The sequence below is a fragment of the Callospermophilus lateralis genome, chromosome 10, assembly GCF_048772815.1.
Source record: "Callospermophilus lateralis isolate mCalLat2 chromosome 10, mCalLat2.hap1, whole genome shotgun sequence".
Lineage (NCBI taxonomy): Eukaryota > Metazoa > Chordata > Mammalia > Rodentia > Sciuridae > Callospermophilus > Callospermophilus lateralis.
This window is the reverse complement of record NC_135314.1, coordinates 41,806,041-41,937,202: the sequence shown is the minus strand read 5'-3', so window position 1 is coordinate 41,937,202 and position 131,162 is coordinate 41,806,041. Positions and strand designations below refer to the sequence as shown.

General features: G+C 40.6%; 2 protein-coding genes and 2 pseudogenes across 6 annotated transcripts; 2 read left to right on the top strand and 2 right to left on the bottom strand.

The window, feature by feature from the left end:
• Positions 1–17,055: 17,055 nt before the first annotated feature.
• On the bottom strand, positions 17,056–17,484 carry LOC143409012 (M-phase phosphoprotein 6 pseudogene; annotated as a pseudogene).
• Positions 17,485–33,947: 16,463 nt separating this feature from the next.
• Positions 33,948–63,717, top strand: LOC143642202 (uncharacterized). Of its 5 annotated transcripts, none has more exons than XM_077110421.1 (16): positions 33,948–34,073; positions 34,835–35,004; positions 35,441–35,546; positions 40,810–40,880; positions 41,226–41,364; positions 45,588–45,735; positions 47,497–47,528; positions 48,021–48,125; positions 50,296–50,461; positions 52,192–52,223; positions 52,712–52,816; positions 54,977–55,142; positions 56,841–56,872; positions 57,506–57,610; positions 59,723–59,827; positions 63,604–63,717. In XM_077110421.1, exons 1-15 carry the CDS (start codon positions 33,966–33,968, stop codon positions 59,795–59,797), a joined length of 1,560 nt encoding a protein of 519 aa, XP_076966536.1. In that variant the 5' UTR covers positions 33,948–33,965; the 3' UTR covers positions 59,798–59,827; positions 63,604–63,717. The 5 variants fall into 5 exon arrangements, with proteins under 5 accessions (XP_076966536.1, XP_076966537.1, XP_076966535.1 ...); XM_077110422.1 differs by having other exon boundaries at positions 45,588–45,753; positions 50,296–50,443; XM_077110420.1 differs by having other exon boundaries at positions 45,588–45,753; positions 54,977–55,124.
• Positions 59,811–127,409, top strand: LOC143408295 (uncharacterized). Its single transcript, XM_077110332.1, has 19 exons — positions 59,811–59,827; positions 65,061–65,669; positions 97,076–97,197; positions 97,692–97,831; positions 98,582–98,751; positions 99,186–99,291; positions 104,569–104,639; positions 104,985–105,123; positions 109,382–109,529; positions 111,278–111,309; positions 111,798–111,902; positions 113,948–114,113; positions 115,845–115,876; positions 116,364–116,468; positions 118,630–118,777; positions 120,494–120,525; positions 121,162–121,266; positions 123,380–123,484; positions 127,270–127,409. Exons 1-18 carry the CDS (start codon positions 59,811–59,813, stop codon positions 123,452–123,454), a joined length of 2,322 nt encoding a protein of 773 aa, XP_076966447.1. The 3' UTR covers positions 123,455–123,484; positions 127,270–127,409.
• Positions 80,806–81,237, bottom strand: LOC143409016 (M-phase phosphoprotein 6 pseudogene; annotated as a pseudogene).
• Positions 127,410–131,162: the final 3,753 nt, after the last annotated feature.

Sequence of the window (131,162 nt, the reverse complement as noted above, 5' to 3'; positions counted from 1 at the left end):
ACTGTGGGAGGAACACAGGAGTGTGCGGGATGTATTTGCCCTTGGTAGGAGGCATCGCCAAAGCCTACCAGGGCCTGGCATGGACTCTTAGGTTGGTACCATTGCAATTGGATATTACCCGTCACTGACTACTGGTCCAGTATACAGCCACACCTGTGAAGAGGTCTTTGTGGGGGGGGGGTTTGCCTCACCTCTGTTGGCCCCCAAATTTTAGCTGAAGATCATGACAAGCAGAAGGGAGGAAGATACACCAAGCCAATGACGGCTCCTTTTGGAAAAATTGTACCACCAATGACATCATCAAAAAAATTATGTAACATTCCAGAAGGCACTAAAAGAAAACAATTTTCTTAACAATTTACATTATCTTGAGGAGAATTATTAAATATAATGAAAAGGAAAGGTGAAAGTAAACAAATAGATCTGTTAACCTCCTTTTTTGTTCACATATTAAAACAATCCTCAACAGCTGTTTACCCAATTTAAATTAAACCATTTATTGGATCCATTTTTTCATGAGCGCTCATCATATATGATATATGGACATACATACATTCAAACATATAACACAAAACACAAGTGTGCACACATAATATAATACATACAACACATAACATAATAGTAAAGGCCTTATAACTTTTTACAGGTGAAATCTCCATTGCAATGTTTAAAAACTCTATAGTCAAAAAATAGAACTGATCAGCAAAACATTAATCTAGGTCTGTATGAGCTCAAAAAACAAAATAGAACTTCATGATGTGGGAAAGGGCAATAATAAAATAGATATTGAAAAAAGCATCCTGGTTCTGTCGCAGATGTAAGGGTAGCCAAACTGGAGTTCTGGATATCAGCTGTTATGGATTTGAGCCAAATCATCTTCTTTTTGGTCTGTAGAAATCGCTTTAGTTAATCTTTCTGGAATCCAAATCGGCTGCTGTTCTCCCTGTGGAAACACACAAACAGACCCCCGACTCCAGACAGTTACTGGGTCAGGACCTTTCCATTGTCCTGTTAGAATATCTTTCCAAAGTACCTTGGGCTTATGTACATTTTTCCTCAAGAATAATTGGAATTGAAAAAAAAAAAAACAATCTTTAATATCTATAACTAAAACATACCAGGTTTTTGGCAAAGCAGACAATTGAGGAATCCCCAATTGAGCAGGTCCCATAATAACCATTTCATTATTAATGGCTCTTAAATCTTGCAATAATCTCCATTTACCAGATTTCTTTTTGATGACAAAAATGGGAGTATTATGGGGAGATACAGAAGGTTGTATATGTCCTTCCGCTAATTGTTGTTTGACCAGATCATGGGCTGCTTATATCTTTTCTTTAGTCAGGGGCCACTGAGGAACCCATACTGGTCTTTATGATTTCCAAGTAATTTTTATTGTCTCAGTGGCCCTTTCTGAAAATCCAACCCATGTCTGTCTGTTCCTTGATCTATTTGTATTGGTGCTGCTATACCTTGTTCTTGTTTTTCTAATCTTTTTCCTTTCCTAAAACCTTGTCTAGCCATAATAGTGGGTGCATTTTGATTGAGGTTATTTGTTAATGTCAAACCTAGTTGATCTAGGACATCTCGTCCCCATAAATTTACGGGAAGATGATCCAATACATATGGCTGCATAGTTCCCTCACATCCTTCAGGATCCTTCCAATCTAATACCATTGCACTTCTATCGGGATTAGTCGCCACTCCTAGGCCTCGAAGCATTTGAGTGGCTTGTTGTAATGGCCAATGTTTTGGCCATTCTTTTTTTTTTTATTGGTTGTTCAAAATATTACAAAGCTCTTGACATCTCATATTACATATATTAGATTCAAGTGGATTATGAACTCCCATTTTTACCCCAAATACAGATTGCAGAATCACATTGGTTACACATCCACATTTTTACATAATGCCCTATCAGTAACTGTTGTATTCTGCTATCTTTCCTATCCTCCACTATCCTCCCTCCCCTCCCATCTTCTCTCTCTACCCCATCTACTGTAATTCATTTCCCTCCTTGTTTATTTTCCCCTTCCCCTCACAACCTCCTATATGTAACTTTGTATAACATTGAGGGTCTCCCTCCATTTCCATGCAATTCCTTTTCTCTCCCTTTCCCTCCCACCTCATGTCTCTGATTAATGTTAATCTTTTCTTCCTGCTCTTCCTCCCTGCTCTGTTCTTAGTTGCTCTCATTATATCAAAGAAAACATTTGGTATTTGTTTTTTAGGGATTGGCTACCTTCACTAAGCATAATCTGCTCTAATGCCATCCATTTCCCTGCAAATTCCATGATTTTGTCATTTTTTAGTGCTGCGTAATACTCCATGGTGTATAAATGCCACATTTTTTTTATCCATTCATCTATTGAAGGGCATCTGGGTTGGTTCCACAGTCTAGCAATTGTAAATTGTGCTGCTATGAACATCGATGGGGCAGTATCTCTGTAGTATGCTCTTTTAAGGTCTTCAGGGAATAGACCGAGAAGGGCAATGGCTGGGTCAAATGGTGGTTCCATTCCCAGATTTCCCAGGAATCTCCATACTGCTTTCCAAATTGGCAGCACCAGTTTGCAGTCCCACCAGCAATGTACCAGAGTACCCTTTTCCCCACATCCTCGCCAGCACTTGTTGTTGTTTGACTTCATAATGGCTGCCAATCTTACTGGAGTGAGATGGTATCTTAGGGTGGTTTTGATTTGCATTTCTCTGACTGCTACAGAAGGTGAGCATTTTTTCATGTACTTGTTGATTGATTGTATGTCCTCCTCTGAGAAGTGTCTGTTCAGGTCCTTGGCCCATTTATTGATTGGGTTATTTGTTATATTATTGTCTAATTTTTTGAGTTCTTTGTATACTCTGGATATTAGGGCTCTATCTGAAGTGTGAGGAGTAAAAATTTGTTCCCATGATGTAGGCTCCCTATTTACCTCTCTTATTGTTTCTCTTGCTGAGAAAAAACTTTTCAGTTTAAGTAAGTCCCATTTGTTGATTCTTGTTATTAACTCTTGTGCTATGGGTGTCCTATTAAGGAATTTGGAGCCCTACCCCACAATATGTAGATTGGAGCCAACTTTTTCTTCTATCAGACGCAGAGTCTCTGATTTGATATCTAATTCCTTGATCCACTTTGAGTTAACTTTTGTGCATGGCGAGAGGAGGGGATTCAGTTTCATTTTGTTGCATATGGATTTCTAGTTTTCCCAACACCATTTGTTGAAGATGCTATCCTTCCTCCATTGCTGGCTTTTAGCTCCTTTATCAAATATAAGATAGTTGTAGCTTTGTGGATTAGTCTCTGTGTCCTCTATTCTGTACCATTGGTCCACCTGCCTGTTTTGGTACCAGTACCATGTTGTTTTTGTTACAATTGCTCTGTAATATAGTTTGAAATCTGGTATCGCTATACCACCTGATTCACACTTCCTGCTTAGAATTGCTTTTGCTATTCTGGGTCTTTTATTTTTCCATATGAATTTCCTGACTGCTTTCTCTATTTCTACAAGAAATGCCATTGGGATTTTGATTGGCATTGCATTAAATCTATAGAGAACTTTTGGTAATATCGCCATTTTGATGATGTTAGTTCTGCCTATCCATGAACAGGGTATATTTTTCCATCTTCTAAGATCTTCTTCTATTTCTCTCTTTAGGGTTCTGTAGTTTTCATTGTATAAGTCTTTCACCTCTTTTGTTAGGTTGATTCCCAAGTATTTTATTTTTTTTGAGGATATTGTGAATGGAGTGTTTTTCCTCATTTCCGATTCAGAAGTTTTGTCGCTGATATACAGAAATGCCTTTGATTTATGCATGTTGATTTTATATCCTTCCACTTTGCTGAATTCATTTATTAGTTCTAGTAGTTTTTTTGTAGACCCTTTTGGGTCTTCTAGGTATAGAATCATGTCATCTGCAAACAGTGATAATTTAAGTTCTTCTTTTCCTATTTTTTATGCCTTTAATTTCTTTCGTCTGTCTAATTGGTCTGGCCAGTGTTTCAAGAACTATATTGAATAGAAGTGGTGATAGAGGGCATCCCTGTCTTGTTCCTGATTTTAGAGGGAATGCCTTCAATTTTTCTCCATTCAGAATGATGCTAGCCTGAGGCTTAGCATAGATAGCTTTTACAATGTCAAGGAAAGTTCCTGTTATCCCTAGTTTTTCTAATGTTTTGAACATAAAGGGATGCTGTACTTTGTCGAATGCTTTTTCTGCGTCTATCGAGATGATCATATGGTTCTTATCTTTAAGTCTATTTATGTGGTGAATAACATTTATTGATTTCCGTATATTGAACCATCCTTGCATCCCAGGGATGAATTCTACTTGGTCATGGTGCACAATATTTTTGATGTGCCTTTGTATCCGATTTGCCAGAATTTTATTGAGGATTTTTGCATCTAGGTTCATCAGAGATATTGGTCTGTAGTTTTCTTTCTTTGAGGTGTCTTTGTCTGGTTTCGGAATCAGGGTGATGTTGGCCTCATAGAATGAATTTGGCAAAGCTCCCTCTTTTTCTATTTCCTGAAATAACTTGAAAAGTATTGGTATTAATTCTTCTTTAAAGGTTTTGTAAAACTCCGCTGTATACCCATCCGGTCCTGGGCTTTTCTTGGTTGGTAATCTTTTGATTGCTTCTTCAATCTCATCCATTGATATTGGTCTGTTCAAATTGTGTGTATCCTCCTGACTCAGTCTGGGCAAATCATAGGATTTAAGAAATTTATCGATGTCTTCACTCTCTTCTATTTTATTGGAATATAGGTTTTCAAAATAATTTCTAATTGTCTTCTGTATTTCTGTAGCATCTGTTGTGATCTTGCCTTTTTCATCCCGTATGTTAGTAATTTGAGTTCTCTCTCTTCTTCTCTTCGTTAGCATGGCTAAGGGTCTGTCGATCTTATTTATTTTTTCGAAGAACCAACTTTTAGTTTTGTCAATTTTTTCAATAGTTTCTTTTGTTTCAATTTCGTTGATTTCCGCTCTGATTTTAATTATTTCTTGCCTTCTGCTACATTTGCTGTTGTTTTGCTCTTCCTTTTCTAGGGCTTTGAGATGAAGTGTGAGCTCATTTATTTGTTGGTTTTTCCTTTTTTTGAGGAATGACCTCCAGGCGATGAATTTCCCTCTTAAAACTGCTTTCATTGTGTCCCATAGATTCCTGTATGTTGTATCTGTATTTTCATTTATCTCTAAGAATTTTTTGATTTCCTCCTTTATGTCTTCTGTAACCCATTGATCATTCAGTAACATATTGTTCATTTTCCATGTGATGTAGGATTTTTCCTTCCTTCTTTTATCATTGATTTCCAGTTTCATCCCATTATAATCAGATAAAATACATGGTATTATCTCCACCCCTTTATATTTACTGAGTGTTGCCCTATGGCATAATATATGGTCTATTTTTGAGAAGGATCCATGTGCTGCTGAGAAAAAAGTATATTCACTTGATGATGGTTGATATATTCTATATATGTCAGTTAAGTCTAGGTCATTGATTGTGATATTGAGCTCTATAGTCTCTTTATTCAACTTTTGTTTGGAGGATTTGTCCAATGGTGAGAGAGGTGTGTTGAAGTCACCCATAATTATTGTGTTGTGGTCTATTTGATTCTTGAACTTGAGGAGAATTTGTTTTATGAACGTTGCAGCACCATTATTTGGTGCATAAATATTGATAATTGTTATGTCTTGTTGGTGAATGGTTCCTTTTAACAGTATATAATGTCCTTCCTTATCCCTTTTGATTAACTTGGTCTTGAAGTTGATTTTATTCGATATGAGGATGGCCACCCCTGCTTGCTTCCGAGGACCATGTGCGTGGTATATTTTTTCCCACCCGTTCACCTTCAGCCTGTGTATGTCTTTTCCAATCAGATGTGTCTCCTGGAGGCAACATATTGTTGGATTTGTTTTTTTAATCCATGTTACCAGCCTATGTCGCTTTATTGGTGAGTTTAAGCCATTAACGTTTAGAGTTACTATTGATATATGGTTTCTACTGCCAGCCATGTTTAATTATTTATCTTTTTTTTTTTAAATTTAGTTTGTTTCTCCATGATTAGCTTTCCCCGCTGTCCTCTGTCATTACCGAGGCTCTTCCCACTGATGGTTTTGGTTGTTGTTTTTCATTTCTTCCTCGTGTAGTGTTTTGCTCAAGATGCTTTGCAATGCTGGTTTTCTGGCTGCAAATTCTTTCAGCTTTTGTTTATCATGAAAGATTTTTATTTTGTTATTGTACCTGAAGCTTAATTTTGCTGGATACAGAATTCTTGGTTGGCATCCATTGTCTTTCAGTGTTTGAAATATGTTATTCCAGGATCTTCTCGCTTTCAGCGTCTGTGATGAAAAATCCGTTGTTAACCTTATTGGTTTACCCCTGAATGTAATCTGCCTTCTTTCTCTTGTAGCTTTTAATATTTTCTCTTTGTTCTGTATATTGGCTATCTTCATAACAATGTGTCTTGGCGTTGGTCTACTGTGATTTTGTGTGCTCAGTGTTCTGTATGCATCTACAATTTGTATATCCGTTTCCTTTTTTATTTCTGGAAAGTTTTCTGTTATTATTTCATTCAGAAGGTTATTCATTCCCTTGGTTCGATTCTCTGTAACTTCCTCTATCCCGATGACTCGTATGTTTGGTTTTTTAATGTTATCCCATATCTCTTGGATGTTTTTCTCGTGATTTTTTACCAGCCTTTCTGAGTTGGCTAGACTCTTTTCAAGATGATATATTTTGTCTTCATTATCTGACGTTCTGGCTTCTACTTGCTCCACTCTGTTAGTAATACTCTCAATTGAGTTTCTAATTTGGTTTATCGTTTCCTTCATTTCTAGAATTATTGTTTGATTTTTTTTAATAATCTCTATCTCCTGATAGAGATGCTTTACTTCTTCTTTTATCTGTTTATGTAATTCAAGTTCAATGTGTTCTTTCACTGTTTGAATTTGCTGTCTCGTATCCTCTTTAAGGTTCCATTCCATCTGTCTAAGGTGTTCCTTGAGTTCTTTATATGACCATTTTTCTGGTGACTTAGGTCCTCCTGAATATTTAGGCTGTCCTTCATTGTTTGTACTCCCTTTCTTCCTTGCTTTTTTATGCTGATCATATTACTTCTTGTTCTGTTTGATTGCTGAGTTACTGTTGACTCTTATAAATTTATTTGATGCTTGGGAGGAAAGATATTAGAAGGGAAGGGAAGAGGTCACTAAAGAGAATGAGGGTAGGCAAGTAGAACTCAAGAAAGGGGGAATAAGAAAATTGTAAAGAGATGAAAAGACAAAAAAAATAGAAAATAGGGGAAGAAAGAAATTTTTTTTAAAAGATAATAATGATAATAAAAAAATGAAAGTTAAAATTTAAAAAAGAAATAATAACAATAAAAATTTAAAAAGGTTAAAAAAATTAAAAACATAAAAAAATTAAAGAACAGCAACCACAAAAAAGAAAATGAAAATGAGAGAAAAGAGAAAAAAAACCCCAAATTTAAAAAAAAAACAATAATAATAATAATAATAGTAATAATAAATGCAGTCATAGAGTTCGATTTACTTCTCTTCCAGTAGGTGGAGCTGTGCCCACTGGGTCAAGCTTCTCCTCTTAATAGGTGGGAACCAGTCACTGTGCAGCAGCTCTTCCTCCCAGACTGGGCGGGTCTCCAATCCTGAGTGTCTAGGGCCTTCTCTTGTGTTTCTTTGAGCCAGACCCCAGTCACCTGTGATGCTCACCACAATACTGGCTATACGCCAGGTCTGCTGCTCCTGGGAGCCCTGCTTTCATTAGCGCCTGGGCACACTCTCCGTGTTTGCCTCCCTCAGACCCTAAGTTTGTAGAGCTTGGGGCTGAGAACCCCAGCGAATTTGTTTACCTTCTGGTAGCCACGCCCCCGGTATCTGGTGCAAGAGACCTCAGTTGTCAGCACTGGTGAGAGTGGTAGCCTGGAGTCCCGCGCCTTGGCGAGTCGGTGCAAGAGAATTTAAAAAATAATAATAATAATTAAATAAAAAAATTAAAAAGAAATTAAAAACATTGAAAAAAAGTTAAAGAACAACAACATATAAAAATTGAAAATGAAAGAAAAAGAAAAAAAAAGAAAGAAAAAAATATGATTAATAATAATTATAAATGCAGTCTTAGAGTTCGATTGACTTCTCTTCCAGTAGGTGGAGCTGTGCCCACTGGGCCAAGCTTCTCCTCTCAATAGGTGGGAATCATTCACAGTGCAGCAGCTCTTTCTCCCAGACCGGGCGGGTCTCCAATCCTGAGTGTCTAGGGCCTTCTCTTGTGTTTCCTCAAGCCAGGCAGCGCTCACCTGTGATGCTCACCACAATACTGGCTACCCGCCAGGCCTGCTGCTCCTAGGAGCCCTGTCGCGCTGGTTTCAATGCAGTTATCTCCTCTGTCCGTGACCTCAGTTCTCTGCCAAGGTGGTATCACATGCAAATGGTGACCATTCGTTCCCTATGTCAGGTGACCAATGCAACAGGTGGGTCCTGACTGTCTCTCCCAATCCCCGTTTCAAACCTGTGGCCACTGCCTATGAAGGCTCGGATGGCTTTTACCTCTGTAAGTTCACAAGGGCCGATCAGTTATTTCAGTGGAATAGTTAGTGCTGAGTCACCAGAAGCGGGCGAACCGGAGCTTGAATGCAGCCGATCCAGGCTCAGTGTGTGTTTTCTGAACACTTTTGAGTTCAATTCCTAGTACTACAGAAATAAAAATGAAAAAATGATTGGAACTCTCATATATTGCTGGTGGGAATGGAAAAGGTTGCACTGCTTTAGAAACAACTTCACAGTTCCTCAGAAAGTTAATATTGGCTTACCATATGACCTAGCAATTCCACTACTAGATATATATCCAACAGAATTAAAAGCATATGTCCAAGGCTGGGATTGTGGATCTTGGTAGCGTGCTTGTCTTGCATGCGTGGGGCACTGTGTTCGATCCTCAGCACCACATAAAAAAAGAAGATTAAATATAAAAAATTTTAAAAAAGCATCTGTCCATGGAGTGGGAGATGTAGCTCAATGGTACAGTGCCCAGCAGGCCCTGGGTCAGTCCACAGCATTGCCAAAAGAAAAAAAGGCAATAAAAGCACATGTCCACACAAAACATGCACAAAGTGTTTCATAGCAGTGTTATTTAGAATAGGAAAAAGTGGAAACAACCCAATTATGTGTCACGTGATGAGCAGTAGAGTATTATTTGGCCATAAAAGGGAAGGAAGTTCTGATGCATGTACACATTGGCACTTGAAAGTATTATACTTAGGAAAACAGGCCAGACAACAGAGGGAAGTGGATTTGCATATTCTTTCCTGAATGCCTTTTGCCCCATTGCCAAAGATTCCAGTTGAAGTAAGCAGTTAAAATAGTTTTAATAGGAGATTTATTTAGAACACTTTTCAGAGCAATTTTCAAAACCCTTTCATTTCATATATTTATTTAGCCAATATTGAATTAAGTCCCTGCCTTGTGCTAGGCATTGGTTTAAGTTGCTGCCTAGAGAACCCACAAAATTTCCTGCCGTGTAGAACCTACATTCTAGTGGAAGGAGAGAAACCAGAAGGGAAATCAGAATACTACACTAAGCAATAGATTCTTTAAGTGCTGGACTAGCAGGAGAGAGAGGGTCAGGGATTTGTTTTTAAAAGGGTCCTTATGGAGGGCTTCACTGAGGTGATATTTGGACACAGGATGTGAGAGTGGTGCTTATTTACCTAGGGAAGAGCACGGCAAGCCGAAGAAACAACAAATCCAAAAGCCCTGAGGCGGGAATGTTCCTGGAGCAGTGAAAGATCCTGAAGGGCTTTAGCAGAGTCACAGTGCACTGAGCAAGCAGTAGGCGGTGAGGGTCAGTGAGGGGAGGCCCTGGGTATTGCTTTATGGGGATTCTGGCTTCCACAGAATGGGAAAACCAGTGGAAAGTTCTGAGCAGAGGCGTCAAATGGTGTTACTTAAATTTTAAGAGACTCACTCTAGTCAATTTGTTCAGAAGAAATTCTCAAGGAAGGCCAAGGCAGAAGCAGGAAGACCAATTAGGAAGGTATTGCAATAATTCAGATGAGAAATGACAGTAATGTAGACAAGAATGGCATCAGTGGAGGTGATGAAAAAAATAGTTAGATTCTGGGTGTATTTTGAAAGGAGCATCTATGTAAAAAAGGAGTGAGGAGAGTTCCAAGAGCTATGGCCTAAGAATGGGAATGATGAACTTGAAGCTTCCCTTAGTTGAGATGGGAAGGACTACAAGAAGGGTAGAGGGGTTGGGGTGAAATTGGGAGTTTAGTTGACAACATTTTAACTTGTTTTAGACATGTAAAAATGAAGACACCTAGAAAGATGTTCAAGTGGATATGTTGATGAGGCTGTTGGGTATGCAAGTCTTGGATCCAGGTTAGAGAGAGAAAATTGAGGCTCCTTAGTTACAGATGTTTCCTACAGCTGCCAGGCAAGATGAGGTCACAGGGTCAAGTGGGTATAGATGGACAAATATATACCTGGCATCCTGACACAGTCTATAACTAGGAGTTGATGAGGCAGAGCAGCAAGGAGACCAAGAAGGAATGGCAGGAAAGACAGGGAAATCTAGATAAAGATACACCCTGAAATCTATAGGCAAGAAGTGAGGGAGAGATCAGCTTGGCAGAAACCACGCTTACACTGAGACTTGATCAGTTGAGATATAATGTTGGTGAAAACTTGATGAATGGGCACATCTGCTTTCTAACAAAATAAAGTAACAGGGACCAGCTTAACCCTTCTTGCTGGAAACGACACCAAGGAACTAGATTATATGAAACAGTGATTTTCAAGACACTATCAGATTTTGAATGAAGGACAGTGATGTCAGAAAGTGAGTACTAACTGAAGTGAACCCTACCACTGCCCCAGTTTCCAGGCCATGTACAGAGAGGGACAACCCAGATGGGACATTGCTGGAAAAGCTGTGAAAGAGGAAAGATGGAGACTCTCGAGATCTTTGGAGGGCCCCCTTAAGCATTCAACAGAGATTGGTGTGAAGAGCCACTATAAAGACTGAGGCTTTACAAATCTGATAAGATTGGCAAGAACTGGGCTGAAGTGTAGTTCAGTGGCAGAGTGCTTGTCTGGCCTGCACAAGGTCCTCGGTTCAATCTCCATCAGTAGGAGCAAACCCTGGGGCTGAGCACAATGGTGCACAACCACAGTCCCAGCTAAGTTGGAAGGTTGAGGACCAGTTGAGCTCAAGTCTGGGCAACATGGTGAGACCCCCAGATCAGAAGAACAAGATTGGAAGGAGCAGCACCTGCCACTTGTGTAGGCTTGGGAGTAGTGCCTGTTTCTATCAGCCATCGTGGAAAACCTTATCACTCACAAGAGATTGTGTAGAAGACTGAAAAGAGTCTTGTCTCAATGATGGGAAATAATTACCCTTAAACACTGTTTCAGTTCCACCTAACAAATCTTACAAATAAGACCCAAATAGCTTAAAACTGTATCCCAGAACAAAGCTCAAGAATATTTTTAGGGCCACAACCACAACCAAAGTTCTACTCATGCCTCAGAAGGGGCTTGTCTTCAGCGTCCTCTGCTGTGGATCTGAGGAGACTCCAGTGAAACCAGCTATATCCCAAATGGCGCCAACTATCAGTAGATCCAGAAGGTGATCAAAGATGGGCTGGTCATCGATGAGCTTGCTACTGTCTATTCCCTGGGCTCAATCTGGAAAAACGCCTTGGCCTGCAGGTAGAGCAGTCACATGAGCATAGGCTAGAATAGGTAACCTGGAGGAGAGGGTGAGAGTTGTGCACCAGGTTCTCATAAGATACCGTGAATCTAGATATTTCCACTTGTACCAGAGCCTGTACCTGGAGATGAAGGAACATGGCCCCAAACACAGCAGATTCTCATGGAGCATGTCTACAAGCTGAAGGCAAATAAGGCCTGTGAGAATCCTGACTGGCCCAGCTGAGGCCATGGGTCTGACATCAGGGAAGACAACCACCTTTGTGAAGAGCATCTCCAGGCCAAGAAAGGAGGAGGAGATCATCAAGACTGTCCAAAGATGAAGAGGCCCAGAAATGAAGCTCTACCTCCTGTGTGGCCTTCTTACTTACATAGACCAGTCATTCAAATAAAAGAAGCCTTGATCTGTGTGGAAAAAAAGTCAGAGAATATTTATAGGAATCCAGAAGTGGCCAGGAGCCAACAGGCACCCAGACCTCCAGTCAAAGCTTTAACAGAAAGACAAAGGGGTAGAATAATTAATGTCGTCCATAATGAGGAGAAAATATTCAGGTGAAATCAACCCATACCTGACACAGATAAAAGAATTAGCACACAAGGTCATGAAAATAATTTTTATAATTATGTTTCAGGCTTTAAAAAGTTAGGCATATGGAAGGCATATTTTTAAAAGACCCAAATTAAGCTTAGTTATGTGTTGTGGTTTGGGTGTGAAGTGTCCGTGAAAAGCTCCTGTGTTAATGCACGGATATTTGTAAGTGAAATGATAGGATTGTGACAGCCATAACCTAATCACTCTCTCCTAGTTTGAATGGGCGAGGTGGTCACTGTAGGAGTGTGGCTGGAGCAGATGGGACACTGGAGGCTGCCCTCAAAGGGTTTTTTGCCCTGTACCCCTTTTCCCCTTCTCTACTTGGATACTTCCTGGTCACCTTGAGCACAGCACTCCTCCACCATGCCCTTCCGCCATGATGGTCTGCTTCACTTTGAGCCCAGAGCAGTGGAGTCAGCACACCATGGCCTAAACCTCTGAAACTGTGAGCCAAGATACTTGTTCCTCTAAGGTTTTCCTGTCAGGTATTTTGGTCACAGTGACACAAAGCTGACTAACACTCTATGGAAACTATAATATTTGAGACTGAATTAATGATAAATTACTGTAGTGGAAACTACCACAGTGAAACATAAAGATAGAAGTGAAAGCAACTTTTAAATGCAGTAGCATCAGTGATCTGTGAGACAGTTTCAAGGGTTTTCATGATGTGTAATGAAGTTCTGAAAGAAAAAAACCAACCCAGAAATCTATCTCCCAAAAGCTAAATAACAGCTTCCTCAAATACAGTAATGTCAAAAGTAGTTCTAACTATCTGAATAAATAAATGTCGGTCTGTTATAAAAATATCTTTAAAAGATAAAACCATTTAAATAAAAATAACAGCGGAGGCAGGAGATATGCATACATAAAATGACAATAAGAGCATCCCGGTCAAGAACAACAACCCTAAGGTTCTTGTCCTGTGTGACATGGTGTGTCATGTGATGGTCGAGTGTGATCATTTAAAGATGCAAACATTCAATAATAAGAAGGAGTCTTACCTAATCACTAAGGAAAGGGAATAATGAAAAAGTGAAAAATGAGAGATGGAGCAACAGGAAAGCTCCTGCTTTGCTAGTGGGAGGCTCCATTCCAGAAGAGGGTTTTTTCAGTTTCCCACAAAATGAAACATGACCTTACCACATAACCCAGCAATGTGTTTCCAGGTATTTACCCCATGCATTGAGACGTGTCCTCACAAAAACCTGTGCAAAATTTTTATAGCATCTTTATTCATATTTGCCAAATCTGGAACCAAGATGTGTTTCAAAAAGTGAATGTGAGGACTGTGTGTAACTCAGTGGTAGAGCACATGCCTAGCCTACTGAGATCCTGGGTTCCATCCCCAGCACAACAAAATAAACAAAAGAAATCCAGTGTATGTGCTACATCCATACAATAGAATAGTATTCATGGATAAAAACTGAGATTTCATAACACCAAAAGGCATGAAAGAATTTTATCTTATCTATTTATTTATGACAGGGAAATAACATGGATAACTGATTCATGCCTATGGTGTGGGCATATTATTCTCTGAAAGATCTTTAAGAGCATAGTGCTTAGTGTTGCCCTTCCATCTAAAGGGGCTAGATGCTCTCCAATTGCAAGTGTAGTGTGTGGGCTAGAAGTGTTCATCCATGCTAGGGTACTTGCCTAGCATGTAAGTTTAGGACATCTCAAGTATGAGGAGTTTTAAAAAATCATTGATTGCAGGGATTCAGGGGTGTGAAGAGGATGAGTAGTAGGTTTTTAGAGCAGTGAGTTTATTCAGTATGATGTTATAATGGTAGATACACAGGACAATATTCATTTTTCAAATCCCATAGAATTATATAATCCAATACAAAGAGTGAACTCTAATGTCAAGTGTCAGCTTTGGATTAATAGAAGTACATCCGTATTTGTTCATTTGAGGTAGAGTGCTTGCGTGGCATGCACGGGTCCCCATGGTTCAAGCCCCAGCACTGCTAAAAAACAACAAAAGTGTATTAGTATATAGATATGTATCCACAATAGGTATCACTGTAGTAAGTATACTGCACTGTAATGCAAGATATCAATAAGAAAAAGAGGGGCCAACATGGGAACATTTCAGGATTTACATTTTAAGACCCAGGATGCATTTGGAAAAAGCATTTGCAATTCTATCTAGTTGTCTTTTCAGTTTTGAAGAAGGTCAGCGAGATCCCTTAAAGTGTTCTTCCTGTGTCACACGCAACTCAGCGAGGGTCCCTATTGTCTGCTCACTTTTAAAACCCAAAATTTATACTAAAAAATCCATTAATTAGAAATAATTTCACTTCTAGAAACTTAAAGGTAATAATCAAAAGTTAAAGAATACAAAGATTTTCTAAAGGGAATTGGTTAAATTATGAAAACACCCATATTAAGGCACGATTGAAGTTAGCCATTAGAATCATTTTATGGTCAGTTCTTAGGAATGATGTAACTGGTACATAGCTTTTGAAGGAAAAGAGTTTCAGTAGATCCAAATTGTTTTGAAATGTGACTTTTAAAAAGCTTGCGAAGGTTTAGTAGGTAGAAGGATTGTCATCATTTTTCTTTATACTTTTATGCACCCCAGGTTGATTTTGTTTTCTTTAAGCAAATGTATTGCATTTATACTTCAACCCAGAAAAGATGAAGCTGCCAGGCCTGGGGGCACACACCTGCAATCTCATCTTCTGGAGAGGCTCAGGCAGGAGGATCTCAAATTGGAGCCTGCCTGGGCAACTTAGAGATACCCTGTCTCCAAATAAATGACAAGAGGGCTGGTGTATAGCTCAGTGTAGAGCACTTATTTGCCTAGCATATTCCTGGATTCAATTCCTGCACCACCCCCTACAAAGAAAGGGCAGGGTGGGGGTTGGTGAAGAAAGGAGTGAGGGAGGAAAGGAGGGAAGTCAAAGAAGGAGGAGGAGGAGGAGGAGAAGGAGGAGGAGGAGGAGGAGGAGGAGGAGGAGGAGGAGGAGGAGGAGAAACAATAAAGGAAGGGGAAGGAGAGAGGATACAAAATTCAAGCAGGAAGAGATACTGATAACCTCATTTTACTCACTGTAGTATTTATAGTGATTGTCTTTGTAGAATTCAGAGGGGCTGGAGATGTTGTTCAGTGGTAGAGTGCTTTCCCAGCATGCACAAGGCCCTGGGTTTGGCTCGAACACCACACACACACACACACACACACACACACACACACACACACAAAATAGTTCCATAAACTTGATAAATTACATTATCACTTGTTGAGCTACCTTAAAAATGTCATAAATGCTATACCCAATGGTTGCACACCTGTGATCCCAGTGACTGGGGAGGCTAAAGAGGGAGGATCACAAGTTTAAGGCCAGCTCAAGAATTTGGTGAGACCCTATCTTAAAAATTAAAAAGAAGGGTTAGGGATGTAGCTCAGTGGTAAAGCCACCCTGGGTTCAACCCTTAGTATTCCAACCCCCCCATAAAAAGAATGTCACAGATGTCTTTCTATTTTTAGGCCTTACACCTCATTGCCACCAGTGGAGCGCCAGGACTAGCGAACCCAGAAAAAATTTCCCCGCTATTCCTGGACTTCTTGAATAAATGTCTTGAAATGGATGTGGATAAGAGAGGCTCAGCAGGGGAATTACTAGAGGTAAATTTGGAAATGATGTGATTTGGGGGAATATTGACTCTTTTTGAATAACCAACAGAAAGTTTTCATTTCACTGTTCATTGACCACTAGCAATAAGGCAGCTGCTACATTTTAGGGTTTCATCTGCCAGGCGTAAAAGTTTAATTTCATGATAGTTTGTTGTGGTATATTATCAAATATCAGGTCCATTTGATGCTGGTGTGAGTGTATTAATGGGCTGTTTAACTGTCGATCTTTAGAATTTAGAGCAATTAAAAACAACTGTTTTCAAAACAGCTTATGAAAGTTATGGTTGTGACTTTGAGAGTTTGGGCAGGTATTAAAATTTGGGTTGTTTAAGTCAATTGTATTCATAAGTAGTCTTCAGGCCTTAGTTGAAAGAACATGTTTTGCTTCTAAATTATGCACTTTTTGTTTCCTTTCTTTGGAAGCACCCATTCTTGACTATGGCAAAACCACTCACAAGTTTAACGCCACACATCTTGGTGGCCAAGGAGGTTCTCCAGAAAAACTACTGAAATGCCATCCTATTCTTTTTTGTGTGTTTGGAAACAGATGTTTATTAACATACCATTTTTAAAAAATTAAATGCCTTAAACAAAAAAACAATACCATAAAGTGAAAGACCTGGTAGCATGCAAATACTTCAGGTTGGAGAGGCATGTTTGCTCTTCATGAATGTACATATAATAAATTCCTATGACATTTGACTCCAAAATTAATGTATGAATCAGTTGGACATGATTATATGACTAATATTTTAAAGTAAAGCATAATCTTAAAGGCAATTTAAACACTGGCATTAATCTACAGGAGTCCATTCAAGGTCAGTGACTGGAGAGCTATATAAAAAGAACGCTGTGCCTATGTACATCTGTGAGATTCAGGCTCAACTTCTGCTTTTGCCGAACCTGACTTGGAAAAGGATGTATAACATCCATTACACACCTGTTTCAAACACAGTCTGTTTCTAAAATTACACATCTCTTTGCAAATAAAATCAACTATTAATAGCTAAAAGAAGCCACTGGGATGGGCCCTGAAGTCTGCTGTTCTCACTGCCACCCCGAGACATATTTTAAGGCACCATTTTTAATCTTGGGGGTTTAAGAACATCATCTTTGCTTTAACTGGTTCTAGGTCTCCAATTTCATCTTCTTCATAATTGGCATGGTCTCCTTTCTTGGCAAACTTTTTTCCAGTTGTCCCCCCAAGGTCTCATATCTTCTAGCCATTTCCTCACCTGACACATCAAGCTCTACTATTTCATCTTCATCTTTATCTTCGGCTTTCTTCTTAGCATTCCTCTGAAGCATCAATTTCTCAACTTCAGGATTAAATCCTCTGAATGACATTCCTCCACACAGATCTTCACACTGCTCCTCGGTTATGACACTCTTTCTCTTTAAGCTCTGGCAAATCCAAGTTCCAGTGCTCTTCACTGATGATCTTCTTTTCTTCTTCCTCTAGTTGTTTCTTGGTTTCCGAGTCCAGTCCCCTTTGCATGAACTTCATGCGCAGCAGGTTCTTTCATGAAGTTGGTCTTGCGCTCAGCCGCCGTGCTGGCTGCATTGCCGGCATCCTATTCTTTAATTTTCTGAAAAGAAAAATTTTTAAAACTTTATTATAATAAAGTGTTCATTATAATAAAGTGTTCATTGTTGTAAATTTGCCATTTTAGCCCTGTTAAGTGGACAACTCAGAGGCATTAATTACACTCACAATATTGTACAACCTTCTGTTTCCTGAACAGTTTTGTCCCTCCAAACAGAAGCTCTGCCACCATGTAAGTAAGAACTCCCATTCCTCCTCCTCCACCCCCTGGCTGCCACCATTCTTTATTTTTCTTTTATTTGTTCTAATTAGTTATACATGGCAGTAGAAGGCACTTTGACACATCATACACAAATGCAGTATAGCTTCTCATGTTTCTGGTTGTACGTGATGTAGAGTCACATCAGTCATGTGGTCACACATGCACCTAGGGTAATAATGTCCACTCTTCTTCGTACCCCATACCTGGCTCCCCTCCTTTCCCTCCCCTCTGTCTAATCCAAAGTAACTTTATTCTTCCATAGCCACGCTCCTTATGATGAATTAGTGTCAAAATATCAGAGAAAACATTTAAACTGTGGCTTTTGGAATTGGCCTATTTTGCTTAGTATGATATTCTCCACTTCCACTCATTTACTGGCAGATGCCATGACTTTGTTCTTCTTTAAAACTGAGTAATATTCCATTGTGCATATTGACCACATTTTCTGTATCCGTTCCTCTGTTGGAGGACACCTAGGTTCGTTCCATAGTAAAGCTATTGTGAGTTGAGCTACTTTATAGCATTGATGTGGCTGCATCTCTGTAGTATGCTGATTTTAAGTCCATTGGAAATAGACTGAGAGGTGGAATAACTGGGTCAAATGGTGGTTTCATCCCAGGTTTTCTTAGGAATCTCCATACTGCTTTCCATGATGGTTACATCAATTTGCAGTCCCACCAGCAATCTGTGAGTGTGTCTTTTCCCCCATATCCTCACCAACATTTATTTTTGCTTGTCTTCTTAATAATTGCCATTCTGACTGAAGTGAGATAAAATCTGAGAGTAGTTTTGTATTTCTCTAATTGCTAGAGATGTTGAGCATTTTTTCACATATTTGTTGATACATTTCTCTTCTGAGAATTGTCTGCTCAGTTCCTTAGTCCATTTATTGATTGGGTTATTTGGTTTTGGGGTGTTAAGATTTTTGAGATCTTTATATATCCTGGAAGTTAGTGCTCTATCTGATGTGCGTGTAGTAAAAGATGTTCTGCCACTCTGTGGGCTCTCTCTTCACATTATTGATCATTCCCTTTGTTGAGAAGAAGCTTCTGAGTTTGAGTCCATCTCATTTATTGGTAAGGAATATTGTTTTATGGCCCAGAATATGATCTGTTTCAATGAAAGTATGAAGTGCCCTTAAAGGGAAAGGAGTTCTGTAGTTGTTGGGTGTTGTATTCTATAACGTCAGTTAGGCTGCGGTAGTTGATACTGTTCCTCCAACCTTCTATTTGCCCATTTAATGTATTTACTGAGAGACAGGTATCAAAATCTCCCACGATGGTTGGTAACTGTTTCTCCCTTTCATTCTGTTGATTTTTGCTTTATATATTTTGAAGCTCTGTTATTAAGTGCAAGAGCATTAATTATTGTCGTATCTTTCTTCAGGATTTCTATTTATGGTAACACTTTTGCAGTTTATTTTATCTGATATTAATACAGCAGTTCCAACTTTTCGTTATTCATTTTTACATTATTATTTTTCTGACTTTTTAACTTTCAATCTATCATATATCTTTAGATTTTAAGCACATCTCTTGTAGACATGATTAAGTCTTGATTTTTTTGACCCATTCTGATAATCTCTGCCTTTTAACTGGGTGTTTAATTCTGTCCAATGTATTACTGATATATTTGGACTTAGACCTCATATTTTGCTTTGTTTCCTGTTTGTACCATCTGACCTTTGCTCTTCTGTTTTTCCTTTTCTGTAATCTTAAATTTTAACCATCAACTCAGAGTTAATGTTTTTATTTAAAATGTAAAAAACTTCTAAGACCATCAATATTACTTTATTTTTTTTAAATTTTTTTTTGGTACCAAGGGGGTACCCAGGGGCACTTAATCACTGAGCTACATCCCCAGCACCCCCCCCCCCCGCCTTTTTTTAATTTTTAGAGACAGGGTCTCAGTACATTTTTTAGGGTCTTGCTAAGTTGCCGAAGCTGGCTTTGATACTCCTGCCTCAGCCTGAGTCTCTGGGATTGCAGACACATGCCACCACACTTGCCTAGTCCATACTAATTTTAACCTCCTATTATATGCTGCAGTTCTGACAAGAATTCCATTTCCATACCTGATAAATCCCACCATACGATGCTGTCATTTTTCTTTAAACTGTAGGATATTTTTAAATGAATTAAGAGAAAAAGTGATAGTTTGAAACTATGCTCCTGCATAATTTACATAGTTACCATTTCTGACACTCCAATCTTTCTGAGGATCTGATCATCTACTGGTACCACTTTCCTTTAGTCCAGAGACCTTCATTTAGTGTTTCTTGGAGTACAGGTCTGATGGTGATGGGTTCTCCCAGCTTTCCTTTATCAGAAATTGTCTCCATTTTCTCTTAATACTTTATATATGTATTTCAATATATAAAGTGTATACACATATAAAGTATATACATATATACACACATTGTATGTATTCATGTTAATGTAGTCATTTGGGTTTTTTTGGCTTGATATAGAATTCTGGTTTGACAATTTTTCCTTTCAGCTCTTGTTTAAAAAAATAAACTTTTTTATAGAACAGTTTTTTATTTAAAGAAAAATTGCATAGATATAATGACATAGTTCTCCTATGCTCTACACCCAGATGGCCTTATTATTACACCTTTTGTTAGTATGGCACACTTATTCAAATTGATGAACCAGTATATTCTGGAAGAGAAGATGGAGAAATAATACACCATTGAGGTCACTTCTTTTTTCAAATTTTTCATAGAATTCACCAGCAAAGCCAACGAAACCCGATGTTTTCTCTTTTAGAAGGTTATTAGCTTTTAATTTATTTTCCTTAATAGAAACTAGCCTATGCACATTGTCTATTTCTCCCTGTGTGAGTTTGAGTAGTTTAGTTTTTCAAGGAACCCATCATTTTAGCTGAATTATCAAATTTGTGGGCTTAGAGTGGTTTGTAGAAACTTTTCTATTGTTTTAATTTTATTGACTTTTCTATTTTTTTTTTTTCCTTTTTGCTTGCTTTAGGCTTAAATTGCTCTTTTGCTTTGGCTTCTAAAACCTAGATTACTGTTTAGCTCCCTCTTCTCTCGTCTGTGTCTTCAGTGCTATAAATTCCCCTAAGTGCACTAAATGCTTACACAGTTCATTGGATAAATTGTGTAATTTTGATAAATTGTAATTTCTTTTGTTCAATTCAAAACATTCAAAAATTACCTTTTTCTACTCATATGTTATTTACAAATGTATTATTGAATTCCCAAATATTTCGGGATTTTTCAGTTCTCTTTCTATTGGAGATTTTCAGCTTAATTTCATTGTGATATAACAATATATTTTATTTGATTTCTAATCCCTTAAATTTATTGATGACTATTTTATGACGCACAGGACATGGTGTGCCTTTCTGAATTTTATGGAAACTTGAATAGAATGTGTACTCTATTTTGGGGGGGTAGAGTATTTTAGAATTCCAATAAGATCAGGTTGATTGACAGCGCCATTCTGGTCAACTATATCCTTATTGATTTTCTGCCTGCTTCATCTATCAAGCCCTGACAGAAGTGTTTGGAAGTTTCCAATTATATAGTAGTGAATTTTGTCAATTTCTCCTTGAGTTATATCAGTTTTGGTGTCATATATTTAGATTTCTGTTGCTAAATGCTTACATATAGAATTCTATGTCTTCTTGGAGTTTGTCCCTCTATATTGCTGATAATTTTCCATCTTCTGAAATGTACTTCATGTAAAATTAATATAGCTATTGCAGATTCCCATTGATTAGTTGGTATAGTGCATCTCTAATTGTATCTGGGTGTTCATAATCAAAAGTGGCTTTTTTACAGACAATATATGGTGGAGTCTTATTTCTTTATTCATTTTGACACTTTTTCTTTTAATTGGCATATTTAGACTAGTCATATTTAAAGTGATTATTGGTAGAGTTGGAGTAGTATTTGTTGTATTTATAACTGCTTTCTCTATTTTGCCTTTGTTCTTTAAACATTTTCTCATTTCTCTGGTTATATGAGCATTTTATGATTTCATTTTATTGCCTCTCTTAGAATATCAAGTATCCTCCTTTATCAGATGTTTAGTGATTGCCCTAGAGTTTGCAATGTACCTCATAAGAATATAAGAACATCCTCAAATAATACTCCACCCTTTCACATGTAGGGCAGGTACCCTATGATAGTCTCATTAATTTCACTTTTTTCTTTCCTATAGTCACCCAATATATGTTACTGTTACCACTCTAAACACATGGTTATCTTTTATATCAGGAATAAGACAAAGAAAAGATGGCATTTCACTTTCATTTCTTCTCCAGTGCTCTCCTTTTCTTTATATATATCCAGGTTTCTGATCTACATCATTTTCTTCTCCTTGAAGAACTTGTTTGAACGTTTGCTCAGAGCAGGTTGCTGGTGACAAATTCCCTTTGTTTTTGTTTATATGAGAAACTCTATTTCTGCTTCACTTTTGAAGAATAATTTCACTGTTTTAGTTAGCTTTTGCATCACTTGTGACCAAAATACCCAACAAGAAACAATTTAGAGGAGGAAAAATTTATTTTCGCTTGCATTTTCAGAGGTTCAGTCCATGGTCAGCTGACTCCATAGTGCTGGGCTCAAGCTGAGTCAGAACATGAGGGCAGAAGGTGGCAGAGGAGAGCAGCTCAGAACATGACGTCCAGGAAAAAGAGAGAGGGCGAGAGAGAGAGAGAGAGAGAGAGAGAGAGAGAGAGAGAGAGAGAGATCTTCAGTTCACCAGGAACAAAATACAAGTCCCAAAGGCATGCCCCTACTTGACCCATCTGTATACACATATCACTGGGTTAATCCATATCAGTGGATTCATCTACTGATTAGGTTACAACTCTCACAATCCAACTGTTCCACCTTTGACATTCCTGCATTGTCTCCCACATGAGCTTTTGGAGGACACACCATATCAAACCAAGATACACTGGATAGAGGATTATAGGCTGGTAGGTTTTTCTTTCCAAATTTCAAAATTTCACTCAACTCTCTTTCTAGCACATTTTAGGAGAAGTCCATTAAGATTCTTATCTTTGCTCCTCTAGGAGTAAGATTATTTATTTCTTTGAACACCATCTCTTTGGCTTTGACATTCAGCAATTTGAAAGATTCTAGGTGTAGATTTTGGGTATTTGCCTTGTTTGATGTTCTCCAAACTCCCTGGATCTATTACTTTAGAAGTTTTCCATCATTAACACTCGAAGTCTTTTCCTCAACTCTGTTCTATTTTGCTTTTCCTCCTCCTATTCCAATTAATATGTTTATGTTTTGTAATTGCCCTGTAGTTCTTAAATTTTCTGATCTAGTTTTTCTTTCCTCTTTGCGATTTTGCCCGAGAAGTTTCTTCTGACCTATCTGCACTAATATTCTCCTCAGTCATGTGCAGGGTACTGGTGAGCCCATCAAAGGTGTTAAGCATTTATCTTAGTGGTTTTGATTTCCAGTCTTCCTTTTTTTCTTGTTTACCATTTCCATCATCAGCTTACCTTATCTATCTTTTCTTTAATATTCTTGTTCAGCTATAACCTCTATAACCCTTAGCATCTCAATCACAGTTGTTTCAAATTCCCTATCTGATAATTCCCACAGCCTCATCATCTGAGGGTCTCATTCTAATGCTTGTTTATGTCCTTAGACTTTGTTTCTTCTTCCCTTTTAGTATGTATTTCTTATAATTATTTTTGATTGAAAGCTAGACATAGTGTACTGAATAATAGGAACTGAGGTAAATAGGCCATTTATTTGTTGAGGTTTTGTGCTAATCTGACTAGAAGTTCGGTCAGATTAGCACAAAATCTTTAGTGTCTTCTGTTGCCAAAGAGGCCAGAAATTTCAGATTCCTATAAGGTGTTTACGTTCATTTCTTGCCCAGAAGGAATTAGTGTCTTCAACTCTTTCAGCTGTAATTCTCTAGAGTTGTGCGGAGGCTTTTTGGTATAGTGGCACAGTACAGAGGAAGGAAGGATTCTGTGGTCTGTGATTAGATCATGGTGTTGAGTGAGCTGCATTGCTGGGGTGTGACTTTCACTGGTGTTTCCTACTTTTCCACCACCACTAGCACCTTGCATGAGACAAGAGCCTGGAGTAGGAGAAACGCCTTCCCCCTTGAGGGACAAGGCTCTGGTGAAGTCCTTGTCCTTGGAGAGTAGGTTTCTGTTCTGGAGAATGGCTGCTCTTTTCACAATGGTTACCTTTCTCCAACCCCTGCCTGAGCCATGAGGGTATCTTCATTGGCTCTTCAGCAAGAGAAGCAGTAAGGTTCCTGGAGGATGCCTGAGGGGCGGGGGCTCTCTAGGGCTGTGTCCCAGGGGTTTCTCACTCTCACACTAATTTACCAGCAATTTATCAGAATTACCATTAGGAGTTCCTACCAGTTGATGGCTCCCATGGCTTCTGCTTCAGGGGAACAGAGCTGTCCCATGACCCTGGATTCACCTCTTTCTCCAGGTTTCATGATGGCAGTCTGTCCTGCTACCTCAGTTCCCTGGTGGGGATGTAAAAGTTGCTGGTTTTCCATTTGTTCCTCTTATAAGGCTGGAAGTCACAACTTCCAAGCTCTTCACATGTTGGAGCTGAAACCAGAAGTCTTTTTCAGCACTTTCAAGATCCCTCTCACTATCTTCTGACCTCTATGACTTCTGGCAGGAATCCAACCATTGTTATTTACATGTGATGTATCATTTTTCTCTGGCTGCTTTCAAAAAATTTTGGTATTCAGTTTTTAGCTATCAGATTTGTATCCACTCAGGTCTGTTTTGTTTGTATAAATTGTTGGTAAATTAGTGTGAGAGTGAGTAATTTCTGGAGGATACAGCCTCCAGGACTCTTTAATAATGTCAGTGCTCTATAAAAACTAAAAGAAGAGAACCATTATAGAATCTAAAGAAACATGACAAGAACATGTAGTATGTGATCCTTGATCATATGCTGTATATTTTTAAAATCCTGCTAAAATGGATTTAGGAAATTTAGAATATCAGTATTATATACCTGATTATAGTTTCATATCAATAACAAATTTCCTCAAAGGGATATTACTATGATGGTACTAGAGAATTTCATTTTTGTAGCAAAATATTAAAATTGATGAATTTAGCTTAATAATATATGGGTGTCATACTAATCTTCATATTTGCTTGACATATCATACTCATAGAGAAAATTATACAAATTATGGTGCACATCATTTTACTATTCTTGAAATTTTCCTATAGAAGTGAATATTTTATAATAATATTTAGTGGAAAAAGAAAAGCAGTGTTGAGAGGCAAAGTTCTACATAGTCTGAGTTAGTTGCACATACCTAAGCACACAGACTCTAAAACTAACGTTGCTTCTACCAGATGGCTCTTCTACTTGGGGCAGTGCTCTGAGGACAAGGTAAATTGCTTTGCCTCTTACTAGCCCTTGCCTCAAGCCTCAGAAATCTGTGGGAAGTAAAACAGTGAAACATCACAGGTCCACTATGTCTTGTGAAAGCTTTCTACCATAGACAGTATTCTCCATAGCCAAGGAGAAGTGTTACATCTACGATTGTTTGGGAGATTTTCTTAGCCAGGTGTGTGTCCCTCCTGCACCCCACTGCCCTACCTGAGGGACAGGGCTGGGAAATTTGCAGAGGTCAGGGAGCTCAAAAGCAATCCTGATTTCTTCCTTTTGGAAATTCACATGTTGGAAGTTCTCTGGTGGGCTGAGATGACCAAGTGTGGGGTCAGCTGGCAGGAAAGCACTCCAAGTAGCTCCTTCCACCTCCCTGCAAGCTCCCACAGAGAGGCCAGGAGAAGCAGCATATGAGTCAGAAAACAAAGGACCCCAGTCTTCCCCAAGTGTGGGCTCCCTGCACTGGTTGGTGTGTAAGACTGAGGGGAAGCAGGGGTCTCCTCAGGCAGGACCTGTGGGTTTCTTCCTTCTACTCTTTTGCCAGTACCAAGCTCCTAAAGGCAGAGAGAGTTGGAGAAAATTTTTGGGAAAACCCAGTGGGAAGTCCTGAAGGAAACAACATTGCTTCTCAACTTGCCTGGGGGGTGGCATAGTGATTACTTAGAACTTTAGAAACAGACGCTGGCATGTTTGTCTTCCGAGCTGGTAAAGCAAGTTTTAGTGTAGCAGGTGTCAAAGTCATTTTCAAAGTCAAATGTTATCAGTCTATTCCCCATCTGCCAATCATGCACCCATGCACTCAAATCAAGGACATATGTTCAAATGCTCAGTTGCCTCCCTCCCCCCTCTCCCATCTCTCCATGCTTTGCCTTCCTCCCAGGTGGACAGGCAGCGGAAGTACTGACTGTGCCCAGTGAGAGACAGGAAGTCGAGTCTCAAAGAACCTGTAGCTTGCTCTAATAACTTGGCTTCTCCTTCAAAAAGTCTTCTAAACTCCCTCCACTCCCCTCCTCCCACTCAATGAAGAACAGTAGAGTTCATATTTTGCATAAAATTCTGTTATATTAAAAAAAAATCTGTTCACTCTTATTTGTAAAGCAATCCAAGAGAAGGATTATGCATTTGATTGAATTGGTTGGTTTTGAATCAGGTCTCTGAGACAGGACAAACATTTTAAGTGAAATCACACATTCAAATTTTGTTTGTATAGGCCAGTTTCACCTGGAAAAGTCAGTATGCTACTAAGAATATTTTCTCCCAACTTCAAAGTGGTGAAGTATTTAGAGGCCAGTACCCAGGATTGTGAATTCTGCCCTCAATTTCATTATTACATTGTTTCCTTTGAGCTTCTTTATTGCAATATAAATATACATATTTCAACATAGAGGATAATTCATCCAAGAGTCCATCCCAGACAACAGCAAACTTGTATAATTTTACTCTTGACAACATCTCTATGGCACCGATTAGAAAGGGTTTATGTTTACCCTGGGAAGAATATCAATTAAAAGTCAAATGTTCTCAAAACTTTTTACACTTACGTTGGAGCTAAATAGCACAAGAGCTACCAGAGTTCTTCCTGCTACTAATATCATGGTTTCATTGTAAGACCAGGCACAGTATGTAGAAATAATTTCAGTAGCAAAGGTAGGTCCCTCTCTAACAATATATATATATATATATATTTCAACATAGAAGATAATTCTAGAAGAAGATAGTGCCTGCATTCCAGCTATGGGGCTGCCCTGAGCAGCAGAGTGATAGAAGGGGATCTTGTCACTGCCCAAAACTTTTCCCATACCAGGCTCTTTCAAGCAGGACCCTGAGGCAGCATACGTGGCCTGGATGTATCAAAGGACCTTTCAAATGCCCTGGTGCCTACATTGCTCCTCCCACAGCCCACCCAAGACCTTCCACTGTCCCTGTTGTAACATCTTTGTGGACATGAGTGCTCCACCTCCCTGTCCACTCACCAACCCATCCCTGGACACCTGGTCAGGACCAGGAAACTCACAGCATAAGTGGGCCATAGGTAGGTGTGAGACCATTTCCCAGTCTGCTAAAAGTGGCTCCCAGCCACTCTTGGTCACTTCCATCTGTTATTGCTTCCAGTTCTGCACCTGTCCTGGGAGGCTGGCCTTGCTTGCACAGGTGCTGACATGCAAAGGGCATCCCCTCTGTGCTGAGCCTGGTGGAGTCAGGGGGAGGAAAGGCAGTGACTGTCCCCTCCCCTGGCTTGCTGATACTAGATCCCCAGCTCTTTAGGCTGACTGCTGCCCTGTCCTGGGGATCATTGCATGTCTTGGACTGGGTGTCCCAGTTGTAGGGTTTCCTGGTTCTGAGTGCGTTTGCTGATGTGCCCACCCTGTTGGGGTTCACAAGTGCAGACGGCTGGTTGGGAAAGGGTGTTTTTTTCATCCTCATCCAGTATCTGAGAAAACAGAGGCCCAGAGTTTTTATGTCCTGCTCCAAGTGACACCAGGCAGGTCTTGTCTCTAAAAGCCTCCCTCAGAATAGATGACTTGATGAGCCATGGGGTCCTAACTGTGGCCCAACCATGGAAATGCCAGGTTGTCCCTGAGATGAGAACCTGTGTGTAGGGCCTAGAGCAGGCAGCCTAGAGGGCTGAGTTGGGGAAGACCTGAGCATTTGGGGGTGATGGAAGTCAGGTCAGATAGACCCTCGAGGTCTGCCTCCTCTCCCCTAGGAGTTGGAACACCACTGTGGGCAGGTGAACAACAGCTTGGGGTACCTGCACATCTGGCTGTTCCTGCTGCTGCTTGTGTCCCTTTGCCTGTACCTGGGTGCCCTACTGGTGATGTGCATCGTCTCCCTTGTACCCACCACAGTGATGTCATTATCCTTGGACAAAGCCATGGCTATCCACACAGTCCCAAGGGCCCACTCTGGGAAGAGCAGTCCTACAGAGTATTTATACATTCACCAATTGAAGGATTGTATCTAGTTTTTCCACAGTGTTTTAGTTTTGTTTTGTTTGTACCAGGGATTGAACCCAGCGGTGCTTAACCACTGAGCTACATCGCTGATCCATCTGCCCCCTTTATTTTTCTTAAATGGTTGTTTCTTTTGAGTCAGGGTCTCATTGAATTGCTTAGAACCTTGCTAATTTGCTGAGGCTGGCTTTGAACTTGAAATCCTCCAGTCTTAGCCTCCCAAGTGGTAGAACTTAGGCACGGGCCACTGCGCCTACCTAGTTTTTCACAGCTATAAAGAAAGCTGCTACAAACATTGGTGTACAGGCATGTGAACCTACGTTTTCATTTCTGTTGGGTAAATTCTTAGGGGTGGCATTGCTGATTCATAAGGTAACTGTAGGTGGAACTCTGTAGAAAATTGCCAAATTTGTCTTTCAAAATCACTGTACCATTCCTAATTTCTAACAGCAAAGTATGAGAATTCCAATTGCTCCACATCCTCACCAACATTTCACACTGTCATTTGTTCTTGTTTTGTTTTCTCTTTTTATTGAAGCGTTTCTAATAAATGAGTAGTGGCATCTCATTTAAGGCTCCAGGTTGTGTTTTCCTAATGAACAATGATATTGAGCTTATTTTTATGTCTTCTTGCCCATTGGTAGGTCTTTGGCAAAGTGTTTGCTCCAATCTTCTTCTCTTTTAAAAACTGTTGTTTTCTTTCCTTACTAAGTTATAAGAGTTGTGTACACTGGGTTCAGATCTATGTTTTGCAAATCTTTTCTTGCAATCTGTGGCTTTTCATTGAATTTATTTCATAGCATCTTCCGAAGAACAGAAGTTCTTAGTGGTGATGTTTTTCCAGTTCTGGGGATTGGATCGAGGTGCTCTAACACCGAGTTTTGTTATTTATTCTACTTGGAAAATCATGTCCTCTGTGAGGAACAGTTTTATTTCCTTCTTCCCAACATGTGTGTTTTTATTTCCTTTTCTTATAGTGTTGACTAGGAATGATAGGAGTGGCGTCTCTGCCGTGAGATTCCTTTAGTATGGCAATCACTTGACTAAAGGCTCTTTCAGGAAGACTGGTGGGCAGCATCAGTGGGGGAGGGGAAGCTGCAGACCCTGAGACAGCTGAACAGACAGAGGAGCCTGTCTGCTCATCACCTCCCATCCTTTTAGTCAGCACCCCACCACTGCCATATTTGGTTCCCTCCCCCCTTGACTCCTGTGCTTGGCCCTTATTCCTCAGCCCTGTGGTCTGCCTGTCTTCTCCTCTCTCCAGCTTCTGGTATCATCATTGAGTTTGCCTGGCAGCCTGTTCCCTCCCTCCATCCTGTGGTTCTTCCAGCCCCAGGTCAGGCTGTAGGCCATCACCCTTCCTCCTCTGCTCAGAGTGAGGCCCTCCGTGTCCAGGATCACTATTCTCAAGGGAACTAAGTGTGGTCTGCCCTCTGGGATTCCCCAATCAGGGCTTTTTTCCATTATTGGCAGCACCCATCTCAGGCACTGATCCCATGCTCCAACTTCACTCCCTTTCTACTCTGCCCCCTGACTGCAACTCCTCCTGGAGTCCCTTGCTTGGTGGTTGGTGGCAAGGACTCTGGAGCCAAACCTCATAAGTCCAAATCACAGCTCTAGAACTAACCATCAGGGAGTCCTTGGGTAGCTACTTAGCCCCGGATCACTCAATTTCCCTATCTGTAAAACGGGAATTGTGGGTTAATTCATGTAAACCACATAGAACAGAGGCTATACCAGAAAGTGCTCTGTGTGCTGAATACAGACCACAATAAATGTTGATGAGGATGTATGGGAAAAGGTACAATCATATACTGCTGGTGGGACTGCAAATTGGTGCATTCAATCTGTAAAGCAGTATGTCGATTCCTTAGAAAACTTGGAATAGAACCACCATTTGACCCAGCTATCCCTCTCCTAGGTCTATACCCAAATGACTTAAAATCAGCATATTACAGAGACACAGCCACATCCATGTTTATAGCAGCTCAATTCACAATAGTTAAACTGTGGAAACAGCCTGGATGCCCTTCAATAGACGAATGGATAGAGAAACTGTGGTATATATACCTAATGGAATATTACTCAGCATTAAAAGAGAATAAAATTATGTGCAGGTAAATGAATGGATTAGAGAATATCATGCTAAGTGAAGTAAGCCAATCCCCCAAAATCAAAGGCTGAATGTTCTCTCTGATAAGGAAAAATGGAGGAACTTTGATGAGGCAAAGATGAGGCAGAGGTGAGGAGGGGGCATGGGGGTAGGAAAGATAGTGGAATGAGATGGACATCATTACCCTAGGTACATGTATGAATGCACATATGGTGTGATGCTACATCGAAATGCTACATAGAAATGTAAAGTTGTGCTACTACAGGTGTGTACAATGAATTAAAATGCATTGTGCTGTCATATATACCTAATTAAAAAAACAAAACAAAAAAAGAAAACCTAAGGCTAGCATGGTCTGCTCCAAAGCTCAATAGACCCGGTAGTTATGATTCTAGTACCACTCCTGACCTTTTTCCATGACCCAATGCATGACATGCATTCTTCTTGTGCTACAACAGAAATTGACATAAAATTTGAAGGTAGACTGTGACTCAAACATTATTGCTTTCTCAGTAGGAACACAATTGATCAAGAGAAATCTGAAAAAAAAAATGTTCAACATTATAATCCTTAGAGAAATGCAAATTAAAACCATAATGAGATACCCTCTCACACCTATTAGAATGGCTATTATCAAAGAGACAAAGGAACCAGTGGCACAAGCCTTAATCTCAGTAACTCAAGAGGCTGAGGTGGGAGGATTATAAATTCAAGGTAAACCTCAGCAACTTAGTGAGACCTGATCTCATAATAAAACTTAAAAAGGTCTGCAGTTGTGTATCGGGGTAACATACCCCTGGGTTCAAGCCGAGTATAAATAAAAGAAAAAGAAAGACAAAAGATATTAAGTACTGGTCTGGATGTGCATAAACTAGAATTCTTGTACAATGTTTGGAGGAATGTAAATTAGTATAGTCATTATGGAAATCAGTATGGGAAGTTTCTTTAAAAATTAAAAATAGAGTTCATATGGTAGAGTGCTTGCCTTGCATGGACAAGGCCCTGGGTTCAATCCCCAGAAACAAACAAACAAAAAAATTACTCTATTGTCCAGCCATCCTACTACTTGGTATATATCCAAAGGAAATGGCATCAGTGTGTTAATAGACATCTGCACCCCATGTTCATTGCAGCAATATTCTCAGAACCAAGAAATGGGAAAAGCTGTGTCTATCAGTGGGTGAGTTGATACAGAAAATGTGGTTAGAAATATAAGGGGACACTATTTAGTCTTTAAACAAAAATTAGGATGTCCTGTCCTTTGTGACATTGAATGAGGCCAAAGGACATTTTACTGGGGGAAATAAGCCAGGCACAGGGCAACTATCACATGATCTCACCTACATGTGGAATCTGTAGAAGTTGTACTCATAGAAACAGAGAGCAGAATGTTGACTGCCAGGGGCCCAGGAGTTGCTGGGCGGTGGATGGGGGAGATGCTGGTCCCAGGAGGCCAAATTACACTTAGATGAGAGGGATGAGCTTAAGGGATCAATTGTACAATAAGATGACTACAGTTAATAATAACATACAACAGAATGAGCACAGTTGATAATGCTCTATACACTTCAAAATGACTCAGAGAGTAGATTTTAAGGGTTCTCAACACAAAAAAAGAATATGAAATGATGTATACGTATACATGTTTCAAAATATGTTTTATGCCATAAATATCCACAAATTATTATCATTATGTCATCATCATCATCATCATCATCAGGGATTGTACCGAGGGTTGCTTAACCAAAGAGTTCACATCCTCAGCCCATTTTATGTTTTATGTTGAGACAGAATTATGTCATAAATCCCACCCTGGAAGTGAGGGAAACTAGGAAGATATTTAGTTGGTAGCTTGCTACCTCCTCCCCAAACTGGAGCTCTGTTACAACCAAAAGGAAGAAGTGGAGCTAGGATAAGCGAGGAGCACTGCCTACTTCCATTAGCACTGGGCCTGAAAGGGGGATAACTAACCATCACCAACATCTCCCCTAAACCATATGACATGGTCTCTGTATTAGCTGCTTTCTGTTGCTCTATCCAAATACCCAAGAATGGGTCCTTTATAAAGAGATGAGGTTTATTTAGTACAGAGTCCAACATTTGGCAGCCCCTGAGACTGATCTTTGGTGAGAGTGATCACAACATGGTGAATGGCATCATGGTGGGAAGACATGCAAGGGGTGGAGACTGAATGGCCAGAAACTGGGGAGGGTGAGTCTTGTTCTCTTTATAACACCCCCGTCTCACAGGAACTAACAGGGACCTATGAGAAGGTCATTACTCCCTTCCAAGGGCCTCATCCCCAGTGGCCAAATTACCTCCCACTAGGCCCCACCTCTTGCAGGTTCTACCCCCTCAACACGGCCGCACCGAGGACCTAGCCTCCAGCCTATGAACCTTTGGGGGATAAAGTACATCCCATCCTCACAAGCTCCAACAAAGCCACATTGTAAGAGCAGGATTTCCCATCTATAAGTGTGTATGTGAGGGCAGGGGAAGGTTGACATCAGTGGGCACAGGAAGCAGCCAGAGCCCCCATTCCGGAACCTCTCTGATGTCACACTTGTAGTCATGGTACTCTGGGGGCCAACCCAGGAGAAGGAGCGGTTGGCTCTCATTTGTTTGAGAGCAGGCATCGCAGTATGACTGTGTCAAACGATTTACTGTCCCCACCCCCAATCCCAGCCAGATCCTGGCTATTTTCAAGCCTCTGGGCTTGTCTCACAGTGGCAGGCCTGGTGTGTCTAAGTGCTGTGTTCTTTACATTTCCGTGAGTCTCTGGGCCAGCTGTGGGTTTCTCAAAAAGAAACAGAAGGGAAATAGAGTGCAGAGGCAGGGAGGTGGAGGGAGGCCAGGGGGGGAAGGAGGATATTTCGTGGGAAGCACAGAGATGTGGGGAGCCTGAGGATTTGGGGGGACTGTGGGAGGCTGGTAATGCTGGTGACATTTGGTGGAGGGAATGGGGTCTGTCTCTAGCCTGGATATTCAGATCCGTCCTTAAGGTGTGTGGGTCTGAGCTCAGGTGAGCCAGGCCTCCTAGGCTCTCCGGGTTGCCCCCGACTAGAACTGAGTCTGGCTCTGATTTCAGAGGCCGAGCACTGGCGCAAGATGGAGACTGGGCCTACCCAGTGGTCTCTGGACTTCTCTGCTTCCTGAGTTTCTGTAGCCTCATTGGCATGAATTTTTCGGACCCAGGAATTTTACATAGAGGTAAGGCCTAAGACTCCTGGAGAGGGAGGTGGCACCCCAAGGCTGGTGCCTAGAGGGGTCATTTGTAAAGGGCTGACCCCACCTGTGCCTCAGGATCCCTTCTTACCCTGTCCTTATTACTTGGGCCCTGGCACTTCATTTCCCAAAGCACTGAAGTGTGAAAAACAGAATCCTGGAGGTTTTCCAGTTGCTTTAGAAGGGAGGACCCGGCAAGAGAGGCAGCAGGCTCTTCCAACCACGCAGTTCACCTTCCTCCTTCCCATTTCACACCCGACTCCAAGCACAAGGAGGAGCTCCATGTAGAGCTCCTGTGGCTGGACAGCCCTTCTCTCTGACTGCCGCCCATCTGAGTGGTCAGCTTGCTCAACAGGGACTGGGGTTCCCCTGCCCTCCTCCTCCCCACCTTCTGATGCCCAGTGATGCTATGGGGCTGCCCCGAGCATCAGAGTGATACAAGGGCCTCCTCCACTGCCCACACCTCTCCCCCTGCCAGGCGCCGTCGAGCAGTACCCTGACACCATATACATGGCACGAGTGAATGGAAGGTTGTATCACATGCCGTGGTGTCCCACGTGTTGTTTTCACCGCCTGCCCCGAACCTTCCACTGCGAAAGGTGTGACATCTGTGTGGAGGTGAGTGCTCCTCCTCCCCGTCCACTCACCAACCTATCTCCGGGCACCTGGCCAGGACCAGGAACCTCACATCATGAGTGGGCCAGGTGGGGGTATCAGACCATGTTCCCAGAATGCTTCAAGTGGCTCTCAGCCACTGTTGGTCACTTACATATGTCATCACCTCTGTGTCTGCACCTGTCCTGGGAGGCTGGCCTTGCTTGCCAAGGTGCTGACATACAAAGGGCATCCCATCTGTGCTGAGCCTGGTGGAGTCAGGTGGAGGAAAAGCAGTGACTGTCCCCTCCCTGGCTTGCTGATACTAGATCCCCAGCCCTTTAGGCTGACTGCTGCCCTGTCCTGGGGATCTTTGCCTGTCTTGGTCTGGGTGTCCCAGTTGGAGGGTTCCCTGGTTCTGAGTGTGTTTCTCTGATGTGCCCACCCTGCTCGGGTTCACAAGTGCAGACGGCTGGTAGGGGAAGGGCATTTTTTTCATCCTTTTCCAGTACTTGAGGAAATGGAGGCCCAGAGTTTTCATGTCCTGGTCCAAGTGACACCAGGCAGGTCTTGTCTCTAAAGACCTCACTCAGGACAGGTGACCTGATGAGCCATGGGTCCTAACTGTGCTCTCACCATGGAAATGCCAGCTTCTCGCTGAGATGGGAACCCTTATGTAAGGTCAAGAGCAGGCGGCCTAGAGGGCTGCATAGGGGAGGCCTCAGGGTTAGGGGGTGATGGAGGCCATTCCAGAAGGACCCTCTGACCTGCCTGCTCTCCCCTAGGAGTTGGACCACCATTGCAGGTGGGTGAATAACTGCGTGGGGCACCGAAACATCCGGCTCTACCTGCTACTCCTCGTGTCTCTGTGCCTGTATCTGGGTACCGTGCTGGCCACCTGCGTGGTTTTCATCATACGCAGGAGGCACATGGCGTTTTTGGACAAAACCATGACGTATCCACACAGTCCCCAGGGCCCACACTGGGAAGAGCTGGGGTGGTGGGGAGGGAGGGGCAAACAGCCCAGTAGGGTCAGGGTGACAGGGGAGGGGCTGACGTGGGCGGGGCTAGAGGGAGAAGTCACTTGGCAGGACCTGTGAAGGACATTTGGAAGGCCAGTGGAGTCAGGGACACGGGCGGGGTAGGATGCCTGTGGAGTTAAGAATCTAGGAGCCCACAGAGTAGGGTAATGAAAGTTGAAAAGGGACAGCTGGGAGGACAGTGTGGTGGAGGGAGGTTTCCCTTGGTTGTACTGGACTAAGTGTCCAGTCCAGGGAGAAAGAGCGGTAGGTGGTGCTACCTGGGGCAGGAGGGAAGGGAGGGAGCAGTGGGGTCGAAAGCGGGGCCAGGGAGGAGCTCTTCTATGGCTTCCCTTCTTAACCTGTGCACAGCATCCTAGTGGCTGTACCTGCTGGGGCCCTCCTGGTCCCACTCATCCTGCAATTTTTCATCAAGGCAGTGGCGGTGGGCACCGCCAGGCGACCCTATGAGGAGAAGGTAAGCGGTGAGTGCGTGTGCCCTTGGCTGTGTGGAGGCATCTTGCACCTCTTCAATTAGACACTTTGTGCACTTTCTCCACTGCCTTTGGCCCTCATGATGCCTCATGAGTCCTTCCAGACCCACCTCTGAAGATGCAGCTCAGATATTTCTATACCCTGGAGCTTGGGGTCATTCTGCCTCCTGGGTGCATTGCATTGCAAGCCTACTGTGTGCTGGGTGTGCTAGGTGGTGGTTATTTGAGGGATGGGTGTAGGGGTGAGTAAGCACATCATGCACTTGTGTTGATAAGCAACCTGCCATCAGAATAACACCGGGAGACACCAGGAACACTCTGAGAGAGGGGTCAGTCCTGAGTGGTGTAGCGGACTGGAAGAGACTGGGAGTTTGGCGAAACCCACGCTGTAGAGGAGAACATGCCACCCTCTGTGTCCTAGGTGTGCTTTTGGAGAGGCAGACAGGAGGGCATTGACTGTGAGAGGTACAATTTTGTAGAAAGGCACAGAAATCTGAAAGTAGGGTGTTAACAGAATGATGAAGAAATGGATCCTATTTCAAGCACAAGGTGACATGGGCAATGAGGTTGACCCCATGGGGGTCAAGATGAGAAAGGCCCAGAAAGCCAAGCATGGAATTTTGTTTGGAAGAACTGGAAACCTGGGAGCCATGAAAAATTTTGTGAAAATGTCATTCATTGAGGGGTAATTACAAACAGTAAATTCACCCTTTCTCATCTATAGTTAGGGGTTTTGACAAATGACATTGTGTACTCTCCACCAAGATCAAGGTTAACCAGTTTCACTACCCCAGAAAATCCTTTCATCTCTTGTTGTCATTTTCTCTCCCTGAGTCCTTGTGGTTTTTCTCTTTCCGGAATAATGCATAAATGGTGTTGTGGGCTTTCTAGTCTGGCTTCATTCCCTGAGCACGATGCATTTGAGATTCATCTATGTAGTTGCTCACAGCAGTAGTTTATTCTTTTGTTTCTGTGTAGTATTGTATTTCCCTACAGACCATTTGTACATTCACCAATTGAAGGATTTTTAGTTTGCATCTAGATTTTGGCAGATTTTTTGTTTTGTTTTTGTACCAGGGATTGAACCCAGAGGTGCTTAACCACTGAGCAACCATCCCAGCCTCACCCCACCCCACCTCCAGCACCCTTATGTTTTCTTTTTTGAAAAATTTTTAAAATTTTGAGAAAGGGTCTTACTAAGTTGCTTAAGGCCTTGCTAAGTTACTACATTACTGAGGCTTTGAACTTGCCACCCTCTTGCCTTAGCCTCCCAAGCCATTAAAGTCATGGGGAACTGTGCCCAGCCAGTTTCAGGCAGTTATAAATAAAGCTGCTACAACAACCATTGATGCATAGACATGTGGACATAAGTTTTCATTTCTTTTGGGTAAATTGTTAAGGGCAGCATTGCTGAGTCATAAGGTAAACATGTGGGACGTTTTAGAAAACAACTGTACTGTTTCTACTTTGTACCAGCAATGAAGGAGAATTCCAGTTGTTCCACATCCTCCCTAGCATTTGACACTGTCATTGGTTACTGGTTTTTTTTTGTTTTTTTTTTCAAATTGTAACCTGTCTAATAAATGCGTAGTAGTATCTCATTAGGGCTCCATGTTGAGAATATTTCATGTCTTATCAGCCATGGGTATATTGTTGGTGAAGTGTTTGCTCCAAACTTTTGCCCATTTAAAAAAAACTGAGTTGTTTTCTTATTGAGTTTCAGGAGTTCTCTGTACTAGATTTAGATTTATGTGTTTCAAATCTTATCTTGCAATTCATGGCTTGTCATTTCATTTTCTTGTCATAGCATCTTCCAAAGAGCAGGAGTCCTTGGTGTTTCTGTTTCTCCAGCACTGGGGATTGAATCAGGGGTGCTCGGCCACTGAGCTTCTTCCCCAGCATGCGTTGTTGTTCACTCTGAATGCAACCTCATGTCCTGTGTAAGGAACAGTTTCATTGCTTTCTTCCCCATCTGTATCTTTATTGCTTTTTCTTTGAGCATCCACTAGGAATGATAGAAGTGGGCATCTTTGCCCTGGGATTCCTTTAGTATGGCAATCACTTGACTAAAGGCTCTTTCAGGAAGACTGGTGGGCAGCATCAGTGGGGGAGGGGAAGCTGCAGAACCTGAGACAGCTGAACAGAGAGAGGAGCTTGTCTGCTCATCACCTCCCATCCTTTTAGTCAGCACCCCACCACTGCCATATGTGGTTCCCTCCCACCTGTGACTCCTGTGCTTGGCCCTTATTCCTCAGCCTTGTGGTCTGCCTGTCTTCCCCTATCTCCAGCTTCTAGTATCATCATTGAGTTTGCCTGGCAGCCTTTTCCCTTCCTCCATCCTGTGGTTCTTCAGGCCCCAGGTCAGGCCATAGGCCATCGCCCTTCCTCCTCTGCTCAGAGGGAGGCCCTCCAAGTCCAGGATCCCCAAGTCTCAAGGGACCTAAATGTGGTCTGCCCTCTAAGATTCACCAGACAGGGCTCATTTCTATTCTTGGCAGCACTAATTTCAGGCACTGATCCCATGCTCCAACTTTCACTCCCACCTTACTCCATCCCCTGACTTCAACTCCTTCTAGAATCACTTGCTTGGTGGTTGGTGGCAAAGACTCTGGTGTAAACCACATAAGTCCAAATCACAGCTCTAGAACTGACCAGCAGGGAGACCTGGGGTATGCTACTCAGCCCCTGGTCACTCAATTTCCCTATCTGTAAAACAGGGAATTGTGGGTTAATTCATGTACACCTCATAGAACAGTGGCTGGTCCCAGAGAGTGCCCTGTGTGCTGCTGTTACGTCACTACCATTCCTTCCCATGGTCATCTACACATGTTTGTGCTCAGATTAAAAGTCATTCAAGTCCCAGTCTTAACATCCCAGGCCCCCACTCCACCTGTTGTACCTTCTGGGCCTTATTTCCTGAAAGAGTTGACCTTGTTCACTAGCTCCCCCTTCACTTCCTGGCCCAACTCAGCCCAGCCCTTGCTGTCAGGATGATGCTCTCATTAATGGCCAAATTCAGCAGACATCTTCAGACTACTCTTTCTGGTCTAGACACAGCCTCTGAAACCAGAAGTCGCTGTCTCAGCACTTAACTCTCTGGGCTTCTCCTGTGCATGCACCTGGGTGCTGTGAGTTGGGTTGCCTACATGGTTCCCATGATACTCTCTCTCTGCCCTACCCTTTCCACTCCCCTTGGTGCACAGGGCTTTGGGTTGCAGCTGCCCTCACCACTGAAAGTAGGCTGGCCATGCTGTTTGCGGGTGCTTTCCATCCCCAGTGCAGTGACGGGGGTTTGTTTTTTTGCTAATTGGTATTGAACCCAGGGGCACTTTACCACTGAGCTACATCCCCAGTCCCTGCTACTTTTTATTATGAATCAGGGTCTCACTAAGTTGCTAAGGCTGGTCTCAAACCTTCCTTAGTTTCCCAAGTCACTGGGATTACAGGTGTGTGCCACCGTGCCTGGTTGGACACAGAAACATTTTTGATGCCCTGAAATATTTCTGATGGGGGTGCATCTCAGTGGTAGAGTGTGTTTAGCCTGTGCAAGGCCCTGAATTCTTCAATCGTCAGCACACAGAGAAAAGACATCTGAATCAATGAGTGAACCAACAAACAGAAGGATCAACATTTGGGGATAGAAGGAAAGAGGAAAGGAGCAGAGAGAAGAATGGTGTCCTGACCCCCCAGGATAAGGGGAAGAAGGAGAGGCGGCAGGAAGTTGGGCAGAAGATGGGGCAAGAAGAAGATGCCGCTGGATTTTGGTCCTGTGGAGTGTGAGGGTGTTTGAGACAGAGAATTGCAGCAGGAGCCCCAGGAGTGGAGCCTGTGAGAGAGGCTGGTCTGGGTGCCTCAGAGCTGTTGGATTCTAGTGGTGTGTGATAGGGTTCCGTGTGGGGGGAGGACGGTATTCACATTACTGCTCAGTTCTTAGAAATTTACTATCATTCCTTAAACATTTTCTATACTTTATGTACGATCAATATTTTCTACACATTATATATATCTAATCAAATATTCTTTCTCTAAGTTTAAAGATTCTGTAATTTTTTAATGCTCCACAATTAATTAATTTCTTCTAGTTACTAGGGACTGAACACACAGGTGCTTTATCACCAAAGGTGCATCCCTAATCCTTGCTCTATTTTGTTTTGAGATAAGGTGTCACTAAATTGTTGAGGGCCTTTCTAAGTTGTTGAGGCTGGTCTTGAACTTGCAGTCCTCCAGCCTCAAAATCCCAATTCCCTGGGGTTACAGGTGTGCGCCACTGTACCTAGTAATATACTCATTTCTTATGTACTGTGAATACCTTAAAGGAGGCAGAACCTCATAGAAGACATTGATTCGAGTTGCTTTTTGGACATATTCCAGAGCTGTTCTGAGGTGGAATCGTCTTTCCTTCAGGGGAGGAGAGTGTTGAAAATGAGTATTCATGTGTAGGCCATCGGAGACTTGGGGTGGCTAGAGGTGCTGCTGGGTCACTTTCCATTATCACAGAGAATTTGCTACCTAAAGCTCATGAAGTTGGGGTGAAACTCAACCTGGTCTGGAAGGAGGAGGGGTCCAGGCTGAGGGATGAACTCAGTAGAAAGAGAAAGTAGAATAAGGGAGAGAGGAGAAGCCAGTCAGTGTCCTGGGAAGGACATGACCTTTGAGCTTGACCTTTCCTGCTTTGTGTACTGAAGGTCTTCAGCTCAGATTTTCCTGGAAAATCTGATTTTTGACTAGGGAAATATGTCTGGGCATCCCCTGCTGCCACTGGTCTCCCAGATAGTGAAACTCAATGAAGGTAGATTTTTAGAAAAATCGAGAGGTAAGAGAGTCAAGTGGGAGTGGGGTGGTGACACCATCTTTGGATCAGTTGAGCAGAACAGCATGAGACAGATCTTAAAAGGTACCTGGAAGGATGGGGTGAGAGGACGGGTTTGGCCAATGGAGACAGAGCAAGGATCCGGCAAAGGGAAGCAGTAGGGGTTGAGGAGCCCTGAGAAGGCAGGAGAGGTGGGTGCTGGGTCAGCACTGTCTGGGGACAGCTGCTCACAAGTGGGTCGAGGGAGGTCACTCTTCCTGGAAGCCTGGGAAGGCAGGAGGCCCTGGGTCACTCTTGGGCACCCCTGTACCTAGAGCCTGGCCACAGGCCCAGGTTGAGCCCTGGCTTAACTGACCAACTTAGCGAGGTCCCTGGGAGATGGCCTTGCCCAGTCCTGCTGATACTGAACTTCTCTTCCCTTCCTCATCTCCCTCCAGTATGACAGGGGATTCAATGAGGGCTGCCCAAAAAACTGTTACATCGCATTGTGTGCACCCTTGGGACCCAAGTAAGTTGGTAAACCAAGGGCGCAAGTGGTGGACCCTGGGGCTGGTGGGGGGGTGAAGCTGGGTCTATTTCCCTGGTCCCTGTCCCCATCTCCCAGCCTTAACACTCCCTGTTCCTTTCCTTTGGGGTTTTCTCCAGGGCACTCTGGGAGTTTCTGGGAATTGCACTCTTCCTTGGTGTTGTAGTTCTTGCCCCCAAGAAATGTGCTCCAGGGGAATGGCAGCCTGGATAAGGCTCCTGGGTGAGAGCCCTGGGCTCTGTGCTTTCCCAGCTGAGGGTGAGAGTGGTCAGGGAGACCAGGCCAAGGTGGGTAGTGACTCCTTGCCTTTGGCCTGTTGCTTCCCAGGTACATGTCCGAGGCGGTCTGCATTCAGGTGGACCAAGGGACCAACTGGGGGCCGAAAGAACACCTTAAAGATCTCCTTTGGCCCAGGTGCGTGACTCAGGCCCCCCCAAGGAGTGGCAAGTCCGCACCTGTACAGAAGGTAAGGAGTATGGGGTGTGCTTTGAACCAGGAGGGTCTGTGGTTGCACATGTGTTGGGGGAAGCCCCCGATGTAGGGTGGCCCTGAAGCTGAAGCACTTGGAGCATAAGGAGTGGGATTATGGACCTGGAGGGTGCAGGGTCCAGGTCACAGGGCTTCAGAGCACACCCAGGTGTCCCTGGATAGAGAAAGAGAAAAGACTGAAACACACTTTCTGGTTGGATTTGTGCCAGTCCTTACTTTTTTGGTCCCCAGTTTCCTCAGCTATTAATGAGGACTGAGACTTGTCCAGTAGTTTATGTTTTAAAGAAAATTCTGTTTCTTTTATATGTGTGTGTGTATGTGTGTTGTTTGTGTGTGTGTGTGTGTGTGTGCATATATAAATATCAGTTGTACATGGACACATATATTTATTTTATTTGTTCATCATTATGTGGTGCCATGGATTGAACCTAGTACCTCATGCATGCTAGGCAAGCACTCTACCCCTGAGCCACAACCCCAGCACTCCAGATTCTTTATTTATGGAAATTTTTGACATACAATGTGAAACATTTGTGTGGAGCATTAGGTGTACAGTGGGGTGGGTAACCCACAGTGCCCCCCATGGTTCCTTGCCGTGATGTGGTGCCAGCCCTCTCCCTTGTCCTGCCTCTAGGCATCCAGGGACTTGACTGTGAGCTGTGGGGTGGAGGTTAGGGAGAACCCCATGTACTGACTCTGTGTTTAGCTTCTCATCAGCCCAGTGGTGCATTGGGAGGCTTCCAAAGGAGTCTTGGCCTCCTATTCTCCCTTCACACACAGCAATGCCAGGACATGCACCAGAAGTTCATCTCCTGACCCCCATGTGGGGGTCTCTTGTTCCTGAGCCCTCACTCCCCTGTTGAGAGTGCCAAGACCCCCACGTCTGTTATATACACATATTTGGTGCTGCTTCCTATGGCAGCTGTGCCTATGTGTCCTAGGTTCAGGGAAGTGTGGGTGGAGGCTCAGGGGCTGGGACAGAGCCCTCCTGGAAGGGAAGATCCTTGCTCTCTGGAGACTGAAGCTCGTGAACCAACACTGCCTGACTCTTTGCCCTTGGGCAAGACATTCAGCATGTCTCTCATCCTTCAAATGTGGCAACAGTAATAACCACAGTGACTGACCTGGCTGGCTTCCTGGCAAGGGCTGCAGATGGACAATACCCACCAGCCTGGATAATACCAAGTGCGCCGGAAAGGATTCCATATAATAGGAAGGGAACTTGTTCATTATGAGTCCTAATAGGCTAGTAGATTACTCAGAAATTACAAAGTTTCAGTTAAACATGAGTAAGTTTTGGAGATACAATGGTCAATAAGGTTGTTACAGTTAATTTACTGCACACTTGAAAACTGATAATAGAGTTGGGTACAGGGGTGCCCATCTATAAGCCCAGCTACTCAAGATGCTGAGTCAGGAGGATCAGAACTGAAGGATCAAGCAACTTAAAGAGAATTGTTTTCTGTATCAAAAAAAAAAAATGTTTGGGGATGTAGGTCAATGGAAACACCCCCCTGGATTCAATCCTCAGATGTGGAAAAGGAAAGAAAAATTGACCATCACTTTTGTGGGTTTTCTGTTTGTTTGAGGTGGAGTTCCCCGTATGTTGGCCAGGCCAGTCTTGAACTTCTGAGGTCAAGCAAACCTCCTATGTCAATGTGCTGAGTGCTGGACGGCAGGTGTGCACCACTGGACTGGCTAGAAAAGGGATTGTAAACTGGGTTTGGTGGCACATGACTAATTCCAGCAACTCAGGAACTGAGGCAGCTTTAGGCCAGCCTCTGCAATTAGCAAGAAGGTATCTCAAAATAAGAAGAGCTAGGGAGAAAGCCAAGTGGTAGGATGTCCTTGGGCTCAACCCCCCAGTGCTGGGGGAAAATGTGTGTATACACACACACACACACACACACACACTCTCACACACACACACACATAGATATAAAGATACACACACACACGTATATATATATATTTCATTATATAGAAGGATTTGGAGATTTTAGATTTCTGCTTTGGGGCTAGTCTGAATAAGCATGAAAACTCGTGTGCTTGAGCATGCTAGGCAAGAGCTCTACCATTGAGCCACACCAGAGACCTTACATTTAAATTTGGGTTATTTTCTCACTGTTGGTTATTAGAGTACCCCACTTTTATCTCTTTTATTTTCCATTTTTTTGGGCATGAAGTGGGCTTCCTCTGATTCCCACACTGGTCTCAAATTTGTGGGCTCCAGTGACTCTCCTGCTCCTGCTTTCTGAGCAGGGGAGTTTACAGGTACATGCCACCACACTTGGCTGTACAATCTCATATTGATAAGACATTTTACATGTGATAGGAATCCCAGAATAAAAAACAGCAATTTAAGATGACTGGGCATAGTGACGTCTGCCTATCATCCTAGTAGCTCAGGAGGCTGAGGTAGAAGGATCATAAGTTTGAGACCAGCCTGGGCAGTTTTACCAAGACCCTATCTCAAAGTAAAAAGGGCTGGGAATGTAGCTCAGTGGTATAATGCTCCTGGCTTCAATACCTAGTACTTCCAAAAACAAATTAAAGAATAAAAACATTAGGCTGGGGGATGTAGCTCACTGTTACAGTGCTTGCCCAGCACGAATGAAGCCCTGGGCTAGAGCCTTAGCACTACATAAAAATAAATAAAGGTATTGTGTCCGTCTACAACTAATATTTTTTTTTAAATAAACATGAAAGCTGGGCTTTGTGGCACATGCCTGTATTTCCAGCTACTCTGCAGACTGATACATAAAGATCACTTGAGTCCATGAGTTTGAGATAAGCCTGGGGAAAATGGTGAGACAGTATGTCTCAAAAAATCCCAAATAATAATAGTCATAATGATCATCATCATCATAATAATAATAATAATAATAACTTGTGTAGTCAAGCACGTTTGTTCACCCCTGTAATCCCAGAGGCTCCAGATTGTGGTAGGATGATCACAGGTTTGATGCAGGTGTTGGGGTCTTAACAAGACTCTTGTCCCAAATTTGCAAAAGGGTAGAGGGACTGGGGATGAAGCTCAGTGTTAAAGCACCCCTGGATTCAGTCCCCAGTCCAGCAGATGGGGGAGGAAAAAAGCCAATTTGACTCCATAACATTTAGACCTTGAGACTAAACTTGTGGTAATGTTTAGCAGGTACTTAGCAGCTTGATGCCCTGGGTTTAATGCCAAATACCAAACAGCAAAAAAAATTAAAAAATTAAAAACCCTTTGTGTGTATATCCCAAATCACAAATGAATATGTTACTTTTTCACATACATACATTTTGACACAGAAATGTAATATTTAGCAGGTGTATCCTTAGGGAACCAGAGAATAGCACATATTATGGGTTTTGTCCCATTATTTAGCTAGCAAAATGTATTAAAAAATCAACTCAAATATCATTAGTAGTAAATTGGTTAAAAATATGGCATGGCCATGTAATGTACTACTAGATTATTTTGAATGAATTTAGGGGAAAAAAACAGTAATGTTTTCCTGGGTTCAGTGGAGCATGATTGTAATCCCAGCAGCTTGTGAGACTGATTTAGGAGGTTTGCAAGTTCAAAGGCAGACTCAGCAACTAAGCGAGGAACTAAGCAATTTAGTGAGACCCAAAAAATAGAAAGGCTAAGGGTATGGCTGTTGTTTGAGTGCCCCCTGAGATCAATCCCTGGTACTCCTCCTGCTCCCCGCCTAAAAAGATCTGAAACAGTAAACACTGTATAAAGTGGGTTCTTGGTTTCAAATCCCTACATTTGTATTCCCTGAAGTGCTGAATTTCGAATGGGCCTGCCACCCTGTGTTCTCTGTCTAAAGCCTAGAGCAGAACCAGACATAAGCAAGCATCCTTCTTCCTGTTTGCTGTCCCCTGACTGATGCTCTTGGCTTAAGCCTTTTCAATTAGGAGCTACTCTGGTAGGTGATGAACAAGAGGAAATACAGGTTTGTCACTTCTGTCCCTCTCCCCAAACAAACCCTGCACTCCATTCCCATTCCTCTGTTTGGATCTTTCCTGTTGATTTGCAAAATAAATATGGAAAAGTAGAGTTTTAGAAAATGAGACCATTTAGAATTTAGTCAAATCTAAAATTATGTGTATGGGTTTGTTTTATGTATGTTGGTATTTGTGTCTGAAAATTGATAGTATTATAGAGCAATTCAAACCACAACTCATGTCTGAATTTCTCTATGTTAGGGCATGCCAGAGCAGCAGGCTCAGTTGCCACAAACCTTCAGGGTCCTCAAAGGAAAGCCAACGGAGTTTCCTCTAGCTGTGCGGGGTGTCAACAAGTATTATAACGCCAGCACCTTGAAACAGAAGAAGCTCAGATTGACGACTCCTGGTGAGACCTCAGACAGTGGTAAAAGACTGAATCCCATGGAAACTTGTGAAGCACTGATAGATAAAAAGATCATTTCTGGAAAAATAAAAGGCTAAACTATATTGTTCCTACTTTCTCCTACATAGATACTCTTTTTGTCAACTGTCGGGATAGCTCTTGAACATCATCTGGAGATTGAAGATTTCATTGATCTCATAATTTTGTTAGAAATGGAATTGGATCTGTTACATTTTTTCCCATATTTTTTATACATTATAATTCAACATGGTAGTGAGATTCATACTTGTTCTATGTTGTTACATTTACTTGTTTTTTTTTTCCTCCTCACGGGTTTAAATAATTTTTAGTTGAGAAGGAAAAATTGTGGATTTCTAGACATGTTTATGCTAGAGATATGTTTATTGTCAGTGACCTAGAAGGAATTTAGGCTTTATAAATGCATAGACCTTGAAATAAAAAGTATTTTCTCTTCAAAAATTACATGCAAATACATAAAAAAAAATATCTTACCTCAAAGGATTTAGTCCTCAGAAATAGAATCTAAGTGGGTAAGAGTTGAAGTATACTGGATTTTTAAAAACAGTTTGTGTGAGGCAGCATCAGAATGAAATCCACGTGGTGCAATTGGTTGTGCGATGCCTGGAATGTCTTTGGAGATTTAGTTAGACTCTCCTTCTATCGCTGGTTCTCCTGCTTTCTCTTCTTTGCACTGTACATTAAAAGATGCAAAATTATTTCTCCCATTTCTCTCTGGGTAGTTTTTGCCCATTACAGCCCCAAGATATATAATTTTTATTTAATATATTTTCAATCTCTAATTTCATATATATAGTTTTTAAAAATAATCTAAGTAGGCAAAAATCATATGTGGTTGGATTAATTGTATTTAATATGTTTACATCATCACAGAGATAAAGGCTATGTTCAAAAAAGAAGTAGACTTTTTTGCAAGTAATACTGATCTTGACTTTTTCTATAAATAACTTACCTGGTATCCTTAGGAAAAGCTCGTCCTTTTACCTAGAACTTCTGTGTCAACTAGTAAGTTGCATTTTACAAAGAAACAAACCATGTCAAAAATAATTCTTTTCCCAGTTGCCATGTTTGGTGGCTTTATATCCCCTTGCTCCTTGGTACTCAAGAATATTTATCATATCACCTTTACTGCTTAAGAAAGTATCTTAAACAAGGAATGCTTTATTTTAATACAGCTTGGTGGGTATGGTTTTCATTACACTTTGGTGGGGGCAGGGTACCGGGGATTGAACCCAGGGGCACTCAACCCCTGAACAACATCCCCAGCTCTATTTTGTATCTTATGTAGAGGCAGGGTCGCATTGAGTTTCTAAACACCTAACTAAATTGCTGAGGCTGACTTTGAACACAAGATCCTCCTGTCTCTGCCTCTTGAGCCCCTTGGATTATAGACATGGAATTACCAGGCCGGGCTTCCATTACATTTTAATAACTTGATTGAAGTATAATTTACATACCATGAAATCCAGTCATTTGAGTGATCAATTCAGGTGTTTCAAAATGTATTTTTAAGGTTTCATTAAGATGAAAGAGTTAGTAGCTGAGTCTTATTAAATTATTATTTTTATGTTACTATTACTGTCATATTTCTAGAGAAGAAATTTTACTTAAAATGAAATCAATTATAAGACATTTCACTTGCTCCTCTTTTATATTATTTTTCTTTTTGTCATAGAAAAGGTTTCTCTGGTGAATTGTTAACATTCCCTTCCTTTTTGTTTTCAGAGAAGGATTGCTTCCCTTCTGGAACACCAGCAGTAAGTTGATGATGTATTTCTTATAGTTCTTGCTCTAATTAAGGTTACCAAAAGAGTTCTGTTTTTTTTCTTTTTTTTTTTTAATTTCTAAAATAAGAGGTAGGGCTGGGGTTGTGGCTCAGTGGTGGTGTGCTTGCCTGGCATGCATGAGGCCCTGGGTTCGATTCTCAGCATCACATACAAATAAATAAAATAAAGGTTCATCAACAACTTAAAAAATTGTTTAAAAAAATAAAATAAGAGGTAAAAAAATATTTAATGTTTCTAAATATAGTACCCAAGAATATTTATCATATATGTTTATTTACTTTTCCATATTTCAGAAAATCATCTTTATTTTTTAATTGAATATATTGTAACCAGTGAGGTTTAATCATTTAAAAATTAGCTATGGAAAAAATAACTTCTTAAAGTTTGTTTAATAAAAGGAGACCTGGTCACATTTTAATCTTTGACTTTGCCTGGCTTGTCTTCCTTTGCTCCTGAACACAGCTGAACACCAAGGGCCCGGAAACATCAGCAATAGTAATGGAGGAAGATGATGGTAATGGAGAGGTGCGGCCTTTCACTGCCCCAGGACATGGCCATACAAGACCAGTGAGTGACTAATGACCTGGTGTGCACATCTGTGCCTGTGTGTTTGAAAAACAGCTGTTTGCATTTGACTTTCAGAGATAGTTTCAAAAAGCCTTCAAGTTTAAAATATTTTACCACGAGAAGATTAATTTAAGATTAAATAAAGTTTTTACCTAAAGAGTACTCATCAAAAACCACTTTTTTGAAAAATAAAAATCGATGGCTTCTTTAAAAGTTAGAATACTTAACTCACTGGGTTTTTTCTTTCCATGTTTTGCCCCCTTTTCCAGAGAGATCATCTATAGCTCAGTTTCTTCTCTGTTTCATAATGTGGGTAACTCTTCTACTATATCTTTCGTCTTCCCCAGATTATGTACTTTATTTCTCCTTTTGACATTTCTCTCAAAGTCTTGATGGCATTCTAAAGACAGATGAGAGTGAAATTCCTCCCCAGCTGAGGAGAATTTCAACAGTAATGACCTCAGATTCAGCCAGGGTGAGAAGTACTAAGGGGGCTGGACTGTGATGTGGTGGCTCCAAGGACTGCCATTGGATTCCCATCTCATGGCAGATGGCTATGTTTTCTTTATTCCTTACAACTGGTTCTTTGAAGTGAAAGGGAGGGTAGGCATTATATTTGTGTAAAATATTTTGAGACTGGATTAATGATAGATTATTGTAGTGGAAACTACCACAGTGAAACATAAAGATAGAAATGAAAACAACTTTTAAATGCAATAGCATCAGTGAGCTGTGAGACAGTTTCAAGGGTTTTCATGATGTGTAATGAAGTTCTGATAGAAAAAACCAACCCAAAAATCTATCTCCCAAAAGCTATTAACAGCTTCCTCAAATACAGTAAAGTCAAAAGTACCTCTACCTACCTGAATAAATAAATGTCTTGTCTCTTATGAAAGTATCTTTAAAAGATAAAACCATTTAACTAAAAATAATAACAGTGAAGGCAGGAGATATGCATATAAAATGACAATAAGAGCTTCCAGGCCAAGAACAACAACCCTAAGATTTTTGTCCTGTGTGACATGGGGTGTCACGTGATGGTGGAGTGTGATCATGGAAAGATGCAAACATTCAATAATAAGAGGGAGTCTTAACCTAATCACTAAGCATCTTAAGGCCCTGGGTTTAACCCAAACACCAAACACCAAAAAAAAAAAGAAAAGAAAAGAAAAAAAATTTTTTTTTAAATCCACTGATGTATCTATCCCAAATCACAAATGAATATGTTACTTTCACCCACATACCTTTTGACCCAGAAATGTAATTTTTAGCATGTGTGTCCTAGGGAAACCATAGAACAGCATAGATTATGGATTGTGTCCCATTATTTTGATAGCAAAATGTAGCAAAAAGTCAACTCATTATCATTAGTAGTAAATTAATTAAAAATATGGCATTACCATTTAATGTACTAGTAGATTATTTCAAATGAATTTAAGGGAAAAAAAAAAACTTTAATGTACTGCTGGGTTCAGTGGAGCATGACTGTAATCGCAGAAGCTAGTGAGGCTGTCTTAGGAGGTTTGCAAGTTCAAAGCCAGACTCAGTAACTAAGCGAGGAACTAAGCAATTTAGTGAGACCCAAAAAATAGAAAGGCTAAGGGTATGGCTGAGTGGTTGAGTGCCCCCTGAGATCAATCCCTGGTACTGCTCCTGTTCCCCGCCTAAAAAGATCTGAAACAGTAAACACTGTATAAAGTGGGTTCTTGGTTTCAAACCCCTACCTTTGTATTCCCTGAAGTGCTGAAGTTGGAATGGGCCGGCCGCTCTGTGTTCTCCATCTGTGTAAAGTGTATAGCAGAACCAGACATAAGCAAGCATCCTTCTTCCTGTTTGCTGTCCCCTGACTGATGCTCTTGGCTTAAGCTTTTTTAATTAGGAGCTACTCTGGTGGGAGATGAACAAGAGGAAATACAGGTTTGACACTTCTGTCCCTCTCCCCAAACAAACCCAGCACTCCATTTTCATTCCTCTGTTTGGATCTTTCCTGTTGATTTGCAAAATAAATATGGAAAAGTAGAGTTTTAGAAAATGAGACCATTTAGAATTTAGTCAAATCTAAAATTATGTGTATGGGTTTGTTTTATGTATGTTGATATTTGTGTCTGAAAATTGATAGTATTATAGAGCAATTCAAACCACAACTCATGTCTGAATTTCTCTATGTTAGGGCATGCCAGAGCAGCAGGCTCAGTTGCCACAAACCTTCAGGGTCCTCAAAGGAAAGCCAACGGAGTTTCCTCTAGCTGTGCGGGGTGTCAACAAGTATTATAATGCCAGCACCTTGAAACAGAAGAAGCTCAGATTGACGACTCCTGGTGAGACCTCAGACAGTGGTAAAAGACTGAATCCCATGGAAACTTGTGAAGCACAGATAGATAAAAAGATCATTTCTGGAAAAATAAAAGGCTAAACTGTATTGTTCCTACTTTCTCCTACATAGATACTGCTTTTTGTCAACTGTCGGGATAGCTCTTGAACATCATCTGGAGATTGAGGATTTCATTGATCTCATAATTTTGTTAGAAATGGAATTGGATCTGTTACATTTTTTCCCATATTTCTTATACATTATAATTCAACATGGTAGTGAGATTCATACTTGTTCTATGTTGTTACATTTACTTCTTTTTTTTCCTCCTCACGGGTTTAAATAATTTTTAGTTGAGAAGGAAAAATTGTGGATTTCTAGACATGTTTATGCTAGAGATATGTTTATTGTCAGTGACCTAGAAGGAATTTTTGCTTTATAAATGCATAAACCTTGAAATAAAAAGTATTTTGTATTCAAAAATTATAAAAATAAACATTTTTCCTCAAAGGATTTATTCTTCAGAATTAGAATCTAAGTGGGTAAGAATTAAAATTTACTGGATTTTTAAAAACAGTTTGTGTAAGGCAGCATCAGAATGAAGTCCACGTGGTGCAGTTGGTTGAGCGATCCCTGGAATGTCTTTGGAGATTTAGTTAGACTCTCCTTCCCCATGCTGGTTCTCCTGCTTTCTCTTCTTTGCAATGAACTTTAAAAGATGCAACATCATTTCTCTCATTTCTCTCTGTGCAGATTTTGCCCATTACAACCCCAAGATATATAATTTTTATTTAATTTGTTTTCCATCTCTAAAGTCATTATATACTTTTAAAAAATAATCTAAGTAGGCAAAAATCATATGTGGTTGGATTAATTGTATTTAATATGTTTACATCATCACAGAGATAAAGGCTATGTTCAAAAAAGAAGTAGACTTTTTTGCAAGTAATACTGATCTTGACTTTTTCTATAAATAGCATACCTGGTATCCTTAGAAAAAGGTCCTACTGTCACCTAGAACTTCTGTGTCAACTAGTAAGTTGCATTTTACAAAGAAACAAACCATGTCAAAAATAATTCTTTTCCCAGTTGCCATGTTTGGTGGCTTTATATCCCCTTACTCCTTGATACTCAAAAATATTTATCATATCACCTTTACTGTTTAAGAAAGTATCTTACACAAGGAATGCTTTATTTTAATACAGCTTGGTGGGTATGGTTTTCATTACACTTTGGTGGGGGCAGGGTACCTGGGATTAAACCCAGGGGCACTCAACCCCTGAACCACATCCCCAGCTCTATTTTGTATCTTATGTAGAGGCAGGGTCGCATTGAGTTTCTAAACACCTAACTAAATTGCTGAGGCTGACTTTGAACACAAGATCCTCCTGTCTCTGCCTCTTGAGCCCCTTGGATTACAGACATGGAATTACCAGGCCGGGCTTCCGTTACATTTTAATAACTTGATTGAAGTATAATTTACATACCATGAAATGCAGTCATTTGAATGATCAATTCAGGTTTTTCAAAATGTATTTTTAAGGTTTCCTTAAGATTAAAGAGTTAGTAGCTGTGTCTTATATAAATTTTATTTTTAAGTGACTATTAATATCATATTTCTAGAGAAGTAATTCTACTTAAAATGAAATCGGTTTTCACACATTTCACTTGCTCCTCTTTTATATTATTTTTCTTTTTGTCATAGAAAAGGTTTCTCTGATGAATTTTTAACAGTTCCTTCCTTTTCATTTTCAGAGAAGGATTGCTTCCCTTCTGGAACACCAGCAGTAAGTTGATGATTTATTTCTTATAGTTCTTGCTCTAATTAAGGTTAACAAAAGAGATCTGCTTTTTTTTAAAAAAAAATTTTCTAAAATAAGAGGTAGGGCTGGGGTTGTGGCTCAGTGGTAGTGTGCTTGCCTGGCATGCAGGAGGAACTGGGTTTGATTCTCAGCACCACATACAAATAAATAAAATAAAGGTTCATCAACAACTTAAAAAATTGTTTAAAAAAATAAAATAAGAGGTAAAGAAATATTTAATGTTTCTAAATATAGTACTCAAGAATATTTATCATATATGTTTATTTACTTTTCCATATTTCAGAAAAACATCTTTATTTTTTAATTGAATATATTGTAACCAGTGAGGTTTAATCATTTAAAAATTAGCTATGGAAAAAATAACTTCTTAAAGTTTGTTTAATAAAAGGAGACCTGGTCACATTTTAATCTTTGACTTTGCCTGGCTTGTCTTCCTTTGCTCCTGAACACAGCTGAACACCAAGGGCCCGGAAACATCAGCAATAGTAATGGAGGAAGATGATGGTAATGGAGAGGTGCATCCTTTCACTGCCCCAGGACATGGCCATACAAGACCAGTGAGTGACTAATGACCTGGTGTGCACATCTGTGCATGTGTGTTTGAAAAACAGCTGTTTGCATTTGACTTTCAGAGATAGTTTCAAAAAGCCTTCAAGTTTAAAATATTTTACCACGAGAAGATTAATTTAAGATTAAATAAAGTTTTTACCTAAAGAGTACTCATCAAAAACCACTTTTTTGAAAAATAAAAATCGATGGCTTCTTTAAAAGTTAGAATACTTAACTCACTGGGTTTTTTCTTTCCATGTTTTGCCCCCTTTTCCAGAGAGATCATCTATAGCTCAGTTTCTTCTCTGTTTCATAATATGGATAACTCTTCTACTATATCTTTCGTCTTCCCCAGATTATGTACTTTATTTCTCCTTTTGACATTTCTCTCAAAGTCTTGATGGCATTCTAAAGACAGATGAGAGTGAAATTCCTCCCCAGCTGAGGAGAATTTCAACAGTAATGAGCTCAGATTCAGCCAGGGTGAGAAGTACTAAGGGGGCTGGACTGTGATGTGGTGGCTCCAAGGACTGCCATTGGATTCCCATCTCATGACAGATGGCTATGTTTTCTTTATTCCTTACAAGTGGCTCTTTGAAGTGAAAGGAAGGGTAGGCATTATATTTGTGTAAAATGTTTTGAGACTGGATTAATGATAGATTATTGTAGTGGAAGCTACCACAGTGAAACATAAAGATAAAAATGAAAACAACTTTTAAATGCAATAGCATCAGTGAGCTGTGAGACAGTTTCAAGGGTTTTCATGATGTGTAATGAAGTTCTTATAGAAAAAACAACCCAGAAATCTATCTCCCAAAAGCTAATAACAGCTTCCTCAAATAAAGTAAAGTGGTCAAAAGTACCTGTGCCTACCAGAATAAATAAATGTCCTTATAAAAGTATCTTTAAAAAATAAAACCATTTAACTAAAAATAATAGCAGTGGGGGCAGGAGATATGCATATAAAATGACAATAAGAGCTTCCAGGCCAAGAACAACAACCCTAAGATTTTTGTCCTGTGACATGGTGTGTCACGTGATGGTCTAGTGTGGTCATTGAGAGATGCAAACATTCAATAATAAGAGGGAATCTTACCTAATCACTAAGTAGCTTAAGGCCCTGGTTTTAATCCCAAACACCAAACACCAAAAAAAAAAAAAAAAAAAAGAAAAGAAAAGAAAAAAAAAACAACATTTTTAAAATCCCTTTATGTATATATCCCAAATCACAAATGAATATGTTAATTTCACCTATATACCTTTTGAACCAGAAATGTAATTTTTAGCAAGTGTGTCCAAGGGAACTATAGAACAGAATAGATTATGGGTTGTGTCCCATTATTTAGATACCAAAAAATCAAGTCAACTATCATTAGTAGTAAATTAATTAAAAATATGGCATGACCATTCAATGTACTAGATTATTTTAAATAAAGTTAGGGGGAAAAAAAAACTGTAATGTATTGCTGGGTTCAGTGAACCATGACTGTAATCCCAGAAGTTAGTAAGGCTGATTTAGGAGGTTTGCAAGTTCAAAGCCAGACTCAGCAACTAAGCGAGGATCTAAGCAATTTAGTGAGACCCAAAAAATAGAAAGGCTGAGGGTATGGCTGAGTGGTTGAGTGCCCCCTGAGATCAATCCCTGGTACTCCTCCTCCTTCCTGTCAAAAAAGATCTGAAACAGTAAAAACTGTATAAAGTGGGTTCTTGGTTTCAAACCCCTACATTTGTATTCCCTGAAGTGCTGAAGTTGGAATGGGCCTGCCACCCTGTGTTCTCTGTCTAAAACCTAGAGCAGAATCAGACATAAAGCAAGCATCCTTCTTCCTGTTTCCTGTCCCCTGACTTATGCTCTTGGCTTAAGCCTTTTCAATTAGGAGCTACTCTGGTGGGTGATGAACAGGAGGATATACAGGTTTGACACTTCTGTCACTCTCCCCAAACAAACCCAGCACTCCATTCCCATTCCTCTGTTTGGATCTTTCCTGTTGATTTGCAAAATAAATATGGAAAAGTAGAGTTTTAGAAAATGAGACCATTTAGAATTTAGTCAAGTCTAAAATTATGTGTATGGGTTTGTTTTATGTATGTTGATATTTGTGTCTGAAAATTGATAGTATTATAGAGCAATTCAAACCACAACTCATGTCTGAATTTCTCTTTGTTAGGGCATGCCAGAGCAGCAGGCTCAGTTGCCACAAACCTTCAGGGTCCTCAAAGGAAAGCCAACGGAGCATCCTCTAGCTGTGCGGGGTGTCAACAAGTACTATAATGCCAACACCTTGAAACAGAAAAATCTTAGATTGACGACTCCTGGTGAGACCTCAGACAGTGGTAAAAGACTGAATCCCATGGAAACTTGTGAAGCACTGGTAGATAAAAAGGTCATTTCTGGAAAAATAAAAGGCTAAACTGTATTGTTCCTACTTTCTCCTACATAGATACTCTTTATGTCAACTGTCTGGATGGCTCTTGAACATCATCTGGAGACTGAGGATTTCATTGATCTCATAATTTTGTTAGAAATGGAATTGGATCTGTCACATTTTTTTCCATATTTCTTAAACATTATAATTCAACATGATAGTGGGATTCACACTTATTCCATGGTGTTACATTTACTTGGGTTTTTTCCTCCTCATGGCTTTAAATGATTTTCAGTTGAGAAGGAAAAAGTGTGGATTTCTAGACATGTTTATGCTAGAGATATGTTTATTGTTAGTGGCCTAGAAGGAATTTTTGCTTTATAAATGCATAGACCTTGAAATAAAAAGTATTTTCTCTTCAAAAATTACATGCAGATACATAAAAATAAACATCTTACCTGAAAGGATTTATTCCTCAGAATTAGAATCTAAGTGGGTAAGAGTTGAAGTATACTGGATTTTTAAAAACCATTTGTGTGAGGCAGCATCAGAATGAAGTCCACGTGGTGCAGTTGGTTGAGCGATGCCTGGAATGTCTTTGGAGATTTAATTAGACTCTCCTTCTATCGCTGGTTCTCCTGCTTTCTCTTCTTTGCACTGTACATTAAAAGATGTAAAATCATTTCTTCCATTTCTCTCTGTGTAGATTTTGCCCATTACAACCACAAGATCTATAATTTTTATTTAGTATGTTTTCCGTCTCTAAAGTCATATGTATAGTTTTTAAAAATAATCTAAGTATGCAAAAATCACATGTGGTTGGATTATTGTATTTAATATTTTACATCATCACAGAGATAAAGGATATGTTCAAAAAAGAAGTAGACTTTTTTGCAAGTAATACTGATCTTGACTTTTTCTATAAAAAACTTACCTTGTATCCTTAGAAAAAGGTCATACTTTTACCTAGAACTTCTGTGTCAACTAGTAAGTTGCATTTGAAACAGAAACAAACCATGTCAAAAGTAATTCTTTTCCCAGTTGCCATGTTTGGTGGCCTTATATCCTCTTGCTCCTTGGTACTCAAGAATATTTATCATATCACCTTTACTGTTTAAGAAAGTATCTTAAACAAGGAATGTTTTATTTTAATTAAGCTTGGTGGTTATGGTTTTCATTACACTTTGGTGGTGGGGGCAGGGTATCCGGGATTGAACCTAGGTGCCAGCTCTATTTTATATCTTATTTAGAGGCAAGGTTGCATTGAGATTCTAAGCACCTAACTAAATTGCTGAATCTGGCTTTGAACACAAGATCCTCCTGTCTCTGCCTCTTTTGGATTGTAGGCATGGAATTACCAAGCCAGGACTCCATTACATTTCAATAACTTGATTGAAGAATGATTTAAATACCATGAAATCCAACATTTTAATGATCAATACAGGTTTTACAAAATGTATTTTTAAGGTTTCCTTAAGATTATAGAGTTAGTAGCTGAGTCTTATTAAATTATTATTTTTATTACTATTACTGTCATATTTCTAGAGAAGTAATTCTACTTAAAATGAAATCATTTTTAAGACATTTCTTTTATATTATTTTTCTTTTTGTCATAGAATAGTTTTCTGTTGTAAATTGTTAACATACATTTCTCTTTCATTTTCAGAGAAGGATTGCTTCCCTTCTGGAACACCTGCAGTAAGTTGATGATGTATTTCTTATAGGTCTTGTTCTAATTAAGGTTACGAAAACAAATGTGTTTTTTTTTAATTTCTAAAATAAGAGATAGGGCTGGGGTTGTGGCTCAGTGGTAGTGGGCTTGCCTGGCATGTGTGAGGCACTGGGTTCGATTCTCAGTACCACATACAAATAAATAAAATAAAGGTTCATCAACAACATTAAAAAAATGTTTAAAAAAATAAAATAAGAGGTAAAGAAATCTTTAATGTTTCCAAATAGCACTCAAGAATATTTATCAGGGCTGGGGATGTGGCTCAAGCGGTAGTGCGCTGGCCTGGCAGGTGTGCGGCCTGGGTTCGATCCTCAGCACCACATACAAACAAAGATGTTGTGTCCACCGAAAACTAAAATAAATAAATAAATAAATATTAAAATAAAAAAAGAATATTTATCATATGTTTATTTACTTTTCCATATTTCAGAAAATCATCTTTATTTTTTAATTGAATATATTGTAACCAGTGAGGTTTAATCATTTAAAAATTAGCTATGGAAAAAATAACTTCTTAAAGTTTGTTTTATAAAAGGAGACCTGGTCACATTTTAATGTTTGACTTTGCCTGGCTTGTCTTCCTTTGCTCCTGAACACAGCTAAACACCAAGGGGCCAGAAACATCAGCAATAGTAATGGAGGAAGATGATGGTGATGGTGAGGTGCGGCCTTTCACTGCCCCACGACATGGCCATACAAGACCAGTGAGTGACTAATGACCTGGTGTGCACATCTGTGCTTGTGTGTTTGAAAAACAGCTGTTTGCATTTGACTTTCAGAGATAATTTCAAAAAGCCTTCAAGTTTAAAATATTTTACTATGAGAAAATTAATTGAAGATTAAATTAAAGTTTTTACCTAAAGAGTACTCATCAAAAACCACTTTTTTGAAAAATAAAAATCGATGGCTTCTTTAAAAGTTAGAATACTTAACTCACTGGGTTTTTTCTTTCCATGTTTTGCCCCCTTTTCCAGAGAGATCATCTATTGCTCTGTTTTTTCTCTGTTTCATAATGTGGGTAACTCTTCTACCTAAAACTTAGATCTTTCCTCTTCCCCAGATTATGTACTTTATTTCTCCTTTTGACATTTCTCTCAAAGCCTTGATGGCATTCTCAAGACAGTTGAGAGTGAAATTCCTCCCCAGCTGAGGAGAATTTCAACAGTAATGAGCTCAGATGGAGCCAGGGAGAGAACTACTAAGGGGACTTGCCCTGGACTGTGATGTGGTGGCTACAAAGAGTGCCATTGGATTCCCATCTCATGACAGATGGCTGTGTTTTCTTTATTCCTTACACCTGGCTCTTTGAATTGAAAGGGAGGGGGTAGCTATTATATTTGTGTAAAATATTTCGAGACTGGATTGATGATAGATTATTTTAGTGGAAACTACCCCAGTGAAACATAAAGATAGAAATGAAAACAACTTTTAAATGCAATTGCATCAGTGAGCTGTCAGACAGTTTCAAGGGTTTTCATGATGTGTAATGAAGTTCTGAAAGAAAATGTCAACCCAGAATTCTATCTCCCCAAAGCTAATAAAGGCTTCCTCAAATACAGTAAAGTCAAAAGCACCTCTGCCTTCCTGAATAAATAAATGTCTGTCTGTCATAAAAGTATCTTTAAAAGGTAAAACCATTTATATAAAAATAATAACAGTGGAGACAGGAGATACGCATATAAGATGACAATAAGAGCATCGGGGCCAGGAACAACAACCCTAAGATTCTTGTCCTGTGTGACATGGGGTGTCACATAATGGTCTAGCGTGATCATTGAAAGATGCGAACATTCAATAATAAGAGGGAGTCTTACCTAATCACTAAGCAGCTTAAGGCCCTGGGTTTAATCCCAAACACCAAACACCAAAATATAAATAAATAAATAAATAATAAATAAAAAAATTTTAGAAACCCTTTATGTATATATCCCAAATCACAAATGAATCTGTTACTTACACTTATATACCTTTTGACCCAGAAATGTAAGTTTTAGTATGTGTGTCCTAGGGGAACGCTAGAACAGCATAGATTATTGGTTGTGTCCCATTATTTAGACAACAAAATGTAGAAAAAAATTAACTCAAATATCGTTAGTAGTAAATTGGTTAAAAATAGGGCATGACCATTTAATGTACTACTAGATTATTTTAAATAGATTTAGGGAAAAAGACTGTAATATTTTGCTGGGATCAGTGTGGCTTGACTGTATCCCAGAAGCTTGTGAGGCTGATTTAGGAGGTTTGCAAGTCCAAAGCCAGACTCGGCAACTAAGCGAGGAACTCAGCAATTTAGTGAGACCCTGTCTCAAAAAATAAAAAGGCTGAGGTTATGGCTGAGTGGTTGAGTGCCCCTGAATTCAATCCCTGGTACTCCTCCTCCTCCCCACGAAAAAAGATCTGAAACAGTAAACACTGTATGAAGTGGTTTCTTGGTTTCAAAACCCTACATTTGTATTCCCTGAAGTGCTGAAGTTGGAATGGGCCTGCCGCTCTGTGTTCTCTGACTAAAGCCTAGAGCAGAACCAGACATAAGCAAGCATCCTTCTTCCTGTTTGCTGTCCCCTGACTTTTGCTCTTGGCTTAAGCCTTTTCAATTAGGAGCTACTCTGGTGGGAGATGAACAAGAGGAAATACAGGTTTGACACTTCTGTCCCTCTCCCCAAACAAACCCAGCACTCCATTTTCATTCCTCTGTTTGGATCTTTCCTGTTGATTTGCAAAATAAATATGGAAAAGTAGAGTTTTAGAAAATGAGACCATTTAGAATTTAGTCAAATCTAAAATTATGGCTTGTCTTCCTTTGCTCCTGAACACAGCTGAAAACCAAGGGGCCGGAAACATTAGCAATAATAATGGAGGAAGATGATGATGATGGAGAGGTGCAGCCTTAAACTGCCCCACGACATGGCCATACAAGACCAGTGAGTGACTAATGACCTGGTGTGAACATCTGTGCATGTGTGTTCGAAAAACACCTGTTTGTGTTTGACTTTCAGAGATAATTTCAAAAAGCCTCCAAGTTTAAAATATTTTACAATGAGAAAATTAAGATTACATTAAAACTTTTACCTAAAGAGTACTCATCAAAAACCACTTTTTTGAAAAATAAAAATATATGGCTTCTTTAAAAGTTAGAATACTTAACTCACTGGGTTTTTTCTTTCCATGTTTTGCCCTCTTTTCCAGAGAGCTCATCTATTGCTCTGTTTTTTCTCTGTTTCATAATGTGGGTAACTCTTCTACCTAAAACTTAGATCTTTCCTCTTCCCCAGATTATGTATAATTTCTCATTTTGACATTTCTCTCAAAGCCTTGATGGCATTCTCAAGACAGTTGAGAGTGAAATTCCTCCCCAGCTGAGGAGAATTTCAACAGTAATGAGCTCAGATGGAGCCAGGGAGAGAAGTACTAAGGGGGCTGGACTGTGATGTGGTGGCTCCGAGGACTGCCATTGGATTCCCATCTCATGACAGATGGCTGTGTTTTCTATATTCCTTATAACGGTCTCTTTGAAGTGAAAGGGAGGGTAGGTATCGTATTTGTATTTGTGTAAAATGTTTTGAGACTGAATTAATGATAGATTACTGTATTGGAAACTACCCCAGTGAAACATAAAGATAGAAATGAAAACAACTTTTAAATGCAATAGCATCAGTGAGCTGTGAGACAGTTTCAAGGGTTTTCATGATGTGTAATGAAGTTCTTATAGAAAAAACAACCCAGAAATGTATCTCCCCAAAGCTAAAAAACTGCTTCCTTAAATACAGTAAAGTCAAAAGTACCTCTACGTACTGAATAAATAAATGTCTGTCTGTCATAAAAGTATCTTTAAAAGATAAAACCATTTAAATAAAAATCATCACAGTGGAGGCAGGAGATATGCATACATAAAATGACAATAAGGAGCATTGGGGTCAAGAACAACAACCCTAAGGTTCTTGTCCTGTGTCACATGGTGTGTCTCATGATGGTTGAGCATGATCACTTAAAGATACAAACATTCAATAAGAAGAGGGAGTCTTACCTAGTGACTAAGGAAAGAAAGAATAAAAAAGTGAAAAATGAGAAATGGAACAACAGGAACAGTCCTGCTTTGCTAGTGGGATGCTCCACTCCAGAAGGGTTTTTTTTTCAGTTTTCCACAAAATGAAACATGACCTTACCGCATAACCCAGCAATGTGTTTCTAGGTATTTACCCCCATGCATTGAAAGCTGTCCTCACAAAAACCTGTGCAAAATTTTTATAGCATCTTTATTCATATTTGCTAAATCTGGAACAAGATGTGTTTAAAAAGTGAATGTGAGGACTGTGTGTAGCTCAGTGGTAGAACACATGCCTAGCTTGCTGAGGCCCTGGGTTCCATCCCCAGCACCACAAAATAAACAAAGGAAATCCAATGTATGTGCTACATCCATACAATAGAATAGTATTCATGGATAAAAACTGAGAAACCATAACACCAAAAGGCATGTAAGAATTTTATCTTATCTATTTATTTATGATAGGGAAATAACATGGATAATTGACTATATGCCTATGGCGTGGGCATATTATTCTCTGAAAGATCTTTAAGAGCATAGTGCTTAGTGGTGCCCTTCCATCTAAAGGGGCTAGATGCTCTCCAATTGCAAGTGTAGCGTGTGGGCTAGAAGTGTTCATCCATGCTAGGGCACTTGCCTAGCATGTAAGTTTAGGACATCTTAAGTATGAGGAGTTTTAAAAAATCATTTAATTGCAGGAATTCAGGTAGTAGTAAGTTTTTAGAGCAGTGAATTTATTCACTATGATGTTATAATGGTAGATACACAGGACAATATTCATTTTTCAAATCCCATAGAATTATATAGTCCAATACTTTGTATTGAGTGAACTTTGAGTGAACTCTACTGTCAACTGTCAGCTTTGGATTAATAGAAGTACTTCCATATTTGTTCATTTGTGGTAGCATGCTTGCCTGGCATGCATGAGTCCCCAATGTTCAAGCCCCAGCACTGCTAAAAAACAACAAAAGTGTATTAATATATAGATATGTTTCCACATAGGTATCACTGTAGTAAGTATACTGCACTGTAATGCAAGATATCAATAAGAAAAAGAGGGGCCCACATGGGAACATTTCAGGACCCACATTTTAAGACCCAGGATGCATTTGGAAAAAGCATTTGCAAGGCTAACTAGTTGTCTTTTCAGTTTTGAAGAAGGTCAGCGAGATCCCTTAAAGTGTTCTTCCTGTGTCAAGGCAACTCAGCGAGGGTCTCTATTGTCTGCTCCCTTTTAAACCTAAAATTTATACTAAAAAATCCATTAATTAGAAATAATTTCACTTCTAGAAATTTAAAGGTAATAATCAAAAGTTAAAGAATACAAAGATTTTCTAAAGGGGATTGGTTAAACTATGAAAACACCCATATTAATTCACTATTCAATTTAGCCATTAGAATCATTTTATGGTCAGTTCGTAGGAATGATGTAGATGGCATATAACTTTTGAAGAATGAGAGTTTCAGTAGATCCAAATCATTTTGAAATGTGACTTTTAAAAAGCTTTTGAAGTTTTAACAGGATTGTCCACATTGATAGAAGGATTGTCATCATTTTTCTTTATACTTTTATGCACCCCAGGTTGATTTTGTTTTCTTTAAGCAAATATATTGCATTTATACTTAACCCAGAAAAGATGAAGCTGCCAGGCCTGGGGGCACACACCTGCAATCTCATCTTCTGGAGAGGCTCAGGCAGGAGAACCTCAAATTGGCGCCTGCCTGGGCAACTTAGAGATACCCTGTCTCCAAATAAAATAAAAAGAGGGCTGGTGTATAGCTCAGTGGTAGAGCACTTATTTGCCTAGCATATTCCTGGGTTCAATTCCTGCACCACCCACTACAAAGAAAGGGCAGGGTGGGGGTGGAAGAAAGGAGTGAGGGAGCAAAGGTGGGAAGTTGAAGAAGGAGGAGGAGGAGGAGGAGAAAGAAGAGGCAGAGGATGAAGAGAAGAAACAATAAAGGAAGGGAAGGAGGGGAGGATACAAAATTCAAGCAGGAAGGGATAATGATAACCTCATTTTACTCACTGTAGTATTTATAGTGATTGTCTTTGCAGAATTCAGAGGGACTGCAGATGTGGTTCAGTGGTAGAGTGCTTTCCCAGCATGCACAAGGCCCTTGGTTTGGTTCCAACACTACACAAACACACACACACACACTCAAAATACTTTCATAAACTTGATAAATTACATTATCACTTGTTGAGTTACCTTAAAAATGTCATAAATGCTGTACTCAATGGTTGCACACCTGTGATCCCAGTGACTTGGGAGGCTAAAGATGGAGGATCACGAGTTTAAGGCCAGCTCAAGAATTTGGTGAGACCCTATCTCAAAAATTGAAAAGAAGGGTTAGGGATGTAGCTCACAGGTAAAGCCACCCTGGGTTCAATCAAATAACTTGTCCATTTGATGCTGGTGTGAGTGTATTAATGGGAAGTTTAACTGTTGATTTTTAGAATTTAGAACAATTAAAAACAACTGTTTTCCAAACAGCTTATAAAAGTTACGGTTGGGACTAAGAGAGGTTTGGGCAGGTATTAAAATATGGGTTGTTTAAGTCAACTGTATTCATAAGTAGTCTTCAGGCCTTAGTTGAAAGAACATGTTTTGCTTCTAAATTTATGCACTTTTTCTTTCCTCTCTTTGGCAGCGCCCACTCCCGAACATGGCGAAACAGCTCACAAGTTAACTCGGCACATCTTGGCAGCCAAGAATGGCATCCTACTCTTTTAATTTTCTGGAAAGGAAAATGTTAAAAATTTTAATAAAGTGTTCATTGTTTTAAAGGACTGGTACCATTAAATTTGCCATTTTAGCCCTGTTAAGTGGACAACTCAGAGGCATTAATTACACTCACAATATTGTACAACCTTCTGTTTAAAGAACAGTTTTGTCCCTCCAAACAGAAGCTCTGCCACCATGTAAGTAAGAACTCCCATTCCTCCACCTCCACACCCTGGCTGCCACCATTCTTTTTTTTTCTTTTATTTGTTCTAATGAGTTATACATGGCAGTAGAAGGCACTTTGACACATCATACACAAATGGAGTATAGCTTCTCATTTTTCTGGTTGTACGTGATGTAGAGTCACATGAGTCATGTGGTCACACATGCACCTAGGGTAATAATGTCTACTCTTCTTCCCACCCCATACCTGGCTCCCCTCCTTTCCCTCCTCTCTGCCTAATCCTAAGTAACTTTATTCTTCCATAGTCATGCTCCTTATGGTGAATTAGTATCAAAATATCAGAGAAAACATTTAAACTGTGGTTTTTGGAATTGGCCTATTTTGCTTACTATGATATTCTCCACTTCCACTCATTTACTGGCAGATGCCATGACTTTGTTCTTCTTTAAAACTGAGTCATATTCCATTGTGCATATTGACCACATTTTCTTTATCTGTTCATCTGTTGAAGACACCTAGGATGGTTCCATAGTATAACTCTTGTGAGTTGAGCTACTTTATAGCATTGATGTGGCTGCATCTCTGTAGTATGCTGATTTTAAGTCCATTGGAAATAGACTGAGAAGTGGGATAACTGGGTCAAATGGTGGTTTCATCCCAAGTTTTCTTAGGAATCTCCATACTGCTTTCCATGCTGGTTACATCAATTTGCAGTCCCACCCAGCAGTCTATGAGTGTGTCTTTTCCCCCATATCCTCACCAACATTTATTTTTGCTTGTCTTCTTAATAATTGCCATTCTGACTGAAGTGAGATTAAATCTGAGAGTAGTTTTGATTTGTATTTCTTGAATTGCTAGAGATGTTGAACATTTTTTCACATATTTTTTGATGAACGTACATCTTCTGAGAATTGTCTGCTCAGTTCATTAGTCCATTTATTGATTGGGTTAGTGTGTGTGTGTGTGTGTTTGTGTGTGTGTGTGTGTGTCTCTAAGAGAGAGCACGGGAGAGAGGGAGGGGGGAGAACACCTCGCTCAGAGATGAGTCCAGAGCCTCCTATCAAGAGGGTCGGGCGGGCGTGTAAGCTGTGTGCACAGTCCTCGGTGGAGCGTGTGCACGTGTCTGCCATTCTCCAGGCGACTCTGCTCGGAGGAAGTGTGTGAGGGAAGCGTGCTTGTGAGCTGGTTTGCGTGGCCAGACAAGGCGACCAAGGCGCGTTTGTCCTAACGGTCCTCCGTTGGAGTCTGTTGGAGGAACAAGGGAGTGAGCTGCAGGAACTCGCCTTGGAGGGAGGCGACGCCACCGCCAGCGCTCCGGGTCCAGGCGTGCGTGAGGAGGCCGGGCTCTCCCAGGGCGCGTGGCGGAAGCTGTGGCGGCGAGAGCGCGCGTGTGCTTGTGCGCGTGCGCTTGGGGGCGCGGCGCGGAGAGAGGCGGCAGGCCCAGCCCGGTCGCAGCAGCAGCTCGGGGCGGCTCCTCCTCGAGCCTGGGACCGCCGCGCACCAGCCTCCGTGGTCGCCGCGCCCTCCCGCGTCTGCAGCCGGCTCAGCGTTCTGTCCGCCCAGACGCCACTTTCCGGGCTCCCGGCCTCGGCTCCGTGCAGAGGAAGAGGAAATGAGTGCGGCCGACGCGCCAGCGCCCGAACGGGGTTGGAAGAGCGAGAAAGTGGACGAGGCGCAGGGCCAGGCGCGGAGCTGCGCCGCCCGCAGACCCGACTTCCAGCCGTGCGACGGGCTCTGGATCTGTGCAACTCACAGCCATGGCAAGTGCTTCAAGCTGCACTGGTGCTGTCACCTAGGATGGTGTCACTGTAAGTAGAGCCGCGTGTCCGCTACCATCGCGGTCCTGGGGGCACCCGCGGGGCAGTGCGGGTCGCGGCTGGCGCGGTGCAGCCGGGGGCTACGCGCTCTCCCGGGGCTGCCGCGCCGCAGGCTGGGGCCGCGCTGAGCTGGGGTCATAGAACTGCCCTGAAGCGCAACGCCTGGGCTTGCGCTGCCTTGGCAACGAGAGGAATTCCCGGGGGGAGGTTAGCTCTGGTCACTGGCACGAAAAGGGGATGCCCTCGTCCCGGCAAGCTTTTTCTTTGGTACCAGAAATGTCCAGGCCGTGTACTGAGAAGTGGTAGAGCGTCAGCGGAGTTGATGGCCAGCGGAGGGGAAGCCTCCGTTGCGGGGTCGGTGGTGCAAGAAGCGCCTCACTTTCTTTCTCACTTGGCTTCCCGACTGCTGTTTAAAAAAGTCTTGGAAATTGAACTTGTCCCATTGATCTTATTCCAACGGAGAAAGCGCTGAAATGTGAGGAATTGCTTCCAGGAAGTTTAAAGGAACCGTTTTGGAGGGCACACTCTTTAGATACCCAGTTGCAGCATTTAGATCCAAGTTATGAGTGTGTTTAAGAATTAGAAAATAAAATGACTTGTAGATACGCTTGAAGGATCTTAATTTAATGTATGAAAGCTAAAACTACATGGTCCGGGACCTTTCTCTGTCTTTATGCTGCCTTTGATTTTTTAAGTAGATTAAACTTAAGTAGCCATTTAATCAGAATTCCACAATTTGATTAGTTCATAGTATTTGGCCTTCTCTATATGATGAATCGTTTCTTTTTAGAAATACATTCTAAAGTTAGTTTCCACATAATATTAGAAGGTTTTCGTGTGCTTATTTAGGACACAATTTTTCAAGTGAACTTAATATTATTTTTTTCCTTGTTGGTTACAAGAAAGTGACTCACCAAAGATGCCGTATATAACAAATCCCTTTTTACCTTAACTGAACATGATTGGATATTTTTAGTCGAATTTGTGAATAAAGGGACAGAAAAATCCTTGCATTTTCTTTACAAATTCAAAGCACATGAAGCAGTACTGTTTTTGTCTTCCATCTGCTGATGGATCAGTTTCTTCTTATGTCACATTATTCTTATTGTGCTTAGAGAAAGCAATGGGGACAGGTTACATAGTTGGAAGTAGCAATCACGGGAAACCTGGATGCTAAAGTACACAAGTAGGAGTCTGGTGAGGCAGTTTTCCTGCGGAGGCATAGTGTGGACTATGAGGAAGGTTTAAATTGGTCCAAGTCAGTGCCTGTTTCCAGCATCCCTTCTAAGTGCACCATTACTGTTGGAAACCTTACAGTCTAATCAGCTAGCTTCTTCCTTCATTAGCCTTGACTCTTAAAATATTCTTCCTTATAAGGAGCTGAAATCTTTACTTTCTAACTTCTTTCCATGGGTTCTATTTGTGCCTCATAAGATCATATAGAACAAATTCTTTTTCAGAAGAATTGGCTGTTTGAGCTGTTTACATATATGTATCTGAATGTGCATGGGAATTTTTTTTTTAGACAGTGACTCTTTTTATCCCTGGCCATTCTCATAATGAAATAGATTTTCCTGGTGTTTTCTGTAATAGGTTTGAACTTCATGTTCATTGAGTGACTGAATGAAGATAGCCACCATTTTCCTTTGAAGCCATTGTTTTGTCCTGTTTATAAATTTACACTGCCTTTTGCCCTTTTATGGAAGAGTATCCAGGCTCCTAAGCATCCTGGTTCTGTTCTGAACCTGTGCCAATGAACATGATCCTGTAAAGGTTGTAACCCCAGAAAGGCAGGTAGTATCCCAGTTGTGGTCTGATCAACCAGAGTGGAGCAAGACTGCTACATTCCCATCTTTGAGATACTTCTGTTGCTGCAGCTATAGAGTCACATTAGCTCTTCTGATATCCACATTTTGTCATACTGAGCTTGCTGCTGTCACAGAGAACTAAGCTTGCTATCAACTAGAGCCATTGAATGGCCCTTCAAAAAAAAATATTATGGGGACAATTAAGCCAGTTGTGGCAGTTTCCATTTCAAAATTATAGGTATATTTTTAGACACAAGTACATAGATAACCTTAGATCTTTTTCCTTATTTTAGGAGGATTAGCCTATTTTTCTTACTATGTTTTTTCATTCCAGCTTTTTAATAATACATATTAGTTATTCCTCCTAGGTTCATGTCATCCCCATCTTAGATGCCAACAGCGTATATTAACTTTATGTACCTTCATTCTAACTATTAATAAAATAGGAAAAATTTATAGAGTCCTGAAACTCAATAGCAATTCATTAATGACTACTTAAAGTTGTTCACACAATTACCTAGTCACCTAAGCATACTTTTATCCATCTTTTATTTCTCACATCCACGTGGCTGTAACAAGAGTTGGTCAGATGACCTTGTTGCAATCCTGCCAACACAGGATTTTTACTTCTTCTTTCTGATCTATGATCTATCTTACGAACTATCTCTCTTAAAAACACACACACACACACACACACACACACACACACACACTAAAAGGTATAACTCAGATTGGTTCCACAAATGCTCACCACTTTCTTTTCTAAATAGTTAGTAGCTGATTTTGAATAAATGATCTGAATTTTGAAAAGGATTGATGTCAGGTATACTGCACTGTTGTGACAATTCTCTCTGATTTGAAATTTAGACCTACATTCATTTGTTCTTTTATAGTCTTCGGCCAGGCTCTGATTCTCATGCTTCCTGCCTGGGCAGCACTTCAGTGATCCATTCACAAGGAGCTGTGTCATTAAAAGCAGCCAGGTGCTGTGTTATGGTCTCCTCACCTGATTGGGCATCAACTCTTTCTACCCCTTTTAGCCCAAATAGCATTTTTATCTTAGGAGAAATAAGTCAACATACTTAAGAAGTTTGTTCATATTTTCTCTCTCTCTCTCTCTCTCTCTCTCACTCTCTCACTCTCTGACTCTCTCTCTCATATCTCTTTCTCTTTCTCTCCCTCATTCATGAAACACTTCAGTTCTAAGCATGCATATGTCATGAGCACCTTCTCTTTATGAGACATTATTATGAAAATAATACAAATGTGAATACATCTGGATTCTGCCCTTTAAGCAGGGTCTAGGGAAAGTTGCATGCTATATTTTCCTTGAAAATGGTGGATTCAGAATAAATAAAGGAAGTTTAGCAATATATAACTGATGTTAAAATTGTAAAACTTATAACCTTATTGAATAGAAAAGGCTGAAAAAATGAACATGTTTATAAAAGATGTGGAAAGCTTATATATATATTCATATTCATAGATGCAGTGCTTGGTGCATTATTACATAAATAGTGTATTTGGGTGATGACTGACTTTTGATGTCTAGGAGCAAAACTGTAGCATCTCCTATTGGTGTTAAAGATAGATTATGGTGTTGAATAAACCGTGACTCTGAATCTGTTACTTAAACTTTCTTAGTAAGAAATGATATTAGACTGAATTAATAAGTGAAGGTTTTTGTTGTTGGTTTTGTTTTTGGTACTGCGGAATTGAACTCAGGGGCACTCAACCACTGAGTCACATCCCCAGCCCTTTTTGTATTTCATTTATAGGCAGGGTCTCACTGAGTTGCTTAGGACCTCATTAAGCTGCTGAGGCTGGCTTTGAACCTTCAATCCTCCTATCTCAGCCTCCTGAGCCACTGGGATTACAGGCATGTGCCATCATTCCTGGCCATAAGTGAAAGTTTCTAAGAAGAGTCATGAGAAAGGAAAAGGTATGACTTGGTTAGAGTGGAGAGATGGGGGGAAGCCATATGCAAGTATTATGAGGTAGATTTTTGTGGGGACAGATTATTTAGAAGGAAAAAGAAATAGATTGGTGGAGATAGTGATAAGTGGGTGGATTTGAGAGAAATCTGAGGTGAAATCTGTAGCTCAAAAGATTTGAAGAATAAGAGGCAACTTATTAAAAATAACTTCTGGACTTTTGGAATTCTGCCTTTTGCAGCTTAAATCAATGGAGAAGCAGGATTGGGAAGAAGATCATGAATCTGTGTTTGGATTTATTGTGTTTAAGCTGCTTTTGTCATCTCATGGTGATGTCAGTAAGCCATGAGATAAAGAATCTGAAACTCAGCAGGTGGAGGTCTGGGCTAGAGATACCATGGAGGTCATTTACTTATTATAGTTTGCAGTTATGGCCATGAAGTGTGAGATTGCCAAGGGGGGAGAAGGTAGCACCAGAAGTGAAGAAAACCCTTAGGCTTTCCTTTAGAACACCAGTGTTTAAAGTCTGGACCCAGGAGGATAATTTCCAGAGGAGACTTGGAAGAGATGGCTATAGAAGAAATATATGAATAGTATTTCAGAAGCCAAGGGAAACGAGTATTTGAAGAAAGAATACTAAGATAAACCCCATTTTCAGCAAGTTCTTAGACACTCTTGAAATGTAATAGTAGTAATTTTCTTTACTGAAGAGGAGGATGAAAGGTTGAGCCTTGACTTTAGGAATATACGTAATTGAAGTTTGAATCCAAGGTATTTGTGGCAGTAATACTTCAAGGTAAAAAGGAGGTAGAGTGCCAGGAGTATCCTTGATTAGGACACATAGATGATTTTTAATATTTATTCAATGATTACTTTGTGCTGGAGTAAACTTAATATACTGAGTACTTTCTAGTCGGTTATGTCATTATATCCATTTTAGAGCTGAGAAAAAAGCCTAGAGAGAGAGGTTAAGGAACTTTCCCTTGGGCATAGAGCTAGTAAGGACTGTAGCCTAGATTTGAATCCGTGTTATGACTGATTCTAGGACCTGGACTTGGAACCACCATTGGTGCTACAGAGCAATGTAAAATTAATGAGCAGAGCAGAATCCAGAGAGCTCAACTTCATTAAAGCCAGTGATGGCGAAAGATTAAGAAATGGGCAGGTGGTATGCATTGCAGCAGTGAAATCCAGAAGATGAGAACTTTAAAAAGGTCACTGGATATTGAACAGTACAGCCCAAGTGAAGGGTTAAGAAAGAGAAAGTGATTAGAAAGTGACAGGTGGGGTTGAGTGGGTGTACAAGGTATGACGTAGGTGCCACCAGCAGAACTCAGAGTTGGCTTAGTAAAATCACATAAAAGATGAGCTCAACTTTCTGCAGAAGACATCTTAAAAGATGTCGGTTTCTTTCAGGTTGAAAGCAGGAAGAGTGGGACTTGATGTTGTCTAATAGATGGTATTAGCATATCTAAAGAAAGACTGTCACAGCAGAAGGTGGATGGGCAGCCTAGAAATGTGGAAGGAATGGGGACAGGAAAAGCAGGTGCTTTTCGGGGACTGTTGAGAGAAGGTGGTATGCTGCCTATCCTGGGTGGGCTTGGGGCTGAGCTGTCCCTGCAGACCCTGGTGCCTATAATTCCTGTTTATTAGCTCTCCTACACGGAGACAGGAGCTGTTAGAGAATTCAAATGTATGGACTTTAGGGAAATATGCTTCTTTCTGTTAGTAAATTAGCATGATATTTCTCATGTTATTCTGTTTTCCCTGCTTTTATACAACTCTATGGAAACTCAACAGGGTCAAGCTCTGACTTCCCTAGGGGAAAGGTAGTTGGTTTTTCTAAAGAACTTCTTAATCATTTCTATGACACGAGCTAGAGAGAAAGTATTCAAGAAGGCTGACAGTGAAACCCAGACCCCCACCAAAAAAAAAGAGTGGGAAGCTGATTAGCTAGAAAACTCTAGTTATGCTTTTTTTCTGAGCATGAAGATTCTAACCGTGTCTAGTGATTCAAGGATGAGAAGACATTCTTTAAGAGAAGAATAGGGTTCTGGATGAGTTTCTTCGAGGCTCTTCCAAGTAGGGAAAGCTGATAGGTAGGGCGTCTTTCCATCTGAGTGGTGCTTCAGTCACGGCTGCACTGACCTCAGCAATAACAAGTACGGAAGGGCACAGTAGGGATTGTTTTGTATGTGTTAGTTTATTCAAACCTTGCAACAAACTTGTGGGGCAAACACTCTTACTGTCCTCTTTTTGATCAGGAAACTCACATAAGGTCACATATAGTACCTTTGGTGGCCTGTAGTAGCTGCGCATCAGAATATGACAGAGCAACTGGCACCAGGGCTGCTTTTTTCTTGATTCTGCTGAAGGTACTTTGAGGAGGAATTCAGCTGTTTTAAATGATCTTTGGAACAAGCAGAAATTAAGTAATTAAGTAAGAATGGCTTTTGATTTTAAGAGAAGGGCAATTATCTGCAACATGGATATTTGTGAACTCCATAAAACTGTGCTATAAAAAAACACTTGAGGCCAGGCATAGTGGCACTCACCTGTAATTCCAGCAATTTGGGAGGCTGAAGTAGGAGGATAGCAAGTTCCAGGCCAGACTCAGCAACTTTGCAAGACCCTGTTTCAAAATAAAAAATAAAAGCTGGGTGTGGTGGCGCATGCCTGTAATCTTAGCAGCTTAGGAGGCAGAGGCAGGAGGATCCTGGATTCAAAGGCAGCTTCAGCAATGGGGAGGCACTAAGCAACTCAGTGAAACCCTGTCTCTAAATAAAAGACAAAAAAAAATAGGACTGGGGATGTGGCTCAGGGGTCAAGTGCCCCTGAGTTCAATCCCCAGTTATTTATTTATAAATAAATAAATAACTGGGGTTTGGTATAGCTCAGTGGTAAAGTGTCTCTGGGTTCAATCTGCACACCCACAAGTTTGATAATGTACAATGATACTTTTTAAAAAATAGGCAAAAATATATTGTATAGCATGAAGCTTCCATCATGTCATATCCTCAAATAATTCCTAACTTTTAGGTGCAAATCTTTTTTGGGATTAGACTTGCATACAGACATTTGAATTGTCACTTGCAGGCCTGTTGAACTGAGATTTGAACCAGATGGCTTTTGAGGGCCTTTCTGTGGTAATTTATTACATTACAAAACCTTCGTTTCATTTAAGTTTGTTCTTTCGTGTTATGGCATCTCATTGATTATAGGAAAGAGTATTTCTAGAGAAATTAAGTAATATTGATTTCAGATAAACCTAGGAATGCCTTTGACATATGTCTCATAAGTGAGATTTTTTTAAAACGAACATATGGTTTATACATACACCGGGGAAGGCTGAGTTTTCCTAGAAAGAACAAGAGCTTTGATGTCAGACACACCTGTCTTAATCATGGTCCTTCTACCTCTCAGCGTTGTGACCCTGGACAGGCTGCTTAACCTCTCTCAGCTTCAGTGTCCATTTCTATAAAACAGGAGTAAAAACCCTACTTTCCAGGGTTAAGAACATATAAGCAAAGTAGTGGACAATGTAGCATCCTTGTGGCAAGCTCTTGAGTTGGACTTTGTGTTTCCATCATAGCTCTTCCCATTTTCTGGTTATGTAATTTGGGAAATTACTTAAATCTGTCTTTGAATTTCCTCTCTCTCCCTTTTTTTTTCCATAAGTGGGAATTGAAACACAGGGGTACTTTATCACTGAGCTACATCAGTAAGCAGTTAAAATAGTTTTAATAGGAGATTTATTTAGAACACTTTTCAGAGCAATTTTCAAAACCCTTTCATTTCATATATTTATTTAGCCAATATTGAATTAAGTCCCTGCCTTGTGCTAGGCACTGGTTTAAGTTGCTGCCTAGAGAACCCACAAAAATTCCTGCCCTGTAGAACCTACATTCTAGTGGAAGGAGAGAAACCAGAAGGGAAATCAGAATACTACACTAAGCAATGGATTCTTTAAGTGCTGGACTAGCAGGAGAGAGAGCGTCAGGGATTTGTTTTTAAAAGGGTCCTTATGGAGGGCTTCACTGAGGTGACATTTGGACACAGGATGTGAGAGTGGTGCTTATTTACCTAGGGAAGAGCACGGCAAGCCAAAGAAACAACAAATCCAAAAACCCTGAGGCAGGAATGTTCCTGGAGCAGTGGAAGATCCTGAAGGGCTTTAGCAGAGTCACAGTGCACTGAGCAAGCAGTAGGCGGTGAGGGTCAGTGAGGGGAGGCCCTGGGTATTGCTTTTGGGGCTTCTGGCTTCCACAGAATGGGAAAACCAGTGGAAAGTTCTGAGCAGAGGCGTCAAATGGTGTTACTTAAATTTTAAGAGACTCACTCTAGTCAATTTGTTCAGAAGAAATTCTCAAGGAAGGCCAAGGAGAAGCAGGAAGACCAATTAGGAAGCTGTTGCAATAATTCAGATGAGAAATGACAGTAATGTAGACAAGAATGGCATCAGTGGAGGTGATGAAAAAAATAGTTAGATTCTGGGTGTATTTTGAAAGGAGCATCTATGTAAAAAAGGAGTGAGGAGAGTTCCAAGAGCTATGGCCTAAGAATGGGAATGATGAACTTGAAGCTTCCCTTAGTTGAGATGGGAAGGACTGCAAGAAGGGTAGAGGGGTTGGGGTGAAATTGGGAGTTTAGTTGACAACATTTTAACTTGTTTTAGACATGTAAAAATGAAGACACCTAGAAAGATGTTCAAGTGGATATGTTGATGAGGCTGTTGGGTATGCAAGTCTTGGATCCAGGTTAGAGAGAGAAAATTGAGGCTCCTTAGTTACAGATGTTTCCTACAGCTGCCAGGCAAGATGAGGTCACAGGGTCAAGTGGGTATAGATGGACAAATATATACCTGGCATCCTGACACAGTCTATAACTAGGAGTTGATGAGGCAGAGCAGCAAGGAGACCAAGAAGGAATGGCAGGAAAGACAGGGAAATCTAGATAAAGATACACCCTGAAATCTATAGGCAAGAAGTGAGGGAGAGATCAGCTTGGCAGAAACCACGCTTACACTGAGACTTGATCAGTTGAGATATAATGTTGGTGAAAACTTGATGAATGGGCACATCTGCTTTCTAACAAAATAAAGTAACAGGGACCAGCTTAACCCTTCTTGCTAGAAACGACACCAAGGAACTAGATTATATGAAACAGTGATTTTCAAGACACTATCAGATTTTGAATGAAGGACAGTGATGTCAGAAAGTGAGTACTAACTGAAGTGAACCCTACCACTTCCCCAGTTTCCAGGCCATGTACAGAGAGGGACAATCCAGATGGGACATTGCTGGAAAAGCTGTGAAAGAGGAAAGATGGAGACTCTCGAGATCTTTGGAGGGCCCCCTTAAGCATTCAACAGAGATTGGTGTGAAGAGCCACTATAAAGACTGAGGCTTTACAAATCTGATAAGATTGGCAAGAACTGGGCTGAAGTGTAGTTCAGTGGCAGAGTGCTTGTCTGGCCTGCACAAGGTCCTCGGTTCAATCTCCATCAGTAGGAACAAACCCTGGGGCTGAGCATGATGGTGCACAACCACAGTCCCAGCTAAGTTGGAAGGTTGAGGACCAGTTGAGCTCAAGTCTGGGCAACATGGTGAGACCCCCAGATCAGAAGAACAAGATTGGAAGGAGCAGCACCTGCCACTTGTGTAGGCTTGGGAGTAGTGCCTGTTTCTATCAGCCATCGTGGAAAACCTTATCACTCACAAGAGATTGTGTAGAAGACTGAAAAGAGTCTTGTCTCAATGATGGGAAATAATTACCCTTAAACACTGTTTCAGTTCCACCTAACAAATCTTACAAATAAGACCCAAATAGCTTAAAACTGTGTCCCAGAACAAAGCTCAAGAATATTTTTAGGGCCACAACCACAACCAAAGTTCTACTCATGCCTCAGAAGGGGCTTGTCTTCAGCGTCCTCTGCTGTGGATCTGAGGAGACTCCAGTGAAACCAGCTATATCCCAAATGGCGCCAACTATCAGTAGATCCAGAAGGTGATCAAAGATGGGCTGGTCATCCATGAGCTTGCTACTGTCTATTCCCTGGGCTCAATCTGGAAAAACGCCTTGGCCTGCAGGTAGAGCAGTCACACGAGCATAGGCTAGAATAGGTAACCTGGAGGAGAGGGTGAGAGTTGTGCACCAGGTTCTCATAAGATACCGTGAATCTAGATATTTCCACTTGTACCAGAGCCTGTACCTGGAGATGAAGGAACATGGCCCCAAACACAGCAGATTCTCATGGAGCATGTCTACAAGCTGAAGGCAAATAAGGCCTGTGAGAATCCTGACTGGCCCAGCTGAGGCCATGGGTCTGACATCAGGGAAGACAACCACCTTTGTGAAGAGCATCTCCAGGCCAAGAAAGGAGGAGGAGATCATCAAGACTGTGCAAAGATGAAGAGGCCCAGAAATGAAGCTCTACCTCCTGTGTGGCCTTCTTACTTACATAGACCAGTCATTCAAATAAAAGAAGCCTTGATCTGTGTGGGAAAAAAGTCAGAGAATATTTATAGGAATCCAGAAGTGGCCAGGAGCCAACAGGCACCCAGACCTCCAGTCAAAGCTTTAACAGAAAGACAAAGGGGTAGAATAATTAATGTCGTCCATAATGAGGAGAAAATATTCAGGTGAAATCAACCCATACCTGACACAGATAAAAGAATTAGCACACAAGGTCATGAAAATAATTTTTATAATTATGTTTCAGGCTTTAAAAAGTTAGGCATATGGAAGGCATATTTTTAAAAGACCCAAATTAAGCTTAGTTATGTGTTGTGGTTTGGGTGTGAAGTGTCCGTGAAAAGCTCCTGTGTTAATGCACGGATATTTGTAAGTGAAATGATAGGATTGTGACAGCCATAACCTAATCACTCTCTCCTAGTTTGAATGGGCGAGGTGGTCACTGTAGGAGTGTGGCTGGAGCAGATGGGACACTGGAGGCTGCCCTCAAAGGGTTTTTTGCCCTGTACCCCTTTTCCCCTTCTCTACTTGGATACTTCCTGGTCACCTTGAGCACAGCACTCCTCCACCATGCCCTTCCGCCATGATGGTCTGCTTCACTTTGAGCCCAGAGCAGTGGAGTCAGCACACCATGGCCTAAACCTCTGAAACTGTGAGCCAAGATACTTGTTCCTCTAAGGTTTTCCTGTCAGGTATTTTGGTCACAGTGACACAAAGCTGACTAACACTCTATGGAAACTATAATATTTGAGACTGAATTAATGATAAATTACTGTAGTGGAAACTACCACAGTGAAACATAAAGATAGAAGTGAAAGCAACTTTTAAATGCAGTAGCATCAGTGATCTGTGAGACAGTTTCAAGGGTTTTCATGATGTGTAATGAAGTTCTGAAAGAAAAAAACCAACCCAGAAATCTATCTCCCAAAAGCTAAATAACAGCTTCCTCAAATACAGTAATGTCAAAAGTAGTTCTAACTATCTGAATAAATAAATGTCGGTCTGTTATAAAAATATCTTTAAAAGATAAAACCATTTAAATAAAAATAACAGCGGAGGCAGGAGATATGCATACATAAAATGACAATAAGAGCATCCCGGTCAAGAACAACAACCCTAAGGTTCTTGTCCTGTGTGACATGGTGTGTCATGTGATGGTCGAGTGTGATCATTTAAAGATGCAAACATTCAATAATAAGAAGGAGTCTTACCTAATCACTAAGGAAAGGGAATAATGAAAAAGTGAAAAATGAGAGATGGAGCAACAGGAACGCTCCTGCTTTGCTAGTGGGAGGCTCCATTCCAGAAGAGGGTTTTTTCAGTTTCCCACAAAATGAAACATGACCTTACCACATAACCCAGCAATGTGTTTCCAGGCATTTACCCCATGCATTGAGACGTGTCCTCACAAAAACCTGTGCAAAATTTTTATAGCATCTTTATTCATATTTGCCAAATCTGGAACCAAGATGTGTTTCAAAAAGTGAATGTGAGGACTGTGTGTAACTCAGTGGTAGAGCACATGCCTAGCCTGCTGAGACCCTGGGTTCCATCCCCAGCACCACAAAATAAACAAAAGAAATCCAGTGTATGTGCTACATCCATACAATAGAATAGTATTCATGGATAAAAACTGAGATTTCATAACACCAAAAGGCATGAAAGAATTTTATCTTATCTATTTATTTATGACAGGGAAATAACATGGATAATGGATTCATGCCTATGGTGTGGGCATATTATTCTCTGAAAGATCTTTAAGAGCATAGTGCTTAGTGGTGCCCTTCCATCTAAAGGGGCTAGATGCTCTCCAATTGCAAGTGTAGCGTGTGGGCTAGAAGTGTTCATCCATGCCAGGGCACTTGCCTAGCATGTAAGTTTAGGACATCTCAAGTATGAGGAGTTTTAAAAAATCATTGATTGCAGGGATTCAGGGGTGTGAAGAGGATGAGTAGTAGGTTTTTAGAGCAGTGAGTTTATTCAGTATGATGTTATAATGGTAGATACACAGGACAATATTCATTTTTCAAATCCCATAGAATTATATAATCCAGTACAAAGAGTGAACTCTAATGTCAAGTGTCAGCTTTGGATTAATAGAAGTACATCCGTATTTGTTCATTTGAGGTAGAGTGCTTGCGTGGCATGCACGGGTCCCCATGGTTCAAGCCCCAGCACTGCTAAAAAACAACAAAAGTGTATTAGTATATAGATATGTATCCACAGCAGGTATCACTGTAGTAAGTATACTGCACTGTAATGCGAGATATCAATAAGAAAAAGAGGGGCCAACATGGGAACATTTCAGGATTTACATTTTAAGACCCAGGATGCATTTGGAAAAAGCATTTGCAAGGCTATCTAGTTGTCTTTTCAGTTTTGAAGAAGGTCAGCAAGATCCCTTAAAGTGTTCTTCCTGTGTCACACGCAACTCAGCGAGGGTCCCTATTGTCTGCTCACTTTTAAAACCCAAAATTTATACTAAAAAATCCATTAATTAGAAATAATTTCACTTCTAGAAACTTAAAGGTAATAATCAAAAGTTAAAGAATACAAAGATTTTCTAAAGGGAATTGGTTAAATTATGAAAACACCCATATTAAGGCACGATTGAAGTTAGCCATTAGAATCATTTTATGGTCAGTTCTTAGGAATGATGTAACTGGTACATAGCTTTTGAAGGAAAAGAGTTTCAGTAGATCCAAATTGTTTTGAAATGTGACTTTTAAAAAGCTTGCGAAGGTTTAGTAGGTAGAAGGATTGTCATCATTTTTCTTTATACTTTTATGCACCCCAGGTTGATTTTGTTTTCTTTAAGCAAATGTATTGCATTTATACTTCAACCCAGAAAAGATGAAGCTGCCAGGCCTGGGGGCACACACCTGCAATCTCATCTTCTGGAGAGGCTCAGGCAGGAGGATCTCAAATTGGAGCCTGCCTGGGCAACTTAGAGATCTCCAAATAAATGACAAGAGGGCTGGTGTATAGCTCAGTGTAGAGCACTTATTTGCCTAGCATATTCCTGGATTCAATTCCTGCACCACCCCCTACAAAGAAAGGGCAGGGGGGGTTGGTGAAGAAAGGAGTGAGGGAGGAAAGGAGGGAAGTCAAAGAAGGAGGAGGAGGAGGAGGAGAAGGAGGAGGAGGAGGAGGAGGAGGAGGAGAAACAATAAAGGAAGGGGAAGGAGAGAGGATACAAAATTCAAGCAGGAAGAGATAATGATAACCTCATTTTACTCACTGTAGTATTTATAGTGATTGTCTTTGTAGAATTCAGAGGGGCTGGAGATGTTGTTCAGTGGTAGAGTGCTTTCCCAGCATGCACAAGGCCCTGGGTTTGGCTCTAACACCACACACACACACACACACACACACACACACACACACACAAAATAGTTCCATAAACTTGATAAATTACATTATAACTTGTTGAGCTACCTTAAAAATGTCATAAATGCTATACCCAATGGTTACACACCTGTGATCCCAGTGACTGGGGAGGCTAAAGAGGGAGGATCACAAGTTTAAGGCCAGCTCAAGAATTTGGTGAGACCCTATCTTAAAAATTAAAAAGAAGGGTTAGGGATGTAGCTCAGTGGTAAAGCCACCCTGGGTTCAACCCTTAGTATTCCACACCCCCCTGCATAAAAAGAATGTCACAGATGTCTTTCTATTTTTAGGCCTTACACCTCATTGCCACCAGTGGAGCGCCAGGACTAGCGAACCCAGAAAAAATTTCCCCGCTATTCCTGGACTTCTTGAATAAATGTCTTGAAATGGATGTGGATAAGAGAGGCTCAGCAGGGGAATTACTAGAGGTAAATTTGGAAATGATGCAATTTGGGGGAATATTGACTCTTTTTGAATAACCAACAGAAAGTTTTCATTTCACTGTTCATTGACCACTAGCAATAAGGCAGCTGCTACATTTTAGGGTTTCATCTGCCAGGCGTAAAAGTTTAATTTCATGATAGTTTGTTGTGGTATATTATCAAATATCAGGTCCATTTGATGCTGGTGTGAGTGTATTAATGGGCTGTTTAACTGTCGATCTTTAGAATTTAGAGCAATTAAAAACAACTGTTTTCAAAACAGCTTATGAAAGTTATGGTTGTGACTTTGAGAGTTTGGGCAGGTATTAAAATTTGGGTTGTTTAAGTCAATTGTATTCATAAGTAGTCTTCAGGCCTTAGTTGAAAGAACATGTTTTGCTTCTAAATTATGCACTTTTTGTTTCCTTTCTTTGGAAGCACCCATTCTTGACTATGGCAAAACCACTCACAAGTTTAACGCCACACATCTTGGTGGCCAAGGAGGTTCTCCAGAAAAACTACTGAAATGCCATCCTATTCTTTTTTGTGTGTTTGGAAACAGATGTTTATTAACATACCATTTTTAAAAAATTAAATGCCTTAAACAAAAAAACAATACCATAAAGTGAAAGACCTGGTAGCATGCAAATACTTCAGGTTGGAGAGGCATGTTTGCTCTTCATGAATGTACATATAATAAATTCCTATGACATTTGACTCCAAAATTAATGTATGAATCAGTTGGACATGATTATATGACTAATATTTTAAAGTAAAGCATAATCTTAAAGGCAATTTAAACACTGGCATTAATCTACAGGAGTCCATTCAAGGTCAGTGACTGGAGAGCTATATAAAAAGAACGCTGTGCCTATGTACATCTGTGAGATTCAGGCTCAACTTCTGCTTTTGCCGAACCTGACTTGGAAAAGGATGTATAACATCCATTACACACCTGTTTCAAACACAGTCTGTTTCTAAAATTACACATCTCTTTGCAAATAAAATCAACTATTAATAGCTAAAAGAAGCCACTGGGATGGGCCCTGAAGTCTGCTGTTCTCACTGCCACCCCGAGACATATTTTAAGGCACCATTTTTAATCTTGGGGGTTTAAGAACATCATCTTTGCTTTAACTGGTTCTAGGTCTCCAATTTCATCTTCTTCATAATTGGCATGGTCTCCTTTCTTGGCAAACTTTTTTCCAGTTGTCCCCCCAAGGTCTCATATCTTCTAGCCATTTCCTCACCTGACACATCAAGCTCTACTATTTCATCTTCATCTTTATCTTCGGCTTTCTTCTTAGCATTCCTCTGAAGCATCAATTTCTCAACTTCAGGATTAAATCCTCTGAATGACATTCCTCCACACAGATCTTCACACTGCTCCTCGGTTATGACACTCTTTCTCTTTAAGCTCTGGCAAATCCAAGTTCCAGTGCTCTTCACTGATGATCTTCTTTTCTTCTTCCTCTAGTTGTTTCTTGGTTTCCGAGTCCAGTCCCCTTTGCATGAACTTCATGCGCAGCAGGTTCTTTCATGAAGTTGGTCTTGCGCTCAGCCGCCGTGCTGGCTGCATTGCCGGCATCCTATTCTTTAATTTTCTGAAAAGAAAAATTTTTAAAACTTTATTATAATAAAGTGTTCATTATAATAAAGTGTTCATTGTTGTAAATTTGCCATTTTAGCCCTGTTAAGTGGACAACTCAGAGGCATTAATTACACTCACAATATTGTACAACCTTCTGTTTCCTGAACAGTTTTGTCCCTCCAAACAGAAGCTCTGCCACCATGTAAGTAAGAACTCCCATTCCTCCTCCTCCACCCCCTGGCTGCCACCATTCTTTATTTTTCTTTTATTTGTTCTAATTAGTTATACATGGCAGTAGAAGGCACTTTGACACATCATACACAAATGCAGTATAGCTTCTCATGTTTCTGGTTGTACGTGATGTAGAGTCACATCAGTCATGTGGTCACACATGCACCTAGGGTAATAATGTCCACTCTTCTTCCTACCCCATACCTGGCTCCCCTCCTTTCCCTCCCCTCTGTCTAATCCAAAGTAACTTTATTCTTCCATAGCCACGCTCCTTATGATGAATTAGTGTCAAAATATCAGAGAAAACATTTAAACTGTGGCTTTTGGAATTGGCCTATTTTGCTTAGTATGATATTCTCCACTTCCACTCATTTACTGGCAGATGCCATGACTTTGTTCTTCTTTAAAACTGAGTAATATTCCATTGTGCATATTGACCACATTTTCTGTATCCGTTCCTCTGTTGGAGGACACCTAGGTTCGTTCCATAGTAAAGCTATTGTGAGTTGAGCTACTTTATAGCATTGATGTGGCTGCATCTCTGTAGTATGCTGATTTTAAGTCCATTGGAAATAGACTGAGAGGTGGAATAACTGGGTCAAATGGTGGTTTCATCCCAGGTTTTCTTAGGAATCTCCATACTGCTTTCCATGATGGTTACATCAATTTGCAGTCCCACCAGCAATCTGTGAGTGTGTCTTTTCCCCCATATCCTCACCAACATTTATTTTTGCTTGTCTTCTTAATAATTGCCATTCTGACTGAAGTGAGATAAAATCTGAGAGTAGTTTTGTATTTCTCTAATTGCTAGAGATGTTGAGCATTTTTTCACATATTTGTTGATACATTTCTCTTCTGAGAATTGTCTGCTCAGTTCCTTAGTCCATTTATTGATTGGGTTATTTGGTTTTGGGGTGTTAAGATTTTTGAGATCTTTATATATCCTGGAAGTTAGTGCTCTATCTGATGTGCGTGTTGTAAAAGATGTTCTGCCACTCTGTGGGCTCTCTCTTCACATTATTGATCATTCCCTTTGTTGAGAAGAAGCTTCTGAGTTTGAGTCCATCTCATTTATTGGTAAGGAATATTGTTTTATGGCCCAGAATATGATCTGTTTCAATGAAAGTATGAAGTGCCCTTAAAGGGAAAGGAGTTCTGTAGTTGTTGGGTGTTGTATTCTATAACGTCAGTTAGGCTGCGGTAGTTGATACTGTTCCTCCAACCTTCTATTTGCCCATTTAATGTATTTACTGAGAGACAGGTATCAAAATCTCCCACGATGGTTGGTAACTGTTTCTCCCTTTCATTCTGTTGATTTTTGCTTTATATATTTTGAAGCTCTGTTATTAAGTGCAAGAGCATTAATTATTGTCGTATCTTTCTTCAGGATTTCTATTTATGGTAACACTTTTGCAGTTTATTTTATCTGATATTAATACAGCAGTTCCAACTTTTCGTTATTCATTTTTACATTATTATTTTTCTGACTTTTTAACTTTCAATCTATCATATATCTTTAGATTTTAAGCACATCTCTTGTAGACATGATTAAGTCTTGATTTTTTTGACCCATTCTGATAATCTCTGCCTTTTAACTGGGTGTTTAATTCTGTCCAATGTATTACTGATATATTTGGACTTAGACCTCATATTTTGCTTTGTTTCCTGTTTGTACCATCTGACCTTTGCTCTTCTGTTTTTCCTTTTCTGTAATCTTAAATTTTAACCATCAACTCAGAGTTAATGTTTTTATTTAAAATGTAAAAAACTTCTAAGACCATCAATATTACTTTATTTTTTTTTTTTTTGGTACCAAGGGGGTACCCAGGGGCACTTAAAAACTGAGCCACATCCCCAGCACCCCCCCCCCCTTTTTTTAATTTTTAGAGACAGGGTCTCAGTACATTTTTTAGGGTCTTGCTAAGTTGCCGAAGCTGGCTTTGATACTCCTGCCTCAGCCTGAGTCTCTGGGATTGCAGACACATGCCACCACACTCGCCTAGTCCATACTAATTTTAACCTCCTATTATATGCTACAGTTCTGACAAGAATTCCATTTCCATACCTGATAAATCCCACCATACGATGCTGTCATTTTTCTTTAAACTGTAGGATATTTTTAAATGAATTAAGAGAAAAAGTGATAGTTTGAAACTATGCTCCTGCATAATTTACATAGTTACCATTTCTGACACTCCAATCTTTCTGAGGATCTGATCATCTACTGGTACCACTTTCCTTTAGTCCAGAGACCTTCATTTAGTGTTTCTTGGAGTACAGGTCTGATGGTGATGGGTTCTCCCAGCTTTCCTTTATCAGAAATTGTCTCCATTTTCTCTTAATACTTTATATATGTATTTCAATATATAAAGTGTATACACATATAAAGTATATACATATATACACACATTGTATGTATTCATGTTAATGTAGTCATTTGGTTTTTTTTTTTGGCTTGATATAGAATTCTGGTTTGACAATTTTTCCTTTCAGCTCTTGTTTAAAAAAATAAACTTTTTTATAGAACAGTTTTTTATTTAAAGAAAAATTGCATAGATATAATGACATAGTTCTCCTATGCTCTACACCCAGATGGCCTTATTATTACACCTTTTGTTAGTATGGCACACTTATTCAAATTGATGAACCAGTATATTCTGGAAGAGAAGATGGAGAAATAATACACCATTGAGGTCACTTCTTTTTTCAAATTTTTCATAGAATTCACCAGCAAAGCCAACGAAACCCGATGTTTTCTCTTTTAGAAGGTTATTAGCTTTTAATTTATTTTCCTTAATAGAAACTAACCTATGCACATTGTCTATTTCTCCCTGTGTGAGTTTGAGTAGTTTAGGTTTTCAAGGAACCCATCATTTTAGCTGAATTATCAAATTTGTGGGCATAGAGTGGTTTGTAGAAACTTTTCTATTGTTTTAATTTTATTGATTTTTCTATTTTTTTTCCTTTTTGCTTGCTTTAGGCTTAAATTGCTCTTTTGCTTTGGCTTCGAAAACCTAGATTACTGTTTAGCTCCCTCTTCTCTCGTCTGTGTCTTCAGTGCTATAAATTCCCCTAAGTGCACTAAATACTTACACAGTTCATTGGATAAATTATGTAATTTTGATAAATTGTAATTTCTTTTGTTCAATTCAAAACATTCAAAAATTACCCTTTTCTACTCATATGTTATTTACAAATGTATTATTGAATTCCCAAATATTTCGGGATTTTTCAGTTCTCTTTCTATTGGAGATTTTCAGCTTAATTTTATTGTGATATAACAATATATTTTATTTGATTTTTAATCCCTTAAATTTATTGATGACTATTTTATGACGCACAGGACATGGTGTGCCTTTCTGAATTTTATGTAAACTTCAATAGAATGTGTACTCTATTTTGGGGGGGTAGAGTATTTTAGAATTCCAATAAGATCAGGTTGATTGACAGCGCCATTCTGGTCAACTATATCCTTATTGATTTTCTGCCTGCTTCATCTATCAAGCCCTGACAGAAGTGTTTGGAAGTTTCCAATTATATAGTAGTGAATTTTATCAATTTCTCCTTGAGTTATATCAGTTTTGGTGTCATATATTTAGATTTCTGTTGCTAAATGCTTACATATAGAACTCTATGTCTTCTTGGAGTTTGTCCCTCTATATTGCTGATAATTTTCCATCTTCTGAAATGTACTTCATGTAAAATTAATATAGCTATTGCAGATTCCCATTGATTAGTTGGTATAGTGCATCTCTAATTGCATCTGGGTGTTCATAATCAAAAGTGGCTTTTTTACAGACAATATATGGTAGAGTCTTGTTTCTTTATTCATTTTGACACTTTTTCTTTTAATTGGCATATTTAGATTAGTCATATTTAAAGTGATTATTGGTAGAGTTGGAGTAGTATTTGTTGTATTTATAACTGCTTTCTCTATTTTGCCTTTGTTCTTTACGCATTTTCCCATTTCTCTGGTTATATGAGCATTTTATGATTTCATTTTATTGCCTCTCTTAGAATATCAAGTATCCTCCTTTATCAGATGTTTAGTGATTGCCCCAGAGTTTGCAATGTACCTCATAAGAATATAAGAACATCCTCAAATAATACTCCACCCTTTCACATGTAGGGCAGGTACCCTATGATAGTCTCATTAATTTCACTTTTTTCTTTGGTATAATCACCCAATATATGTTACTATTACCACTCTAAACACATGGTTATCTTTTATATCAGGAATAAGACAAAGAAAAGATGGCATTTCACTTTCATTTCTTCTCCAGTGCTCTCCTTTTCTTTATATATATCCAGGTTTCTGATCTACATCATTTTCTTCTCCTTGAAGAACTTGTTTGAACGTTTGCTCAGAACAGGTTGCTGGTGACAAATTCCCTTTGTTTTTGTTTATATGAGAAAGTATTTCTGCTTCACTTTTGAAGAATAATTTCACTGTTTTAGTCAGCTTTTGCATCACTTGTGACCAAAATACCCAACAAGAAACAATTTAGAGGAGGAAAAATTTATTCTCGCTCACATTTTCAGAGGTTCAGTCCATGGTCAGCTGACTCCATAGTGCTGGGCTCAAGCTGAGTCAGAACATGAGGGCAGAAGGTGGCTGTGGAGACCAGCTCAGAACATGACGTCCAGGAAAAAGAGAGAGGGGGAGAGAGAGAAAGAGAGAGAGAGAGAGAGAGAGAGAGATAGAACTTCAGTTCACCAGGAACAAAATACAAGTCCCAAAGGCATGCCCCTAGTTGACCCACCTGTCTACACATATCACTGGGTTAATCCATATCACTGGATTCATCTACTGATTAGATTACTACTCTCACAATCCAACTGTTCCACCTTTGACATTCCTGCATTGTCTCCCACATGAGCTTTTGGAGGACACACCATATCAAACCAAGATACACTGGATAGAGGATTATAGGCTGGTAGGTTTTCCTTTGAAAATTTCAAAATTTCACTCAACTCTCTTTCTAGCACATTTTAGGAGAAGTCCATTAAGATTCTTATCTTTGCTCCTCTAGGAGTAAGATTATTTATTTCTTTGAACACCATCTCTTTGGCTTTGACATTCAGCAATTTGAAAGATTCTAGGTGTAGATTTTGGGTATTTGCCTTGTTTGATGTTCTCCAAACTCCCTGGATCTATTACTTTAGAAGTTTTCCATCATTAACACTCGAAGTCTTTTCCTCAACTCTGTTGTCTTTTGCTTCTCCTCCTCCTATTCCAATTAGTATGTTTATCTTTTGTAATTGCCCGGTAGTTCTTAAATTTTCTGATCTAGTTTTTCTTTTCTCTTTGCAATTTTGCCCGAGAAGTTTCTTCTGACCTATCTGCACTAATATTCTCCTGAGTCATGTGCAGGGTACTGGTGAGCCCATCAAAGGTGTTAAGCATTTATCTTAGTGGTTTTGATTTCCAGTCTTCCTTTTTTTTTTCTTGTTTACCATTTCCATCATCAGCTTACCTTATCTATCTTTTCTTTAATATTCTTTTCAGCTATAACCTCTATAACCCTTAGCATCTCAATCACAGTTGTTTGAAATTCCCTATCTGATAATTCCCACAGCCTCATCATCTGAGGGTCTCATTCTAATGCTTGTTTATGTCCTTAGACTTTGTTTCTTCTTCCCTTTTAGTATGTATGTCTTATAATTATTTTTGATTGAAAGCTAGACATAGTGTACTAAATAATAGGAACTGAGGTAAATAGGCCATTTATTTGTTGAGATTTTGTGCTAATCTGACTAGAAGTTCGGTCAGAGTAGCACAAAATCTTTAGTGTCTTCTGTTGCCAAAGAGGCCAGAAATATCAGATTCCTATAATGCCTTTATGTTCATTTCTTGCCCAGAAGGAATTAGTGTCTTCAACTCTTTCAGCTGTAATTCTCTAGAGTTGTGCGGAGGCTTTTTGGTATAGTGGCACAGTAGAGAGGAAGGAAGGATTCTGTGGTCTGTGATTAGATCATGGTGTTGAGTGAGCTGCATTGCTGGGGTGTGACTTTCACTGGTGTTTCCTACTTTTCCACCACCACTAGCACCTTGCATGAGACAAGAGCCTGGAGTAGGAGAAACGCCTTCGCCCTCGAGGGACAAGGCTCTGGTGAAGTCCTTGTCCTTGGAGAGTAGGTTTCTGTTCTGGCGAATGGCTGCTCTTTTCACAATGGTTACCTTTCTCCAACCCCTGCCTGAGCCATGAGGGTATCTTCATTGGCTCTTCAGCAAGAGAAGCTAGTAAGGTTCCTAGAGGATGCGTGAGGGGCGGGGGCTCTCTAGGGCTGTGTCCCAGGGGTTTCTCACTCTCACACTAATTTACCAGCAATTTATCAGAATTACCATTAGGAGTTCCTACCAGTTGATGGCTCCCATGGCTTCTGCTTCAGGGGAACAGAGCTGTCCCATGACCCTGGATTCACCTCTTTCTCCAGGTTTCATGATGGCCGTGTGCCCTGCTACCTCAGTTCCCTGGTGGGGATGTAAAAGTTGCTGGTTTTCCATTTGTTCTTCTTATAAGGCTGGAAGTCACAACTTCCAAGCTCTTCACATGTTGGAGCTGAAACCAGAAGTCTTTTTCAGCACTTTCAAGATCCCTCTCACTATCTTCTGACCTCTATGGCTTCTGGCAGGAATCCAACCATTGTTATTTACATGTGATGTATCATTTTTCTCTGGCTGCTTTCAAAAAATTTTGGTATTCAGTTTTTAGCTATCTGATTTGTATCCACTCAGGTCTGTTTTGTTTGTATAAATTGTTGGTAAATTAGTGTGAGAGTGAGTAATTTCTGGAGGATACAGCCTCCAGGACTCTTTAATAATGTCAGTGCTCTATAAAAACTAAAAGAAGAGAACCATTATAGAATCTAAAGAAACATGACAAGAACATGTAGCATGTGATCCTTGATCATATGCTGTATATTTTTAAAATCCTGCTAAAATGGATTTAGGAAATTTTGAATATCAGTATTATATACCTGATTATAGTTTCATATCAATAACAAATTTCCTCAAAGGGATATTACTATGGTGGTACTAGAGAATTTCCTTTTTGTAGCAAAATATTAAAATTGATGAATTTAGCTTAATAATATATGGGTGTCATACTAATCTTCATATTTGCTTGACATATCATACTCATAGAGAAAATTATACAAATTATGGTGCACATCATTTTACTATTCTTGAAATTTTCCTATAGAAGTGAATATTTTATAATAACATTTAGTGGAAAAAGAAAAGCAGTGTTGAGAGGCAAAGTTCTACATAGTCTGAGTTAGTTGCACATACCTAAGCACACAGACTCTAAAACTAACGCTGCTTCTACCAGATGGCTCTTCTACTTGGGGCAGTGCTCTGAGGACAAGGTAAATTGCTTTGCCTCTTACTAGCCCTTGCCTCAAGCCTCAGAAATCTGTGGGAAGTAAAACAGTGAAACATCACAGGTCCACTATGTCTTGTGAAAGCTTTCTACCATAGACAGAATTCTCCATAGCCAAGGAGAAGTGTTACACCTACGATTGTTTGGGAGATTTTCTTAGCCAGGTGTGTGTCCCTCCTGCACCCCACTGCCCTACCTGAGGGACAGGGCTGGGAAATTTGCAGAGGTCAGGGAGCTCAAAAGCAATCCTGATTTCTTCCTTTTGGAAATTCACATGTTGGAAGTTCTCTGGTGGGCTGAGATGACCAAGTGTGGGGTCAGCTGGCAGGAAAGCACTCCAAGTAGCTCCTTCCACCTCCCTACAAGCTCCCACAGAGAGGCCAGGAGAAGCAGCATATGCAGTCAGAAAACAAAGGACCCCAGTCTTCCCCAAGTGTGGGCTCCCTGCACTGGTTGGTGTGTAAGACTGAGGGGAAGCAGGGGTCTCCTCAGGCAGGACCTGTGGGTTTCTTCCTTCCACTCTTTTGCCAGCACCAAGCTCCTAAAGGCAGAGAGAGTTGGAGAAAATTTTTGGGAAAACCCAATGGGAAGTCCTGAAGGAAACAACATTGCTTCTCAACTTGCCTGGGGGGTGGCATAGTGATTACTTAGAACTTTAGAAACAGACGCTGGCATGTTTGTCTTCCGAGCTGGTAAAGCAAGTTTTAGTGTAGCAGGTGTCAAAGTCATTTTCAAAGTCAAATGTTATCAGTCTATTCCCCATCTGCCAATCATGCACCCATGCACTCAAATCAAGGACATATGTTCAAATGCTCAGTTGCCTCCCTCCCCCCTCTCCCATCTCTCCATGCTTTGCCTTCCTCCCAGGTGGACAGGCAGCGGAAGTACTGACTGTGCCCAGTGAGAGACAGGAAGTCGAGTCTCAAAGAACCTGTAGCTTGCTCTAATAACTTGGCTTCTCCTTCAAAGAGCCTTCTAAACTCCCTCCACTCCCCTCCTCCCACTCAATGAAGAGCAGTAGAGTTCATATTTTGCATAAAATTCTGTTCTATTAAAAAAAAATCTGTCCACTCTTATTTGTAAAGCAATCCAAGAGAAGGATTATGCATTTGATTGAATTGGTTGGTTTTGAATCAGGTCTCTGAGACAGGACAAACATTTTAAGTGAAATCACACATTCAAATTTTGTTTGTATAGGCCAGTTTCACCTGGAAAAGTCAGTATGCTACTAAGAATATTTTCTCCCAACTTCAAAGTGGTGAAGTATTTAGAGGCCAGTACCCAGGGTTATGAATTCTGCCCTCAATTTCATTATTACATTGTTTCCTTTGAGCTTCTTTATTGCAATGTAAATATACATATTTCAACATAGAGGATAATCCATCCAAGAGTCCATCCCAGACAACAGCAAACTTGTATAATTTTACTCTTGACAACATCTCTATGGCACCGACTAGAAAGGGTTTATGTTTACCCTGGGAAGAATATCAATTAAAGTCAAATGTTCTCAAAACTGTTTACACTTACGTTGGAGCTAAATAGCACAAGAGCTACCAGAGTTCTTCCTGCTACTAATATCATGGTTTCATTGTAAGACCAGGCACAGTATGTAGAAATAATTTCAGTAGCAAAGGTAGGTCCCTCTCTAACAATATATATATATATATATATTTCAACATAGAAGATAATTCTAGAAGAAGATAGTGCCTGCATTCCAGCTATGGGGCTGCCCTGAGCAGCAGAGTGATAGAAGGGGATCTTGTCACTGCCCAAAACTTTTCCCATGCCAGGCTCTTTCAAGCAGGACCCTGAGGCAGCATACGTGGCATGGATGTATCAAAGGACCTTTCAAATGCCCTGGAGCCTACATTGCTCCGCCCACTGCCCACCCAAGACCTTCCACTGTCCCTGTTGTAACATCTTTGTGGACATGAGTGCTCCACCTCCCTGTCCACTCACCAACCCATCCCTGGACACCTGGGCAGGACCAGGAAACTCTCAGCATAAGTGGGCCACAGGTAGGTATGAGACCATTTCCCAGTCTGCTAAAAGTGGCTCCCAGCCACTCTTGGTCACTTCCATCTGTTATTGCTTCCAGTTCTGCACCTGTCCTGGGAGGCTGGCCTTGCTTGCACAGGTGCTGACATGCAAAGGGCATCCCCTCTGTGCTGAGCCTGGTGGAGTCAGGGGGAGGAAAAGCAGTGACTGTCCCCTCCCCTGGCTTGCTGATACTAGATCCCCAGCTCTTTAGGCTGACTGCTGCCCTGTCCTGGGGACCATTGCATGTCTTGGACTGGGTGTCCCAGTTGTAGGGTTTCCTGGTTCTGAGTGCGTTTGTCTGATGTGCCCACCCTGTTGGGGTTCACAAGTGCAGACGGCTGGTTGGGAAAGGGTATTTTTTTCATCCTCATCCAGTATCTGAGAAACCAGAGGCCCAGAGTTTTTATGTCCTGCTCCAAGTGACACCAGGCAGGTCTTGTCTCTAAAAGCCTCCCTCAGAATAGATGACTTGATGAGCCATGGGGTCCTAACTGTGGCCCAACCATGGAAATGCCAGGTTGTCCCTGAGATGAGAACCTGTGTGTAGGGCCAAGAGCAGGTAGCCTAGAGGGCTGAGTTGGGGAAGACCTGAGCATTTGGAGGTGATGGAAGTCAGGTCAGATAGACCGTCGAGGTCTGCCTCCTCTCCCTAGGAGTTGGACCACCACTGTGGGCAGGTGAACAACAGCTTGGGGTCTCTGAACATCTGGCTGTTCCTGCTGCTGCTTGTGTCCCTTTGCCTGTACCTGGGTGCCCTACTGGTGATGTGCATCGTCTCCCTTGTGCCCACCACAGTGATGTCATTATCCTTGGACAAAACCATGGCTATCCACACAGTCCCAAGGGCCCACTCTGGGAAGAACAGTCCTACAGAGTATTTATACATTCACCAATTGAAGGATTGTTCATTGTATCTAGTTTTTCCACAGTGTTTTAGTTTTGTTTTGTTTGTACCAGGGATTGAACCCAGCGGTGCTTAACCACTGAGCTACATCGCTGATCCATCTGCCCCCTTTATTTTTCTTAAATGGTTGTTTCTTTTGAGTCAGGGTCTCATTGAATTGCTTAGAACCTTGCTAATTTGCTGAGGCTGGCTTTGAACTTGCAATCCTCCAGTCTTAGCCTCCCAAGTGGTAGAACTTAGGCACGGGCCACTGCGCCTACCTAGTTTTTCACAGCTATAAAGAAAGCTGCTACAAACATTGGTGTACAGGCATGTGAACCTACGTTTTCATTTCTGTTGGGTAAATTCTTAGGGGTGGCATTGCTGATTCATAAGGTAACTGTAGGTGGAACTCTGTAGAAAATTGCCAAATTTGTCTTTCAAAATCACTGTACCATTCCTAATTTCTACCAGCAAAGTATGAGAATTCCAATTGCTCCACATCCTCACCAACATTTCACACTGTCATTTGTTCTTGTTTTATTTTCTCTTTTTATTGAAGCGTTTCTAATAAATGAGTAGTGGCATCTCATTTAAGGCTCCAGGTTGTGTTTTCCTAATGAGCAATGATATTGAGCTTATTTTTATGTCTTCTTGCCCATTGGTAGGTCTTTGGCAAAGTGTTTGCTCCAATCTTCTTCTCTTTTAAAAAATGTTGTTTTCTTTCCTTACTAAGTTATAAGAGTTGTGTACACTGGGTTCAGATCTATGTTTTGCAAATCTTTTCTTGCAATCTGTGGCTTTTCATTGAATTTTCTTCATAGCATCTTCCGAAGAACAGAAGTTCTTAGTGGTGATGTTTTTCCAGTTCTAGGGATTGACTCGAGGTGCTCTAACACCGAGTGTTGTTATTTATTCTACTTGGAAAATCATGTCCTCTGTGAGGAACAGTTTTATTTCCTTCTTTCCAACATGTGTGTTTTTATTTCCTTTTCTTATAGTGTTGACTAGGAATGATAGGAGTGGCGTCTCTGCCCTGAGATTCCTTTAGTATGGCAATCACTTAACTAAAGGCTCTTTCAGGAAGACTGGTGGGCAGCATCAGTGGGGGAGGGGAAGCTGCAGACCCTGAGACAGCTGAACAGACAGAGGAGCCTGTCTGCTCATCACCTCCCATCCTTTTAGTCAGCACCCCACCACTGCCATATTTGGTTCCCTCCCCCCTTGACTCCTGTGCTTGGCCCTTATTCCTCAGCCCTGTGGTCTGCCTGTCTTCTCCTCTCTCCAGCTTCTGGTATCATCATTGAGTTTGCCTGGCAGCCTGTTCCCTCCCTCCATCCTGTGGTTCGTCCAGCCCCAGGTCAGGCCGTAGGCCATCACCCTTCCTCCTCTGCTCAGAGTGAGGCCCTCCGTGTCCAGGATCACTATTCTCAAGGGAACTAAGTGTGGTCTGCCCTCTGGGATTCCCCAATCAGGGCTTTTTTCCATTATTGGCAGCACCCATCTCAGGCACTGATCCCATGCTCCAACTTCACTCCCTTTCTACTCTGCCCCCTGACTGCAACTCCTCCTGGAGTCCCTTGCTTGGTGGTTGGTGGCAAGGACTCTGGAGCCAAACCTCATAAGTCCAAATCACAGCTCTAGAACTAACCATCAGGGAGTCTTTGGGTAGCTGCATAGCCCCGGATCACTCATTTTCCCTATCTGTAAAACAGGAATTGTGGGTTAATTCATGTAAACCACATAGAACAGAGGCTATACCAGAAAGTGCTCTGTGTGCTGAATACAGACCACAATAAATGTTGATGAGGATGTATGGGAAAAGGTACAATCCTATACTGCTGGTGGGACTGCAAATTGGTGCATTCAATCTGTAAAGCAGTATGTCGATTCCTTAGAAAACTTGGAATAGAACCACCATTTGACCCAGCTTTCCCTCTCCTAGGTCTATACCCAAATGACTTAAAATCAGCATATTACAGAGACACAGCCACATCCATGTTTATAGCAGCTCAATTCACAATAGTTAAACTGTGGAAACAGCCTGGATGCCCGTCAATAGACGAATGCATAGAGAAACTGTGGTATATATGCCTAATGGAATATTACTCAGCATTAAAAGAGAATAAAATTATGTGCAGGTAAATGAATGGATTAGAGAATATCATGCTAAGTGAAGTAAGCCAATCCCCCAAAATCAAAGGCTGAATGTTCTCTCTGATAAGGAAAAATGGAGGAACTTTGATGAGGCAAAGATGAGGCAGAGGTGAGGAGGGGGCATGGGGGTAGGAAAGATAGTGGAATGAGATGGACATCATTACCCTAGGTACATGTATGAATGCACATATGGTGTGATGCTACATCGAAACGCTACATAGAAATGTAAAGTTGTGCTACTACAGGTGTGTACAATGAATTAAAATGCATTGTGCTGTCATATATACCTAATTAAAAAAACAAAACAAAAAAAGAAAACCTAAGGCTAGCATGGTCTGCTCCAAAGCTCAATAGACCTGATAGCTATGATTCTAGTACGACTCCTGACCTTTTTCCATGACCCAATGCATGACATGCATTCTTCTTGTGCTACAACAGAAATTGACATAAAATTTGAAGGTAGACTGTGACTCAAAAATCATTGCTTTCTCAGTAGGAACACAATTGACCAAGAGAAATCTGAAAAAAAAATGTTCAACATTACTAATCCTTAGAGAAATGCAAATTAAAACCATAATGAGATACCCTCTCACACCTATTAGAATGGCTATTATCAAAGAGACAAAGGAACCAGTGGCACAAGTCTTAATCCCAGTACCTCAAGAGGCTGAGGTGGGAGTATTATAAATTCAAGGTAAACCTCAGCAACTTAGTGAGACCTGATCTCAGAATAAAACTTAAAAAGGTCTGCTGTTGTGTATCGGGGTAACATACCCCTGGGTTCAAGCCGAGTATAAATAAAAGAAAAAGAAAGACAAAAGATATTAAGTACTGGTCTGGATGTGCATAAACTAGAATTCTAGTACAATGTTTGGAGGAATGTAAATTAGTATAGTCATTATGGAAATCAGTATGGGAAGTTTCTTTAAAAATTAAAAATAGAGCTCAGTTGGTAGAGTGCTTGCCTTGCAGGGACAAGGCCCTGGGTTCAATCCCCAGAAACAAACAAACAAACAAAAAAAATTACCCTATGGTCCAGCCATCCCACTACTTGGTATATATCCAAAGGAAATGGCATCAGTGTGTTAATAGACATCTGCACCCCATGTTCATTGCAGCAATATTCTCAGAACCAAGAAATGGGAAAAGCTGTGTCTATCAGTGGGTGAGTTGATACAGAAAATGTGGTTAGAAATATAAGGGGACACTATTTAGTCTTTAAACAAAAATTAGGATGTCCTGTTCTTTGTGACATTGAATGAGGCCAAAGGACATTTTACTGGGGGAAATAAGCCAGGCACAGGGCAACTATCACATGATCTCACCTACATGTGGAATCTACAAAAGTTGAACTCACAGAAACAGAGAGCAGAATGGTGACTGCCAGGGGCCCAGGAGTGGCTAGGGGGTGGATGGGGGAGATGCTGGTCCCAGGAGGCCAAATTACACTTAGATGAGAGGGATGAGTTTAAGGGATCTATTGTACAATAAGATGACTACAGTTAATAATAACATACAACAGAATGAATACAGTTGATAATGTTATATGCACTTCAAAATGACTCAGAGAGTAGATTTTAAGGGTTCTCAACACAAAAAAGAATATGAAATGATGTATATGTATATATGTTTCAAAATATGTTTTATGCCATAAATATCCACAAATTATTATCATTATGTCATCATCATCATCATCATCATCATCATCATCATCAGGGATTGTACCGAGGGTTGCTTAACCAAAGAGTCACATCCTCAGCCCATTTTATGTTTATGTTGAGACAGAATTATGTCATAAATCCCACCCTGGAAGTGAGGGAAACTGGGAAGATATTTAGTTGGTAGCTTGCTACCTCCTCCCCAAACTGGAGCTCTGTTACAACCAAAAGGAAGAAGTGGAGCTAGGATAAGCGAGGAGCACTGCCTACTTCCATTAGCACTGGGCCTGAAAGGGGGATAACTAACCATCACCAACATCTCCCCTGAACCATATGACATGGTCTCTGTATTAGCTGCTTTCTGTTGCTCTAACCAAATACCCAAGAATGGGTCCTTTATAAAGAGATGAGGTTTATTTAGCACAGAGTCCAACATTTGTCAGCCCCTGAGACTGATCTTTGGTGAGAGTGATCACAACATGGTGAATGGCATCATGGTGGGAAGACATGCAAGGGGTGGAGACTGAATGGCCAGAAACTGGGGAGGATGAGTCTTGTTCTCTTTATAACACCCCCCTCTCACAGGAACTAACAGGGACCCATGAGAAGGTCATTACTCCCTTCCAAGGGCCTCATCCCCAGTGGCCAAATTACCTCCCACTAGGCCCCACCTCTTGCAGGTTCTACCCCCTCAACACGGCCGAACCGAGGACCTAGCCTCCAGCCTATGAACCTTTGGGGGATAAAGTACATCCCATCCTCACAAGCTCCAACAAAGCCACATTGTAAGAGCAGGATGTCCCATCTATAAGTGTGTATGTGAGGGCAGGGGAAGGTTGACATCAGTGGGCACAGGAAGCAGCCAGAGCCCCCATTCCGGAACCTCTCTGATGTCACACTTGTAGTCATGGTACTCTGGGGGCCAACCCAGGAGAAGGAGCGGTTGGCTCTCATTTGTTTGAGAGCAGGCATCGCAGAATGACTGTGTCAAACGATTTACTGTCCCCACCCCCAACCCCAGCCAGATCCTGGCTATTTTCAAGCCTCTGGGCTTGTCTCACAGTGGCAGCCCTAGTGTGTCTAAGTGCTGTGTTCTTTACATTTCCGTGAGTCTCTGGGCCAGCTGTGGGTTTCTCAAAAAGAAACAGAAGGGAAATAGAGTGCAGAGGCAGGGAGGTATAGGGAGGCCAGTGGGGGAAGGAGGATATTTCGTGGGAAGCACAGAGATGTGGGGAGCCTGAGGATTTGGGGGGACTGTGGGAGGCTGGTAATGCTGGTGACATTTGATGGAGGGAATGGGGTCTGTCTCTAGCCTGGATATTCAGATCCGTCCTTAAGGTGTGTGGGTCTGAGCTCAGGTGAGCCAGGCCTCGTAGGCGCTCCGGGTTGCCCCCGACTAGAACTGAGTCTGGCTCTGATTTCAGAGGCCGAGCACTGGCGCAAGATGGAGACTGGGCCTACCCAGTGGTCTCCGGACTTCTCTGCGTCCTGAGTTTCTGTAGCCTCATTGGCATGAATTTTTCGGACCCAGGAATCCTACACAGAGGTAAGGCCTCAGACTCCTGGGAGAGGGAGGTGGCACCCCAAGGCTGGTGCCTACAGGGGTCATTTGTAAAGGGCTGACCCCACCTGTGCCTCAGGATCCCTTCTTACCCTGTCATTATTACTTGGGCCCTGGCACTTCATTTCCCAAGCCACTGAAGTGTGAACAACAGAATCCTGGAGGTTTTCCAGTTGCTTTAGAAGGGAGGACCGGGCAAGAGAGGCAGCAGGCTCTTCCAACCACGCAGTTCACCTTCCTCCTTCCCATTTCACACCCGACTCCAAGCACAAGGAGGAGCTCCATGTAGAGCTCCTGTGGCTGGACAGCCCTTCTCTGTGACTGCCGCCCATCTGAGTGGTCAGTTTGCTCAACAGGGACTGGGGTTCCCCTGCCCTCCTCCTCCCCACCTTCTGATGCCCAGTGATGCTATGGGGCTGCCCCGAGCACCAGAGTGATACAAGGGCCTCCTCCACTGCCCACACCTCTCCCCCTGCCAGGCGCCGTCGAGCAGTACCCTGACACCATATACATGGCACGAGTGAATGGAAGGTTGTATCACATGCCGTGGTGTCCCACGTGTTGTTTTCACCGCCTGCCCCGAACCTTCCACTGCGAAAGGTGTGACATCTGTGTGGAGGTGAGTGCTCCTCCTCCCTGTCCACTCACCAACCTATCTCCGGGCACCTGGCCAGGACCAGGAACCTCACATCATAAGTGGGCCAGGTGGGGGTATCAGACCATGTTTCCAGAATGCTTCAAGTGGCTCTCAGCCACTGTTGGTCACTTATATATGTCATCACCTCTGTGTCTGCACCTGTCTAGGGAGGCTGGCCTTGCTTGCCAAGGTGCTGACATACAAAGGGCATCCCATCTGTGCTGAGCCTGGTGGAGTCAGGTGGAGGAAAAGCAGTGACTGTCCCCTCCCTGGCTTGCTGATACTAGATTCCCAGCCCTTTAGGCTGATTGCTGCCCTGTCAGCAGTCTTGGTCTGGGTGTCCCAGTTGGAGGGTTTCCTGGTTCTGAGTGTGTTTCTCTGATGTGCCCACCCTGCTCGGGTTCACAAGTGCAGACGGCTGGTAGGGGAAGGGCATTTTTTTCATCCTTTTCCAGTACTTGAGGAAATGGAGGCCCAGAGTTTTCATGTCCTGGCCCAAGTGACACCAGGCAGGTCTTGTCTCTAAAGACCTCACTCAGGACAGGTGACCTGATGAGCCATGGGTCCTAACTGTGCTCTCACCATGGAAATGCCAGGTTCTTGCTGAGATGGGAACCCTTATGTAAGGTCAAGAGCAGGCGGCCTAGAGGGCTGCGTTACGGGAGGCCTCAGGATTAGGGGGTGATGGAGGCCATTCCAGAAGGACCCTCTGACCTGCCTGCTCTCCCCTAGGAGTTGGACCACCATTGCAGGTGGGTGAATAACTGCGTGGGGCACCGAAACATCCGGCTCTACCTGCTACTCCTCCTGTCTCTGTGCCTGTATCTGGGTACCGTGCTGGCCACCTGCGTGGTTTTCATCATACGCAGGAGGCACATGGCGTTTTTGGACAAAACCATGACGTATCCACACAGTCCCCAGGGCCCACACTGGGAAGAGCTGGTGTGGTGGGGAGGGAGGGGCAAACAGCCCAGTAGGGTCAGGGTGACAGGAGGGGGCTGACGTGGGCGGGGCTAGAGGGAGAAGTCACTTGGCAGGACCTGTGAAGGACATTTGGAAGGCCAGTGGAGTCAGGGATGTGGGCGGGGTGGGATGCCTGTGGAGTTAAGAATCTAGGAGCCCACAGAGTAGGGTAATGAAAGTTGAAAAGGGACAGCTGGGAGGACAGTGTGGTGGAGGGAGGTTTCCCTTGGTTGTACTGGACTAAGTGTCCAGTCCAGGGAGGGAGAGCGGTAGGTGGTGCTACCTGGGGCAGGAGGGAAGGAGGGAGCAGTGGGGTCGAAAGCGGGGCCAGGGAGGAGCTCTTCCATGGCTTCCCTTCTTAACCTGTGCACAGCATCCTAGTGGCTGTACCCGCTGGGGCCCTCCTGGTCCCACTCATCCTGCAATTATTCATCAAGGCAGTGGCGGTGGGCACCGCCAGGCGACCCTATGAGGAGAAGGTAAGCGGTGAGGCGTGTGCCCTTGGCTGTGTGGAGGCATCTTGCACCTCTTCAATTAGACACTTTGTGCACTTTCTCCACTGCCTTTGGCCCTCATGATGCCTCATGAGTCCTTCCAGACCCACCTCTGAAGATGCAGCTCAGATATTTCTATACCCTGGAGCTTGGGGCCATTCTGCCTCCTGGGTGCATTGCATTGCAAGCCTACTGTGTGCTGGGTGTGCTAGGTGGTGGTTATTTGAGGGATGGGTGTAGGGGTGAGTAAGCACATCATGCACTTGTGTTGATAAGCAACCTGCCATCAGAATAACACCGGGAGACACCAGGAACACTCTGAGAGAGGGGTCAGTCCTGAGTGGTGTAGCGGACTGGAAGAGACTGGGAGTTTGGCGAAGCCCACGCTGTAGAGGAGAGCATGCCACCCTCTGTGTCCTAGGTGTGCTTTTGGAGAGGCAGACAGGAGGGCATTGACTGTGAGAGGTACAATTTTGTAGAAAGGCACAGAAATCTGAAAGTAGGGTGTTAACAGAATGATGAAGAAATGGATCCTATTTCAAGCACAAGGTGACATGGGCAATGAGGTTGACCCCATGGGGGTCAAGATTAGAAAGGCCCAGAAAGCCAAGCATGGAATTTTGTTTGGAAGAACTGGAAACCTGGGAGCCATGAAAAATTTTGTGAAAATGTCATTCATTGAGGGGTAATTACAAACAGTAAATTCACCCTTTCTCATCTATAGTTAGGGATTTTGACAAATGACATTGTGTACTCTCCACCAAGATCAAGGTTAACCAGTTTCACTACCCCAGAAAATCCTTTCATCTCTTGTTGTCATTTTCTCTCCCTGAGTCCTTGTGGTTTTTCTCTTTCCGGAATAATGCATAAATGGTGTTGTGGGCTTTCTAGTCTGGCTTCATTCCCTGAGCACGATGCATTTGAGATTCATCTATGTAGTTGCTCACATCAGTAATTTTATTCTTTTGTTTCTGTGTAGTATTGTATTTCCCTACAGACCATTTGTACATTCACCAATTGAAGGATTTTTAGTTTGCATCTAGGTTTTGGCAGAATTTTTGTTTTGTTTTTGTACCAGGGATTGAACCCAGAGGTGCTTAACCACTGAGCAACCATCCCAGCCTCACCCCACCCCACCTCCAGCACCCTTATGTTTTCTTTTTTGAAAAATTTTTAAAATTTTGAGAAAGGGTCTTACTAAGTTGCTTAAGGCCTTGCTAAGTTACTACATTACTGAGGCTTTGAACTTGCCACCCTCTTGCCTTAGCCTCCCAAGCCATTAAAGTCATGGGGAACTGTGCCCAGCCAGTTTCAGGCAGTTATAAATAAAGCTGCTACAACAACCATTGATGCATAGACATGTGGACATAAGATTTCATTTCTTTTGGGTAAATAAGGGTAGCATTGCTGAGTCATAAGGTAAACATGTGGGACGTTTTAGAAAACAACTGTACTGTTTCTACTTTGTACCAGCAATGAAGGAGAATTCCAGTTGTTCCACATCCTCACTAGCATTTGACACTATCATTGGTTACTGTTTGTTTGTTTTTTTTTTTTCAAATTGTAACCTGTCTAATAAATGCGTAGTAGTATCTCATTAGGGCTCCAGTAATATTTTCCTAATGACTAATAATGTTGAGAATATTTCATGTCTTATCAGCCATGGGTATATTGTTGGTGAAGTGTTTGCTCCAAACTTTTGCCCATTTAAAAAAAACTGAGTTGTTTTCTTATTGAGTTTCAGGAGTTCTCTGTACTAGATTTAGATTTATGTGTTTCAAATCTTATCTTGCAATTCATGGCTTGTCATTTCATTTTCTTGTCATAGCATCCTCCAAAGAGCAGGAGTCCTTGGTGTTTCTGTTTCTCCAGCACTGGGGATTGAATCAGGGGTGCTCGACCACTGAGCTTCTTCCCCAGCATGCGTTGTTGTTCACTCTGAATGCAACCTCATGTCCTGTGTGAGGAACAGTTTCATTGCTTTCTTCCCCATCTGTATCTTTATTGCTTTTTCTTTGAGCATCCACTAGGAATGATAGAAGTGGGCATCTTTGCCCTGGGATTCCTTTAGTATGGCAATCACTTGACTAAAGGCTCTTTCAGGAAGACTGGTGGGCAGCATCAGTGGGGGAGGGGAAGCTGCAGACCCTGAGACAGCTGTACAGACAGAGGAGCTTGTCTGCTCATCACCTCCCATCCTTTTAGTCAGCACCCCACCACTGCCCTATTTGGTTCCCTCCCACCTGTGACTCCTGTGCTTGGCCCTTATTCCTCAGCCCTGTGGTCTGCCTGTCTTGCCCTATCTCCAGCTTCTAGTATCATCATTGAGTTTGCCTGGCAGCCTTTTCCCTTCCTCCATCCTGTGGTTCTTCAGGCCCCAGGTCAGGCCATAGGCCATCGCCCTTCCTCCTCTGCTCAGAGTGAGGCCCTCCAAGTCCAGGTTCCCCAAGACTCAAGGGACCTAAATGTGGTCTGCCCTCTAAGATTCACCAGACAGGGCTCCTTTCTATTCTTGGCAGCACTAATTTCAGGCACTGATCCCATGCTCCAACTTTCACTCCCACCTTACTCCATCCCCTGACTTCAACTCCTTCTAGAATCACTTGCTTGGTGGTTGGTGGCAAAGACTCTGGTGTAAACCACATAAGTCCAAATCACAGCTCTAGAACTGACCAGCAGGGAGACCTGGGGTATGCTACTCAGCCCCTGGTCACTCAATTTCCCTATCTGTAAAACAGGGAATTGTGGGTTAATTCATGTACACCTCATAGAACAGTGGCTGGTCCCAGAGAGTGCCCTGTGTGCTGCTGTTACGTCACTACCATTCCTTCCCATGGTCATCTACACATGTTTGTGCTCATCTTAAAAGTCATACAAGTCCCAGTCTTAACATCCCAGGCCCCCACTCCACCTGTTGTACCTTCTGGGCCTTATTTCCTGAAAGAGTTGACCTTGTTCACTAGCTCCCCCTTCACTTCCTGGCCCAACTCAGCCCAGCCCTTGCTGTCAGGATGATGCTCTCATTAATGGCCAAATTCAGCAGACATCTTCAGACTACTCTTTCTGGTCTAGACACAGCCTCTGAAACCAGAAGTCGCTGTCTCAGCACTTAACTCTCTGGGCTTCTCCTGTGCATGCACCTGGGTGCTGTGAGCTGGGTTGCCTACATGGTTCCCATGATACTCTCTCTCTGCCCTACCCTTTCCACTCCCCTTGGTACACAGGGCTTTGGGTTGCAGCTGCCCTCACCACTGAAAGTAGGCTGGCCATGCTGTTTGCAGGGTGCTTTCCATCCCCAGTGCAGTGACGGGGGTTTGTTTTTTTGCTAATTGGTATTGAACCCAGGGGCACTTTACCACTGAGCTACATCCCCAGTCCCTGCTACTTTTTATTATGAATCAGGGTCTCAGTAAGTTGCTAAGGCTGGTCTCAAACCTGCTTTAGTTTCCCAAGTCACTGGGATTACAGGTGTGTGCCACCGTGCCTGGTTGGACAGAAACATTTTTGATGCCCTGAAATATTTCTGATGGGGGTGCATCTCAGTGGTAGAGTGTGTTTAGCCTGTGCAAGGCCCTGAATTCTTCAATCGCCAGCACACAGAGAAAAGACATCTGAATCAATGAGTGAACCAACAAACAGAAGAATCAACATTTGGGGATAGAAGGAAAGAGGAAAGGAACAGAAGAATGGTGTCCTGACCCCCCAGGATAAGGGGAAGAAGGAGAGGCAGCAGGAAGTTGGGCAGAAGATGGGGCAAGAAGAAGATGCCGCTGGATTTTGGTCCTGTGGAGTGTGAGGGTGTTTGTGACAGAGAATTGCAGCAGGAGCCCCAGGAGTGGAGCCTGTGAGAGGGGCTGGTCTGGGTGCCTCAGAGCTGTTGGATTCTAGTGGTGTGTGATAGGGTTCCATGTGGGGGGAGGACGGTATTCACATTACTGCTAGTTCTTAGAAATTTACTATCATTCCTTAAACATTTTCTATACTTTATGTACGATCAATATTTTCTACACATTATATATATCTAATCAAATATTCTTTCTCTAAGTTTAAAGATTCTGTAATTTTTTAATGCTCCACAATTAATTAATTTCTTGTAGTACTAGGGATTGAACCCAGAGGTGTTTTATCACCAAAGCTGCATCCCTAATCCTTGCTCTATTTTGTTTTGAGATAAGGTGTCACTAAATTGTTGAGGGCCTTTCTAAGTTGTTGAGGCTGGTCTTGAACTTGCAGTCCTCCAGCCTCAAAATCCCAATTCCCAGAGGTTACAGGTGTGTGCCACTGTACCTAGTAACATACTCATTTCTTATGTACTGTGAATACCTTAAAGGAGGCAGAACCTCATAGAAGACATTGATTCGAGTTGCTTTTTGGACATATTCCAGAGCTGTTCTGAGGTGGAATGGTCTTTCCTTCAGGGGAGGAGAGTGTTGAAAATGAGTATTCATGTGTAGGCCATCGGAGACTTGGGGTGGCTAGAGGTGCTGCTGGGTCACTTTCCATTATAACAGAGAATTTGCTACCTAAAGCTCATGAAGTTGGGGTGAAACTCAACCTGGTCTGGAAGGAGGAGGGGTCCAGGCTGAGGGATGAACTCAGGAGAAAGAGAAAGTAGAATAAGGGAGAGAGGAGAAGCCAGTCAGTGTCCTGGGAAGGACATGACCTTTGAGCTTGACCTTTCCTGCTTTGTGTACTGAAGGTCTTCAGCTCAGATTTTCCTGGAAAATCTGATTTTTGACTAGGGAATTATGTCTGGGCATCCCCTGCTGCCACTGGTCTCCCAGATAGTGAAACTCAATGAAGGTAGATTTTTAGAAAAATCGAGAGGTAAGAGAGTCAAGTGGGAGTGGGGTGGTGACACCATCTTTGGATCAGTTAAGCAGAACAGCATGAGATAGATCTTAAAAGGTACCTGGAAGGATGAGGTGAGAGGACGGGTTTGGCCAATGGAGACAGAGCAAGGATCCGGCAAAGGGAAGCAGTAGGGGTTGAGGAGCCCTGAGAAGGCAGGAGAGGTGGGTGCTGGGTCAGCACTGTCTGGGGACAGCTGCTCACAAGTGGGTCGAGGGAGGTCACTCTTCCTGGGAGCCTGGGAAGGCAGGAGGCCCTGGGTCACTCTTGGGCACCTTTGTACCTAGAGCCTGGCCACAGGCCCAGGTTGAGCCCTGGCTTAACTGACCAACTTAGCGAGGGTCCCTGGGAGATGGCCTTGCCCAGTCCTGCTGATACTGAACTGCTCTTCCCTTCCTCATCTCCCTCCAGTATGACAGGGGATTCAATGAGGGCTGCCCAAAAAACTGTTACATCGCATTGTGTGCACCCTTGGGACCCAAGTAAGTTGGTAAACCAAGGGCGCAAGTGGTGGACCCTGGGGCTGGTGGGGGGGTGAAGCTGGGTCTATTTCCCTGGTCCCTGTCCCCATCTCCCAGCCTTAACACTCCCTGTTCCTTTCCTTTGGGGTTTTCTCCAGGGCACTCTGGGAGTTTCTGGGAATTTCACTCTTCCTTGGTGTTGTAGTTCTTGCCCCCAAGAAATGTGCTCCAGGGGAATGGCAGCCTGGATAAGGCTCCTGGATGAGAGCCCTGGGCTCTGTGCTTTCCCAGCTGAGGGTGAGAGTGGTCAGGGAGACCAGGCCAAGGTGGGTAGTGACTCCTTGCATTTGGCCTGTTGCTTCCCAGGTACATGTCCGAGGCGGTCTGCATTCAGGTGGACCAAGGGACCAACTGGGGGCCGAAAGAACACCTTAAAGATCTCCTTTGGCCCAGGTGCGTGACTCAGGCCCCCCCAAGGAGTGGCAAGTCCGCACCTGTACAGAAGGTAAGGAGTATGGGGTGTGCTTTGAACCAGGAGGGTCTGTGGTTGCACATGTGTTGGGGGAAGCCCCCGATGTAGGGTGGCCCTGAAGCTGAAGCACTTGGAGCATAAGGAGTGGGATTATGGACCTGGAGGGTGCAGGGTCCAGGTCACAGGGCTTCAGAGCACACCCAGGTGTCCCTGGATAGAGAAAGAGAAAAGACTGAAACACACTTTCTGGTTGGATTTGTGCCAGTCCTTACTTTTTTGGTCCCCAGTTTCCTCAGCTATTAATGAGGACTGAGACTCGTCCAGTAGTTTATGTTTTAAAGAAAATTCTGTTTCTTTTATATGAGTGTGTGTGTGTGTGTGTGTGTGTGTGCATATATAAATATCAGTTGTACATGGACACATATATTTAATTTATTTGTTCATTATTATGTGGTGCCATGGATTGAACCTAGTTCCTCATGCATGCTAGGCAAGCACTCTACCCCTGAGCCACAACCCCAGCACTCCAGATTCTTTATTTATGGAAATTTTTGACATACAATGTGAAACATTTGTGTGGAGCATTAGGTGTACAGTGGGGTGGGTAACCCACAGTGCCCCCCATGGTCCCTTGCCGTGATGTGGTACCAGCCCTCTCCCTTGTCCTGCCTCTAGGCATCCAGGGACTTGACTGTGAGCTGTGGGGTGGAGGTTAGGGAGAACCCCATGTACTGACTCTGTGTTTAGCTTCTCATCAGCCCAGTGGTGTATTGGGAGGCTTCCAAGGGAGGCTTGGCCTCCTATTCTCCCTTCACACACAGCAATGCCAGGACATGCACCAGAAGTCCATCTCCTGACCCCCATGTGGGGGTCTCTTGTTCCTGAGCCCTCACTCCCCTGATGTGAGTGCCAAGACCCCCACGTCTGTTATATACACATATTTGGTGCTGCTTCCTATGGCAGCTGTGCCTATGTGTCCTAGGTTCAGGGAAGTGTGGGTGGAGGCTCTGAGGGGCTGGGTCAGAGCCCTCCTGGAAGGGAAGATCCTTGCTCTCTGGAGACTGACGCTCGTGAACCAACACTGCCTGACTCTTTGCCCTTGGGCAAGACATTCAGCATGTCTCTCATCCTTCAAATGTGGCAACAGTAATTATCACAGTGACTGACCTGGCTGGCTTCCTGGCAAGGGCTGCAGATGGACAATACCCACCAGCCTGGATAATACCAAGTGCGCCGGAAAGGATTCCATATAATAGGAAGGGAACTTGTTCATTATGAGTCCTAATAGGCTAGTAGATTACTCAGAAATTACAAAGTTTCAGTTAAACATGAGTAAGTTTTGGAGATACAATGGTCAATAAGGATGTTACAGTTAATTTACTGCACACTTGAAAACTGATAATAGAGTTGGGTACAGGGGTGCCCATCTATAAGCCCAGCTACTCAAGATGCTGAGTCAGGAGGATCAGAACTGAAGGATCAAGTAACTTAAAGAGACTTGTTTTCTGTATCAAAAAAAAAAAAAAATGTTTGGGGATGTAGGTCAATGGAAACACCCCCCTGGATTCAATCCTCAGATGTGGAAAAGGAAAGAAAAATTGACCATCACTTTTGTGGGTTTTGTTTGAGGTGGAGTTCCCCATATGTTGGCCAGGCCAGTCTTGAACTTCTGAGGTCAAGCAAACCTCCTATGTCAATGTGCTGAGTGCTGGACAGCAGGTGTGCACCACTGGACTGGCTAGAAAAGGGATTGTAAACTGGGTTTGGTGGCACATGACTAATTCCAGCAACTCAGGAACTGAGGCAGCTTTAGGCCAGCCTCTGCAATTAGCAAGAAAGTATCTCAAAATAAGAAGAGCTAGGGATAAAGCCAAGTGGTAGGATGTCCTTGGGCTCAACCGACCAGTGCTGGGGGAAAATGTGTGTATACACACACACACACACACTCACACACACACACTCACACACTCACACACACACACACATAGATATAAAGATATACACACACATACACGTATATATATATATATATATATATTTCATTATATAGAAGGATTTGGAGATTTTAGATTTCTGCTTTGGGGCTAGTCTGAATAAGCATGAAAACTCGTGTGCTTGAGCATGCTAGGCAAGAGCTCTACCATTGAGCCACACCAGAGACCTTACATTTAAATTTGGGTTATTTTCTCACTGTTGGTTATTAGAGTACCCCACTTTTATCTCTTTTATTTTCCATTTTTTTGGGCATGAAGTGGGGCTTCCTCTGATTCCCACACTGGTCTCAAATTTGTGGGCTCCAGTGACTCTCCTGCTCCTGCTTTCTGAGCAGGGGAGATTACAGGTACATGCCACCACACTTGGCTGTACAATCTCATATTGATAAGACATTTTACATGTGATAGGAATCCCAGAATAAAAAACAGCAATTTAAGATGACTGGGCACAGTGACTTCTGCCTATCATCCCAGTAGCTCAGGAGGCTGAGGTAGAAGGATCATAAGTTTGAGACCAGCCTGGGCAGTTTTACCAAGACCCTATCTCAAAGTAAAAAGGGCTGGGAATGTAGCTCAGTGGTATAATGCTCCTGGCTTCAATACCTAGTACTTCCAAAAACAAATTAAAGAATAAAAACATTAGGCTGGGGGATGTAGCTCACTGTTACAGTGCTTGCCCAGCACGCATGAAGCCCTGGGCTAGAGCCTTAGCACTACATAAAAATAAATAAAGGTATTGTGTCCGTCTACAACTAATATTTTTTTTTAAATAAACATGAAAGCTGGGCTTTGTGGCACATGCCTGTATTTCCAGCTACTCTGCAGACTGATACATAAAGATCACTTGAGTCCATGAGTTTGAGATAAGCCTGGGGAAAATGGTGAGACTGTATGTCTCAAAAAATCCCAAATAATAATAGTCATAATGATCATAATAATAGTAATAATGATCATAATAATAATAATAATAATAACTTGTGTAGTCAAGCACGTTGGTTCACCCCTGTAATCCCAGAGGCTCCAGATTGTGGTAGGATGATCACAGGTTTGATGCAGGTGTTGGGGTCTTAACAAGACTCTTGTCCCTAATTTGCAAAAGGGTAGAGGGACTGAGGATGAAGCTCAGTGTTAAAGCACCCCTGGTTTCAGTCCCCAGTCCAGCAGATGGGGGAGGAAAAAAGCCAATTTGACTCCATAACATTTAGACCTTGAGACTACAGGTAACTTGTGGTAATGTTTAGCAGGTACTTAGCAGCTTGATGCCCTGGGTTTAATGCCAAATACCAAACAGCAAAAAAAATTAAAAAATTAAAAACCCTTTGTGTGTATATCCCAAATCACAAATGAATATGTTACTTTTTCACATACATACATTTTGACACAGAAATGTAATATTTAGCAGGTGTATCCTTGGGGAACCAGAGAATAGCACATATTATGGGTTTTGTCCCATTATTTAGCTAGTAACATGTATTAAAAAATCAACTCAAATATCATTAGTAGTAAATTGGTTAAAAATATGGCATGGCCATGTAATGTACTACTAGATTATTTTGAATGAATTTAGGGGAAAAAAACTGTAATGTTTTCCTGGGTTCAGTGGAGCATGATTGTAATCCCAGCAGCTTGTGAGACTGATTTAGGAGGTTTGCAAGTTCAAAGCCAGACTCAGCAACTAAGCAAGGAGCTAAGCAATTTAGTGAGACCCTGTCTCAAAAAATAAAAACGCTGAGGGGTATGGCTGAGTGGTTGAGTGCCCCTGAGTTCAATCCCTGGTACTCCTCCTCCTTCCCGTCAAAAAAGATCTGAAACAGTAAAAACTGTATAAAGTGGGTTCTTGGTTTCAAAACCCTACATTTGTATTCCCTGAAGTGCTGAAGTTAGAATGGGCCTGCCACCCTGCGTTCTCTGTCTAAAGCCTAGAGCAGAACCAGACATAAGCAAGCATCCTTCTTCCTGTTTGCTGTCCCCTGACTTATGCTCTTGGCTTAAGCCTTTTCAATTAGGAGCTACTCTGGTGGGTGATGAACAGGAGGAAATACAGGTTTGACACTTCTGTCCCTCTCCCCAAACAAACCCAGCACTCCATTCCCATTCCTCTGTTTGGATCTTTCCTGTTGATTTGCAAAATAAATATGGAAAAGTAGAGTTTTAGAAAATGAGACCATTTAGAATTTAGTCAAATCTAAAATTATGTGTATGGGTTTGTTTTATGTATGTTGATATTTGTGTCTGAAAATTGATAGTATTATAGAGCAATTCAAACCACAACTCATGTCTGAATTTCTCTATGTTAGGGCATGCCAGAGCAGCAGGCTCAGTTGCCACAAACCTTCAGGGTCCTCAAAGGAAAGCCAACGGAGTTTCCTCTAGCTGTGCGGGGTGTCAACAAGTATTATAACGCCAGCACCTTGAAACAGAAGAAGCTCAGATTGACGACTCCTGGTGAGACCTCAGACAGTGGTAAAAGACTGAATCCCATGGAAACTTGTGAAGCACAGATAGATAAAAAGATCATTTCTGGAAAAATAAAAGGCTAAACTGTATTGTTCCTACTTTCTCCTACATAGATACTGCTTTTTGTCAACTGTCGGGATAGCTCTTGAACATCATCTGGAGATTGAGGATTTCATTGATCTCATAATTTTGTTAGAAATGGAATTGGATCTGTTACATTTTTTCCCATATTTCTTATACATTATAATTCAACATGGTAGTGAGATTCATACTTGTTCTATGTTGTTACATTTACTTCTTTTTTTTCCTCCTCACGGGTTTAAATAATTTTTAGTTGAGAAGGAAAAATTGTGGATTTCTAGACATGTTTATGCTAGAGATATGTTTATTGTCAGTGACCTAGAAGGAATTTTTGCTTTATAAATGCATAAACCTTGAAATAAAAAGTATTTTGTATTCAAAAATTATAAAAATAAACATTTTTCCTCAAAGGATTTATTCTTCAGAATTAGAATCTAAGTGGGTAAGAATTAAAATTTACTGGATTTTTAAAAACAGTTTGTGTAAGGCAGCATCAGAATGAAGTCCACATGGTGCAGTTGGTTGAGCGATCCCTGGAATGTCTTTGGAGATTTAGATAGACTCTCCTTCCCCATGCTGGTTCTCCTGCTTTCTCTTCTTTGCAATGAACTTTAAAAGATGCAACATCATTTCTCTCATTTCTCTCTGTGCAGATTTTGCCCATTACAACCCCAAGATATATAATTTTTATTTAATTTGTTTTCCATCTCTAAAGTCATTATATACTTTTAAAAAATAATCTAAGTAGGCAAAAATCATATGTGGTTGGATTAATTGTATTTAATATGTTTACATCATCACAGAGATAAAGGCTATGTTCAAAAAAGAAGTAGACTTTTTTGCAAGTAATACTGATCTTGACTTTTTCTATAAATAGCATACCTGGTATCCTTAGAAAAAGGTCCTACTGTTACCTAGAACTTCTGTGTCAACTAGTAAGTTGCATTTTACAAAGAAACAAACCATGTCAAAAATAATTCTTTTCCCAGTTGCCATGTTTGGTGGCTTTATATCCCCTTACTCCTTGATACTCAAAAATATTTATCATATCACCTTTACTGTTTAAGAAAGTATCTTACACAAGGAATGCTTTATTTTAATACAGCTTGGTGGGTATGGTTTTCATTACACTTTGGTGGGGGCAGGGTACCTGGGATTAAACCCAGGGGCACTCAACCCCTGAACCACATCCCCAGCTCTATTTTGTATCTTATGTAGAGGCAGGGTCGCATTGAGTTTCTAAACACCTAACTAAATTGCTGAGGCTGACTTTGAACACAAGATCCTCCTGTCTCTGCCTCTTGAGCCCCTTGGATTACAGACATGGAATTACCAGGCCGGGCTTCCGTTACATTTTAATAACTTGATTGAAGTATAATTTACATACCATGAAATGCAGTCATTTGAATGATCAATTCAGGTTTTTCAAAATGTATTTTTAAGGTTTCCTTAAGATTAAAGAGTTAGTAGCTGTGTCTTATATAAATTTTATTTTTAAGTTACTATTAATATCATATTTCTAGAGAAGTAATTCTACTTAAAATGAAATCGGTTTTCACACATTTCACTTGCTCCTCTTTTATATTATTTTTCTTTTTGTCATAGAAAAGGTTTCTCTGATGAATTTTTAACAGTTCCTTCCTTTTCATTTTCAGAGAAGGATTGCTTCCCTTCTGGAACACCAGCAGTAAGTTGATGATTTATTTCTTATAGTTCTTGCTCTAATTAAGGTTAACAAAAGAGATCTGCTTTTTTTTAAAAAAAAATTTTCTAAAATAAGAGGTAGGGCTGGGGTTGTGGCTCAGTGGTGGTGTGCTTGCCTGGCATGCATGAGGCCCTGGGTTCGATTCTCAGCATCACATACAAATAAATAAAATAAAGGTTCATCAACAACTTAAAAAATTGTTTAAAAAAATAAAATAAGAGGTAAAAAAATATTTAATGTTTCTAAATATAGTACCCAAGAATATTTATCATATATGTTTATTTACTTTTCCATATTTCAGAAAATCATCTTTATTTTTTAATTGAATATATTGTAACCAGTGAGGTTTAATCATTTAAAAATTAGCTATGGAAAAAATAACTTCTTAAAGTTTGTTTAATAAAAGGAGACCTGGTCACATTTTAATCTTTGACTTTGCCTGGCTTGTCTTCCTTTGCTCCTGAACACAGCTGAACACCAAGGGCCCGGAAACATCAGCAATAGTAATGGAGGAAGATGATGGTAATGGAGAGGTGCGGCCTTTCACTGCCCCAGGACATGGCCATACAAGACCAGTGAGTGACTAATGACCTGGTGTGCACATCTGTGCATGTGTGTTTGAAAAACAGCTGTTTGCATTTGACTTTCAGAGATAGTTTCAAAAAGCCTTCAAGTTTAAAATATTTTACCACGAGAAGATTAATTTAAGATTAAATAAAGTTTTTACCTAAAGAGTACTCATCAAAAACCACTTTTTTGAAAAATAAAAATCGATGGCTTCTTTAAAAGTTAGAATACTTAACTCACTGGGTTTTTTCTTTCCATGTTTTGCCCCCTTTTCCAGAGAGATGGCATTCTAAAGACAGATGAGAGTGAAATTCCTCCCCAGCTGAGGAGAATTTCAACAGTAATGAGCTCAGATTCAGCCAGGGTGAGAAGTACTAAGGGGGCTGGACTGTGATGTGGTGGCTCCAAGGACTGCCATTGGATTCCCATCTCATGACAGATGGCTATGTTTCCTTTATTCCTTACAACTGGCTCTTTGGAGTGAAAGGGAGGGTAGGCATTATATTTGTGTAAAATATTTTGAGACTGGATTAATGATAGATTATTGTAGTGGAAACTACCACAGTGAAACATAAAGATAGAAATGAAAACAACTTTTAAATGCAATAGCATCAGTGAGCTGTGAGACAGTTTCAAGGGTTTTCATGATGTGTAATGAAGTTCTGATAGAAAAAACCAACCCAAAAATCTATCTCCCAAAAGCTATTAACAGCTTCCTCAAATAAAGTAAAGTCAAAAGTACCTCTACCTACCTGAATAAATAAATGTCTTGTCTCTTATGAAAGTATCTTTAAAAGATAAAACCATTTAACTAAAAATAATAACAGTGAAGGCAGGAGATATGCATATAAAATGACAATAAGAGCTTCCAGGCCAAGAACAACAACCCTAAGATTTTTGTCCTGTGTGACATGGGGTGTCACGTGATAGTGGAGTGTGATCATGGAAAGATGCAAACATTCAATAATAAGAGGGAGTCTTACCTAATCACTAAGCATCTTAAGGCCCTGGGTTTAACCCAAACACCAAACACCAAAAAAAAAAAAAGAAAAGAAAAAAAATTTTTTTTTAAATCCATTGATGTATCTATCCCAAATCACAAATGAATATGTTACTTTCACCCACATACCTTTTGACCCAGAAATGTAATTTTTAGCGTGTGTGTCCTAGGGAAACCATAGAACAGCATAGATTATGGATTGTGTCCCATTATTTTGATAGCAAAATGTAGCAAAAAGTCAACTCATTATCATTAGTAGTAAATTAATTAAAAATATGGCATTACCATTTAATGTACTAGTAGATTATTTCAAATGAATTTAAGGGAAAAAAAAAACTTTAATGTATTGCTGGGTTCAGTGGAGCATGACTGTAATCGCAGAAGCTAGTGAGGCTGATTTAGGAGGTTTGCAAGTTCAAAGCCAGACTCAGCAACTAAGCGAGGAACTAAGCAATTTAGTGAGACCCAAAAAATAAAAAGGCTGAGGGTATGGCTGAGTGGTTGAGTGCCCCCTGAGATCAATCCCTGGTACTGCTCCTGTTCCCCGCCTAAAAAGATCTGAAACAGTAAACACTGTATAAAGTGGGTTCTTGGTTTCAAACCCCTACCTTTGTATTCCCTGAAGTGCTGAAGTTGGAATGGGCCTGCCGCTCTGTGTTCTCCATCTGTGTAAAGTGTATAGCAGAACCAGACATAAGCAAGCATCCTTCTTCCTGTTTGCTGTTCCCTGACTGATGCTCTTGGCTTAAGCTTTTTTAATTAGGAGCTACTCTGGTGGGAGATGAACAAGAGGAAATACAGGTTTGACACTTCTGTCCCTCTCCCCAAACAAACCCAGCACTCCATTTTCATTCCTCTGTTTGGATCTTTCCTGTTGATTTGCAAAATAAATATGGAAAAGTAGAGTTTTAGAAAATGAGATCATTTAGAATTTAGTCAAGTCTAAAATTATGTTATGGGTTTGTTTTATGTATGTTGATATTTGTGTCTGAAAATTGATAGTATTATAGAGCAATTCAAACCACAACTCATGTCTGAATTTCTCTATGTTAGGGCATGCCAGAGCAGCAGGCTCAGTTGCCACAAACCTTCAGGGTCCTCAAAGGAAAGCCAACGGAGTTTCCTCTAGCTGTGCGGGGTGTCAACAAGTATTATAACGCCAGCACCTTGAAACAGAAGAAGCTCAGATTGACGACTCCTGGTGAGACCTCAGACAGTGGTAAAAGACTGAATCCCATGGAAACTTGTGAAGCACGGATAGATAAAAAGATCATTTCTGAAAAAATAAAAGGCTAAACTGTATTGTTCCTACTTTCTTCTACATAGATACTGCTTTTTGTCAACTGTCGGGATAGCTCTTGAACATCATCTGGAGATTGAGGATTTCATTGATCTCATAATTTTGTTAGAAATGGAATTGGATCTGTTACATTTTTTCCCATATTTCTTATACATTATAATTCAACATGGTAGTGAGATTCATACTTGTTCTATGTTGTTACATTTACTTCTTTTTTTTCATCCTCACGGGTTTAAATAATTTTTAGTTGAGAAGGAAAAATTGTGGATTTCTAGACATGTTTATGCTAGAGATATGTTTATTGTCAGTGACCTAGAAGGAATTTTTGCTTTATAAATGCATAAACCTTGAAATAAAAAGTATTTTGTATTCAAAAATTATAAAAATAAACATTTTTCCTCAAAGGATTTATTCTTCAGAATTTGAATCTAAGTGGGTAAGAATTAAAATTTACTGGATTTTTAAAAACAGTTTGTGTAAGGCAGCATCAGAATGAAGTCCACGTGGTGCAGTTGGTTGAGCGATCCCTGGAATGTCTTTGAAGATTTAGTTAGACTCTCCTTCCCCACGCTGGTTCTCCTGCTTTCTCTTCTTTGCAATGAACTTTAAAAGATGCAACATCATTTCTCTCATTTCTCTCTGTGCAGATTTTGCCCATTACAACCCCAAGATATATAATTTTTATTTAATATGTTTTCCATCTCTAAAGTCATTATATACTTTTAAAAAATAATCTAAGTAGGCAAAAATTCATATGTGGTTGGATTAATTGTATTTAATATGTTTACATCATCACAGAGATAAAGGCTATGTTCAAAAAAGAAGTAGACTTTTTTGCAAGTAATACTGATCTTGACTTTTTCTATAAATAGCATACCTGGTATCCTTAGAAAAAGGTCCTACTGTTACCTAGAACTTCTGTGTCAACTAGTAAGTTGCATTTTACAAAGAAACAAACCATGTCAAAAATAATTCTTTTCCCAGTTGCCATGTTTGGTGGCTTTATATCCCCTTACTCCTTGATACTCAAAAATATTTATCATATCACCTTTACTGTTTAAGAAAGTATCTTACACAAGGAATGCTTTATTTTAATACAGCTTGGTGGGTATGGTTTTCATTACACTTTGGTGGGGGCAGGGTACCTGGGATTAAACCCAGGGGCACTCAACCCCTGAACCACATCCCCAGCTCTATTTTGTATCTTATGTAGAGGCAGGGTCGCATTGAGTTTCTAAACACCTAACTAAATTGCTGAGGCTGACTTTGAACACAAGATCCTCCTGTCTCTGCCTCTTGAGCCCCTTGGATTACAGACAGGGAATTACCAGGCCGGGCCTCCATTACATTTTAATAACTTGATTGAAGTATAATTTACATACCATGAAATCCAGTCATTTGAATGATCAATTCAGGTTTTTCAAAATGTATTTTTAAGGTTTCCTTAAGATTAAAGAGTTAGTAGCTGTGTCTTATATAAATTTTATTTTTAAGTTACTATTAATATCATATTTCTAGAGAAGTAATTCTACTTAAAATGAAATTGGTTTTCACACATTTCACTTGCTCCTCTTTTATATTATTTTTCTTTTTGTCATAGAAAAGGTTTCTCTGATGAATTTTTAACAGTTCCTTCCTTTTCATTTTCAGAGAAGGATTGCTTCCCTTCTGGAACACCAGCAGTAAGTTGATGATTTATTTCTTATAGTTCTTGCTCTAATTAAGGTTAACAAAAGAGATCTGCTTTTTTTTAAAAAAAAATTTTCTAAAATAAGAGGTAGGGCTGGGGTTGTGGCTCAGTGGTAGTGTGCTTGCCTGGCATGCATGAGGAACTTGGTTTGATTCTCAGCACCACATACAAATAAATAAAATAAAGGTTCATCAACAACTTAAAAAATTGTTTAAAAAATAAAATAAGAGGTAAAGAAATATTTAATGTTTCTAAATATAGTACTCAAGAATATTTATCATATATGTTCATTTACTTTTCCATATTTCAGAAAATCATCTTTATTTTTTAATTGAATATATTGTAACCAGTGAGGTTTAATCATTTAAAAATTAGCTATGGAAAAAATAACTTCTTAAAGTTTGTTTAATAAAAGGAGACCTGGTCACATTTTAATCTTTGACTTTGCCTGGCTTGTCTTCCTTTGCTCCTGAACACAGCTGAACACCAAGGGCCCGGAAACATCAGCAATAGTAATGGAGGAAGATGATGGTAATGGAGAGGTGCGGCCTTTCACTGCCCCAGGACATGGCCATACAAGACCAGTGAGTGACTAATGACCTGGTGTGCACATCTGTGCCTGTGTGTTTGAAAAACAGCTGTTTGCATTTGACTTTCAGAGATAGTTTCAAAAAGCCTTCAAGTTTAAAATATTTTACCACGAGAAGATTAATTTAAGATTAAATAAAGTTTTTACCTAAAGAGTACTCATCAAAAACCACTTTTTTGAAAAATAAAAATCGATGGCTTCTTTAAAAGTTAGAATACTTAACTCACTGGGTTTTTTCTTTCCATGTTTTGCCCCCTTTTCCAGAGAGATCATCTATAGCTCAGTTTCTTCTCTGTTTCATAATATGGATAACTCTTCTACTATATCTTTCGTCTTCCCCAGATTATGTACTTTATTTCTCCTTTTGACATTTCTCTCAAAGTCTTGATGGCATTCTAAAGACAGATGAGAGTGAAATTCCTCCCCAGCTGAGGAGAATTTCAACAGTAATGAGCTCAGATTCAGCCAGGGTGAGAAGTACTAAGGGGGCTGGACTGTGATGTGGTGGCTCCAAGGACTGCCATTGGATTCCCATCTCATGACAGATGGCTATGTTTTCTTTATTCCTTACAACTGGCTCTTTGAAGTGAAAGGAAGGGTAGGCATTATATTTGTGTAAAATGTTTTGAGACTGGATTAATGATAGATTATTGTAGTGGAAACTACCACAGTGAAACATAAAGATAAATATGAAAACAACTTTTAAATGCAATAGCATCAGTGAGCTGTGAGATAGTTTCAAGGGTTTTCATGATGTGTAATGAAGTTCTTATAGAAAAAACAACCCAGAAATCTATCTCCCAAATCTAATAACAGCTTCCTCAAATAAAGTAAAGTGGTCAAAACTACCTGTGCCTACCAGAATAAATAAATGTCCTTATAAAAGTATCTTTAAAAAATAAAACCATTTAACTAAAAATAATAGCAGTGGGGGCAGGAGATATGCATATAAAATGACAATAAGAGCTTCCAGGCCAAGAACAACAACCCTAAGATTTTTGTCCTGTGACATGATGTGTCACGTGATGGTCTAGTGTGGTCATTGAGAGATGCAAACATTCAATAATAAGAGGGAATCTTACCTAATCACTAAGTAGCTTAAGGCCCTGGTTTTAATCCCAAACACCAAACACCAAAAAAAAAAAAAAAAAAAAAAAAGAAAAGAAAAGAAAAAAAACCCAACATTTTTAAAATCCCTTTATGTATATATCCCAAATCACAAATGAATATGTTAATTTCACCTATATACCTTTTGAACCAGAAATGTAATTTTTAGCAAGTGTGTCCAAGGGAACCATAGAACAGAATAGATTATGGGTTGTGTCCCATTATTTAGATACCAAAAAATCAAGTCAACTATCATTAGTAGTAAATTAATTAAAAATATGGCATGACCATTCAATGTACTAGATTATTTTAAATAAAGTTAGGGGGAAAAAAACTGTAATGTATTGCTGGGTTCAGTGAACCATGACTGTAATCCCAGAAGTTACTGAGGCTGATTTAGGAGGTTTGCAAGTTCAAAGCCAGACTCAGCAACTAAGCGAGGATCTAAGCAATTTAGTGAGACCCAAAAAATAGAAAGGCTGAGGGTATGGCTGAGTGGTTGAGTGCCCCCTGAGATCAGTCCCTGGTACTCCTCCTCCTTCGCTGTCAAAAAAGATCTGAAACAGTAAAAACTGTATAAAGTGGGTTCTTGGTTTCAAACCCTACATTTGTATTCCCTGAAGTGCTGAAGTTGGAATGGGCCTGCCACCCTGCGTTCTCTGTCTAAACCCTAGAGCAGAACCAGACATAAAGCAAGCATCCTTCTTCCTGTTTGCTGTCCCCTGACTTATGCTCTTGGCTTAAGCCTTTTCAATTAGGAGCTACTCTGGTGGGTGATGAACAGGAGGATATACAGGTTTGACACTTCTGTCCCTCTCCCCAAACAAACCCAGCACTCCATTCCCATTCCTCTGTTTGGATCTTTCCTGTTGATTTGCAAAATAAATATGGAAAAGTAGAGTTTTAGAAAACGAGACCATTTAGAATTTAGTCAAGTCTAAAATTATGTGTATGGGTTTGTTTTATGTATGTTGATATTTGTGTCTGAAAATTGATAGTATTACAGAGCAATTCAAACCACAACTCATGTCTGAATTTCTCTATGTTAGGGCATGCCAGAGCAGCAGGCTCAGTTGCCACAAACCTTCAGGGTCCTCAAAGGAAAGCCAACGGAGCATCCTCTAGCTGTGCGGGGTGTCAACAAGTACTATAATGCCAACACCTTGAAACGGAAAAATCTTAGATTGACGACTCCTGGTGAGACCTCAGACAGTGGTAAAAGACTGAATCCCATGGAAACTTGTGAAGCACTGATAGATAAAAAGTTCATTTCTGGAAAAATAAAAGGCTAAACTGTATTGTTCCTACTTTCTCCTACATAGATACTCTTTATGTCAACTGTCTGGATGACTCTTGAACATCATCTGGAGACTGAGGATTTCATTGATCTCATAATTTTGTTAGAAATGGAATTGGATCTGTCACATTTTTTTCCATATTTCTTAAACATTATAATTCAACATGATAGTGGGATTCACACTTATTCCATGATGTTACATTTACTTGGGTTTTTTCCTCCTCATGGCTTTAAATGATTTTCAGTTGAGAAGGAAAAAGTGTGGATTTCTAGACATGTTTATGCTAGAGATATGTTTATTGTTAGTGGCCTAGAAGGAATTTTTGCTTTATAAATGCATAGACCTTGAAATAAAAAGTATTTTCTCTTCAAAAATTACATGCAGATACATAAAAATAAACATCTTACCTGAAAGGATTTATTCCTCAGAATTAGAATCTAAGTGGGTAAGAGTTGAAGTATACTGGATTTTTAAAAACCATTTGTGTGAGGCAGCATCAGAATGAAGTCCAGGTGGTGCAGTTGGTTGAGCGATGCCTGGAATGTCTTTGGAGATTTAGTTAGACTCTCCTTCTATCGCTGGTTCTCCTGCTTTCTCTTCTTTGCACTGTACATTAAAAGATGTAAAATCATTTCTTCCATTTCTCTCTGTGTAGATTTTGCTCATTACAACCACAAGATGTATAATTTTTATTTAGTATGTTTTCCGTCTCTAAAGTCATATGTATAGTTTTTAAAAATTATCTAAGTATGCAAAAATCACATGTGGTTGGATTATTGTATTTAATATTTTACATCATCACAGAGATAAAGGATATGTTCAAAAAAGAAGTAGACTTTTTTGCAAGTAATACTGATCTTGACTTTTTCTATAAATAACTTACCTTGTATCCTTAGAAAAAGGTCGTACTTTTACCTAGAACTTCTGTGTCAACTAGTAAGTTGCATTTGAAACAGAAACAAACCATGTCAAAAGTAATTCTTTTCCCAGTTGCCATGTTTGGTGGCCTTATATCCTCTTGCTCCTTGGTACTCAAGAATATTTATCATATCACCTTTACTGTTTAAGAAAGTATCTTAAACAAGGAATGTTTTATTTTAATTAAGCTTGGTGGTTATGGTTTTCATTACACTTTGTTGGTGGGGGCAGGGTATCCGAGATTGAACCTAGGTGCCAACTCTATTTTATATCTTATTTAGAGGCAAGTTTGCATTGAGATTCTAAGCACCTAACTAAATTGCTGAATCTGGCTTTGAACACAAGATCCTCCTGTCTCTGCCTCTTTTGGATTGTAGGGATGGAATTACCAAGCCAGGACTCCATTACATTTCAATAACGTGACTGAAGAATGATTTAAATACCATGAAATCCAACATTTTAATGATCAATACAGGTTTTACAAAATGTATTTTTAAGGTTTCCTTAAGATTATAGAGTTAGTAGCTGAGTCTTATTAAATTATTATTTTTATTACTATTACTGTCATATTTCTAGAGAAGTAATTCTACTTAAAATGAAATCATTTTTAAGACATTTCTTTTATATTATTTTTCTTTTTGTCATAGAATAGTTTTCTATTGTAAATTGTTAACATACATTTCTCTTTCATTTTCAGAGAAGGATTGCTTCCCTTCTGGAACACCTGCAGTAAGTTGATGATGTATTTCTTATAGGTCTTGTTCTAATTAAGGTTACGAAAACAAATGTGTTTTTTTTTTAATTTCTAAAATAAGAGATAGGGCTGGGGTTGTGGCTCAGTGGTAGTGGGCTTGCCTGGCATGCGTGAGGCACTGGGTTCGATTCTCAGTACCACATACAAATAAATAAAATAAAGGTTCATCAACAACATTAAAAAAATGTTTAAAAAAATAAAATAAGAGGTAAAGAAATCTTTAATGTTTCCAAATAGCACTCAAGAATATTTATCAGGGCTGGGGATGTGGCTCAAGCGGTAGTGCGCTGGCCTGGCAGGTGTGCGGCCTGGGTTCGATCCTCAGCACCACATACAAACAAAGATGTTGTGTCCGCCGAAAACTAAAATAAATAAATAAATAAATATTAAAATAAAAAAAAAGAATATTTATCATATGTATATTTACTTTTCCATATTTCAGAAAATCATCTTTATTTTTTAATTGAATATATTGTAACCAGTGAGGTTTAATCATTTAAAAATTAGCTATGGAAAAAATAACTTCTTAAAGTTTGTTTTATAAAAGGAGACCTGGTCACATTTTAATCTTTGACTTTGCCTGGCTTGTCTTCCTTTGCTCCTGAACACAGCTGAACACCAACGGCCCGGAAACATCAGCAATAGTAATGGAGGAAGATGATGGTGATGAAGTGGTGCGGCCTTTCACTGCCCGACGACATGGCCATACAAGACCAGTGAGTGACTAATGACCTGGTGTGCACATCTGTGCATGTGTGTTTGAAAAACAGCTGTTTGCATTTGACTTTCAGAGATAATTTCAAAAAGCCTTCAAGTTTAAAATATTTTACTATGAGAAAATTAATTGAAGATTAAATTAAAGTTTTTACCTAAAGAGTACTCATCAAAAACCACTTTTTTGAAAAATAAAAATCGATGGATTCTTTAAAAGTTAGAATACTTAACTCACTGGGTTTTTTCTTTCCATGTTTTGCCCCCTTTTCCAGAGAGATCATCTACTGCTCTGTTTTTCTCTGTTTCATAATGTGGGTAACTCTTCTACCTAAAACTTAGATCTTTCCTCTTCCCCAGATTATGTACTTTATTTCTCCTTTTGACATTTCTCTCAAAGCCTTGATGGCATTCTCAAGACAGTTGAGAGTGAAATTCCTCCCCAGCTGAGGAGAATTTCAACAGTAATGAGCTCAGATGGAGCCAGGGAGAGAACTACTAAGGGGACTCGCCCTGGACTGTGATGTGGTGGCTCCAAGGACTGCCATTGGATTCCCATCTCATGACAGATGGCTGTGTTTTCTTTATTCCTTACACCTGGCTCTTTGAATTGAAAGGGAGGGGGTAGCCATTATATTTGTGTAAAATATTTCGAGACTGGATTAATGATAGATTATTTTAGTGGAAACTACCCCAGTGAAACATAAAGATAGAAATGAAAACAACTTTTAAATGCAATAGCATCAGTGAGCTGTCAGACAGTTTCAAGGGTTTTCATGATGTGTAATGAAGTTCTGATAGAAAATGTCAACCCAGAATTCTATCTCCCCAAAGCTAATAAAGGCTTCCTCAAATACAGTAAAGTCAAAAGCACCTCTGCCTTCCTGAATAAAAAAAAATGTCTGTCTGTCATAAAAGTATCTTTAAAAGGTAAAACCATTTATATAAAAATAATAACAGTGGAGGCAGGAGATATGCATATAAGATGACAATAAGAGCATCGGGGCCAGGAACAACAACCCTAAGATTCTTGTCCTGTGTGACATGGGGTGTCACATAATGGTCTAGCGTGATCATTGAAAGATGCGAACATTCAATAATAAGAGGGAGTCTTACCTAATCACTAAGCAGCTTAAGGCCCTGGGTTTAATCCCAAACACCAAACACCAAAATATAAATAAATAAATAAATAATAAATAAAAAAATTTTAGAAACCCTTTATGTATATATCCCAAATCACAAATGAATCTGTTACTTACACTTATATACCTTTTGACCCAGAAATGTAAGTTTTAGTATGTGTGTCCTAGGGGAACGCTAGAACAGCATAGATTATTGGTTGTGTCCCATTATTTAGACAACAAAATGTAGAAAAAAATTAACTCAAATATCGTTAGTAGTAAATTGGTTAAAAATAGGGCATGACCATTTAATGTACTACTAGATTATTTTAAATAGATTTAGGGAAAAAAACTGTAATATTTTGCTGGGATCAGTGGGGCATGACTGTATCCCAGAAGCTTGTGAGGCTGATTTAGGAGGTTTGCAAGTCCAAAGCCAGACTCGGCAACTAAGCGAGGAACTCAGCAATTTAGTGAGACCCTGTCTCAAAAAATAAAAAGGCTGAGGTTATGGCTGAGTGGTTGAGTGCCCCTGAATTCAATCCCTGGTACTCCTCCTCCTCCCCACCAAAAAAGATCTGAAACAGTAAACACTGTATGATGTGGGTTCTTGGTTTCAAAACCCTACATTTGTATTCCCTGAAGTGCTGAAGTTGGAATGGGCCTGCCGCTCTGTGTTCTCTGACTAAAGCCTAGAGCAGAACCAGACATAAACAAGCATCCTTCTTCCTGTTTGCTGTCCCCTGACTTTTACTCTTGGCTTAAGCCTTTTCAATTAGGAGCTACTCTGGTGGGAGATGAACAAGAGGAAATACAGGTTTGACACTTCTGTCCCTCTCCCCAAACAAACCCAGCACTCCATTTTCATTCCTCTGTTTGGATCTTTCCTGTTGATTTGCAAAATAAATATGGAAAAGTAGAGTTTTAGAAAATGAGACCATTTAGAATTTAGTCAAATCTAAAATTATGGCTTGTCTTCCTTTGCTCCTGAACACAGCTGAAAACCAAGGGGCCGGAAACATTAGCAATAATAATGGAGGAAGATGATGATGATGGAGAGGTGCAGCCTTAAACTGCCCCACGACATGGCCATACAAGACCAGTGAGTGACTAATGACCTGGTGTGAACATCTGTGCATGTGTGTTCGAAAAACAGCTGTTTGTGTTTGACTTTCAGAGATAATTTCAAAAAGCCTCCAAGTTTAAAATATTTTACAATGAGAAAATTAAGATTACATTAGATTACATTAAAACTTTTACCTAAAGAGTACTCATCAAAAACCATTTTTTTGAAAAATAAAAATATATGGCTTCTTTAAAAGTTAGAATACTTAACTCACTGGGTTTTTTCTTTCCATGTTTTGCCCTCTTTTCCAGAGAGCTCATATATTGCTCTGTTTTTTCTCTGTTTCATAATGTGGGTAACTCTTCTACCTAAAACTTAGATCTTTCCTCTTCCCCAGATTATGTAGTTTATTTCTCATTTTGACATTTCTCTCAAAGCCTTGATGGCATTCTCAAGACAGTTGAGAGTGAAATTCCTCCCCAGCTGAGGAGAATTTCAACAGTAATGAGCTCAGATGGAGCCAGGGAGAGAACTACTAAGGGGGCTGGACTGTGATGTGGTGGCTCCGAGGACTGCCATTGGATTCCCATCTCATGACAGATGGCTGTGTTTTCTATATTCCTTATAACGGTCTCTTTGAAGTGAAAGGGAGGGTAGGTATCGTATTTGTATTTGTGTAAAATGTTTTGAGACTGAATTAATGATAGATTACTGTATTGGAAACTACCCCAGTGAAACATAAAGATAGAAATGAAAACAACTTTTAAATGCAATAGCATCAGTGAGCTGTGAGACAGTTTCAAGGGTTTTCATGATGTGTCATGAAGTTCTTATAGAAAAAACAACCCAGAAATGTATCTCCCAAAAGCTAAAAAACTGCTTCCTTAAATACAGTAAAGTCAAAAGTACCTCTACGTACTGAATAAATAAATGTCTGTCTGTCATAAAAGTATCTTTAAAAGATAAAACCATTTAAATAAAAATCATCACAGTGGAGGCAGGAGATATGCATACATAAAATGACAATAAGGAGCATTGGGGTCAAGAACAACAACCCTAAGGTTCTTGTCCTGTGTCACATGGTGTGTCTCGTGATGGTTGAGCATGATCATTTAAAGATACAAACATTCAATAATAAGAGGGAGTCTTACCTAACGACTAAGGAAAGAAAGAATAAAAAAGTGAAAAATGAGAAATGGAACAACAGGAACAGTCCTGCTTTGCTAGTGGGATGCTCCATTCCAGAAGGGTTTTTTTTCAGTTTTCCACAAAATGAAACATGACCTTACCACATAACCCAGCAATGTGTTTCTAGGTATTTACCCCCATGCATTGAAAGCTGTCCTCACAAAAACCTGTGCAAAATTTTTATAGCATCTTTATTCATATTTGCTAAATCTGGAACAAGATGTGTTTAAAAAGTGAATGTGAGGACTGTGTGTAGCTCAGTGGTAGAACACATGCCTAGCCTGCTGAGGCCCTGGGTTCCATCCCCAGCACCACAAAATAAACAAAGGAAATCCAATGTATGTGCTACATCCATACAATAGAATAGTATTCATGGATAAAAACTGAGAAACCATAACACCAAAAGGCATGTAAGAATTTTATCTTATCTATTTATTTATGACAGGGAAATAACATGGATAATTGACTATATGCCTATGGCGTGGGCATATTATTCTCTGAAAGATCTTTAAGAGCATAGTGCTTAGTGGTGCCCTTCCATCTAAAGGGGCTAGATGCTCTCCAATTGCAAGTGTAGCCTGTGGGCTAGAAGTGTTCAATCCATGCCAGGGCACTTGCCTAGCATGTAAGTTTAGGACATCTTAAGTATGAGGAGTTTTAAAAAATCATTTAATTGCAGGAATTCAGGTAGTAGTAAGTTTTTAGAGCAGTGAATTTATTCACTATGATGTTATAATGGTAGATACACAGGACAATATTCATTTTTCAAATCCCATAGAATTATATAGTCCAATACTTTGTATTGAGTGAACTTTGAGTGAACTCTACTGTCAACTGTCAGCTTTGGATTAATAGAAGTACTTCCATATTTGTTCATTTGTGGTAGCATGCTTGCCTGGCATGCATGAATCCCCAATGTTCAAGCCCCAGCACTGCTAAAAAACAACAAAAGTGTATTAATATATAGATATGTTTCCACAATAGGTATCACTGTGGTAAGTATACTGCACTGTAATGCAAGATATCAATAAGAAAAAGAGGGGCCAACATGGGAACATTTCAGGACCCACATTTTAAGACCCAGGATGCATTTGGAAAAAGCATTTGCAAGGCTAACTAGTTGTCTTTTCAGTTTTGAAGAAGGTCAGCGAGATCCCTTAAAGTGTTCTTCCTGTGTCAAGGCAACTCAGCGAGGGTCTCTATTGTCTGCTCCCTTTTAAACCTAAAATTTATACTAAAACATCCATTAATTAGAAATAATTTCACTTCTAGAAATTTAAAGGTAATAATCAAAAATTAAAGAATACAAAGATTTTCTAAAGGGGATTGGTTAAACTATGAAAACACCCATATTAATTCACTATTCAATTTAGCCATTAGAATCATTTTATGGTCAGTTCGTAGGAATGATGTAGATGGCATATAACTTTTGAAGAATGAGAGTTTCAGTAGATCCAAATCATTTTGAAATGTGACTTTTAAAAAGCTTTTGAAGTTTTAACAGGATTGTCCACATTGATAGAAGGATTGTCATCATTTTTCTTTATACTTTTATGCACCCCAGGTTGATTTTGTTTTCTTTAAGCAAATATATTGCATTTATACTTAACCCAGAAAAGATGAAGCTGCCAGGCCTGGGGGCACACACCTGCAATCTCATCTTCTGGAGAGGCTCAGGCAGGAGAACCTCAAATTGGTGCCTGCCTGGGCAACTTAGAGATACCCTGTCTTCAAATAAAATAAAAAGAGGGCTGGTGTATAGCTCAGTGGTAGAGCACTTATTTGCCTAGCATATTCCTGGGTTCAATTCCTGCACCACCCACTACAAAGAAAGGGCAGGGCCGGGGTGGAAGAAAGGAGTGAGGGAGGAAAGGTGGGAAGTTGAAGAAGGAGGAGTAGGAGGAGGAGAAAGAAGAGGCAGAGGATGAAGAGAAGAAACAATAAAGGAAGGGAAGGAGGGGAGGATACAAAATTCAAGCAGGAAGGGATAATGATAACCTCATTTTACTCACTGTAGTATTTATAGTGATTGTCTTTGCAGAATTCAGAGGGACTGCAGATGTGGTTCAGTGGTAGAGTGCTTTCCCAGCATGCACAAGGCCCTGGGTTTGGTTCCAACACTACACAAACACACACACACACTCAAAATACTTTCATAAACTTGATAAATTACATTATCACTTGTTGAGTTACCTTAAAAATGTCATAAATGCTGTACTCAATGGTTGCACACCTGTGATCCCAGTGACTTGGGAGGCTAAAGATGGAGGATCACGAGTTTAAGGCCAGCTCAAGAATTTGGTGAGACCCTATCTCAAAAATTGAAAAGAAGGGTTAGGTATGTAGCTCACAGGTAAAGCCACCCTGGGTTCAATCAAATAACTTGTCCATTTGATGCTGTGTGAGTGTATTAATGGGAAGTTTAACTGTTGATTTTTAGAATTTAGAACAATTAAAAACAACTGTTTTCCAAACAGCTTATAAAAGTTATGGTTGGGACTAAGAGAGGTTTGGGCAGGTATTAAAATATGGGTTGTTTAAGTCAACTGTATTCGTAAGTAGTCTTCAGGCCTTAGTTGAAAGAACATGTTTTGCTTCTAAATTATGCACTTTTTCTTTCCTCTCTTTGGCAGCGCCCACTCCCGAACATGGCGAAACAGCTCACAAGTTAACTCGGCACATCTTGGCAGCCAAGAATGGCATCGTACTCTTTTAATTTTCTGGAAAGGAAAATGTTAAAAATTTTAATAATTAAAGTGTTCATTGTTTTAAAGGACTGGTACCATTAAATTTGCCATTTTAGCCCTGTTAAGTGGACAACTCAGAGGCATTAATTACACTCACAATATTGTACAACCTTCTGTTTAAAGAACAGTTTTGTCCCTCCAAACAGAAGCTCTGCCACCATGTAAGTAAGAACTCCCATTCCTCCACCTCCACCCCCTGGCTGCCACCATTCTTTTTTTTTTCTTTTATTTGTTCTAATTAGTTATACATGGCAGTAGAAGGCACTTTGACACATCATACACAAATGGAGTATAGCTTCTCATTTTTCTGGTTGTACATGATGTAGAGTCACATCAGTCATGTGGTCACACATGCACCTAGGGTAATAATGTCTACTCTTCTTCCCACCCCATACCTGGCTCCCCTCCTTTCCCTCCTCTCTGCCTAATCCTAAATAACTTTATTCTTCCATAGTCATGCTCCTTATGGTGAATTAGTATCAAAATATCAGAGAAAACAAACTGTGGTTTTTGGAATTGGCCTATTTTGCTTACTATGATATTCTCCACTTCTACTCATTTACTGGCAGATGCCATCACTTTGTTCTTCTTTAAAACTGAGTAATATTCCCTTGTGCATATTGACCACATTTTCTTTATCTGTTCATCTGTTGAAGACACCTAGGATGGTTCCATAGTATAACTCTTGTGAGTTGAGCTACTTTATAGCATTGATGTGGCTGCATCTCTGTAGTATGCTGATTTTCAGTCCATTGGAAATAGACTGAGAAGTGGGATAACTGGGTCAAATGGTGGTTTCATCCCAAGTTTTCTTAGGAATCTCCATACTGCTTTCCATGCTGGTTACATCAATTTGCAGTCCCACCCAGCAGTCTATGAGTGTGTCTTTTCCCCCATATCCTCACCAACATTTATTTTTGCTTGTCTTCTTAATAATTGCCATTCTGACTGAAGTGAGATTAAATCTGAGAGTAGTTTTGATTTGTATTTCTTGAATTGCTAGAGATGTTGAACATTTTTTCACATATTTTTTGATGAACATACATCTTCTGAAAATTGTCTGCTCAGTTCCTTAGTCCATTTATTGATTGGGTTATTTGGTTTGGGGGTGTTGAGATTTTTGAGATCTTTACATATCCTGGAAGTTAGTGCTCTATCTGATGTGTATGTAGTAAAGGTGTTCTGCCATCCTGTGGGCTCTCTCTTCACATTATTGATCATTCTCTTTGCTGAGAGAAGCTTCTGAGTTTGAATCCATCCCTTAATTATTGGTAAGGAATATTGTTTTATGGCCCAGAATATGATCTGTTTCAATGAAAGTATGAAGTGCCCTTAAAGGGAATGGGAGTTCTGTAATTTTGGGGTGTTGTATTCTATAAAGTCAATTAGGCTGAGGTAGTTGATACTGTTGCTCCAACCTTCAATGTCTTTTTTAATGTTTTTGCTTATTTAATGTATTTACTGAGAGACAGGTGTCAAAATCTCCCACGATGGTTGGTAAGTGTTTCTCCCTTTCATTCTGTTAATTTTTGCTTTATATATTCTGAAGCTGTGTTACTGGGGTTTATTATTAATTATTGTCATATCTTTCTTCAGGATTTCTATTTTTGGTAATACTTTTGCAGTTTATTTTATATTAATACAGCAGTTCCAACTTTTCGTTCTTAATTTTTGCATTATTATTTTCCTGACTTTTTAACTTTAAATCTATCTGTATCTTTAGATTTTAAGCACATCTTTTGTAGACATAATTAAGTCTTGATTTTTTTTTAACCCATTCTGATAATCTCTGCCTTTTAACTAGGTGTTTAATTCATTCTGTCCAATGTATTACTGATATATTTGGACTTAGGCCTCCTATTTTCCTCTTTGTTTCCTTTTTGTACCATCTGACCTTTGCTCTTTTGTTCTTCCTTTTCTGTAATCTTAAATTTTAACCATCAACTTAGAGTTAATGTTTTTATTTAAAATGTAAAAAGCTTCTAAGTCCATACTATTTTATTTTATTTTTTGGTACCAGAGGGGAACCCAAGGGCACTTAACCACTGAGCCACACACCCAACCCCCCCTTTTTTTTTTTTAATTTTTAGAGACAGGTCAGTACATTTCTTAGGGCCTTGCTAAGTTGCTGAAGCTGGCTTTGATACTCCTGCCTCAGCCTGAGTCACTGAGATTGCAGACACATGCCACCACACTCGCCTAGTCCATACTAATTTTAATCTCCTATTATATGTCGCAGTTTTGACAAGAATTCCATTTCCATACCTGATAAATCCCACCATACAATGCTGTCATTTTTCTTGAAATGCCGCAGTCTGGCTGGGCACAATTCAGGAGCCACTTGTCAAAAGAAATGAACTTTATTTTTATAACACACACACCGCACCACACAGCTCTTCAGGAGTTCCCTCAGAGCCCAACTACCACCACTGGCTTCCCACAAGTCTCTCAACCTCCCCCACTTCTCCTGCTCTTGAGGCCGATTGACTGGGTTGCATGGGCGGAGCCAAAAAAGTCCCCCAATGAGCAGCTCCATGGTCTGAAAGGGTGGGGAAACAGCCCAATGAGCATCACCGCAGAGGAGCCAATCAGTTGGCAGCTATAAGTTTGCTGGGGTCGCTGTGAGCCAATCATCAGCTGGCAGCTGGATGTTTGCTGGGGCCCCTTAGGCTGTGGCTCTCAACATCTCCCCATCTCTGTTTAAACAATAAGCCTGTGGCTTAGGGACTATGCCTGCCTTAGGTTGTCCAATACTACATATGGTCCTTACCCATCATTGGATGAGCTAACCTCAAGGCGTCAGCCTCCTGTCTTAGGTTGGTACCATTGCAATTGGATCTTACCCGTCATTGACTACCGGTCCAGCATACAGCCACACCTATGGATAGGTCTTTGTACCAGCGGGGGGGGGGGGTGAGGTTTTTTGCCTAACCTCTGTTGGCCCCCAAATTTTAGCTGAACGACCATCACAAGCAGAAGGGAGGAAGATACACCAAGCCAATTAATGGCTCCTTTTGGAAAAATTGTACCACCAATGACACCATCAGCAAAAATACCCCAACACTACCACAAGTCGCTGCACCAACATATAGTTCACAATGCATTCATAGTCCAGGCAACTTCTGCACGCAGTTCAGTGATGGTTCCTTTTGGAAAAATTGTACCACCAATGACACCACCAGCAAAAATACCCCAACACTACCACAAGTCGCTGCACCAACAGATAGTTCACAATGCATACAAGTGAGTTTACAATGCATACAAGTGATACATAGTCCAGGCAAGTTCTGCAAGTAGTTCAGTGGTGGCTATTGCAGAAGCTGTAGATTGGTTTTATCTTTGTCTTCACCAGCACTGGGATGAAAATAGGAATTCTGGCAATAATGGCTAAAGAAAAAATTATGTAACATTCCAGAAGGCACTAAAAACAATTTTTTTAACAATTTACATTATCTTGATGAGAATTATTAAATGTAATGAAAAGGAAAGGTGAAAGTAAACAAACAGATCTGTTAACCTCCTTTTTTGTTCACATATTAAAACAATCCTCAACAGCTGTTTACCCAATTTAAATTAAACCATTTAAATCACTTGAATAAAAAAAAATATTTGGATCCATTTTTTCATGAGCGCTCATCATATATGATATATAGACATACGTACATACAAACATACAACATAAAACACAAGTGTGCACACATAATATAATACAACACATAACAAATGGTAAAGGCCTTATAACTTTTCACAGGTGAAATCTCCATTGCAATGTTTAAAAG

Coding starts and splice junctions, on each gene's coding strand:
- LOC143408295 (XM_077110332.1), top strand. Junction 111,310..111,797: donor TCCCTTCTGGAACACCAGCA/GTAAGTTGATGA, acceptor TCCTGAACACAG/CTGAACACCAAGGGCCCGGA. Junction 114,114..115,844: donor TGGTGAGACCTCAGACAGTG/GTAAAAGACTGA, acceptor TTTCATTTTCAG/AGAAGGATTGCTTCCCTTCT.
- LOC143642202 (XM_077110419.1), top strand. CDS start 33,966: ATGGCACGAGTGAATGGAAGGTTGTATCACATGCCGTGGTGTCCCACG. Junction 48,126..50,295: donor GACATGGCCATACAAGACCA/GTGAGTGACTAA, acceptor TCTCTATGTTAG/GGCATGCCAGAGCAGCAGGC. Junction 52,224..52,711: donor TCCCTTCTGGAACACCAGCA/GTAAGTTGATGA, acceptor TCCTGAACACAG/CTGAACACCAAGGGCCCGGA.